Source organism: Leptidea sinapis, chromosome 42 (assembly GCF_905404315.1).
Source record: "Leptidea sinapis chromosome 42, ilLepSina1.1, whole genome shotgun sequence".
Lineage (NCBI taxonomy): Eukaryota > Metazoa > Arthropoda > Insecta > Lepidoptera > Pieridae > Leptidea > Leptidea sinapis.
The window spans coordinates 8,517,794-8,661,972 of record NC_066306.1 but is presented as its reverse complement, the minus strand read 5'-3'; the positions used below and the strand labels follow the sequence as shown (position 1 = coordinate 8,661,972).

Here is a 144,179-nt window from a genome sequence, read left to right as displayed (position 1 = left end):
GGAACGTCCGACCATTGCCTGGTCAGGAGTGTAGTGCCTATCCGACGCCAACGTCGCAGACCACCAGCGATCCGCCGCGTTTGGCACTACAAGTCAGCAGATTGGGATAAGATGCGTTCCTTTTTTGCATCCTACCCTTGGGGCAGGGTTTGTTTCCCTTCGGATGATCCTAGTGCCTGCGCCGTTGCAGTAGCCGATGTGATACTGCAGGGCATGGATATTTTTATACCAAGCTCTGTAGTACCGATCGGTGGCAGATCACAGCCCTGGTTCGATGCGTCAGTTAAAGCAGCATCTGACTGCAAAAAACAGGCGTATCGAACTTGGGTTGCGGCGCTGGGCTCAAAGGTCCGAACTGCAAAGTTCTGAAGAGGAAATATAACCGTGCCTCCAGATTTTTTAAGCGGCAAATCGCCCGTGCGAAATCGAAGCACGTCGTCAAAATTAGCGAAAGTTATGTCTTGCAATATTGTATTTTACAAACACTGTGAGCTCGTCTAAAAAATCGCGGCAAACAGCAAACCTCTGTTTTCAGAAACTCACGCACACACAAAGAAAGTAACACACCTACATATCGCGAGTGTAAGACTTAGCTATCATGCACACTTAAGTGTCAAACCTGGCCTGTTATCATGCGTTGCCTAACATCAAGAGGCTCTACTTAGATGTATAAATTATCTAAGGTCACTGTTCTGACTTCGTTACGCCGGGGCCTGCGTACTGTTATATACCACTGTTCAGACATTATCTATTATTATAAATAAATTTTGAATGTTTTATTTAAAAAAAATAGCTCTGTCATATATCCTACTTCTCCACAGCTGAATATCTATGTGATCGGACAGCCTCGGACAAGATTAAGATTATTTTATAGCAATAACAATGACAGTACAATATATATTTTTTTTAAAAGAATGCTGGCAGAGTTTCTTGCGCCGCTTCTTCTCTCTCAGAGCGTCATTTGTTTCCGAAGCGGTAGTAGTATTAGAAATGATATCAAAAAGAATTGTAAAGGAACCAATTTTGAAAAAGTAAATGCCTTTTATCTGCGACGATCCTGATTAATGACAGATCGCAGAAGGACCACCATCGGATCTCTCGCTCCTTTCTATGTAAGTGTCACAACTCACAGGCAACTTACACGTGACGGTTCGGCGATTTTATCGAGTGCTTATGGAATTTTTTGGACCCGTCAAATCGGATTAAAATAAATGATTTTGATTTGTAACATTTTTTAATGTCTCCATCCCCAATGCTAGAATCAACCGAAATATAATATAAATCATAAATCACAGATTTTCGGTTCACGCATACCGGCACAAAATTCGGCGTAGAGCTACTCATATGTTTTCTGGAGGGTCCTAAGACTACCAAGACAATCGTAACAACTCCTGTTTAGGGTACCGGAGACAATAGCAGGCCTGTCTCACTTGTCACTCCCCGTGTTGGTATCGAAATCGTAAGAACGCGCGGCGGCCTCTACAGAGTGGGCCCGCCAGTATGGACTCACGAGCGAGCAGAGACACACGCGCGAGTATTGCTACCATTTGTTTTAATATTTATCGAAGAATAATTTGCAAGAGATTTCAGTTCACTGGTGCAATGCCTATGCGTCTTTTATAAATTAGTAGTCACGCTGCTGTCTTATAACGTCAGCACAATCGGGCCAAACTCGTCCGGTTAATTACCACACTCGCACAGAATACCGGTATGAAGTAAGTGCCGCTATGTTTCGCATAGGTAAGTGTCGGAGGAGGCCAGCCCTCCCCCCCCCCTCCCCCAACAAGATAATGAAAGGTCCTAAAAGAGGGTATAGGGTAGGGATATTACCCCCGGAGGGTACCGTCTCTACCAGAGCCGAAGAATCACTCCCCGAGCATTCTCGCTAGGGCTGCCCCTCTTATTCTGGGGAGGGCACAAACGAGGCAATAACACCACTGCACCCCGCTCCACGCTTCACGTGGACTTTTGCAACATCAGGGGAATCCACACCCAATTTAAATGCCGTCCACCACTACCTTGAGTCGGCACAGACGGTCTTCTACCGAATTTATCACGCGGAGTGTTCCGAAGAGCTGTTTCATCTGATTCTTGCCGCCGAACTCCACCTTCGCACAACACGCCAAAAATTAGGATACCATCCCCACCACCTCGATGTGTGGCGGTCCTACACAGTGCGGTTTTCAAGGAGCTGTAGCTGTACCTACAACCAATAATATCAATTAATACAAACGTCTAATATCTAACTTGTAACGTAATACCTTCGTAGCATTATAGATCGTAAAAATATAAATCGTGCATATTAACTGTAATAAGCGTATGCCGAAAGATTCGTTCTGAAAAGAACATTTTATTTTATATACCGTAATGTTAGCTCTTATAAGAACCATTTCATAATGCTGTACCTACATCAAGTCATAGAATCATGCAGATCACCAGTAGTCATCTCATCGAAGAACAAGCATCGTCACGTTCTCTCGAAGACCGCAGATATACTCACGTGATCAGTCATATGCTCCGCGCTACACAACCTCACAGCAAGGCCGAGCGTACTCGACTGAAGCGTCGATCACTATTCATTCAATTTTAATCAATGAGCGACAGAGTGGGTGCTAAATGCTCATTGACATAGGATGATCGAGGTTCGACGCGAGTTTACACAAGCGCGCGCTCGCTGGCCGGTTTACTGCGATAGCATTCGTTTTAGAGCGAGATAGAACACATAATATTATTCTCAATTCTTATTAAATGAAACGTTTAACTATTGGTCAAAATGTAAGCTTTAGTATTAGTGTGTATTTTCTAAACTTGTAAATATTTTTTAAGTAACAATAGTAATTGGTTAACTAGTTTTAAGGATTTTGTATATATATCGTGTAACTGAAGTAAAATATAACCTTCCACATATTCCTCACAGTCTTCATACTACTCAAGCAGTTGTTTTATTTAATCTCCAAACGCTCAGTCTCCAAAGAGCTTTCTTCCACGTACTACAAAGCTGTGGAATGAGCTTCCTTTTGCGGTGTTTCCGGAACGATACATCAGTACCTTCAAAAAAAGCGCGTACACCTTCCTTACAGACCGGCAATGCTTCTGTGATTCATCTGGTGTTGCAAGAGAATGTGAACGGCGGTGATCACTTAACACCAGGTGATCCGTACGCTCGTTTGTCGTCCTTTTTCCATAAAAACTGTTTTGTTGAAAAGATCTCTCCGGTTTTTGTCGCACAACTGACAGAGTATCAATGGAGCTTAGATCATACGTCTAGATAGACTATGACAACAGTAAAAACTACGAAAATAATTGAGTTTACAACTAACCTCTATTTTGAGCAATGCACGCACACTAATACAAATCGCGAGTGTAAGTCGTAGCTTGTCACGCACACTAAACTAATATTCCTGACCTGTTTTTATTGGTTGTGTAACCGCAAGAGACTATCTAGACGTATAAATTATAATGTAAGGAATGAAGTTGCCATTATAAAAATGAAAAATATGTTGCCCAAATATTAATAACAATTAATTACTACAGAATGGTAAAAAACGAGGAAAAAGTAGGCAAACGCGACATATCATAAATTCAGTTACAGTAACAATTTAATGTTGTTGTATGTCTCTCTTAGAGATGTTTTTGTCTCTCGCACACTTTGTCGATGTGGTCTATTTTTTCCACTGACCTCTACTATTTACCACTGGACTGGCGGCAGTCAAAGTTCTTTTGTGCCTGTTTGATTTTCTCCATTTAGGCGCTGTTGGCCATTTAGCGAGAGTCTGCGGTACTAAAACCAAAAATGACAACCTCAGCTAAACAAACATCGATTGGAAAGCTATTCACAAAAAAAATATGTACTTTATCACGTTGATTCCTAACGTATAAATAACACGGAAAACGACCGAAATTAATTCAAAATCCAAAAATACTTCAGAGTATTGTACGCTTTTCTCGCAGCCATTCGTATTATACGTCAAAACTAGTTCTCTGGACGCTCGCGAGTGGCGCTTCAAATAGGCCAAAAAATTCCTGTCAAAAATATTGAACAGCCTGTCCAGTTGTATACAGTTATTTTTTCATACTTGTCATAAACAAATATGGCGTCCAGAGAATCAGATATAATTGATAGAGATGGAGTTTATCGAATGAATGAACGACTGATCTTAAATGGATTTTGTGCAGCGAACCAAAATTATTGGGTAAAAAGGTAGAAATAATACAACAACTTATTTTAATTATTTTTCTATTCGGATTCCGATGATAAAAAAATTTGCAAAACTCATAATATTATTCCGTTAGGACTTCCGACTGAGCCATCTCTAATGTATTCAATGCTGTGCGGAGCAAACCGTTATTTAATTTGAATTTAATGTGAGACTATAAATTTATATATCTATAAACACGCCTATCTAATAATATTATTAAAAAATAATGAAATCAAAGAAGCGATCGGGAGATTTCCGTCAGAAGCAAAGTTGATTATTCCAATTTAATAACCTAGAAAGATATATTTATTTTTATTTTACAATTTAAACATATTATTGAAATTTATTTAAATCTCGTTGGTTAAGTTTTTGGTTCAGTAGACATATGAGTTACAAGAGGCTTGGTAGCTGAAGTATGATACAAATGGTCTAGTTGACCAGCTAACGTCAGTGTCGAATATGGTTGTCGTCTGTATGCACACGCATCGAATTCACTATACCTACAATTTTTTCCCTAGCGCGCCAAAATAAGTATAACTTCAAAAAAAAAATTCAAATCGGTTTTAAACGAAGGAATTCCGTGATAAATTGAGAACCTCCTCCTCTTGAAGTCAGTTGAAAACAAAATTTCAATGAGTACTTAAATATTTTATTCGTGTTAATTAAATAATTATTTATAAATAGGTACGTACAAATTTATTTAAAAAATGCCACAAATCTTAAAAATCCAATCCCGAGATCTGCTCGAGCATAAATAAATATCAAAACGCTTCAAGATTTTCCAATATTATGAAAATCTTTACTCAATTTTCACAATTAATAAATTAATTTAAATATTTAAATCAATAAACACTGTACAATGGAGAAATCAAAGTATCAAGTCTCTTCTGCTAGATGGCGTCCAGGAGAAGCGAAAAGGAAAAAAAATCCTCAAATTGATGATTAGAAAATGTTCTAGAATCTTGGTACGATACCGAGATTGGATTCCCTAGCACATGCCTTACAATGTTTCTTAAATATCCACATAAAACGAACGACGGCGAACGAATGCTTACGAACAGAAAAGAGACTTGTGTGGCGAAGTGAGTCAAAAAGAAGTTTGACCTTTTGCTGGCTTTTATTAGCCTTTGTCCTTTGTGTGCCTCCAACGGAAGGTGTATATTACTTGTTTAGAATACAATGTTTTCATCTGGTCCATCGACCCTGAATCTGTGTTCATTTACAAAACCATATTATAGAAAACGCTAATCTGTCACATTCATACAAATACGACATCTTCTGATAAATGGATTGAAAAATAGATCAGCAAGATGTTCCATGGCATTTCAATATTGAATTGGGCAAATGTTAACACTTCGCTAGAACACGAGCCGTGACCGCGTTCAGCAGCGATACAATACCTAACCCTTCGTTATGTTGCTGTGTTTGGCGTCTCGTTGTTTTGAAACGTTCGATACATGCAAGGTATTTATGAATCATATATACTTATATGTTTTGATTCTTATTGCTTAAATAGATAACCATTATCTTTAGTTAGTATCAACATTATTATGTGAAATGGTATATATTATAGCTTTAGTAAATTTTTGACTATTTTGAAAATAAATGAGAAAGGAAACACTATCATTGATGTGGACGAATCTATAAATAAAACGGTTGTGACCAATAACTAATGTAAGGTAGCAGCAGAAACAGTTACGCGCCCTGTTGTTGTGGGTCATATTGTTCAATACAGGGAATAGCTAAAAGGAAATTAAATTAATTGGGCGATTAAGAGATTATATAAAAGCGTGTAAAAAATTGCATTAAACAAGTTAAATGTTTATAATATTTATTTGATACAATTTACCTACATTTTCAAACAAAATTGTCAAAATATATTCTTAAAAAATTAATTAAAGTAAAATACATAAGAGTGACAGACAGCGCTACATTCACAGATAAGTCGTACAGAGTGTACAGCCCAATATTATGAAGACTTAGTAACAATCCTTAATATTATGTACTTATAAAATTTCACTATAAATCTAATATAATTATTTACTTATAATTGTAATGAAATTAATTTATACTAACATTACTGTCATCATCTTATAATATAATATACATTTTATAAAACTATTGATGGGCACAGCCCGGCGAATTGTCCATTTTACATCACATAATACCAGAAGAATACTTAATGTCTCAATTAAATAAAATGGGGATGCCGAACTGATAAAAATACAGAACATTTAAATAAATTACTTTTAAAAGGTATGTAATTTTTACCATACATATAATACAGACTCCGGAAACGGAAAGTAATATCCGTCTTAGGGTATGTTCTGATATGCTCTGCGACCACTGTAGAGTGTGACGTCAATTTAGTATACTGTGAATCCGTTCCTTTATAGTTAGTTATACTGGTTACTATTTAAAACGGAACGCAATCCCGTATACTGTCAGCCGCATTTTTTGACGCAGCATTCAAATGAGTGTATTAAAGTTTTCTAGTTCATTAAAATAAATTTGTTGGAGTACTGTCAAATTAAAAAGATTTTAATTAATATTTTAGGCACTCGAGTGGTACTGCGAGTAACTTACCTCGAAAACGCCAGTGCTTACAGTAGAATATGGCGGCGATTTATGACGTCATATATTTCCTACTGTACTGCGGGGTACTGCGGCAGTATACTTGCAGTCCATAACGGAACGAATTTTTCTAAAGTGATAGCACTGTGCAGTGGTCACTGTGCATATCGGAAAATACCCTTAGTCTTTTATTAGTATTTAATGTGTGCAACTCGCGTTAATCCAGGAAGATACAAAGAGAATGTTTAAACTACAAAACAATAAAAAAAAAATATTGTTTTAAATAATATGTAAAAGGAATTGTGTGGCGTGTGAGTTTCGTTATGACATCAGATAAACCTAGGCAGGTTTATATTTTTCTTTATTATATTCTTACTTCGACGTACTCATTAATCTTTGATATGACCTTAAACTTTTTATTGAAATATTTAAATCATCGGCACTTTGGTTTTTTCTTTGTATGAGGTTCGACGTATTTTTTGCTTTTTTATTTTTTTTTACAATTTTCGAGCAATCCCTTGAATCATTTAGTGCTTTTGAGGGCGCTATGGTAGTCATACTATTATTTATTGAGCAGGTTGTTATTGTGCTGGTACACAAAGAGCAGTGCAGCTTTTTACAGCCTCGGGGAAATGAATTTCTCTTGCAACTTGAATTTGTAGTAGTTTCTTTCGAATTCAAACATTTTGTCTGTGTCACATTTCTGGATGAGCTTCTTGTTGTTATTTTCGAAGACGCGGCAACCTGCGACGGAATGTTTCTTATCGGTTTATTTGTGGCGTCCGACACCAATATGTTTTCTTTATTCGCTGAATCTAAATCAGTTGCTTTATTGGTTCCTCTATTGGCATTTTGTGAGCCTCGTACTGTTAGTATTTCTCCTATTTCTTTAACATTGTTTGCATGTAATTTCATTGTGTTATTTCCTGCATCTTTCATTGGCGCTGAAAAGAAAGAGAAAACGTCTTGAATACTTTTTTAATTTTATTTATTTACCTTACGATATTTATTGATACGCCAAATCATAATAAACTATTTATTCAACTATTTTATGTATTTGGTATTTAAGAAATTATTTTAATTAATGCCGACTAGATCTAGATCGCAGCAGTATCTAGTGCCATGATATGTACAGAGCAACAATGGGGTATGGTTAGAAGTTACTTAACATAGATATATGACGTGGTTGTACGTGTTTAGTTCTGTCATGCCTCATCACAATGTTCGTACATTTACGAATACCAGTAACACCTGTAAATGGTTTGCAATATTTTTATAGCGTTGTAGATTAACGGCAGAATAAAGGAGTTGACGCACTATCCGTATTGATACACATAATATTCTAGTGGTGTGGTATGAAAGTGGCTCGTGTTAATAATAGGAGTATCTCACTCACTGTTTCACATTGAACATGGTCCTTAACTTACTTTTAGATTAACATCTTGCTACAGCGGGGTCTTATTGTAAAAATATAATATATTTTTATTTATATTTGTGTATATTATAGACATATGCATGATGATAGATAATTGTATATGTAAAGGTGGGTAAAAGTATGAACTTGCATTTTTAACAGAACAATTTTTTTTTTTATGTGAAGAACCCACGTTATCTATACGTTTCTGCTATCTCACTGGATGGTCGTTTATGCTTTTGCAGTATAACTCTTGAGGACCTGTCGTTTTAAATATATAAAGGCTTTTGTATTGCTTTGAGAAGAAATTTTTATACCATGGAAAAATTAAGTACGAAGGGTGTAGGTCATGTGAAGTTAGTTCGGTTTCTCGACGTGTAGGACGTTAGGTTTTGATGAAGATAAGTTGACAAATCGGGGCACTGCCAACTTCGAAATAACTGTATGAAGTGACCACCAAACAGTTACCACCACTTTTCTGTGGCGAAGGTTAGGGCATTGTTGCGGTATTTGCCCTGGAGTCAGCTAGTGCAAAATTAGCTTAGGATTATCGTAAAGAATCCAATTTTCATCGCATGTCATAATTAGATCCAATATTCCTTCATTTTTGTATTGATTGAACACCCGTTTCTTTCTGCAGCTCAGTCAAATCATGAGGCACCCATTTTTCATATTCATTTATTTTATTGATCTGTAAGGTAACGTTAAACCATGCCGCTAATTCCTGAGTACTTTGTCTCGGATCGACTACCACCATCTCTTCCAATTCATTGTTATTCACCTGTGTGGGCGGTTCGATCTTCAAATCAAAGTTTCTAACTCGATAACGTTGGTAACGCGAGACCTCATACATCACGAGAAACCGTTTTAACTTTACAGGAACTGCAATTACAAACCATTTGTCACACTCCGTATTCGCAAGACCTTGTTCCAACGGACTGCCATATTTTTCGTGATTGTCCAAATCTTGTAATGAAGCTTTCTCCGATCTGGTCAAGCAATAACGGCAGATGTCCAGTGTGCCGAACTCCGAACAATGATAGCAAAACTAGCAGTGAAACAGCCCCGACTCATGAATCGATCTTCACCATAAACAATAATGGAGCAATCATGATAACGTGAGACCTCATATAGCATTATGTTATATTATATTTTTACTCTACAGGAACTGCAATTAGAAGCCATTCGCCAGACCTTGCTCCAACGGACTACCATATTTTTCGTGATTTTGGACAATTTTCTACGTGACAAATCTAGATCACAAGTTCTATCGCAAAGGCACAAATGACTTTCCTAGGAGATGGCAGCAATGTATAGATAATAAGTTATGGTAATTATTTTGATTAAATAAATACTTATGTTGAATAAAAAAAAAACAATTTTTCAGTACAAATCGGCAATTTCATACTTTAACCCGTAAAAATATAAGATACACGAAACAATAATTGTAAATTTAAAACCGTCGCATGTAAAATTGTAAAAATTGGGACCCTTTTTGTAAATACATTTCGGTTTTGTTTTGTTAGGTGTGTATGTTTTTTTTTATTCTATATACAAATAATTGATATCATCAATGTGGCTATATGTCATAATCAATATTAATTATTTTTTTGTAAAATCAATGACACTTTATTTAACTGATTTCAATTCAGTTTTAATACTATATAACTTTTACTAAATGAATGAATCGTATTTTATGCATAAATCACGGTGTACGGTAAAAACTCATATCTGATGAATTGTTCTGTATTTTTTCTATTCAAATAGGAAGCAATAAGCAAATTAGATTTATCTCTTTTTCGCTTGCGATAATTGTGTTTCCTGTCTTTGTTTGACATGTAGTGTGCTATTGCAATGTTATATTATTCATGTGTGTGTTAGTGTATCATTTACAAACACCGTATGTTTTTATTTTGTTAATTTCATACTCCTACTCCTACTCCTAATCCTTTAACTCATACTCCCTCATTGTGTATAATAGATATATGTACCTACATAATAACATATTTAATTAATTGAAAGTGTAACAAACTCATTCAGTTTAATCAGTACTTCTTGATCGCGTACCTACTCTTCTTAATTGTAACTAACAACATTTACCTTATATATAACTTTTAAAAAAGAAATATTATATAAGTGATCCATTCAGTATCTATGAAAAAGTAAATGACACGGATCAGGGACACAAATATTGATATTACCTTGTCCTGATACTACTTTGGTCTTCCATCTTGGGTCACCTTGAGTTTCCATGTCACTTTCTAAGTCTGTATCCCAGAAATTTTTTACACAGTCAGTAACTGTCCTTTGGTTGTGATCTACAAAAAAAAGCAGTGAAATTTTAATCACAAAGTCAGAAGTGTAATTGACTTATTGTATTGTAACCTGCCAACTTATCGAAATTTAGAATTCATATACAATAAACAATAAAAATACAAGATATAAGTATACAAAAGTAATACCAATAATTACTTCGGGCCTATTCTATTTTATATACACATTTTTTCTTTACTTACAAATTAGTAAAATAAAATTTATATGATAATTTCTTAACTAAATATTCACAATTACAATATTAAGATGGAAAAGAAAAAATATTAATACAGTCAAACCTGGGTAAGTGTGAACTGGATAAGTGAGACAACTCTATTAGTGACAGTTATAGCTAGGACCCGTCATTTTAAGCTCCAGAAACCTCTATTAGAGAGAAACAGAAACCTTTGTGAGAGAGTGTCGTTTTTCCCTCGTGGACCTCAGTAAGTGAGACTACTACTTATCTATACCTCTATAGGCGACGCTTTACGCGCGAAGTCGAGCTTTATTTATTTATATTATTCTATTCTGTCTTATGGCTTCTGTGGAAGGGGCACTACAACTCGCCAATGTCACGTTTCAGTAGACCACCAAGCGTAGAGTGTGTCATTTGACATTATTTAAGAGGAAAAAATGACAAAACAAATGACAAATTTAACATCCGCTATTTTATGACTCATTCATAACTTTAGTGGAACTTCCTACCATTGTTTTTGTATTGTTTTCTCGTCCATATTATCTATCATCATATATCAGGATCTATCAGATTAATTTTTATTCTTTTATTGCGATTGAGTTCGTGACGTCACAGCTGTTGCTATAAACACCGTGGAGCGGTGACCGGCCGACGACCGGCGACGTAACTCGGACCTCGGTCGATAATTTAAATTAACGGTTTTACAGTATTGACAGTGACAGGTGGACAGGGTGAAGACGTCTTTAAAAAGCGATATCTCCCTCGACTCATTTCCGCTGCTCGGCACTCCTCCCACAACTGCCACCGGCCCATTGCCTGTGTGCGGTGTGGGGAAAACCATCCCGCCCGAGAGTGCCAGCGCCCCAGGGAGGACCCGCCGACGTGCGCGTACTGTGGCGGTGCGCACACGGCGAATAACGCCAACTGCCCGGTGTTCCGCGAGGAGACGCGCTACCGGGAGGACCACACCTCGCCGATCGGGACTGCTTAAAGGGGATTACCAGTTTTGGTGCGTCGGAGCGTCATCCACCAACTGCTGCCAGTACCTCAACTGCAGACGTCGTACGCCCTAGGCGTGGAGATCTGCATCGATCGTCAGCCCACCCGTGTGTTCGCCTTCTACAAGCCGCCGCAAAATCGAATCGCAGTGGCTGATGTCCACACCTTGCTGGACTCGCCGCTGCCCACGATCCTTGCGGGCGACTACAATGCGAAACACACGGCGTGGAACTCCAACATTGTGAGCCCGGATGGCAGACGCCTCCTGGGCGATGCAGACCGCCACGGCTACGAGGTGCTAGGCCCAGAGGTCCCGACGCACTACCCGTACTGTGTAGCCCACATGCCGGACGTCATCGACATAGCCGTCACGCGCGGATTAGCCGCCGCACCGTCGCTAGACGTCCTGGATGACCACCTCATCTCCGACCACCAAGCAGTCCTCTTGACACTGAAGCCAACCCCGATGACTACATCATCGCTGCCTTCTCCGAAGCATCGTCAGGACTGGCGAATCTTCGCCGAACATTCGCCGTCCTTTAGAATAGAGAGCCCTGCAGACGTCGATCGACTCGCCACGGACCTCAGCGCAACAGCGTCCAATGCGCTTCGAGAGTCCAGACTCGACGCTGCATCTACTCGTAGACAACCCCAGCTCCCTGCCTACATACAAGCGATGATAGACGAGTAGAGGAAGCTGCGAAGGCAATGGCAAAACCTGCGGTGCCCGACCATGAAGACGCGACTGAACGCTCTGGCTGCCAAGATCTCAGACGCACTGAAAACAGTCGCAGTCGAATCCTGGCACTCCGCCATCGAGCGAGCCGGCGATGACTGGTCCGGCATGCACCGCCTCTGCCGCCAACTCTCCGGGAGGCTCTCCCCGATTAGTCCCCTCATGGCCAGTGACGGAACCCCACGTTACCGAGCTGAGGATCGAGCGGAGATATTTGCGGACCACCTGGAGACGCAGTTTACACCCCACCCGACTGCGGATGTGCAGCACGTAGAGACTATCGAACGACATCTGAAGAATTACTTCGAGTCGCCGATTGCGCCGACAGAAGATCCCGTCGTGTTCTCCCCTTGACAAGTCCAAAGCATGATTCGACGAACTAGACTACGTAAAGCCCCCGGCCCCGATCGAATCACCAACGAAGCGCTGCGTTAGGTAGGTACCTACGCGAGCAATCACGACGCTGACGCGGCTCTTCAATGCAATTCTCCGTACCGGGCACTTTCCGTCGTCGTGGAAGCTCGGCCGAGTCATCCTGATTCCCAAGCAAGGCAAGAGCATCATGCTGCCGATGCTCACGGTAACTCCCAGTTACCGTCCCATCACTCTTCTATCCACCACCTCGAAAGTCTTTGAGAAGCTACTGTTGCTGCACATCACGCCTCACCTTCAGCCACGCGACGAACAGTTCGGTTTCCGTGCCGAACACTCCACCACTTTACAAGTGACGAGAGTACTGCACCATCTCGCTACCGCCTACAACAACTACAACAAGCGAGAACAGTCAGTCGCAGTATTCCTCGATATGGAGAAGGCGTTCGATCGCGTCTCGCATGCCGGCCTCGTATATAAGCTGTCCACTTCTACTACTCCTCGTCGAGTAGTTAAGACTGTGGCCACCTTTTTGGAAGACAGACGTTTTCAAGTGGCGGTTGAAGACGCTCTGTCCACGGAGCGCCCCATCCGAGCCGGTGTGCCCCAGGGAAGCTGCCTGTCGCCCGTCTGCAGCAGATACATGGACGACATCCCAGTCGCCGACGGCGCCATTTTAGCGCTGTATGCCGACGACGCGGCGTTCATTACCACCTCGCTGAATGCCCCGCATGCAGCGCTGAAGATGCAGCGAGCACTGGACGCGCTTCCCACCTGGCTGAAGGACTGGAGACTCAAGGTCAACGTGGCGAAGACTCAGGCGATTTCCATCGGGCGGGCGCGCTTATTGCCGCCCCCGGTGTCACTCATGGGCGAGCCCGTCGAATGGTCCCCGAAGGCTAAATACCTTGGTGTCACCATCGACAGGACCCTCTCGATGCGGCCCCATGTGAAGAACGTGGTCGCCCAGACGCGCGCCACACGGAATCTTCTCCGCCCCGTGCTGGCGTCTCACCTGCCTCTCCGTACGAAGCTGTGCGTATACAAGGCGTACGTTCGCACGCGACTCATATATGCGGCCCCCGTATGGTTCGCGCTGACAAGCGAGACGGGTCGCAAGTCGCTTCGAGCGCAGCAGTCGCTAGCACTTCGCACCACGCTTCGTACGGAATCAGGTCGTCTCCAGAGACCTGCGCATTGCGTGGCATCGCGCCATACCATCGACGACCGCCGGACATAAGAGGACTACCACGTAACCTAGTCTCCTAGGACACGACTGCTTCCTCGCCGCTGGCTGATGGGCGCTTACCGGTACACTACCGGCGGGCTCGACCTCGCTGAGCGGAGGGCGCAAGCCAACCATGGACCTACCACCCTGCCGCAGTCCGCAGATTGCTCGCGACACTACGCGGGCTCGATCGCACTGCAGCAGGAACCCACCGGACATTACACCATGGACCAACCGGTCCCACCCAGTGCCCCGCCTGTAATTGCAGTCGGCGGCTATATCACTGAAAGGGGCCATCGCCCCGAACAGTTACACCGAGGCCCGTGAGGGCCTACGCGGAAGACCACAGGTTATTTTCGCTGCAACCGTTGACTAGGTAGGTCGTTACTCTGCCCAATTTCTATTTGAATATTAGTTTATTATTAGTCACTGTGATATTTGAAATTTATTCTTAGAAGCTTAACAAATTGATGTATTTCATTTAAAAGTTAATTAATTAGATGTTGGTTTGTTTGTGAATTCTTAGTTGGTGGTTTAAAATTTGTCAATTGTTATACAAAAAAACCTTTTGATCTTATTTCCTAAAAGTACCTATTGTTGTTATTTTATCGCATTCTTTTCGAATGGACACGTGTGCCTGTGTACGTCCTGTTTGTCGGACTTACTCAGTTTATCGTTAATCAATTGCGAAGGAAAGTTCTATTAATGCCGAGCTTCGAAGATTTCGTTCACATTGACGACGACGTAACTACCGCTGGAGAACAACCGACGACGATATCTTTAAGAATTGTATGAACCTGTATTGCTGGAAATGACAGTAAAGACGAGGCACAGATTCCGGAAACAGAAATAGAGATCATTCCAATGAAGCTAGGTTTAAATGCGTTTGAGACGGTCCATCAGAACTTTGAATACGTGGCGGTTGTTGATCAAGCAATATTCGACAAAATTTATGAGTTAAAGAAAAACATTCAAAATACAAAAACCGAAACCCAAACGAAATAGACGGATTTTTTAAGTGTAAATAAGTTCTAAGTAAAATAAAATTACATCGTGCATGAATTTTGTTTTGATTTCGTGAGCCTATCTATTCGATACCTACCCTCATAGAATAATAACGCTCGTTTCATTACGAGTTCCTGTCAATATAGAAGTAACATTATTATTAATGTGTGCGTGAGCGTCACGTACTTACACTCGCCAACACGCACAGAGACAGCCAAATAATGTTGCAAGTTAATAGACATTTCCCTAAATCAATAAATTGTAAGAAATACTAGATTATATGTAATAAGAAAGAAGAAATAAAATATAAATTAAAAATTTAATAAAAACATCATGTATTTAATTATGGTTGCAACAATTTTTGAAGTGTAAGTAAAGAAGTTCTTTAGAATCGCTGTTTTTGAAACTGAAAAAGCGAGACGAAAGAGGCTCCGTTCCCAGCTATATCCGATGTTTTTTAGGTTAGTTGCAGAGGTTGCAGAGATCGAATTTGAAATAATTTTTTAAATCCAAGATTATCAATTATTATCCGTGCAAAATTATCATTTCAACAATGTGGATATCGTATCCGAGGTTCTCGATAAACACAAAAAACTATCCCAGCGGAGGATCTCGCGGTATATAGTACATTCATAGCTGGCAAGATTTTTTTAATGGCATCTGTTTTGTTTACAAAATGTTTTGCTGTTTTAACGAATGTATTAGTTTAAATTAAAAGTTATGAAATAGTATCTAGGTGTGAAATGTGATTTTCTTATCATAATTTTTATTATAAGACGCTTTGTGACACCCTTTCACTGCACTACAATCAAATTTCACGCACTGATTGTCCTGGAAGTTGACAGAATGACACTGACGCGGCGGGAAACGTTTGTGGTCATAAACAACCACATTGAAACTGCTTCATTTGGCTTGGGCCTACTCACGTTCTAAGCGTTATTATTCTAAGCCTACCCTTATATTGTTATTGCTGCATACCTCTATAAGAGAGAATTGCTACCCATGTACCTGCATTAGCGAGAAACTAAGAATGCGATTGTACTTCCTTGAACTCTCGCTTATCCAGGTTTGACTGTATTTACAAATATAAGAATTTCTAACTTTGTATCGTAGAATTTTATGACAATAAGGGATGAGATGATAGTAATTGATACACCCTGCCAATTACAATGCAGTGCCACTTCAAAAAAATTCAATAATTCTGAATGGAATTGTGCTGGCCACCATGAGACATAAGATGTTAAGTCTCATTTGCTCAATAATTTCACTAGCTACGGCCTTCAGACCGAAACACAATAATGTTTACACATTACTGCTTCATGGCAGAAATACGTGCTGTTGTGGTTCCCATAATCTAGCCAGCATCCTGTGCAAACCGGTGGTTTCATTATATTAAACACAAATGGCCACACATTTAAATATGTGGCCATATATATCTCGCATTAAACATTGTTGTCTGTACAAATTGCATCCTCATATCAATCACTACTCCAAATAAGATCTCAAACATTGTTTTATGGAAAAGAAGGATAAACAACCATATGGGCCACCTAGTGTTAAGTGATCACCGCCACCCACATTCTCTTGCAACACCAGAGGAATCACAGGAGCGTTGCCAGCCTTTAGGAAGGTGTACACCCTTTTTTTAAGGTACCCATGTCATATTGTCCCTGAAACACCACACAAGGAAGCTCACTCCACAGCTTTGTAGTATGTGTAAGAAAGCTCCTTGAAAACTACACTGTGGATGACCTCCACACATCCTGATGGTGGGGATGATATCATGGGGATTACTTTATAATGCCAATGTGGTGAAGTGTCTTTAAAAACAAAATCTCAAACACATCTCACTATAGTCTGCCGACATATTCTATATATTATTATATGTGTTTTGAACACCTTAAACATCTATTATTATATGACAAATAAAATCAATAAAAACAACTTACTTGATTGACTCTCAAAATATACAACAGGCTTATCCAATTTTTTAGCTGCAGCTTCATTAGTTTCACTGAACTTCTCTATAACAACAGAACATTCAGTATTTATTTTTCTTATCTCTTTAGTTTTTTCGTTATGACTGGTTTTTTGGGTTGCAAATATTTCTTCATCAGTGAAAGTATCACTTTCTGCACCACTCTTACAGACAGATATGACTGACATCACATCCAGTTTGTCATCATTAGTTAACATATTATTATAATTAATATTTGTTTTGTTTACTGTTGAATTGATTTCTTCTGGTGTAACAATTTTATTTATCAAGTCCATGACATTGCTATCATTTTCAGGATCCCGACTTAAACAAGACTGAGAGCTAACCAGCTTTCGTGTTTTATTTTTTCCTATTACTTTTTTGTTGTTTGGACTTGGTGATGGCAAATCAATAGGATTTTGTTTATCAAGATTGTCAAGTTTATGTGTAAATAATTTTCTTCTCATAAAACTTGGCTTCATTGATACACTAGTTTCATTTTCCTTATGATTTTCAGTATCTACTAAATCATCTGTGAATGATTGATTTTGAAGATTGCTTGTCTGACAACTACTTCTAAGTGAAATGCCATTTAGCGGTCCATTTGATTTAGAAATTAAAACTTCTTTAACAGTGCCCTTGCCATTTGACTGTTTCAAGCTCTTCTCTAGCATTTTTGGTTTTTTGAATATATGAGCAATCTCATCCAGTTGATTATTATTGGATGAATCTATTTTGGTTCTCTTATTTTCTGGTATGCTATAATTCTCATTAAGATTACTCTTTTCATTGTAATTATTTTTATAACTTATATTTGGAAATATCTGCTCATCCTCACCTTCAAAATTATTACTATTTGCTGAGAGCTTATTTTTTTTTTGAAAAGATTTATTGTAATCTTTCTCCCATATAGTAGATGAATTTTGAAATCTTTGCACAGGTAATTGAAATCCTTTGTTGAATCTTTCTTTCAATATTGTCAGTGATTTGGATCGATTTACATCACCTTCTGAAACTCTGTGTCTATTCTGTGTGGAATGTTCATCAGAATTATCTATGTGTTGAATTGTATTTCTGAATGAGTTATTTTTCAGAGAATCAGTACAATCATTGTATAGTCCACTGTTCCTAATTGTTGACCGTAATGCATCACATTTTTGTCTTTGTTTTATTTGGACATCATTTTTCATATAACCGACTGCAGACATCACTGATTTACCTTCATCACTGCTTAAGGATGAATCACTTCCTAACTCTCCTGAATCGTACCCACATTTATTTTTTAATGTTCTTATCAACATATTCATTTTCTTCCGCCTTTCAATTCGTTTTCTTCCCGTCTTCCGCATTTTTTTGCTAAAGGCCTCCTTTATCATTTTTAATTCATGTATATTGAAATTCTCATAAGTTAATGCATTAACTATCTCCCTAGCACTAATACTTGAAGTTGTGTCTGAAAGTAAGAATTTTTAATTATGTTTGTTACAGTGAGTAATCGTCATACTCAATTCCTGCTGAAGTATTACCTAAGATGTTTAACATCTAATTGTAAACAATTTGTATCAGTATCACATTTTATGTCAGGACATTTTATTATTTATGACTAATTCAATCATAATATAGATTAAAACATTAACTTAGAGCTAAACAACAACATATCATGTGTATGATTCAAAAATACTCTGTACTTCTGTAGATCTCATATAAATATGAATTGCATAGTAATTAAGTAAAATCAGGAGATAGCTCGGAGTGTGTTTATTGTTATTTTGCAACTCTTTAAAATATTAGTGTGCTCAATCAAAAGAACTATCCAATATTTCAGAAGTTTTCATTAAAATTTAAATCCATTATGTAGGTATGTTAACAGGTCTGAAACATTATTGCATGCAATTTAACAGATGCTCAACATAATTCTAGCACTTACTGAAACTTTGACCAGCAATAGATCCACTAGGCCCATTCTGCACAGATCTCTGAGAACTTAAATACCGAGAATGGTAAGAATTATTATAATATGGCCTGCTTCCAAAATCACTTCTCATGGACACAGGCGACGATTCTCTTCTTCTAAAACTGTTTTGACTATCTCCATTCATCATGCCAGTTGCGTTCATGAATTTATTACGATAACTTAAATTATTCAAGTTAATACCATAGCCTTTCGCGTTTATTATCTGAAAATATACCAAGTTGTAGAAAATAATTTGTATTCTGAAATAAAGCAACAAGTCACGTTGCATAATATTTATAGCTTTACAAAAATAAACACACCGCACTATACTCTCGATGCATTCGAGTATTGTTTGGTTGAAAGTCTTCATCAATATCAGACATTTTTCAATTTTAGAGCTTGACATATATTACTATTATCACTATTAGTTTAGGGAGGCCTTAATGCCATACAAATAAATTTTACAATGCTTTGCTTGTAAATTTCCTTTTAAATCAATAGGTAATTTAATTTTATAAACACAATATTATAACGGTCACACAATCACCACCACAAAACCATAGACATTTTTTTTTTGTTCTGATCGTCCATCTGGACAGGCAAAGGGGTCAAAAGTCCATACAGCTAAGTCTTCATTTTTATTTTTCTATTCTTCAAGTTACACAGCTTGTTCGAAGTCAAGCTAAGTCTTTATATCATCTTCATCTTCAAACATAAATAGTACAATTTCACATAAAAGTAGTATTTCGTGTTCTTCATGTTTCATTTTCTTCATATACATATTATAGGTTCGCATGAAAGGCCGAAGCCAAGTCTTTTATTTATAATATTCTTGTTCCAATGAAGATCAAGCTTAGCCCGGGGTTGAATAATAAACTTTTATGATATAATACTAAAAGATAAATCTCATACACGTTATAAGAAATATATTATACATGAATTATAAGTAATAATGATGAATATTAGTTGAATATAATAATTATAAGATAATATGAAACTAATTTAAGGTATAACTACAAACAATGATATTTAAAAGTATAGATAGGTTACCTAGACAACATTCGGTGTTTGTAAATTATACACTTTAATTAATTAAACACTTTAATTGGAATTTAACATTGCAATAGCACACTACATTACGATTACACGTCAAAGAAGGATAATAAATGCTATTATCGCAAAGTGAAAAAGAGATAAGTCTAATTTGCTAATTGCTTCGTATTTGCATAAACAAAAACACAGAATCATTCACCAGATATGATTTTTTACCGTACACCGTGATTTATGTCTAAAATACGATTAATTCATGAGTTCATGTAATAAAAGTTATAAAGTTGTAAAACTACATTTAAATTAGGTAAATTAGGTGTTATTGATTTAAAAAAAAATATTAATATTGATTATAATATACAGCCATAATGATGATATAAATTATTTGTACATAAAATAATAAAAAACATACAGACATATCAAAACAAAACCGAAATGTATTAACAATAAGGGTTCCATTTTTACACTTTTACTAACGACGGCTCGCAAAAAGTTTTAAGTTTACAATTATTATTTCTTGTATATTATATTATTTATGAATGTATTTCTGAGGGTATATTACAATAATATAATGGCATTGATTCTTCTGCAGTTAGCAAGGGATATACCGAAAGGGCAGTGTTACTGAAAAAACTCCTACGCAAGCAGATAGAACATACTGTCTACGTCCGCTACCTACCCTAAAACTTGTTTTTGTAGTTTGATAGTTCAGATTTACGCACTTGTTTATTACAAAATATTAAATTTCGTATTACATTCACTGCAACAACGCCTTTTTTACATCATTTCCTAAATTGTTCTAAAATATACTACCTCGATCATCCCGCAGCAGACAGGGTAGTTGTGGTATGTTCGGAGTATTATCGTATCGTTCCAAATGTGTCGTTGTCGATTTTGCGAGTAGACCTCCTGGTACGTTACATACATTCCAAGATTAAGTGCTAATAAAATATCAAATGGCCTGCAATTACTAATCTCATTCTATACCACCTTTATTATAAAACTTTGAAAGCCAGAACTTATTATAATCATCATAATATTATTTAAGAAAGACGCTCACTAACTAACAAGAAAACTCAAGTTCCGCAATCAAGCGGTTACGAACGCTATGTATTCTGCCTACGATTTCACTTCTGGTTGATTAATCTATGACACATACTATTTGTCCTTGTCGCGCTGCAGTTGACATCATATTCTCAATCTTGCTCGAACCACCACGTTAATAATTCGAGATTTATTTGTAAATAAGAAATAAAATCGTAATAAAATACAAATACGACGTTCTTTTATATAATTTCGTATGGTATGAAATACCTCTTATATATCTTGCAAACATAGTTTTTACATTTTCTTAACACACAGGTTGGTATTTAAAATTATTATTGTCACGCCACGAAAACGTTCCGCTTAGCTCGCTGCTATTAGCCGACTAAATGAAATTACGACAATTGTCTGAATTTGTCTGCAACATTTTGCGCGCGCTAGTGCGATATTTACCTCTTTATTGTATATAATATAATTGACTACAAATATAATATTTACATTTATACATAAAAATTTACATTATAAGTAAACACAAGTCCAATAATAATTTATGGACGAATATGTTTTAAGTCTGTGTAAGGGATTGTATCAAAAGCCAAGCCGTATTTTCAAATTTCGCCTACCGTTGAAACTATAAATTTGTAAAGGGGCACGAAGCAGTCATAAGTTTTCAATAAGTAATAACTGCTGAAGTGAGCGCGGGATGTCTTCAGCATTCTTATAAATAGCCAAGAGGCAGTCTATCAATGTAAATCTTTGAAGATTATATTGGGGACAGTCAAAGAAAATGTGATGAAGAGTTTGGATGGATAAATTACAGAATTGACAAGTTGGAGAATCTAAAACACCGATCCTAAATAAATGAGCACCACTACGAGAATGTCCCAGACGTAACCGACAAATTGTGGTGTAAAATTTTCTGTGTAAGTATTTTTTCTTTTTAACAAACCAGGTAGGAGAGATTTCGTTTTTAATGTCGGCTAACCATTTGCCCTTTGTTTGAACAACTTGTTGCCAATAATTCTGAAAGTCTTGCAAGAATGTACCTTTAAAATGAGACAGTGCATCTGTGTGTGGTATGGGAATGTTCAAAGCAGTATGTAACTGATTACTATTCACAATAGATTTAGCAAGATAATCAGCTTGTTCATTTCCTTCCACGCCTATGTGTGAAGGAGTCCAGAATAAAACAATATCTTCTGTTAGAGATAAGCATTGATATTTGTCTCTAATATTGTAAATGATGAAATTAGTTGTAACATTACATTTAGGATATTGTAAAGCTTTTAAAACACTCATGCTATCTGTTATAACGATCCAATTATTATACGACTGTTCTCCAATATATCTAGAGCTAGAGCAGCATATATGGCAGCACATTCTGCTGTGTATATACGAGCCAAGGTATTTAACCTATGACCAAACCAACTCCGCAGTTGTATGTCATAAACTGCCATGGAGACAGCAGTATTACTTTTAGATCCATCAGTATAAAGTTGTTATAATTTTGCCACTCTGACAGCATACTATACAACATCTTCCTTATATTTTAATGATTCATTAACAATTATTTTAATAGGTGTATATTTTGAATTATAAGAATTTAAATAACATGGCCAAAGAATACTAGAAAATAGATTATGATCACAAGAAAAATGTAACAAATCAGAGATGCCTTCTACTTGATAGTAGGAATTATTGTCAGTTCGGTTAATATAGTCCTGTATCTTTAATAGGAGTGGATGATTATTAATAGAAGTTAATTTGAGAAAGAATTTTGTTTGTAGATATTTTAATCTAAGAACTAGTGGGGGAATATTACATTCTACTTGTAATGATATAATAGGAGTAGACCTAAAATCGCCTGTTATGATCCTTAAGCATTTATTTTGTATTTTTCTAATTTATTCACTAATGTAATTACTCCACCATAACAAAAGAAGGCATACTCAAAATGGCTATGGACTAATGACTATAAATACTTTAATGCTCGATTTTCTAATATTTCAACATATTTGTGCCATCTAAAATTACTTAAAAATGTAACTCCTAAAAACTTTATTGAATTATCTATTGAAATTTCCTGAGTACCATAATATATTTTTGCATCTCTTATTCTTATAGAATGCTTTGAAAATATTACTGCTTTGCTTTTGTCAATACTGACCTCAAGACTAAGATATTGAAAATAAAGCTCCAATTTTTTGAGTGCTACATTAAGATCTAACACAACATTTGATAAATTAAGTCCTGAACTATACACTACCAGATCATCAGCAAATAGGAGGTTAAAAACTCTATTACCCAAGACAATATTTATTTGATTTATGTAGATTATAAAGAGCAATGGACTCAAAATTCCGCCCTGCGATACGCCTCTATATGAATATCGAGGACCTATTAATTGGTTATTGACTCTAACATAAAGTTTACGACCATGCAAGAAATTGAATATCCAATTAACTATTTTTTCAGGGAGATTTAAGGATAGAAGAATGGATGATAATTTGTTCTAAATCAACATTATTAAATGGTCCTACAACATCCAAAAAAACACCAGCCAATATCTTATTGTCGATCTGGGCACTATGGATGTCAAGACATAAATGCCATAGACTCTCACAAGCAGAATGACCACATCAAAATCCAAATTGATTATAAGGTAAGAGGTTGTTACTTTCAATATAAAATATTAATCTCTGTTTTATAAATTGTTCAAAAATTTTACCAGCACACGAGCTTAGGACAATATGAATCAGCTGAACCAGAATCTTTCCCATGCTTTAAAACTGGAATTAGACAGTCTGTTTTCCATTCTTCTGGAATAGTGGAGTTGTTCCATAAGAGATTTAATTTTTTTAGAAACTTATTTAAATTAGAAGAGTTAAGGAGTTTAAACATTTTATAGGAGAGGCAATCCAAACCGCACGCAGAGTCCTTTCTTGACGATAAAAATAAAAGCTTTTAATTCTTCAATAGTAAAAGGGGCAATCATAAAAGAGTTGGTGCTATTTAAAGGATGATTATTGTGAATATTTGTCAAATTTGGAGTATATTTGTGTAAAAAGTTGGATATCCAATTATTGCTAGAGAAACAATTATTATTAGAATTTAAATTCTTAAATTTCCTCATTTTTGTCCAAATCTGTTTCATTGGCGTTAACCTATTTATGGTGGAGCAAAAATCTCTCCAGGATTTATGACATTCAAGTCTTAATATACGTTTTTTCTTGCTTAAAATGAATGTAGTTTTGGATATTGCAATTTGATTTGAATAAAAGATAAGCCTGCTTGGAATCTTCTACCACTTTAGTACATTGTCCATTCCACCAGGGAAGTTGTCGCTTTCTTTTAGGTAGATGAGTAATATTGTTACAGTGGTAGTTGGTTTTAGGTACTGAATTTTCTACTGCTCTAAGAATTATGGAACAGAAGTTATTGTAAGACTTTTGTAGATTACAATTATTAATTTCAAATTGTTTCAACAAGTCATTTACTAAGTTCTCATATTGGTCCCAATTTACTATTTTCAGATAACTGTGTGAATTGAAGAAGATTCAGTTTCCGACACTACCATGGAAAATTTTGTGATTGTAGGCAAGTGATAGCTGCCCAAAGAGTCCTGATGAAATTGCCATTCACAGCACAGGAATAATGAAGATGATACTATTGTTAGATCTAGTCCATTTGGTCTCCAAGAATTAGTACCCACTGTAATTGGTTGATCATTATTTAAGAGCATTAAGTCATTATTGTCCATTACATCCATGATGTCGCTACCTCTAGAATTGGTTCTATTACAACCCCAAATGGTATGGTGAGCATTAAAATCACCAGCAATTATTAGTGGTTTTGGAATACTATGCAACAGTCTATTAAATTTGCTAAAAAGCTAACAATTGAGATGTCTTTTTGTTTGTATTTAATTTTGATTGCTACATTTTGCAAGGAGTTATCAGAAAATGTTTCTAACTTTTGAAAATAAATGCCATTTCTAACAAAAATTGCTACACCATTGTGATCATTACCGCAATCATTTCTTATTATTTATTTTATTTTGGCATCAAACAGTCACAAAATTACAATTTTAATGTTAGATAATTACTAAAAAGAAGACTTATAGTGCCGAAAATTATAATGTTAAATTAAATACCTAGAGGTAAACATAAACATATAAAGTTAACATTTACAACAAATGTGTACAATACAATAACTTAACTATAATTTATTAATTAACTAACAATAACTATATTTCATTCTCTATTCGTAACAAGATTACATAAGTTTGAGAATTAATTTCTTTCTAAATTCTTTATAAGGTAACCCAAAAACATCCATATCAGAGAAATCTTTATTATAGGAGTTAAGTGTTCGTGGTGTAAAGCTATTCAAAGTATAATTTTTTGTGTAGCGTGGTGGAACAAAGATATTTAATTTACGACAGGAGCGGATGGGAAGTTCGGCGCGTGATGTAAATGATATTCTTGAAAGTAGATAAGGACAGTCAATCTTATTATTTAGAATTTTATGGATAAATATAATATCGATGAATTTACGACGATTAACTAAGCTAAGAATATTGTACTTTTCAAGTGAGTCTGCATAAGAAGGAGTTGTATTATTGGAGTGATAGTTTAAAGTGTTTATAATTTTCTTTTGCACTTTTTCTATTCTATTTTCATGGAACTTATAGTTAGGATTCCATACACTACAACCAAACTCCAGAAGTGGTCTTACAAACGAAAAATAAAGTATTAATTGTGTTTGAGGTTTTTTAAATGGTTTGCAGACTCTGTTTATAAGACCTAAGTTACGGAAAGCTCTCTGCACAATTGTATCTATATGATGATTAAAAGTGAGTTTATGATCCATCAGTATGCCTAAGTCTCTTACCGTATCTACGCGTTTTAAATTGTAATCATGTAACCTATAGTCAAATGTTATTTTTCTTTTATTGTTGCGAGTGTAATCTCAATAACGGAGCATTTATCTATATTGATAAATAGTTGGTTTTTTGTACAATAATCTGACAACGAATCGATATCCAACTGTAATTTTTTACAGTCATCTATGGTTTCAATAATACGAAAAATTTTTGTGTCATCGGCATATTGCAAAAACATTGAATTTTTGAAGGTTGATCCTATATTGTTAATATATAATAATAATAATAAGCCTTTTATTTCATCAAAAAGTAAGATACATACATAGTTACATAACAAAAAAATAAAAATAAAAGAAAGTTTGTGATGATATTTACAAGTATTTGTTTAGGTCTAGATAATAATATATAAGTTTGTTTGCATGAACCCCTCTTCAAGTGAAGGTGAAGGCCTCCTCTAAAGAATACCATGTGTCTCTTGAGCTATGTGCAACCAGGGGTATACATAAAGTTCTGATGCTGATCTTTCTTCTTTTAAGTTATTTATTTCTTGGGTTTTTAATTCATTTCTTGTTATTGAAGATGTTGGAGTTTTTTTTTCTTTTTTAGAATAGGAGGACAAACGAGCGTACGGGTCACCTGGTGTTAAGTGATCGCCGCCGCACACATTCTCTTGCAACACCAGAGGAATTACAAGAGTATTGCCGGCCTTTGTTATTTGCTGTTTGGAGATGTCTTCTTTAGAGGGTTTTGGGTCTTGATTTTCCACGGTGACCAGCCGGATTGGAAGATGGTTTTCGTTGCTTAGTTGATGAATTGATTTAATTTTGCATTGTTGATGGAGGGGGGGAGTTGGTTGCTATGAATGTAGGCTATTGGTTGTATTGTCCTTGGTTTGGTTATGTGGAGTGTTGACATTTTTGTTTACTAAGTAGTTTCGAATGCTTGGTTTTAGACCTCCTTCTGAGACACTGTTTGATCTGGGTAAAGATGGGTTTATTTGTTTTATTTTGTTTTTCTTGATGGGTCTAGTTGTAATATTACCAACTAGTGCTTGAGAATTGGGATCTGACTCTGGTGAAGTCGTCAGTGTTCTTTTGTTGTTTGGTTTTAATATAACAAGTTTATCGTATCTTATCGTAACTTTATTTCCTTTCTCGCGCTCTCTATTTGCTTCTTCCTGTATTTCTTTCCTTTTTTCTATTTTTATTTTTGTATTTAGGGTAATCTTCGTTCAAGTAATATTGGGTGTCTTTTAATAATTTTTTTTGCTTAAGAATGTTGATCTTTGAACCTAGGGTAGAAAAGGTTACAATTATTGGTCGTGGCTTATCACCTTTTTCCCCACTCTCTTTATTTCTTGAATATCTCTACAATGCAATTTTAAGAACAATTTTTCACTTATGAATTGCAATATATTGTTCTCCAAGTTATGATATGATGTCTCACTCTCTTCAATACCGAAGAAAATTATGTTTCTTCGTCTTATTTGTTTTTCCATAAATTAAATTCTTTTTTCTTGTTGTTCAACATTTTCTTTCAAGGTTTGATGTTTTTCTTCCAATATGGTGAATTTCTCTTCTTATTTGTTGGTTATGTTAAGTGTTACTTGTTCTGTGACCCTTTCGCCACTTTTCTGAATTTCTATTTTTTGTAGGTTCAGTTCTTTTTGAATATTTAGTAAGGCTTTCATAATTTCCTCCATAGTGTCTATTTGTTTTGGTACTGGATGCGCCCTCTAGTTTAGATTCCAGATCTAAACTAGAGACGTATTGGTATTGTGCGTAAGTCGAATCTAGTGTGCTCCTTTTCTAATAGATGGCGCTGTTTCACAGTTTATTTTACTTTGACAGGCGAAATTGCACTCATTCGTGTGTGAGGTTAGGTTTTTTCAATAAAGGGGTAGCTGCCAAGATTTTCCATTTATTTCGTTTATTTACACTCCAGCACTTTCATAGTGTAGACTGATACAGTTTAAGTTCTTAGATTCGCGAGAAAAGATTTGAAAAGTTCGTAAATTGTTGTATGTTTACACTTCAGTTTTTTTAGGTTTTTTTTTTGTATTATTCGCTATCGTAGGACATTATCTTCACTATATAGGCATATTCACTAGTTTATTTTCACATGTACAATTTTGTTTTCACTAAATTCACTTAAATTATATTTTTAAATAGTTTTTTATACGGACTATGTTGTTACCGCGTCTCAGTACTCCCCACTCCTCATTTATTACATATTGTTAATATATAATGAGAATAATAAAGGTCCCAAGTGGGATCCCTGTGGGATTCCCGAGGGAATTACCAGGAATCCAGAGACAACCTTTGACACAAACAGCTTGACTACGATTCCGGATGTAGGAGTCTATCCATCGTAGGAGACTCCCGTGAACACCAATCTCTGAAAGTTTCGTAATAAGGAGATCATGATTTATCCGGTCAAAGGCTTTGGAGAAGTCGGTGTAAATAACGTCCACCTGAAGACCTTTATCCATATGGTGGAGTAAATAGTCCGTAAAAGTAAGCATGTTAGTATTTACACTTCTTGCCTTCCTAAAACCATGCTGGCTATCTGAGATATGGTGTTTCATTGATTCATATAACTTTTCAGTAACTATTTATTCACAAATTTTACCAAGCAAGCATAGTTTTGATATAGGTCTGTATTCTGAAATAAAATCATGTTTCGAACTTTTGGGTTGGTAATTAGTGCTTTTTTCCAGACCTGAGGGAACACACCAGTTTCCATTGACACTTGAAATAAATATGTAACGGGCTCTGTTAATTCTTTAGCGCACGAAGAAATTAAGAATGGGTGAATGCCGTCTCCTCCAGCCCCTTTGTGTATATTTACAGTTGTTAATTGTTGGAAAACAATGTTTTGGCTATAATTTATAAAGTTTATTTAACAGGGTAACTTACATTATTAAAGGCAGTTGGAGTATTACTAATTGGCGCGTTGTTTGAGGGAATAAACACGCTGTGAAAGTAATTATTAAAATATGAACAAATTTGTTCTCCACCCGATATAATTTCACCCTGGTAATTCAATTTGTCTGGTATACTACCTCTCGACATTTTTGACTGAACAAATGACCAGAAATATTTTGGATAATTATTAATTTTGTTTTCTGCAAACTCCAAGTATGAGTGATAACATATTTTCTCTAAACTTTTAAATCTAGTTCTAAGAAGAGCGAAAGTGTTATAATCACTGCGGTTACCGTAAGTTTTCCATTTTTTGTGGAATTTTCGTTTTTCTCGCTCCAATTTAATTAGTGAATTAGTAACCCACGGAGGACGTTTTGTATTATTCGACGACAGTCGCGTAGGTACATACTTGTCTATGAGACTGTTTAAAATTTTGTAAAAACTATCGATCATGTCGTCTACATTATTCATAGGCGTAAATAAATCGACCCAATCGATTTTTGTTAGTTCTCGTTTAATTGATTCCATATCGGATTTAAAAATAACTTATTTTTGAAAATCTTACCTTGGAAGGGAGTTGGATATAGAACTTGTAAGTCAATATCCAGCGATTTGTGATGTAAATCTTCTGGCGTAAGTGGATTGTCACAAGATGTTACGTTACAGTTTACATTACTAAATACTAAGTCGAGAAGTCTTTGGTTATTATTATACTCCGAATTATATTGATTTAGCGAAGAATACATCATAAAATCCGCCGTCAAGCATGCTAAGTTATTGTTATTTGTAATGATGTTCATACTATTAAGCTCACTGTTATAATACCAGTCAGCCGCAGTGACATTGAAATCGCCAAGTACAATAAATAAATCGTTAGTGTGTAATGTGTGAAGGTTATAATATTATCATAAAGACAGGTCAAATTAGTTTCGTGTCGATCACTGTGAGGTACGTACGCGCATATAACGTGAAGCGCGGAGGCAGCGCCCGGTGATCGCGGTGGCAGCGACAAAGTTACCCATACAGCGTCAGCTGGTGGAGGTGCGCTGAACTCGGCCCGGAGCTGTGCACACAGCTCCCGCCGAATTGCAATCATTACGCCTCCGCCTCGTCGGCTTCCATTAGTAGATGCGCTTGCACTCGCGATTTGTTCACGGTCACGTCTAAACACTATGTAGCGATCGTCGATAAATTCATTGTTATTAAAATTAGAGTTAAGCCAAGTTTCAGTTAAACATATAATATCATTATTACAATTCAGAACACATGACAAGAAATTATGAGATTTTGTTCGCAGGCTGACGTTTTGATAGTAAATTGATAGATTACTGTTAAATGACATTATTACATAAATTAAGTTTACTTAAAGATCTATTAATATTTTGTTCCACCCATTTTACACAACCTATTGCATATTTTGTAACTTTGAATTTTTTGTAATAAGATAAATAACTAATATGTGTACTATTATTATCGAAGGCCATTATAAATAAATAGCTGAATTTAATGAAATTTCTACGCAATTTTATTAGTATTACATGCCGATTTGATAACTTTGTTTCTCCTATGTATGCTTTGGGGTTCATAATGTACAATATGGTTAACAAACTATACCTATATAAAAATATTATAAGAAGATAGATTAATGGGAGTTTTATGTGATGAAAATCTTATAAAAAGTCATTTAATATTGAGTAGATCGGAATTGTTACTAATTAAAATTTATTTGGATGTATCACTTTTGCGAAGAAAGATTTTACAGTCTTTAATCCAAATGTATTTGTATTTTTTTTCCTTTCCCAGTAGACGCGCACTTCTATATAGCAGCTTATTATGTGGAGTCAAGTGATCATTAATAAATACCGGTTTTGCCGAGCCGTCGAAACCCAAGTCAGCTGTTGTCAGCCCGCGTCGACCGCGTACCGATGCTAAAAAGTCACTTTTCAGTTTACGTTGGGTAAACCTTATAATAATGTTTGGTGTTATTGAATTTGACGACATATGATTTCCTTTGGGTGGAAACTTTCTTACGCGATGTATGTAGTCAACATCTGCCGTAGTTAAATCGAACCCAATTTTGATAGCAATATTTTTTAGTACATTACTTAGGTTTTCCCCTTTCGAGATAGGTACCCCAGATACCTCCAAGTTGTTCATGCGACTTTGTTGTTCACTCACTGTTAATTTGTTTGACAACTCAGATATAATGGTCTCACTGTTACTGAGAGAACTTTCCAGGGATTTTATTTTGTCTGTGAACGAGGAGGATAGATTTGAAATTTGAGTGTGAAGCTTACTTTGCTCTTCTTTCAAAACATGATTAGATTTTTTCAATTCTAATAGTTCCGTTTTTATGCCGTTGATGCTGTCACTCAAGCCCATTAACACCTTGTTTTGCTTATTAAATAGTTCATCAATGGAGGCCATTAATTCAGAACGGAAGACTGCCAAAGTCAATGTTAATTCATCCTCGGGCTGTGTGCGTTTTCTGTGCATGATTTGGGAATCAGCATCAGATCTTGACAAATCAGGAGTGGATCCTGCTTTCGGGGGTGTTCTTTGAAGGCTCATAATCACTTAACGGTTTCTAGTTAATAAAAATTAAAACAATGTTTCACATTAATTTTGCACTTAACAAATAAAATTAGCACTTGGAATAAATATTAGAACAGGTAAAAACATTTATATCGTGCACGTTTGATATTATGGTAACGTTTATTCGCAATGCGGGTAATGGTAAAACACAACAACACCATCCATGCACCGCGCGGTTTCAAGAGTGACTGTATGACCTCTGATAGAAAACCGTATATTTGGTTTAAGCCAAGTTTCTGATATGAGTGCTATGTGTATGTCCTGCTCATAAAGTAGGTTGTACACTTCCCAACTAATGCACTCACATTTAAAAATAACTGTTCACTGAGCGACATTTATTCCAAAAAATACAACTAACCCATGTAACGGCTACAAATATTTAAAGCGTGTTTAGAAAATACCGTCTTAATAATACAGCGCCATCTAGTTTCACACTCATGGTAACTCACTGTGTAGTTCACGCAGTGAAGTTTACATAATACTTAACATTCCGCCCACCATGGACATCCAACTATGTCCATTATACATAAGTATCACTGTATTTACACAATTTCTAAGTCACAATACAAATATTATAGTGTAGCCGCCCACCCTAGCAAATGTGAAAGTACAATTAAATATAACATACAGCAATATTGATAGCTACAATAAACACTCCTTAGAACAAATATTATAATAATACATAAGTTAAAATTATACACAGTAACCTTCTTTGATGTAACACAACATACTTAACGAAAATATTTTAAATTTTTAAGGTTTTTCTACAGGCAGCACTATAAGTTTAGATACTGGTCGTTTTATAACAGAATTTTTACATCGTAACGAAACTACTCTTGTCAAACTGTCCGAGCCAGGATGTTTCTCGGTGATAATACCGTACAGCCATCTGGCTGGTGGGAGATCATTTTCCTTAACTAAGACTATATCACCCACGTTTGGCTCTGGTGTTGTTGAAGACCATTTATATCTATGGTGAAACTGCGTCAAATACTCATGTGACCATCTACGCCAAAATTCTTGTGCTAACCGCTGAGAAAGATGCCATCTTTTTAAACTACCAATATTAGAATTTTCATAGTTACTGTCAGGGAGTAGCACTAAGGGTTCTCCAACCAAAAAATGTCCCGGTGTTAATGGAAACGAATCGTCCGGATTAGTGCTGATTTGAGAAAGGGGCCGAGAATTAAGGCAAGCCTCAATCTGCGCGAGGACAGTGGCCATCTCCTCGAGGGTCAGTGTATGATTACCGATAACCCGTTTGAGGTGGTGTTTGGTAGACTTCACTCCCGCCTCCCACAATCCTCCAAAATTTGGAGAATGAGTTGAGTACGGAGTTGGTACCATTGTTGCTTAACCAGTTAGCTATTTCTGAAGCTATGCTTGACCTTTCTTGGGTGAATAAGCCCTTTAACTCTCTGTCAGCTCCGACAAAAGTGGTACCGTTATCGCTCCATAGATCGGTACAGTGTCCTCGCCTGGCCGTAAAGCGCTTGAAAGCTGCCAGAAACGCTTCTGAAGTCATGTCACTGACAACCTCCAAGTGAATAGCTCTTGTGGCCATACAGACGAAAACACAAATATAACCCTTGGTAGAGCGATAACCACGGCCCTTCGTAGGTCTGACAGCAATCGGACCAGCGTAATCAACTCCACTTCTAGCAAAAGGTCGGCAAGCATTTGCTCTGGCCTCCGGCAATTGACCCATTAATTGTTGATTGGTTTGCGCAGAATGACGGACACAAGTTATGCATTTTCTAACAAATAACCTCACTAGACCTTTTGCGTTGATAACCCAATATTTAGTTCTTAAATAATTAAGCATCAATTGTGCCCCCCCATGAAGTGTGCGAGCGTGGGCATGAGCTATTAAAAGGTCTGTGAAATGGGATTTGTGAGGAATTAAAATAGGATTCTTCATGTCATCAGATATGTTAGCGTGCCGCAGACGACCACCTACTCTAAGGATTCCATCCTCGTCGAGATAGGGATTTAAAGAGGTAAGCTTGCTTTTCCTCTTTACTTTCCCAAACATCTTTAATGAATCAATATCGTCTTGAAAACACTTACGTTGGCAGAGTTTGATGCATGCAATTAATGCTTCATTTATTTCCCATGAACTTAACCAACTAGTTTTGATTTTCTTTTCAGTCTTCAATCTCAGAAATCTCCTACAGTAAGCGACGACTCTGGTAAGTCTAGTTAGGGAGGAAAATTTTGAAAGGATTTCGTCGTAATTGCATGTAAGTACATTACTTTTTATTTTAATTTTCCGTTCTTCCAAATTTGTTTGCTTTATTTTGCCTTTACTGTAATTTAGTTCCTTTTCTTTCACCCATTTAGGACCTGACTTCCAGAGCTTCAAATTACTCATTTCAGATGGGAGAATGCCTCGAGACGCACAGTCGGCGGGATTGTCACTTGACTGGACGTGTGACCATTGGTGGGCATCAGTAAGCGTAAGTATCTCAGACACTCTATTGGCTACAAACGTCTTCCACCTGCTTGGATGACTCGATAGCCATGATAAAACAACGGATGAGTCAGTCCATGCATGGACATTTTCCTTGGCAACTTGTAAAGTGTCAGCGATCTCACAAAGCAATCTTACAAGTAAAACCGCTCCACACAGCTCAAGTCGTGGGATACTTACCTGCTTAACCGGGCTGACCTTTGTCTTGGAAGACACCAAGTTCACTTGAATGACTCCATCTCTGTCAAGGACTCTTGCAAACACTACAGATGCATATGCGTCATCAGAAGCATCACAAAACCCATGCAGCTCGATGGTTGTTTCCCTATAACATCCTAACCAACGAGGGATGCGAAAATTAGTAAGCTCGCAAAGACGGTTGCGAAAGTTTTGCCACTCATGACAAAGATGAGAAGGATTTTTCTAATTAATATTTTAGCTGTTATAATGACAGGAGCAATCCATCCTAACGGATCGTTTAGCTTAGCGATATCAGAAATTACTTTACGTTTGGTCACAGGTGCTTCTGAAGGAGGAAGTTTAACTACGTATTCAAATTCATCTGTATCCCTGATCCATGTTAAGCCTAAAATTTTCAAAACATCATCCGTTTTTATCTCCAAACTATCCTTTACTTCTTCTTTCCCTTTCTGAATTTTCCTTAACAGTTCATTACTATTACTGGACCACTTCTGAAGTTTAAAGCCTCCGCAATCAAGCATTTTGTTCATACTCTGATAGATTTCTATGCCTTCAGCAACGGACTCACATCCAGTCAGGAGATCGTCGATGTAGAAATCTTGGAGCACTCGGTCTGACACTAAAGGGAACTCACTACCTTCATCATGCGCTAACTGTTACAAAGCCTTTACTGCTAAGTAAGGTGCTGATGATGTACCAAAGGTTAACCGAACTAAACGCAGATGCTTTATATCTGTGTCTGGACCTTCACGCCACAAAAGACGTTGGTATTCGGCGTCTTCTCGATAGACCTTAACTTGCCTGTACATTTTAATAATATCTGCAACAAGCGATATTGGATGACGACGCCATCGCATGACAATGTGTCGCAGATCGGGTTGAAGGGTAGGGCCTATTAGCAAATCATCATTTAATGATACTCCATTATACCCTGGGCAAGACGCGTCAAACACGACCCTTAATTTGGTTGTAGTCTTGTCGTCTCTCAGAACTGCATGATGCGGCAAGTATACGACATCGGACTTATTAATTTCGCTGCTGGGAATATATTCCATATGGCCTAATTCAATGTATTCCTTTATTACATTTGAATATTCGGCTCTTAGTTCTGGGTTGTGATTAAACCTTCTCTCTAATGCGTTAAGGCGTTTGCGAGCGATAGTTTCAGAACCACCATGCTTACACTGGGGATTCTCCGACTTAAAAGGTAGTTTAACTATGTATCGTCCGGAAGAGTCCCTAGTTGTAGTGTCCGAGAATATCTTTTCGCACCTCTCCTCATCGTCAGTTAAATATTTCCGGCGCTGCGAGGAGTCGCATTCCAGTTCCCAAAACCTTTTGAGCAACTGATTATCATCGTCATGATTAATTTGAAGGTGCAAACTAACAATCGCATTATGACATTTCTCTGTTACCGTGTGATAAGGTCCGTGTATGCTACCAGATAGGATCCACCCGAGTGTCGTTTGCTGTGCAACTAGCGTTCCCGAAGGACCCTTGATTAACCCTTCTAATAAAATCTGGCTATACACGGCAGTCCCTAAAATCATATCAATTTTATTTGGCACATCATACGAAGGATCTGCCAAATCGGTAGCTGAGAGTGTAAATGGAACGCATACAACTTTCCTTTCAGGTAGCAGTGACGTAAGTTTGCGTAAAACATACGCATTGGTAGATACCGCAACTGAATGGTCTAGACGTGAGTGAATTTTGACTGTAACCATTGCCTTAGAGGGTAAAGTACCACTCTCCTCATCGCCTAACCTTGATATATCCGCCTTTATTGGAACCTTTCTCAAACCTAGCAACTGTACGGCTGACTCCGTTATAAAAGAAGCCTTTGAACCCTGATCAAGTAGGGCTCTTAATACTATAACTGCCCCAGATGTAGCTTCGACCTTAATTAAGGCCGTGGCCAATAAAGACTGACTTTGGATATCCGAAAAGCATGATACAACCTTAGCGGTCTCGCTCTGTGCATTTGACGTCGCTGTTGTGACGACATCGGCGGTCTGTTTGTGACTATCGACCGATTTATGAGTACATATTTTGGGATGCAAAAGACTGTGATGTTTTTTGTTACAAATACGGCATCTCGTAGACTGGCGACACGAATATACGGCGTGATTCTCACCTAAACAATTATTACAAAGTTTATTTGCGTTTACAAAGTTACGGCGCGTATCAACATCTTGGTTCGCAAATGTCTTACAATTACATAGCTTGTGCGATTCAGAACAAAATACACAAGATGGTGTGGCAACGTGAAGCGTTTTTACATTTTTAGTAGTGGAGTTTACTGCTTTGGTATCTAGGAATTCGAGGGATCTAAAACGGTGTTCTAAAAATTTCACGAAAATCTCCTAAATTAGGTAGAACATCCAAAAGTTCACTAACCCTAACTTCTCACAACTTCCTAGATTCCGTATCTAATTTTAAAGTTACAATATAAATTACAATTATATCCCAATTACTAATATCAACACCTAAATTTTCCAAGGCATGCAAACATTCATTTGTATTATCTAAAAGTTCCTTTAAACCTGCTGAAGTTTCAGTTTTCAGGGATTGCTGACTAAATAAGCGTTTCAATATACAGTAACAAAGATGTCTTTTATTATTGAACCTTTTTTCAATCTGATTCCAACACTGTTTATAATTAGCTGATGTTATAGGCATTTGTCGTATCAATTGCTCCGCCTCGCCGGTTAAATACCCCTTTAAATAATGTAATTTCTGCACATCATCCAACGAGTCATTTGAATGCACAAGGGAAACAAATAAATCTCTAAATGTGGGCCATTCATTGTAGTTCCCTGAGAAAGTGGGTATTGTTATTTTCGGCAATTTAATAGACGAATGAGAACCTGGTTTACTGACGACATTTACTTGTGCCTTTAAAGATGTTAACTTGTTTATATGTGATTTTAATTCAGCCTTATAGTCAGTATATTTTTCTTCAGCTTTATCATAATCACCATCACGAATATATGATGATTTGTTTAGCTCTTCTTCCACCATATTACTGATAATACATTCGTGATTATTAGTAAATTTATCCCAAAATTGTTCTAAACTCTCCGATCTCGTCTCTAAATAAGAAATAGTGATACGGTCCTTTGGAGACTTTTTGAAATTTGTAAATGAATTTGCAATGCGTAATAGTAAATCTCTTTGCACCTTAAATTTCGCTTCCATATTGTCAATATTTTTCCAAACTTAAGTTAAAGTTAGATACTTCACAACTAATGTTCAACAAATTGAACTGAGAAAATTACAAGTCCAAAACAGTTTCAAAATATTCTAAATCCAAGAAATTTTCTAAGTGTTTTAAAGTGCAGTAATTTCTACATACAATTGGGCATGGATTCCCCGTCTTTGCACTTTTTCGCAAATTATTCTAAGTCTTTTAACACTTCACAATTATTCTAAGTTGTTAAGAACTTTAACTTTTCACTGAACTAACACATCGAATTTTTTCTAAGTCTTTTTACTTCTAATAACTTGTAAAATTACTCACAGTTTGTCCAGTTCAACACTTATACTTGCGTAACACGTGCCTGCTGTTGCTCCACCGTAGACTCAGGACAGACCACCCGACACCGCATATACTTGAACTCGTAATTTCTTTCGATTCCTTCCGGCAACGATAGGACCATGTACACTTCCCAATTAATGCACTCACATATAAAAACAACTGTTCACTGAGCGAAGACATTTATTCCAAAAAATACAACTAACCTATGTAACGGCTAAAAATATTTAAAGCGTGTTTAGAAAATACCGTCTTAATAATACAGCGCCACAATACGGCAATTTAACATTTATAAGAGGAGACAATAATTGTAAATCGCAAGAAGAGATTCGTGATAAGAATGACTCACGAAATAAACCTTTTGGCGCAGACTTAACTATATAACTGTAAATTTTGCAAACATTCTCAGAAAGGACATTCGATGCTACAACTACCTTAAATTGTTAAAAATTTCAATTAATTCTGTCAATTACAGGTTTAAAAAAAAAGCAAATTAAAATATTCCAAAAATTTAATTAAAAATTGGTTTATGATACAAGTTATTATAAAGGATAGAATATTGATTGATGACTTTACATATTATTTTAAAATTAATTCACATTTTTTCAATGTCTCGTCAGAAAATAATGTTATTTTATCACTAATTTTGTTGCAAATAACACAAATTACTGTATCACCCATGACTTGTTTTTTTTTAAACAAACCCACTTTTATTTACAAAGTCACATAAACAAATTCTAAACATATAATCTACGTATCATACACCGATTATATTGAATTTACTTTGTAGTCTGTATATATTCGAAATATATTTTTTAAGAAATTACCCAAGTATTATATATGAAAATCAGCTTTTATACTATGAAGTAAGTAAAATTATAATTTCATGAACATTAAGGGTGTCTGGCAAAGGGTTCCCACGATGTTAAGTGTCTGGCAATGAATAACATGATTTTAATAATATTCTCAAGGTAATACCGAAAACAAATTATTATTTGAGAGGTATATCAAGATCGGTATTTAACACACCTTTAGTACCGTTTACCTGCCAAAGCCACCGTAACCCAAACTCCATAATGGTCCATCGTTCTTACCTGTATTGGGAGCATGCGCTGACAAACTTTCAGCTTTTATAAAATAACGTAAGTCTGGGGTTCACGTGCTCTCAGACTATAAGTCGAGTGAGACTCGACTACCGAATCATGTCGAGTGCAGAAGTGGCAAGTGAAATATTGATGCTATCTGTCACGGAATGATTCAGGTATTATACGAAACGTATTAATGTAATAATTTTTACCAAACAAGTACGCTTTTAGGTAGCTGAATTCTTAAACTAAAGAAACAAGTTTTAGGGGAGTTGGGGCATAGATCGTGCTATTTGACTTACTTTGGAGTTTTTGCAGCAACTCTGTTTCTACCGGTATATTTTTTGCTAAGTGCAGAGGAATCAATGGATAATTATTTTATTCACCAATTATCTGTATTATATTATATTGTAATAAACCCTCAACAAAAAGATATTCATAAATAATATTACAATATACAAAAAATAATTATACACTTAAAACTTTTTGGGTTCAGTCGTTTGTAAAATTGTAAAAATGGAACTCTTATTGTAAATAAATTCCAGTTTTATTTTAATCTGTCTGTTTGTGTTTGAAGTGAATACTTCTTTTACCGCGTTAGGCACTTTTTGGTAGGGGTATAATATTATGGATTCGCGTCACTGATATGCTTCTAACTGGCGCGCGCGATAAATAAATAATTAAAAAAATAAATATAAATGTATTCTATAGTTAAGGTACTTTTTGTATGGGTAAAATCTCGTGAGTTCGCTTTACCAAAATGCATATAGCAGTATATCTCTTGCTATAATACAGCTGACGTATTCTGCAACTTTAGTGCTATGTATATCTTGTGAAATTGAATGAATTTAGTGAAAATTTCAATGTGTATATGCTGTGCAATGTAGAAATAGTGTATTTTTTTTAATTGAAATAAGATTACAAAATAAATAAAACTGAATAATGTAATTGTTCATATTATTAATTTTTATTGTCGATACTTTGGCTCCATCTCCTATCCAAATTATGTCTGTCAGTGCTGGGATGCTGCTTCGACTGCCCAAGACAGCAAATATGTCGGTCTTAGTTGGTATAACATCTTTGTGCCATTTGGTGCTGAGTTGGCCCGTGAGGCCTAGAGGTGCGGAGAATGAACAAAGTACTATCTATGCGCTTCAAAAAGGGTACTGGTAACCCAAGCGCTGGTAGTTATTGCGGTCAACGGATCAGGCTATCAACCACGGATCAGCCAGTAGCTATCCAAATCAGCAACGCTAACAGTATATTTGGTACACTTTCTCGTTATGGTAGTTTTAATGTAATGTAATTATAGTATTGTAAATATAGATAATAGATTTGTTTTGTTAGCATACATGTTATATGTATATAGTATATATTTTATATAGAAATATAATATATTTTTGAAACTTATATATTATATGACTTTAAGTGAATGAATCAAGTTGATGGAATGTAAAGATGCACTAAATATTATAAAAGGTCCTTATAAAATAACAAAAAAAAAACGATACGATATTATTTTGAAAGCCACTAAGTATAAACGTATCTTTCCTATAATAACATCAAAAATTGACAAAAAACGGAAAAGAAACAAATTCACTCTTTTTGAAGGTTTGTAGCTGTTAATATTACAGTAACTGAAGGTCGAACGATTGTTCGTTTATACATGATTACATAACAATTTTTCTTGAATTATTATGTTAAATAGTTATATTATGTTGAATTTTTAAGTTAGTGCCTAACTTAAAAATGTAGAAAAAATTACTTTTTTTACCCTATTAGTTACCTTGTTTTAAGTTACAACCGCATCAGCGTGTCAAGAGGTTTTGAATTTAATATTAAATCAAATTTTAATAAAACTAATAACACTTTATTTACCCAATTTCAATGCAGTTTTACTACTTTATAACTTTTATTACATGAACTCATGAGTGAATCGTATTTTAGGCATAAATCATTGGGTACGGGTAAAAGTCATAACTGATGAATTACTCTATGTTGTTTCGATGAAGACGCAATCAGCAAGTTAGATTTATCACTTTCTCGCTTGCGATAATTGTATCATGCTATGCTTCTTTCAGATATAATCGTAATGTAGTGTGCTATTGAAATGTTAAATGATTAATGTGTGCGTAAGTGAATCATTTTAAACATCGAATTTAGTCCAATGATATTATAGTATTAAAAGAGGTATAATATGTCACTAGCGCGCCGAAAATCAATCGCCTAAATTGAGTCAATTGGTTCATTTGGTCGTAGTCGCTCTCTCGATACGAAAACGGTACACACGCGTTTGTTGTTGAGAGAATTGCTTACAATTTGATATAGGTACAACATTAAAATTCCGTCTTGTGTTATGGGAAAATACACTAATTACGAAAGTAAAAAAAAACATAGAATTACATACCACAGTTAAGAAATCATCAATTATAACATTTTATTTGATTTCATTATTTATGTAATAAAAAAAAGTCGACAGGACAACGTTGATCGCCGCCAAGTCCATCATAGATTAACGTACAGAAATGACAAAATATTGATGCTGTCTGTTGCGGGATGATCGAGGTAGAATATTTTAGGAAATGATGTAAAAAAGTGGTTGTTGCAGTGAATGTAATATGAAATGGAATAATTTTTAATAAACAAGTGCGTTAGGTATGTAGACAGTGAGTGCTATTCGTTTACGTAGGAGTTTTTTCAGAAACACTGTCCCTTTCAGTATATCCCTTGCTAACTGCAGAAGAATCAATGGATCATTTTCTTCTTCTCCCATTACCTTATTGTAATAAACACTCAACAAAAAGACATTCATAAATAATATAAGATACAAAAAATAATAATTGTAATCTTAAAACTTTTTGGGAGCCATCGCTAGTAAAATTTTAAAATGGGACCCTTACTGTAGATAGAGACCTTTCGGTTTTGTTTTCGTTTCTGTATGTTTTTTATTAATTTATGTATTAATAATTGATATCATCAATGTGGCTATATATTATAATAAATATTAAATTATTTTTTTATTAAATCAATGACACATTATCTACCTAATTTTAATGCAGTTTTACTACTTTATAGCTATTACTACATGAACTCATGAATGAATCGTAATTTAGGCATAAATCACAGTGTACGCTAAAAAATCATATCTGATGAATTGACTGTATTTTTTCTAAACAAATACGAAGAAATTAGCAAATTAGAGTTGTCTCTTTTTCGCTTGCGATATTTGCATTTACTATCCTTCTTTGACGTGTAATCATAATGTAATGTGCTATTGCAATGTTAAATTATTCATGTGTAACGTACATATTTAGTGTATCATTTTCAAACACCGAATGTTGTCTACGTAACCTAGCTATACTTTTAAATATCATTGATTTAGTCTAGGTAACCTATCTATACTTTTAAATGTCATTGTGTAGAAACCAAAAAAAGGAGAAGTTATTTAACTTAAATGAATTAACACGGAAATCTTCTAAATATTGTACTATATGTAATAAAAATGGTCATTCTATATCTGAATGCTATAAAAATAAGAATAGACATACAATGTTTCTTATTGTTCATAATTATAATTCACATACTTCAAATTATAACCAAAGTTATAAAAACTTTTCAAACAATAATTCCTACAATGGTAATAAAGTATGCGTTTATTGTAAGAAGCGCCGCGCACCGACCCGACATACTAGACGTTGCGTTACTTAAAAACGTAACGCTCAGTGTAAATTCAATCGAAGTTTTTCACGAATTAGAGTCAGACCACCGGCCCGTCGTCCTAAATCTAGGCCCACCGGTTAACTTTCAACCACCGACGAAAACAGTGATCGACTGGCAACGGCTGGAAAAGGATCTCGAGTCTATCAAGTCCGACGACCTTGACCTTATACCGGACGTCATCGACTCGGTCGACACGGCTCACAGTGCTATCTCTCATGTGACGTCACATATACAGAATATGATCAAGGCCTGCTCCAGGCAGGTTCCGACGATGCAACCGCATCGCCTAAACCTGCCACCAGAGGTCAGGAACTTACTCACGCAGAAGCACAGAGTCACTAGAGTTTACGAGTTGTCGAGAATAGGCGCCACCTCCGCTACCTACAGCGAGTGGTATGGGAACGTATCGCGGAACTCCGCGGCGAACGTTGGGACCGCTTGCTCGGCAACCTTAAGCCATTACATGTGGCTTTCTGGAAGCTGCCTCGCGCGTTCAAACAGGAGCCGCCCACTGTCATGCCTCCTTTGGATAGACCGGGACTGCAGCCGGCGCTCGATGACGATGAGAAGGCTGAATGCCTCGCCGATAGTCTCGAGAGTCAGTGCTCTCCAAATGCAGCAGCCGACCCGACACTCGTTGACGAAGTTGATCGTGAAGTTAAACGTCGCTCCGCTCTGATCTATTCAGGCGATGTAATAAAACCCACCTCTTACGAAGAGGTGAAGCTAATTATTAAGGAGCTTCACTCCAAGAAGGCCCCGGGGCCCTACACTATAAGCCCAGCAGGCTCACCGACTCACCGAGTACATTATCATACGGCGTCAATTTCACGCTACCACGGCAGCCGTGTTTTTCGATGTCGCGAAGGCCTTCGACAAGGTATGGCACAACGGCTTAGTATTCAAGCTGTATCAACTGGGAGTGCCAGACAGGCTCGTGCACATCTTTCGAGCCTACCTTACTGATCGCTCCTTCTGATATCGACTAGAGGGCACCCTATCCTCACCCAGACCCATCAGGTCTGGCGTGCCACAGGGTTCGGTCCTCTCTCCCACTCTTTTCTCGCTCTTCACGAGCGACATTCCCAAGTTTCCGAGTGTCCAGCTCGCTCAGTACGCTGACGACACGCCACTCTACTTTGGCTCCAACCGCTCAACCTTGAGCAAGAACATTAAAGTGCTTCAAGCCGCCGTCGATGAACTAGGCAACTGGTTCAGAAAATGGCGGATTGAAGTGAACCCCACCAAGAGTGCAGCGGTACTCTTCGGTAACGCGAATAGCATCCGCGTTAACAAACAGCCGACCGACGTTATTAAACTGTATGAAACACCCATTCCGTGGGTGAAGGATTACAAATATTTAGGAGTCACGTTCAACAGCAATATGAACTTCAAGAAACATATCGATACGGTATGCAATAGAGCCCGATTTGTCCTCAGTCGCCTTTATCCACTTGTGTGTGGGCGAAGCAAAATGTGAATAATAGGCGGATGGAGAAATATAGAGGTAATGTGTCAGTTAAACTCTCAAATTTGGATTTATTGAAACATAATATTAATCCAAATGAAAAGTATGATATGTTATTTAAAATAATTAAAACAGACTTTGCTTCTATATCTACTTAAAAGACAGTCAAATCAGGTGGTCTCTTGTCATTTAATGATTGGGCAACAGCTGGTATTCATAGGAGCAGACAAAGGCTATCTATATGAACTAAATAGTGAGAGATCATTATATAATCATGATGCATCTTTTCTCGAGTATGTTAAAAAATACTCTAAATTATTTAAAAGTGTTTGTTCTATTGCAAAGTCAATGCATATCAGACAGATAATTAAAAATGCACCGAATAAAATAAAGATGACTTGGAATGTGATTAACTGGGAATCTGGAAGAGTGAAAGACCGCTAAATTGAATACAATTTATCAATAAACAATACTATAATTCAATCTCAGCAGGAAGTTGCTTCTGCTTTTGAGAATTTATTTTCTCACATTCCAGTTTCTATCACAAGCACTCTTGTCTCCTCCACCAGTGTTGCTGAGTCACTACTTCTGGAAAATGTTAAAGAATGCCAACAAACTTTCAATTTTAGTTTTGTTAGCCCTGGAGAAATAATTAAAACTTTTAAGTCTCTCGACATGAAAAAAACTGCTGATATATGGGGCATTTCTGTTAAAATAATAAGTTCAATAATTGATGTTATGACATCAATTATTAAACTTATTATTTTAACAGAAATGCCCCATATATCTATGCTATGCTATGTATGGTGCTATGGCACCATATCTTGCAATAGTATTTAATAATTGTATTAATCGTGGCGTGTTTCCTGACCTTCTGAAACATAGTAAAATTACATCAATATTTAAGTCGGGATGCTCTTCTGACCCGAACAACTATCGTCCTGTGTCGATTTTGCCGACCCTTAGTAAAATTTTTGAAAAAATAATTTTAAGCCAAATGCTTAATTACTTTAACTCTCATAAGTTACTTCATTTGAAACAATTTGGCTTTACTAGGGGACGTTCAACAACGGATGCTGGTGTTGAGCTGATCAAGAATATTTTTGATGCCTGGGAGGAATCGCAGAATGCACTTGGCATCTTCTGTGATCTATCTAAGGCTTTTGATTGTGTTCAACATTCAACGCTGGTCAGGAAGCTATACCACTATGGCATAAAAGGAACTGCGCTCGATCTTCTGACTTCATATCTAAACAATAGAATTCAGAGGGTCGACGTGAATGGCAGGAGATCTCCTGGGACTCCTCTCAGTATGGGGGTATAGTAGGGTCTATTCTTGGACCGTTCCTCTTCCTTATCTATATAAATGGTCTTCCATTTGTATAGATAAGGAAGAAAAAACATAAGGTAGTATTGTTTGCGGATGACACTTCACTGATTTTCAAAATGAAAAGAAACCAAGCTATGTATGACGAAGTGAACGATATTTTATCTGACATCGTGTACTGGTTAAGCGCTAATAACCTATTGTTAAATAGCAAGAAAACTAAATACATTAAATTTACCGTACCAAATGTCAAAAATGTAAACGCAAATGTTTTGTTAAACGGAGAGGTGGTAGAACCGGTGGAATCTGCTATATTTCTTGGCATAACTCTAGATTCCAAATAACAATGGGGCCCCCATATTGAAGGATTGGCGAACAGACTTAGTTCTGCAGCATACGCGGTTAAAAAGATTAGACAATTAACTGACATAGATACGGCGCGACTAGTATACTTTAGTTATTTCAATAGTATTATGTCCTATTGTATATTGCTATGGGGCAACGCTGCCGATATTAATACAATATTTGTTCTGCAGTAGAGGGCTATTCGCGCTGTTTATAACCTTGGTCCTAGAGAATCATTGAGAGCAAATTTTAAAGAAATTATCATCTTGACTGTTGCTTCTCAATATATTCTTGATAATGTAATGTATGTACATAGGCACATAAGTGAATTTGCCAGAAACTGTCATAACCATAATGTTAACACCAGGAACAGACATAAACTGATGATGCCTACTACTCGGCTAAGTCGAGTTAGTAAGTCTTTTGTGGGGCGATGTATATGCTTTACAACAAGATCCCAGAAAATGTTCAAAACAAAAGTATTACGTTATTCAAAAGAATTGTTAAAAAACGTTTGTGTGGTAAAGGTTACTATAACATAAATGACTTTCTTAATGATACCACAGATTGGGAATGGAGCGACCGCCCTCAGGCTATTAAATAATAAGTTTAATTGTACAATGTTACTTTGTTAATGTTACTTTAATTGTAAAACATATTTTTGATGCAAAAAAAAGCCCGCTGAGTTTGTTGCGCTCATTCTTCTCAGGCCTGAGGCATTCATTTTGGAATGGGTGGTAGTTTTTTTGACTTTAAATAAGTGATTTCACATCCTATTTTGAATAAAAATATTTGAATTTGAATTTGACGTCACCAACGCGAACGCGACACCCACACAAACACCGACAAAGATACGCACACACCGCCTTCACAGGCGTAGGCGCGGTCAATCGCCGCAAACCACTGGCACTCGTCACTCTGACGATGGCCAGCCGCCCGCACCCAAGATACACCACACATTGTTTTGATACCCGACGAGACCTGTAATCGTTTCACTACACTCACTCACACACGGACTGACATACACCACTAACACAATCACAAACAGACACAAACACAAACATTTACACTACTTACATACATACAATCATAAACACATACATACACACTTACATACATTACACAAAACATCACCACACTCGCCGGCGAGTGTGTTCTTCTCATCTTTTCATCTTCATCTTCATTCTCTCTCCGGCCCACAAGCACACAGCCGGTCCGAGGTTCGAGTCTCCTTAGGAGACGCCCCGCGACTGTTGTTGCGTAGTCTTTGCGGCCTCTACGGCCCACGTGCTACTTCGCTGTAAAAGCCAGGGTTAACAGCATAGAGGAGGTCTTAGTCGGTATGGGGTGTCGGTGAATCGGACCGCATTCGCACCGAAAGGTAATAACTCGCAGGTGCAAGCCTTGTCAAATTCGAAATGCCACGAAAAAAAATATGTTTCTAAGGGTTCTACTTTTCTCCGTGTTTCTAATTATTATAGATCACGGTCATCATTAAATAATGGCAAAAGTCATAATAAAAGGTTTAATTGTACTGAGCGTTCTGATTTTGAAGGACAATTGCCCTGTGGCCAATCCATAGTTGCACAGAGCAATGTTCCTCATAGAGTAAATAATAATCGGAACTTATTTTATAAAACTCAGTCTTCTAATGGGTTTAAACAAACTGAATCTTCTGATTCTCAAGGACATCTGCCCTGTGGTCAATTCACGGTTGCACAGAGTAGTGAACCACAGAGATATAATAATAATCAAAATAAATTACATAAGATTAAACCTTCTTCCTGTGCCTCTGATCCGTTCTTATTAGCACAGGTTAATAAAAAAAGGTATATCTAATGGAAAGATAAATTATAATAAAAATAATAAATCCAAGCAATTAATAAATATAGATCAATTTGTGGTTAATAGAATTGATAATATATCATTGCCACATGTTTATTTTAAAGTTAATAATAGCGAGAAATCTTACAGCTTTTTGATTGATACTAGTGCTTCAATTCGAGTTTATCAAATCAACAACAGTGCTTAATTCAAAATACTATGAAAATTCAAGGTCTCAACGATAGTCAAACCTTGAATATAAGTTTTCAACAAAAGGTTAGATGCGTATTAATTATGCTTTTCACTCCATCAACGACACAACAAATTTAGAATTCGACAGAATTATAGGAAGTGACTTTACTAAACACTTCAATATTGATGTTCAATATTCTACGAACTCCCTCTTAGTGCAAGGTTATTCTATAACAATAAGTTTTACAAAGAGTTCTTTTATGATACTAGCATGTTCAGAAAGCATGATCGGGTGTCAAGTTGCAAATTTTGATGAAGTGCATCATTTAAAAGAAGCTTTGGTTTTAGACCAAACTATTAGAGAAGGAGTTTATCTTGCAAACTGCATAGTCCGAATAAAGGATAATAAAAGAGTGAATGTTACTATTTTGAATAGTACTGATTCTCAAATCTAGATTAATGATGTTATGGTAACAGTTACACCTTTTGAAATACCCTATTTAAATGCACAGTCTGTCGAATTAATTAATCATATTAATAATTTAAAAAAAGGATAGGATCAATCAGGTTCTTGAACAAATACGCTGTTCACATTTAAATCTTCAAAAGAAGAAAAAGTTATCAAATTGCATATGAAATTATACTGATATATTATACATCTTGAAGGCAAACCTTTATCTTATACAGATGTAATTCAGTACTCAATCAATATCGGTGAATCGGCACCGATCCATGTAAAATCCTATCGCTTTCTCGAAGTTCACAAAGATGAGATTGAAAAACAAGTAAATAAAATGCTTGAACAAAAAATCATTCAACCGTCTACTTCCCCTTGGAATTCTCCTGTCTGGGTAGTTCCCAAAAAAAAAGATGCCTCTGGTAAGCAAAAATGGCGTATTGTTATTGATTACCGCGTCGGTTAAACGATGTGACTGTTTCCGAGGTATATACTCTACCCCTAATGACCGACATATTAGACCATTAAATAAAAAAAAAAAAAATAAGCCTTTATTGCTGTTACTAACAATAACATTTTTTAAATATATATCCTTAACTAATTGCTTACAATTTTCTTAACAGCTTGTCCTTCGACATAGGCCTCCTCCAAAGACTTCCATCGTTCTCTCTCTCTCGCCATTCTTATCCATTCTGGGCCAGCCACTCTCTTAAGGTCATCCTCCCATCGTTTTATTTGTCGCCCTTTGCTTCTTTTGCATTCTCGTGGATACCACTCCGTTATGATTTTTGTCCATTTTTCGCTTTTATCACGTAGCATATGTCCTGCCCATTTCCACTTTAATGTTTTGCACACAGTTTTGACATCTTTGAATTTAGTTGTACTCTTAATTTTTGTTAGTTTTATTTTATCTCTTCTTTTAATTCCAATAACACTTCTTTCAATTCCGTTTTGGCAGATTTCGATTTTTTTCAACAACTTTTCTGTTAATGCCCATGTTTGGCAACCATACGTTAGACATGGCAAAATGTAGGTATTATATACTTTTCTTTTTTCTTTAATTGGCATATCTATATTTTTCATAATCTCGCTAAGAGACCAAAATCTTTTCCAGGTGTTGGCTATCCTTCTATCAATTTCTTTAGGCATGGTGTCAGTTGCGGCTATAAGCTGACCTAGATAAATATACTCCTTTACATATTGTATTTGTTTCTTATTTACTGTGATGTTATAGGATTGCGAACCATTGGTCAAAATTTTTGTTTTATTTGTATTCATCGAAAGTCCTGCAATGGCACTTTGAGTTGTTGTAACATTTGCTCAAGGGTTTTTGGACATTCAGAGAATAAGATTAAATCATCTGCGAAACGAAGGTGAGTTAGCTTTTCGCCATTGATGTTGATTCCATTCATATCCCATTCTAGGTTTCTGAAGATCATTTCTAGGGCCGCTGAAAACAACTTCGGTGAAATTGGGTCACCCTGGCGGACGCCTCTCTCTATAGGAAACTCTTCACCAATTGTTTCGAGCCTAACTTGCGCTGTACTTTTTGAATAAATATTTTTAATTATTTGTATATACTTCTCATGTATTCCCTGTCTATGTAGTGCTTGCCAGATATATCCGTGCTCCAAGGAGTCAAACGCTTTATTATAATCAACAAATCCCAGATAGTATGTCTTGTTATATTCTTTATATTTTTGTAAAACTTGTCTAAGAACATGGATGTGATCTACTGTTGAATATTTGCTTCTGAAACCTGCCTGCTCTTTCGGTTGATTTTGGTCAAGTGCAGAGGTAATTCTGAATAAAATTATTTTTGAGAAAACTTTATATATATTAGACATCAAGTTAATTGGTCTATAGTACTCTATTTCACCTTTATCTCCCTTCTTATGTAGCAATATTATTGTTGATTTCATCCAGTCTTTGGGAATTATTCCAGTCTCTATAATTTCATTAAATAAGTCCGTTAATATAGGAGCACTTACCGAAATAGTAGATTTAAGTATTTTATTTGTTACTTGATCATTTCCGGGTGCTTTATCTCTTTTTTGACTATTAATTGCTCTTATTGTTTCAGCCTCTAGTATTTTCGGTATATCTTCAGAGTCTATTCCGTTACTTAAGTCTTTCACTTCTTGGGAGTTTGTTCTTTGGTATAAATTTTGAAAATAATTCGTGGCTAGTTTGAGAATTTCTGACCTTTTTTTTGTACAGTTTCCATCCTTTTTTACCCTTAGCATCCAATCTTTTTTGAGGTTTAGTTCTTTAAATGCCTTTTTGACTCCACCAGTTCTCTCAATGTGTTTCTTTAATGTACTTAGCCTCTTATTTTTCTTGTCTTTTCTAATACTAACATTTATTTTTTTACTTATTTCTGATATTTTGAAACGGTTACTTTTCTTCTGATTATTCTGTAATAGCTCTTTTCTTTCTTGTAGAAGACATTGTGTTTCAACAGATATTGTTTTTTTTGCTCTTAGCATTTACTTTACTAGTTTCTGTTTTCAATAGGTTAATAAATTGTTCGTATTTAGCCTGAGTGGGCATATTTATAATTTCAGTATATTCTTTTAATTTATGTACATTATTTAAATGGTGGTCGCTGTTTCCGGTACAAACTATGGCTCCATTATCGTTATTAAATCTTCTGCGTCTTTTTATAGGCGTGCTTGTTAACTTAGCACGAACCATTTTATGATCGGAGTGAAAATTTATGCTATGTACGATTGATACATCTTGAAAAATGTTCGTATTGTTAGACATGATGAAATCAATTTCATTCTTGTGCAGTCCATTTGGGGAAATCCAAGTCCACCTTTTTGTTTTCTTTTTTTGATAAAAACTGTTGTTTTCTATAGCAAATGTGACTAATCTGTTACCATTTTCACTTCTTTTACCTGTTCCGTATTTCCCTACAGTGTACTCTTCTCCATTATTACGCTTTCCAATTTTACCATTAAAGTCGCCCATTACGATAAAATTTTTGTGGGAATTTAGAACAGCTTTTAGTAGATCGTCATAAAATCTTTCAATTTTTAGTATTTCTTCTTTTTTGTTTGATTCAATTGGCGAGTATGATTGAATTATAGACCATTTCTCATTGTTCTTTATTGGCATCTTTATGTCCAAGACTGCTATTCTTTCCGATATACCATTAAATTGTTCGATGTAATTGGCGAGTCTCTTTTTGATTAAAAACCCTACGCCGTACAGACCTGGTGTCTCGCCTTTGTGGTATAAAATGTAGTTCCCATGGTCTTCTATGCCTTCCCCAAACATTCTCATCTCGCTGATACCAATAATATCCCATTTTACTTCTGATAGAGCGAATTCGAGTTCGAGACGCTTCTCAGCAGTTCGTAATGATCTTACATTGTATGTAGCAATGTGTATATCTGTGGTTATATTCGAGGATTTTTTTTCTTTCTTGAGAGGGTTGTGGTCTTCTTCCCCCACGATGACCAGTCGGCTTGGGGGAGTTGTTTCTGTTGTTTTCTTTATCTGTATTGTACTTAGTTTTTGTTTGCTGTCGCCGGTATTTAGTTGCTATTGTTTATTTGTAATCTGGTTCGTTGAGAGAGAATTTGATCGCACTCTCATGATGTCGTATACATTTGATCTGTGGTTTTTGGATGAGGTTAATGTCGGTTGTTTTGTTGACTGTAGATCAGTTTGTGGAGAGGTGAGTATTTCTCTTTTTCGTTTATTTCTTAGCATTAAAGTTTTCCCTGATAATAAGCTTGTCGTGTACTATGTAGGCGAAATTCCCCTTTTTCCGTTCTGCTAGAAGCTTGGGTTGTAACGCTTTTCTCCTTTCTAATGTCTCTTTAGAGTAATCTTCAGTAACATATAATTCCTTTAATTTCTTTTTATTCTTCATTATTTCTCCCTTTTTGAACCCACTTACTAGGGAGATCAGGATGGGTCTTGGTTTATCGCCTTTTTTGGAATGTCCAATACGATGGATTTTATTTATCTCCACGGTCTCTATGCTAATATGTAACTCATCCAGTATACGTTTCTTTACTTTTTCGAGTAACTGCAATTTAGACGTTTCTTCCTCATGTAGTCCATGTATTATTATATTATTGCTTTTCTTGTCCCTTTCTAAAAGTTCCACTTTATTTTCCAAGTTTTTAATTTTTAGTTTCAAAATATTATTTTCTTCGACAATAGGCTTCAATTTTTCCTCTATTTTCTCCATAATTGTATTGGTTAATTCCGCTGTTTGCTTCTGCATTTCAATTTTCATTCTATCAAATAATAGCTGAAATTGGGCTTCCATAGTTTTACGTGATCAAATAATATTCCAATAGAATAAATATAAATTTATAATAATATTTACGAACTAAGCTATTATATAACTATTAGACCATTAAGTCATTCTAAATACTTTTCAACTCTTGATTTGGCGTCTGGCTTCCATCAATTAAAAAAAACAAAATCCCAGTGGCGTTGCCAAAACTGGCTTCAGTGTATCAAGAAATGGTATATCAGGACACTTTGAATTTACCAGAATGCCATTTGGTTTAAAAAATGCTCCATCAACGTTTCAACGTTTGATGAATATTGTCCTCACTGGTCTTTAAGGTCTAAATTGCTATATATAACTTGATCATTGTATTATATACTCCCACGACCTTGAATCACACATTAATAAGTTAGAACTCGTATTTACTAAATTTAGAGAAGCTAATTTAAAACTACAGCCGGATAAGTGTGAATTTCTTCGACGTGAAGTTGCTTATCTCGGTCAGGTCATTACTGATACGGTGTTTCGCCAAATCCTGAAAAAGTTGAAGCAATTTAAAATTTACCAGTGCTCAAAAATCCACGAGATATTAAGTCCTTTCTTGGTTTTACTAGTGCTTATCACCGTTTTATTGAAAATTATTCTAAAAAAGAAAAGAAGAAGAACTTCTAGCAATTCTATTTGGTGTGAATACATTCCGTCCACATATTTATGGTTACAAATTTAAAATTATCACTGACCATCGTCCTTTAGTGTGGTTATTTAATGCTAAAGATCCTGGTAGTCGATTATTAAGATGTCGGTTAAAGTTAGAAGAATACGACTACGAGATTATTTATAAACCCGGTCGAATAAATTCAAACGCTGACGCTCTGTCTCGTAAATCAGTTAACGCTGTTGTTCATTCAAACTTCATGCATTCTACTTCTGAACAATACTTTAAAGATCAATTTAGTAAATCATTTTCAAGTGATACTAAAATTAAAGAACTAAATGAAAGTCTAACATAAAATAATAATTAATACGATATCTCTAGATTTTGATTAGTCTATGCCACATTGTGAGCAATTGTTATCTATGTTAAGTAGTCCCGCTGACTTCTTAGAATTAGAACATGAATCCGAGACTGTACAGTCAGTCGATACAAGTGGTAGAACCATATGCTTTTTATACACTAATGTTCATCATTATGAAGAAACGAATTATAGAACTATTTACAATTTAATATTAAAATTAAGAGATTTAATTATTAACAAAAATGCTAACGAGAGTGATATAGCTATTTCTTTTTTTTCAGACCCTTTTACAAAATCAAACAATACTAAAATTTACAATATTATTTCTCATATTTTTCACAGTACTAATATAAATGTACATATTTATAAAAAATATATTAGCCGACACCTGCGGAAGTCCCAAATATACTTAAAGAAAATTGTGCACGACAGAAAGACAGTTTGTAGTTTAAGTGTCCTGATAATAATTATAAAAAGTGTTAAATATGTTTTATAAAATCAATAGCTATTAATGTTCTATAATGTTGGCCGTGGAGGCCGCAAAGACTACGCAACAACAGTCGCGGGGCGTCTCCTAAGGAGACACGAACCTCAGACTAGCCGGTCTGAGGTTCGTGAGGTCGTGTGCTTTTTGGAAGGAGAGAGAATGAAAATGAAGATGAAAGATGAAAAGGTGATAAGAACACACTCGCCGGCGAGTGTGGTGATGTTTTGTGTAATGTATGTAAGTGTGTATGTATGTGTTTATGATTGTATGTATGTTTGTTTGTATGTATGGAGGTAGTGTAAATGTTAGTTTGCATGTATGTTTGTGTCTGTTTGTTTAGTGTGTTTGTGATTGTGTAAGTGGTGTATGTCAGTCCGTCAGTCAGTCCGTGTGTGAGTGAGTGTAGTGAAACAATTACAGGACGAGGACTAGCGTCTCGTCGGGTATCAAAACAATGTGTGGTGTATCTAGGGTGCGGGCCGCTGACCATCGTCAGAGTGACGAGTGCCAGTGGTTTGCGGTGGTTGACCGCGCCTACGCCTGCGAAGGCGGTATGTGCGTGTCTGTATCGGTGTTTGTGTGGGTGTCGCGTTCGCGATGGTGATGTCGTCATCCGGGTCTACCGTTACGTGTCTGGAACGTCTTATTGGGTTGAGACTATGGTGAAGGGGGGTGTACCCGCATGCCTTCCTAACCAAGATGTTGGGATGGTTAGGCGCCTTGTCAAAGAAGCGTCGCGAGATCTCTTTAAAGTGTTGAGCTATCGTCGGAAGCTCTAGGTCGCGGTGAAGGTCAACGTTTCGGATGAACCACGGGGCTCCGGTTGCCATGCGCGTGAATTTATTTTGAACTACTTGCAAACGACGTAAGTAGCTCGGTCGGGTGTGCGCGAAAACGACGCTTGCGTATGACAGTATGGGCCGTACGATGGTTTTGTACAGCGTCACTTTGTGTTTGAGCGGAAGTTTGCTTCGCCCACACACAAGTGGATACAGGCGACTGAGGACAAATCGGGCTCTATTGCATACCGTATCAATATGTTTCTTGAAGTTCATATTGCTGTTGAACGTGACTCCTAAATATTTGTAATCCTTCACCCACGGAATGGGTGTTTCATACAGTTTAATAACGTCGGTCGGCTGTTTGTTAGCGCGGATGCTATTCGCGTTACCGAAGAGTACCGCTGCACTCTTGGTGGGGTTCACTTCAATCCGCCATTTTCTGAACCAGTTGCCTAGTTCATCGACGGCGGCTTGAAGCACTTTAATGTTCTTGCTCAAGGTTGAGCGGTTGGAGCCAAAGTAGAGTGGCGTGTCGTCAGCGTACTGAGCGAGCTGGACACTCGGAAACTTGGGAATGTCGCTCGTGAAGAGCGAGAAAAGAGTGGGAGAGAGGACCGAACCCTGTGGCACGCCAGACCTGATGGGTCTGGGTGAGGATAGGGTGCCCTCTACTCGATATCGGAAGGAGCGATCAGTAAGGTAGGCTCGAAAGATGTGCACGAGCCTGTCTGGCACTCCCAGTTGATACAGCTTGAATACTAAGCCGTTGTGCCATACCTTGTCGAAGGCCTTCGCGACATCGAAGACACGGCTGCCGTGGTAGCGTGAAATCGACGCCGTATGAGGATGTACTCGGTGAGTCGGTGAGCCTGCTGGGGACACGAGTGAGCGGTTCTGAATCCGAACTGTATGTCGGGTATCAGGTTAAGCTCCGCGATGTAATGATTAAGACGCGCGAGAATTAATCGTTTCTTAAAGTTTCCCGATCGAGTTAATTAAGCTAATAGGCCTATAGCTACTCGGATTAGCTTTAGGTTTATTGGGTTTTGGGATACCGATAACAATGGAATCCATCCATTGTTCGGGGAACGCGCTATTAGACAATAGAATATTAAAAATGGTAACCAATAAAGTAATAAGAGTCGAGGGTAGGATTTTAAGAACCTTATTGTTTATAGTGTCGGGCCCCGGGGCCTTCTTGGAGTGAAGCTCCTTAATGATTAGCTTCACCTCTTCGTACGAGGTGGGTATTATTACATCGCCTGAAGGGCTCAGAGCGGAGCGACGTTCAACTTCACGATCAACTTCGTCAACGTGTGTCGGGTCGGCTGCTGCATTTGGAGAGCACTGACTCTCGAGACTATCGGCGAGGCATTCAGCCTTCTCATCGTCATCGAGTGCCGGCTGCAGTCCCGGTCTGTCCAAAGGAGGAGGGCGGGCGGCGGGCGTCCGAACATATTTATACTCCTGAGATGCGGGGCAGGGGCCTTATAAATATGCGGGAAGTGAAATTGCGCCGCCATTTCGAAACCGCGCGTGAACAGGTGATCACCTCACCACCTCAGGATGTATCTCATAGGGGAAAACCCCATAAGCATTATATTGTAATTTGTACATGTATATTTTGGGAAATAATAAAGAGACGGTGAATCGGGGGTGAGGTATCGATGTTCTAGAATATTCAATGAGAAATGATATAAATATAGGGCTATGACGCTAGGCAATTCGATTCTTGTCTCGGCCCCCGCACGAGCAGACTACTACACGCGCCTGTGCTCTCTCCACTACGCCGCCAAGCTACGCCCAGTGCTACGCTACGCAGCTTCGCTACGTGTGGTACAAGGTATACTACGCCAAGTTCGACTGATTACGTCGAATAGTTCCGGCCCGTATCTTGTTTACAGCAATTTTTATTGTAGTGAGTTGCGTGTCATCGCGGTTGAGCTAAATGCGACCTAACGGTGACAACTAACTCAGCTAACGTTGACTCGGTGCGTTTCTTAGGCCTCCTGACCTGAGAGAAACCGGACGACCCGATCCCATTGCACTTGGGCTTTCCCAAGGGTGACGGTTCGTGGCTATATCCAATAGGGTTAGCCGCGTCACTTCCGACCCCCGTTGCTCCCTGCCCTCGGCGGGGAGGCTCTTAAAAGATGGATTCGCGTGAGGATCTTCTCCACAAACTCTTCGCAAATTTTTTAGCAACGCTGAAAGAGTACAATCTCCCCGTTGACGAGAGTCGTCTCCTCTTGGCCGTTCTAACCAGCGACCAAATCGCTGCCTCCCGCGCGTCCCCTGCATCCCCCGATCAGCCCTCTGCTCACGAGGATGTTCCCAAGGACATGGAGTTCTCCGCCTCCTGCGGCCGCAAGCGGCCAGTCCATTCCTCCTCGTAGGACTCGGATAACGGAACACTCATTGGTTCCGTACTCGATACCCTATCTCCGTCCCTATCGTTCCTCTGACGATTCATTCCAACTGGTTCATTCCAACATCGCGTCCGAGAAGAGTTCAACCTCCTCTTCGGCCCCAGTACCATTAATGTCCTCGACATTAGTTTACCCCCGGACTCTGTCCCCTCCTCAACATGTCAACCGGCGACACGCTCGCCCGTCCTCCCTAATAACAAGCCTCCACCGCCAATCTTTCTCCACGATAAGGCAAAGTGGACACATACGTGTGCCCGTGTGAGCTTTGCACCGATCACAAGGTGCGATACACCCGTGCCTCAAACACAGGTGAGGCAATACGCATAGTCGTACCGACCACGGACGACTTTCGCAACCTAACTCTCCTCCTCTCGCGTAAGAACGTGCCTTATCACACTTATGTGCTCCTGGAAGAGCGCAAGGTCACTCACGCTGTCCTCCATGGCCTCCCGTACGAGCTCTCTAATGAGCACATACAGGAGGACCTTGTCAAGAAAGGCTTTCGGGTTGAGGCTGTACATAAAATGTACAGCCGTACCGGGAAGAAGTACCCGTTAGCGTGAGTCATTTTAACTAACGTCCCTGAAGCCAGGGAACTTTTCAAAGGAGAGCGCACCATAAGTGGGCAGTCCAATATACGTGTGGAAACCCCACACTAACGGGGGTTCTCCGGTCAATGGCACTGCTGCCAGATGTATGGTCACGCAGCGGCTAACTGCTCCGCCCCTCGCAGGTGCGTAAAGTGCCTTGAACCCCACAGCACCAAAGAGTGCAAACACACTCGCGATGAAGTAACACCTCCCGCATGCGTACTCTGCGGACAGGAGGGCCATACCGCGAATTATCGCGGACGCCCTCGTGCCCCTCGCTCCGCCCTGAAGGCTGCTAATAAGCAGACTTCCAGGCCACCAAAACAAAGGCCACCTCCGGCCTCTAACTCCCAATCCCATTTTTCACATATGAGGAATAAAACTTCCGGGCCCCAACTCTCCAGCTCATGGAGACAATCAGCCCCTCCCTCTCAGGCATTTAATGCCTGCTACCGCCCCGCTCCGGCCACCTTCAGTGGCCTCAGGCGGGCAGTACCTCCCCAGGCTCAATCACAGGTGCAAAGCCCCGTGAAAGACCTGGAAAAGATCTACGCCACACTAGGCGAAGTCCAGATTCAAGAAATCTCCGTCTTGGCACGGAAACTCCGGATGGCTAAGTCCTCCAAGGAGCGGCTCTTTGCACTGGCGGAGCACCAGCAATTGGTGGCCTCCTTGTAATACCTAAAGCGCTTAACGTTTACCACATTGTGTGGTACGAGTGAAGCCTAGGGGCGTATCACTCGACCTAACCAATGACTCCTTTTCTCCTCTTTTAATCTTTCGTCTGACCTGGATTGACAGGTACCAGATACATGTGGCCTCACCTCCCATTTGTGATCATCCTTCTGATGTCGCCAAGTCCCAATTAGATGGCACCTTCTGTGCAATCCCAGCGAACACTCCCAATGGAGTACTGCTTGCGCCAACCTCAGGTGGTGTTTCGTGGGTAGGCACTTAGGCTTTTACGTGAGTCCCACATAACCAACGCAGACTGCGTTGGTATGCGTGAGCATTCACCACCTCCCTCCCGTCTTTATCCTGGAGGGTAGCCCTTTCCCATTGTCTGAGCGCAAAAAAAAACTAGGCAATTCATTCTTGTATCGGCCCCCGCGCCGAGCAGACTACTACACGCGCCTGTGCTCACTCCACAACGCCGCCAAGCTACGCCCAGTGCTACGCTACGCAGCTTCGCTACGTGTGGTACAAGGTATACTACGCCAAGTTCGACTGATTACGTCGAATCGTTCCGGCCCGCAGCTTGTTTACAGCAATATTTATTGTAGTAAGCGAGTTGCGTGTCATACGAACATCAAGCTCCGCCGTCTAGTTAAGTCTATGGACTTAGATGTCATAAGTCCTATCTCTCCAACTCACTACCCGGATCACGTAGGACACTCTCCCGATATTTTAGACTTCGCCTTGGTGAAGGGTGTCGCTCTTAATTTAAGGGCGATTGAACCACTCGATGACCTGTGCTCAGACCATTGTCCAGTCTCCCTCACGCTCGGGCCTCATGCCCCCACCCCTCCAACTCACCCTAAAACCCTCACCAACTGGGAAGGTTACAGGGAATCTCTTGCCTCAACGTTTGATGCCCCCAATTCACCGTAAAACTATTTCGATAGTACGTATAAGATTGACATCACGGTAAACGCACTTACCCAAACAGTGCAGTCAACGAGCGGGTGGTTAAGGTTAATAACCATAAACTCCCGCTTGACGTCATGAACCTCATCAGAAACAAGAACGCAGCTCTCAGAAGAGCTGCCAAATACCCAAAGCCCAACTATGTTTTTTTACTAAATTGACATCTCACTCTCAGTCAATGTGACAAATGACAATTTTGAAAGGTGGTTCAGTTTTCACTTTTCAGTAAATTCTAAGGTGATATTATGAGAATCATGAATGCATTAACGAAAACATAATTCTGTGTGCGATGTTTATTTGTGTAAATATATAAAAAAATAACTGTAAAGTGTAACATAAAGTTTAGCTTTATTGTAAACAAGACTTGGTTAATTCATTCTAGGTATACCGGTTGTAATATAAGTAATTTTACTCTAAAGATACTTCAATATCCTCTAACATTTTATGTAATTTTGACGAGTAAACTATAACGATTTAATAGATTAATATCTAAGATTATAATAGCCTTCATGTTGACTCTCTGTCATAATTATTACGGTGTTACAAATAACAACAAACACAAGAATGACGGACAGAACTACAGTAAAAGAAAATTTGTCTTCGGTGTGTTTATTTTGTTTCTCGTTAGTGTTTTGTGGGTGGTATCTTCGGAGTTAACTAAGGTATGAAAATAAATATTAAAATTTCACGATATAAGTATTATTATTTTTTCTAATAATATACTGTTTTTATTGCAGTATATCTACACTGAAAAGAAATTAGAAAGGCCATTTCTTGTCACATATGTAAGGAGTTCCTTGTTATTTATATATTTATTGGTATTATGTTTCACCCCACCATCAAAAGATCCTTGTCAACCTGCTGATTACACAGTAAGTCTTTCAAATTATTCACATTTCTTAATATTGCTTAACAATTGGTTTTATCTTCATTTTTCTTAAATAATGGAAGTTTTGGTATAATGATGGGTTGATACTCGATAGTAATTTATTTTTCATGCCAAACAAACATTGAGATACTAATCTGTCTGATACACTGGGAAAAATATCACTGGTGTTAAAACTCAGATCATAAAATTCTATCCTATTCTTCCTACTGTGGCTTCTGTGGAAGACACACTAGAATTTTAAAGTAGACTACCAAGCTTTGTGTATGTGTCTCCTAAATTTAACGGTAATGATCAGTGTTAAGATTACATAAAGTTTTATTTTCTTATAATATCTGAAACAAATAATATACACGCTGTTAGACTGTAAAGAACATACACAGATAGAAATACTTAAATTATCAATAAATATAAGTACTTTATTTTAATATATTTACACAAAATATTTACAAAAGGAGTGTATACTAGGGACAGGAGACATTTAATGGATGTTGGATGGGGAACTTCAGCGGGTATATTATGTACAGAGAAGATTGCATTAAGACACAACTAAAGAAAAAATGATCCCTGTTTCCCTCAAGGGCACAATCACATAGGGAACAATCTCTTATTCTAAGTTTAGCTAGAAAAATTGGAGTGCAGGCATGGTTTAAATGTAAGCGGCATATTGTTGAGATTATTGTTTTATTATGTATTCTACATTTTGAGAACCAAGGGTTTTGAGGAATTTCTGGTTGGAGTTCTCCATAAAATTTTCCTTTTGAAGTTTTGGAAACTTGCCAAATGTTTGATCAACTCTCATACATCTTGGGTTTCAGGGTAGAGCAGAAGTCATGATTGAATATTTCAGAATACTGAAAGGATTTTTTTTTTTTTTTTTTTTTTTTTTTTTTTTTTTTTTTTCTTTTTTTTTTTTTTTTTTATGGAATAGGAGGACAAACGAGCGTACGGGTCACCTGGTGTTAATTGATCACCGCCGCCCACACTCTCCTGCAACACCAGTGGAATCACAAGAGCGTTGCCGGCCTTTAAGGAAGGTGTAAAAGGAATCTGAATGAGCAGCTGATCTAGCACAGGCATCTGCATTTTCATTACCAGAGATGCCCATGTGACCTGGAATCCATGCTAAAACTATGTTAATATTGAGTTCATAGCACTCTTTCAAAGTTTCTCTTATTTTGAGAATAAATTGGAAACTGACTTTTTGACCTAAATGGATTTGAGAGAATTGATTGGAGGCAACAATCATTAAATTAATATTTGATGCTATGGGATGATGATGCACCTTAACATTATTATACATAAGTTATCCAAAAATAAGATTTATACAAAAAAAGAATGATTATTTACATATAAAGTAAAATGATAATTGAGACCCATTTCTACTTTTTTCTACAAATGTATTGATAACTTTTAATTAAAAATATGTACTTATAAATAATATTCAAATTATTAAATTTAATTAAAACAATATAAATATGTTAATATATATAAATTATGTGTCACATTTGATTGTCCGCGATGGACTCCCTATACTTATGAATGGATTTTAATGGGGATTACTTCATGGATTGCAGTTTAGTCCAACTTGAGAGATAGGATAGTTTTTATTTCGATTTGGGACCCATAATTATTTTTATTTTCAATAAGTTCATTAATTAGTTAATTTAATAGTGACACACGGTTTGACAGTTCCACTGTGAAGCAATTTCATTAAAACAACAGGAGCATTTTTTATGAAATAATTCATGATGTATTATTGACAAATTCCTATAAAACAGTATTTTTTTTATTATCTACAGAACAATGTCTGTCGGGTCAGCTAGTATACATATATATTAAAATAGCTGTAAAACATCTAATACTATAATTATAATTGAATACTACTGGTAACTTTATATACTACTGGTAATTTTCTTAAAGTTTATATAATAAGATATTCATTTAAATTTTTAGCAACTTGTGGAACCTGTGAATGAAACTGATGATGAAGGATTTTTTAATGAAGCAGCAAATACTTTGGTATGTTAAATATATTAATAAAATTAGGGACTTAATTAATTATTAACACTCACTCGGCCTTACAAATAAATTTGCTATAAACTTATGACTGGGATACTACTGACAAAATTTTAACAATACCTTTGACAACAATGTCAATGATGATAATTCTGAAGTTTTCCGAATGTCCAAATGTCAAGCAGACTTGCAAATAAATTCGGGAAACATTTTATGTCCGAAAAAAGCATTCATAAGCAAGATTTGTTCACATTATTGTTGGTTTATTCTCTTGTATAACTTTATAGCAAATTTATGTAAGGCTGATTGTGTCTACATTTCTGAAATACCTTTTAAGAATGTCATTTATACTTTTATGGTAGAACTCTGGGGACCTGCACTCAACATGGCATTTTTTATTGCTTATTAAGATGATGATTTATGAATGCTTAATAACTGGTACAGATCATAAAAAGGCTAGTTGACCAATAGTTCTGTTTACTAAGATTGAAGTGCTAACATACCATTATATTTTAGGGTGATTCAACATTTGTGCCGGTGCGTGCTGGAGAAACCACAGACAGTGATGATGCGGCACCCAGAGCTGTGAGGTTCAACAAAGTTGCTGAGGTTAGAATCTAAACTTATGTTATGCCCACTTTACTGTTTCTTAACTTTAACATAGTAAAAATACTTAATTCTATAACTTCAACATCATTATTGTAATTTTACCAAAAAAAAAAAACATTTGAAAAGAAAAACAATTACAAAAAATTATCCCACAAAACAAGCCGATTGTTGTCAAATTTCTTTCAATTTACAATTTAATCCTTTCCTTGCCCCACACTAGGTACTCCCCTCCCTCCCCTCAATTACTTTAATACACCTACCTTCATTAACTAGCAATAGGTATATAAGTCCATAATTTTAGGCAGGGCTTTTGACAAATTTAAAAGCAATAATACTGTTTTTCAAGTTTTTTTTCAAATACAAAGAGGTTGCTATATTTACAATATCTTTACTACTCATTATTATACTATCCGACTCTTTTTGGTAATAAAAAACTAGTGGTGTATAAATAAAATTGAATTATGTTTGTAATATTAATTGTTGTTATAAGATGTTGTGGCATGTTGTACTTGTTGTAGTAAAAAAGTATCTCACTGATATCTTGTTCTAGGGAGGTTTAAATTAAATCAAAAGTAGCCAGTACGCTAAAACGGCTACCCCTATTGTTAATGAAATATTAATTTCTATATTCCTAGACAAATTACTGGTATACTTGATGTTGCAAATGTATTTCCTCTTTTGTAAATAACCCTCTTAATGGCGAAAGGGATATTTGCAAGAAATTAAATATTTTCTGTGTATTTGTAGTTGCTGTTAATAATAATAATAATGTAATAAGTATAGAATGTTAAGGAATCGGTTAAGTTAGATTTAGATTTTAAAACGTAAAATATTACGAGTCATATAATTAAGTTTCATATGTAACATCTTTTAGTTAGAACATTTTTATCAATTAAAAATCCTTTAAAAAAAGTTACAATAAAATAGTGATACTTTTTTATGACAATAAGGGACGAGACCAGCAGGACGTTCAGCTGATGGTAATTGAAACACCCTGCCAATTACAATGCAGTCCCGCTCAGTATTCTTGAAAAACACAAAAATTATGAGCATAACTACAACTGCGCTCGTTACCTTGAGACATAAGATGTTAAGTCTCAATTGCCCAGTAATTTCACTAGCTACAGCGCCCTTCAGACCGAAACACAGTAATGCTTACACATTACTGCTTCATGGTAAAAATAATCGCCATTGTGGTACCTATAGGTGTGTATCGAGCGGAGACGTTTTGATCGTCGATCATTCGAGCCGTTCTTCATTGTATGCGGTTAAATAAAAGAAGTCAATACTGGGGCCCATGACACAATAACAACTCCATGAGAGGCTGAATTTGTAGGTAGTTGAAACCTATAAGTATTGACTGTTGAGCCCGCAAACGTTGTTTTGCAAAATAAATTAAAATGTCAATGACTTGGCTATTTGTACCTATTGCGAATACATAGGTATTTCTAAATCAAAAAAATAGAGGTTCCGGATAAGTAACCATAATTCCATCACCATATTACATCTTAAACCTTCTTCCGAAACTCGCTGAATCTTATGGTACAAGTATTATTGCGATCGGCTAAGTAGTTTTCGCAGTATAACCGAACAAAAAACCAGCTCTCCATCAATTAGTAAATACATAAAGCAGGGGGTGGCATGAAGTATTTTTTCGCCTCACTGACTACACCAAGCTTTTTGCCAAATGTAATCATTTATAAAGCAGTAATTGATAGGGGCTTATTTGTTGGAAATGAATACTGAAGTCCTACACATGCTGTGAGCGAACGGCTGCACTCATTTAAAACTCCGAGAACGGTTGTGACAGATATCGACTGTAGACACTTCGTTGAGAAATGTAAGGATAAACAAAAACGGCTTGGGCCAATTGTATTATATGAGAGAATGTTGATGACGAGACTAATAACGAACTATTTGCTCGAAAGAGATTAGGATCTAAAACAATTTTATAGTTTCGGTTTCTGATTTAAGAGTATTTATAGTTCAGAATTGAAGTCTGCCGTAATGATTAAGAATGTACATTTCGATAATATGTTCAACCCAGATAACTTGGAAAAATAGATCACTAAACTTTCCATCGGTTATATTGAACTGCCAAAAGCAGAAAATGGATAAATATCATTCTCGTTTTGGCAATTTAAGATTGCGATTAAATATAGAAATCGGCCGTAAGATAATTCTTTCCAAATACTTTATTTCTAATTCAATCAAATTCAAATTCAAAATTTTTTATTCAAAATAGGATGTGGCATCACTTATTGAAAAGTCAAAAAAAAACTAACACCCATTCCAAAATGAATGCCTCAGGCCTGAGAAGAACGGGCGCAACAAACTCATCGGGCTTTTTTTTTCATCTATAAAACTTATTATTTAATAGCCTGTGGGCCGTCGCTCCAATTCCAATTTGTGGTATCATTAAGAAAGTTATTTATGTTTCCTTTACCACACAAACGTTTTTTAACAATTCTTTTGAATAACGTAACACTTTTTGTTTTGAACATATTCTGGGATCTTGTTGTAAAAGCATATACATCGACCCACAAAAGACTTACTAACTCGACTTAGCCGAGTAGTAGGCATTATAGGCTTATGTCTGTTCCTGGTGTTAACGTTATGGTTATGACAGTTTCTAGTAAATTCACTTATGTGCCTAGGAACATACATAACATTATCAATAATATATTGAGAAGCAACAGTCAAGATGTTAATTTCTTTGAATTTTGCTCTCAATGATTCTTTAGGACCTTGGTTATAAATAGCGCGAATAGCCCTCTTCTGCGAAACTTAACTTATTGTTTTTTTAATGAATTTTTGCAATCTAACATATTTCTTAAATTTATTTTTACACACTAACATTAGATGCTTTAATATGGGGTATTGACACTTCCAACGAAGTCATTAAATAGGCACTGGGTTTGAGAAGCCTTGGAACTTTGATCTAATGTTTTAAGAGAGTTAATAACAACCTCAGCTTCATATAGCTGGGATTTTAGTTTTACCACTAGATTTCCTCCTATTCTCCTCTATACTGCTCAAACCCATTGACAAATGCACGCAAGTGTTTGTTTTCTTCTAATAACTTCGAGTTTTCTATGTGCAATTTACACAGATCAGTTTTTAAATATTTATTTTTATTTATAATGTTAATAACCTCAATTTCATTGTCGTCCCTTTCTTTAAGAAGCTGTTCGTATTGCCCCTTGTAATTTCTTAGCTCCACGAGGGTTAGTTGGAGCTATTCCTCAGTTTGGCGGGCTTTGTTTCCTCGGGTCATCATTTTTATAACAGCTTACGGATCACAGGAGACGCACAAAAACTTAAGTTATACAAATAAATACACAATAACACTTGTTCATATATACACTGAGTTGTAACGATATATTTTACTTAAATTGAACAAATATTTACGCTAGATTATTTGCATAAACAAGTAAATTTAATAAAATTAATTAGAAGTCAATTTCGAACTACGCCTTTGCCACAGCAAAAAAAAACTACTTGCATACACTGACATGAAAAAGAAGAAAACTATAAAGCATAACCTAGACTCGTTTGCACAGGATGCCGGCTAGATTATGGGTTCCATCCATAACGGTGCCTATTTCTGCCGTGAAGCAGTAATGTGTAAACATTATTGTGTTTTGGTCTGAAGGGCGCCGTAGCTAGAGAAATTACTGGGCAAATGAGACTTGACATCTTATGTCTCGAGGTAACGAGCGCTATTGTATTGCTGCTCAGAATTTTTGTTCTTCAAGAATCATGAGATTAATATTAAGTCACTATACTATAATAATAGTGATTATCTTGTCCAAAACTTGGCAAGAGACTATGGGTGAGTGTAGTGAGCTCGTGGTAACGTCCCGTCCCACCCTGATGAAGGATCTCCGAATGGTGTGAACCTAGTCGGAACCAACGCCGATGAATAGTGAGTAAAGCCGATTTAAATAAATAAGACATAGAAACATATTGCAACATACGGGACCTCTAGGTTAGAGGACAGGGTGATAAACCACTGGTGACTGGGCTCAGTGCCGAATTAACCATGTAGCAAGTGTATCAATAGCTAGGGGCCCCGCATGCTTAAACACTTATGTCTGCCTGAACGTAATTGTTTGAGTGGAACATTTTAAGATGTAGTAAATTGAATTTTCTAGATGTCACAATAAAGTAAAAACTTTCCTACTAACACATTCCACGCCAGACTCTCGGTAACCGATTATTTCCTATGATATAGATCAAGGTCTCTATCAAGGAATTTGCTACAGGCCCCGCGTTTGCTTAATCTGGCACTGCCTAGGCTGGATGGGTAATCGGGTGGTTAATAATATTTTCAGGTGCGTGTGATGTCGGCCGCCATGGCAGGCGAGGCCCTGCTGGCGCGACTGTCGTGGTCGGCCTCCGTGCGGGCCACGGAGGTCGCGCAGAGGAGAGCAGCCGCCGCCGCGACCCGCAGGCACATCCGGGTCGCACTCGTGTTCACTGTGCCGGTGAGTGATGTTGTGTACAAGATGGCCGACACCAGAGAAATTATAGGAGCGTGTGAATGTCTTATCGTCCTGCAAACACTACCTACACGAGGAACCTAATTCCACAGCTAAGTGGTGTAAATTCTTGAAAATGTCCTTAACATCTGAAATTTTAATATGACTTACTCAAAAAAACTAAATTAATTTCAGAAGGCTACCATCAACTTTTAATTAGCGATGCGATTCCGATGCATTCAGTTTGGTACCTAAACTGAGCCGCTAAAATTCGTACCATGAAGTGCCTTTTACTGAATAGCGTTTGGATCGCTTATGAAGAATGAACGAAATAAAGTTGTCTGTGGTCCGCGGTGTGAGAAAGAGATGACGCTCTACAGTCGTTGCATAAGTTTGTCTCTCTTACTCGAACCATATGCGTTGCGTTTCGGAACCTAAAATGATATGTTTTTAACGGTTTCTTGCGTAGAAAATACAAAAAATACATTTTAAAACTACGCTTTACAGCGTCAAATTATAAACCATTAAGCCCTTTTTTGTACTTATTTAAATAATCTATATATATATAAATGAATTGCTGTTCGTTAGTCTCGCTAAAACTCGAGAACGACTGGACCGATTTGGCTAATTTTGGTCTTGAATTATTTGTGGAAGTCCAGGGAAGGTTTTAAAAGAATTTGAATAAATATGAAAATGCTCGGAATGAAATAAAAACAACCATTTTGTTTTTCCTTTCATATGTCAACCTTCGTTCAGAAATCAAATTGAAAGAATAATATAACTTAATTTTAGTTAACTATAGTTAGATTAACTACAGTTGCTTACTATCTATCAGATTATTTTTATGTAGAATGATAAATCTTAAGTTTTGTCACAAATTAAATTTCTGAACGCAACCATTCAATTCGATTAATTTTTTGTGATATGGCGTGTGTCTGCACCAGTTAGGCGCAAATTGAAAAATGATTCAGCATTAAAAAATACATACAACTTCAAATTTCCATCCGTCTACAATCAACACCTATTTTTTTTATTATTCTGCTTCATCCACAGAAATGGGGTTGCAAGATGGCAATCGAATATAATAATTATTGTAGTACGACACATTTTATGTACGATTTAATATTTCGTTGGTCTGAGAATCGTTCGTCATATATACCCAAAAATTTTAATTATTGTTGTTTTTCTTATTACTTTATACGTTTGCTGGGTCAGCTAGTATCATATAAATATATAGTTCTTTGAATTACAGATTGAATGTTTGCTTAGGTGTTTTCGTAAAAATGACCAGTTATGAACACATGAACGTTGATGTTTAAATTGACAGGAGCATAGAGTACATTTTTTTAAATTCATTCTTGCGAACAGGCCATAGCCCGGGTCGTTATTGACTCGTCTTTTTGTATTATCATTTTCGGTATATATTTTCAGTATTTTGTTTTACAAAAAACTCCAATAAAGTATTCTCACCTCATCTTTCATCAATAAAATTTTCCTTTTCTGTATATATTCACTATTCTGTGTAAAAGTTATTAACAACTTGATTCACTTTCCTTTAAGGAAGTAGCAATTTTTTTCGAATCGCTCACTTTGACACATAAGCTATCCAGTTTAGGTTGAAATATTACCTCATTGTACGAATGAATGAACGAACTAAATCAGTTTGCGATTCAATTGACATCATTGCGATTTAATCAGTTGATATGACGTCAACCTAAATTCGATCGCTTAAATGATGTCGTGGTATGAAATAGCAAAGCAGTTCATTTTGTTCATCAAATGAATCGCAATAAGAGTTCATGGTAGGCCCGCAGGCCGTTGGATCGCTGAATTGCTTTGACATTTCCTCATGCTCCAATTATTATTATTTTACGCAGACAATCTTAACTAATATTAAACTAGTCAAAACAAAATAAGAGCCACCACGTTTCTACAGTATTCTCATTAATTCTTGAGGTTTAAAGGTTGATTAATGATTGGATTGGATAAATTAATTGATTTTTATTGTAGACAGCATAAAATAATGATGCGAACAAAAAAAGATTTGAGCTAACAAACATAAAAAAAACATTCCGACGAATTTAATGGAAAAATATTTGTTTTATTAAATTACTTACGATTATTACATATCAATCTTATATAAATAAAATAACCTTACCGATGATAAGTCACATCATCTTTTTTTGAGTCGTTAATGTATTATTTAAGCACTTTTTAAAGAACACTTAGGCTTATTGATTGACTTACGACTAAGGAGAAAGGTGTGCTTACATTGACTTTAAGCACACTTTTGCCATTCCGTTATCAGACTGCGAATGATATGTCCATATGTAGGTATAGAACGTCATTGCAGTTAGGATTCATCTCATTTATTCTTATTAATTTATTATTTACTAGCTGACCCGACAGACGTTGTTCTGTTCATAGTAAAAAAAATCTTGTGCGTGGATTATCGTAAAAGCCGTTCTTAGCCGACCTCTACTCGATGAAAGGAGTATTCCTACCAAATTTCAAGTCTCTACGCCTTATGGTTCCAGATATCGTGATGAGTGACTATATACGTGGAAATCTCTTATATATATATAGATTTTTTATAGGGAAGTACAAAGGCGAATGCATTTTGATTCCACGTATTTCCTTTGATATCGAATGACTTTACAATTCGACTTTAAACGGTTACTAATATTATATTAGGTTATAATAATTTCTAGTGCGTCGAGCCTTTGCAATGTTGATAAATAAATCGCTAAAGTGAAGTCGCTAAGTGTTTTGTAGAATCAACTTTAACAACAAAATGGCCAATTGTAGGTTGTTCTCGTGTCGAAATACCAACAAAACGATTCATTCACGCGCCAGATTTTTATTATTTATTATAGCCATGCGAATTCAATATCCATAGTTAAGTGTTGAGATTTGCTGAATTTTTATTATTTTTTCCATTGTATCCGACACACACTTGCCCGCTTCCATCTCTAGTGTTCTCATGTAATTTCTAAAACAGACAACTTTTACGACTTGTTTCAGTGGTTCATATCAAACTATCTGTACCGGCTGAGTATACTGCACACGTCGACAGTCTCCGCCACGATTTACACCTCTACGAGCAGTGCGTTCGCTCTGACGATAGGGGCGATATTCGCTCAGCTGCCCAACGATAGGTTCACCTTCTCCAAGTGTATGTCTATCCTGCTCACTGCTGCTGGCCTGGTATGTAGTAACTAATTTATGTCTAACTAATGTTCTAGTTAGTTTTTTATGTTAAGACCTAGTTACTCGACCTTATGAACTTCCTGTTCTATCGAAAAAAAAATATTATGACCTTATTGATTGTTCTGCTCCAGTTTTGCACAGGAACGTCAGAAGCGATAATTACTTACCATCAAGTGACCCCATATACTCAATGGTCCTTCAATCTCATAAGAAGAAGTTATAGCCTCCCACCAAGTCAGGCCACCTCCCATTTTATCAATAGATTTATAGTTAAACATGAAGTTTTAGATCATTAATACCTCTAGATAGATTTTGTCACTTGTGAAAACGTCGCAAGAAATTGAGTTTAGAGTTAGTGTATACTTTGAGCAATGCACGCACACAAACACAAATCGCGAGTGTAAGACGTATCTTGTCACGAACACTAAACTAATATTCTTGGCCTGTTTTTATCAGTTGTCGAACAGAAATAGACTCCTTCTAGACGTATAAATTATCTAAGCATGAAGTGACCGCAGAACTATATCTCATACGCTCAACTCTTCTCTGGGCGTTAAAACTTTACAGGTTTTTTCAAATTGTTCGTTCTTTCGAACCAGTTCTGTATAGAGGTCAACATAATATTAAAGTAAATATTATAATCGATCGAGCCCATACTGTAACAGGATTCTTGAAAACCCAAAACTCTAACCAACACTGCGATTACCGTTGACTTACAACATGCTAACGATAGACGAACAAAGCGCGCGAGAGAGAAGTACACCGCTTATAGATACAGCAAGGTAGAGAAGAAAAACAAATATATGATTACTTTAACACATTTTGATTGACAAGTAAACAGTCAGCCATGCTAGGTATTAGCGATTACGGCGATTAAACTGTTCCCCTTGAGATATACGACGTAAGGTCTCAGTTTTATATATATATTTAAAAATGGTGTTACAGCCTGTCGATTATAAAGTGGCATTATAGTTATGGTTTAAATCAAATCATGAAAGCTGTAGCTTCGTAATCCATACTGACATGATACAATAACATCTTACTAAAGTAAACTTTATGATGCTAATGTCGGAACACTAAAAGCGCCGCCATTTGTGAGGTAAAGTATACTTGGCCACGGGATTATGTTAGCGGTTATTGTTGCATACTAACGTTATCTATTCGTTTCTACTTATTTTTAAACCTTAGATCAATATAATTTACAAATATATCACCATTATCTGTGTGTGTCTGTTTTGCTGTTTCTTCGGAACTTCAGAGAGTGCTGGAAAGGCTTATTTAAACAGGCCGCTAAAAATAAGCGAAAATATCAAAGCAATCGGACACAGAATATTTTACTTACTCATGATTTTAAGTCGGAGCTACAGTTGTCCCTATCGCGCGTGTTAACGCGGCAAAAATAATTCTTAAAACTGAGCAAGGCCTCAGTTATTCTTACTTTTTTAATATATTTCCAGGTGGTGTTAACTTTATCGGAAAGTCATCAGAACAGCTGGATATCAGTACTTGCCGGGCTTGGATCAGCTCTTTGTTATTCGGTGCACCTGCTCTTGTTCCGCCGGGAGTTGAGAAAGGGAGATGGAATCAACTCCGCCCTACTCGTTGGTAAGTATACTAATGAACTTATCGAATTTAACCCAGAAGACGTTTAATACAAACATAATATAATATATATCCTTATTTGAAATATGGGGGTTCAGCAGGCTGATTAGCAGATTCTGTAGATGGGCGCGGTAACTCCAAAAGTTGCACAAACATACCAAAATTGACGGTTCATACGTCACTCGGACAGTTAATGACTTAGGTAGTAATAGTGCTGGGATATAACTCAAGAGGCGCGGGTTCGAGTCCCGCATCGTTCATAAATGTTGGTACAGATTAAAATTGTATATTTAATCCCAGAAGTGAAGAAGAATTCTTGAAGGTAACAATAGGTGTGAAATATTCGTACAGCTTCAAATAATGATTACGTTACCAATATTGAGGATTTAGATAATTAATACGTCTAGATAGAGTCTCTTGTTGTTAGACAATGAATGAACATAGGAATAATACTTTATCCAACCATATTTATGTCAAGACGTGTCTGATCGTTAATTTTGCCTTTTTTCTCAACTAGTTATAGGTCTTTGTTGACAGGCATATTACCGTACGTGTGGTAATCTGCCAAAGTATTATCTATTTATAAAATTGGAAATGTAGAATGTGTTTTGATTTAAAAACCTATTTCAATTCGCCCTGTCTTTGCCAAGTCATTCGAAGCTTTTCTTAAGTCATACCTAAAACATTATACAAGGAAAACTTTTTGTTAACAAGTAATATGGGTTTATCCAATCCCGGTCAACAAGTTGAAATTTACACAGTAATTGCCTACCTTAATAGTGAATGCAGTTTGTGGAAAAGCCCAAGTTGATGTTATTTACTTGGACTTTGCAAGGGTATTCGATTGAGTCTATCACCAGCTGTTGTTAATCAAACTCGAATTACATAGTATTCATGGTTTTCTGTTCAAATGGTTCTAATCGTTTCTGTCAAACAGAAGACAATACATTGTGCTTAAGGGTTTTAAAACTCAGATGTACACAGCTATGTCAGGTGTTCCCCAGGGCTTCCGTCTTGGTCCCAGGTTATTCAACTTGTTTATAAACGACATTGTCTCTTATATTAAATGCAGTAGAGTAATTATTGTTACAAAGTAAATGGGAATACATAATTCTCTATTATGTTGTGTTTGAAAAATTACTCTGACAATTCAACGAATAAGTAGCTATGGTCAATATATTGCTTCAGGTATTGTCGGGTGCATGTGCCTTTGTTTGGTTTGGGTGTTCGGTGGCATTCTGGCGGTGTCCGGAGTGGAACAGGCAGAGTTGCCGTCTCCCAAGTTGTGGAGCTGGCTGTTATTGGATGCGGCACTTAGTCCCTTGCTTATGGAATCTTTGTGGCTATGGTGAGAATTTTTATTGATATGTACATGGGACTATAACGGGCACCACACATTTTTAGTCACTAAAAATGCGATAGGTTTGAAACGTGAAACAACAGGCTCATATAACCAGTAAAACCAAATGGCTACTTTGACAGTTTAGCGCATTCAGTTCAGGCATCCCGAAAACCTTGAGCATGAATTAAAAATTACTACTAGATTTTAACATTGAAATCTCATTTGATTTTCAATTTAACTATGATCTGTAGTTCTACTACCACCAAAAGAAATACCTATACATATTTTTTTAGCCTAATAAATTATAAAATTACCCTTAAGGTAAATAAATGCACTGTCATCATAAAAGTCCCGGCCGATGTTCAGGAAAACTGTAATTCTTAGTAGTGTATGTGGCTGTACATAATGTAGGGCATTAAACACGAGTGCGGGTTTCATAATAACATCACACGAGTGTTTTAATACCTAATTATGTACAGTTACTACTTTATCTACTCACATATCATAAGCCTCCATGATGCGTTGAGCAGCTGCATATTATTACCAACATATAAATATCGTTAATGAAAAGTTTTCTGGCAGCTGTCATAGTTCTTTTTATTTTAGAGACAAATTAGAGTCGGGGCCCTTATCATTTCTTCGATATTTTACTTACGTGCAAGATTTGTCAGATTTGTTTCCAAACTGATATTTTAATTCGAAATAAACGTCATCTCGACAGATATTTATTTTATTTTTATGAAAATAAGGGACGAGACGAGCAGGACGCTCAGCTGATGGTAATAGATACGCTCCACCCAGTACAATGCAAAGCCGCTCAGGATTCTTGAAAAACCTAAAAATTCTGAGCGGCACTACATTTGCTCTCGTCACCTGGAGACATAAGATGTTAAGTCTCATTTGCCCAGTAATTTCACTAGCTAAGGCGCCCTTCAGACCGAAACACAGTAATGTTTACACATTACTGCTTCACGGCAGAAAAAGCGCCGTTGTGGTACCCATAATCTAGCCGGCTTCCTGTGCAAAGGAGTCTCCCACTGGTATTAGAATAGGGGCCAATTACGGGGCCAAACTATGTAAAATTTTTATGGGACCAAATGGCATCTATTTCGCATCAAACAAAAGAATTATTACGTAAATCGGATCATAAATCGCAGAGAAATCGGTGTACATACATAAAATAAAATATACTGATCGAATTGATAACCTCCTCCTTTTTGAGTTATTTGCTATACAATTGTTTATTGTTATGTGTTAAGAAAAAAATTAATTTGTTATTTTTAATGGCAAAGAACAGGTACTGAATAAAAGACCAAAAAAAATTGCAAAAATAAGGCACACATAAGTTATAAACAAATTTGACATTGTTAAAAAAAGTAGACAACCTCATTTTTACAATACTGACGAGAATATCATTTACGTCCTGCGAAACATCGTAAGATTTTTTTTTGGCAAGCAGTTATTAGGAACTCTTGAATCACGCTTTGAACCAGCAGAACATCATATATTGGTTGAGTGTTTTTTAAGGTTAAATCTTTGGTATCTCATTGAAGCTTGTAACGTATTGGAAACATTTGATTGAATAATGTTCGCTTGTTAAACATTTTTTTGGCTAAACTTATAGGATAGAATAAACCATAGCGGCCTTACAAATAAGCTTGGTATAAAGAGACAATAAACAAACAATAATAAGACATAATAAAGATTATGCAAAATGTTTACAAATTGACATTTAGCTTTGGATTGGTTTATTCGGACGTATAACGTTTCCCGCGTCATTTATGCAACTATGCAATTTATGCTCTAAAAGATTCTGAAACAGTTATCTGTTACTGGTAACATTAAAACAGCCAGTCCTTATAGTAACATAATATTATCAATTACTGATTATATACAAATAAACTAAGTATTAATGAAATAATTATTTATTTTAGTAGTAATTTGCATTTTGTATACTTAGTGCAATTATTAAGGACGCGTTCTCAAAACAGAGAGGTCAGGGTAGTGGTGCTATTCCGCACCACTACACTGACACCGCTCAAACATATACACGTACTTAAAGTTAATTGCGGGAATAAAATGAATTTGATACTTTAGCAAGTTTGAATTTTTTTCACAGATAACTCATGTTTTTTAATACCTATGTATTTTTAATAATTGGTTGATGTATTCGTTTCTTAGTTAAATATTAGAACAAGTTCTAATATGAGATGGGATATTATAGAGATGGGAATTCTGTCGTGTGCAGTAAACGATTTTTTTTTTATCCAAGATGGCCGCCGCGCAATTTTTGATTTCAACAATATGGATATCGTATCCGAGGTTCTTGAGAGTACAGATAACGAATTTGAGATCATTTTTGAAATCCAAGATGGCCTCCGCGCAATATTATGATTTCAACATTATGGATATCGAATCCGAGGTTCTCGAGGGCGCAGAGAACGCATTTGGGATACATTTCGAAATCCAAGATGGCCGCCGCGTAAAATTATGGTGTCAACATTATGGATATCGAATCCGAGGTTCTCGAGGGCGCAGAGAACGTATTTGGGATCATTTTAGAAATCCAAGATGGCCGCCGCGCAAAATTATGATTTCAACATTAAGAATATCGAATCCAAGGTTCTCGAGGGCGCAGAGAACGAATTTGGGGTTATTTTTGAAATCCAAGATGGCCGCCGCGCAAAATTTTTATTTCAACATTATGGATATCGAATCCGAGGTTCTCGAGGGCGCAGAGAACGAATTTAGGATCACTTTTGAAATCCTAGATGGCGCCTTTGAAATTTACCAACTTCTCTTCATGGGTGTTATTTTCAAGGTTTTTGGGGTCAACAATAACGAATTTCGGGTGAAAATCGAATTTCAAGATGGCGCATATGAAATCTACAAACTTTTCTTCATACAGGTCATTTACAGCGTTAAAATTATAATGCATTCATAAACTTAAATTTTAGAATAAAAGGCCTGTCTTACAATATCCCACATGTTAAATTAATTCTTCACCCCCTTTAATAAGCTGAGAGTTGCAACCATTCCTTAGAAAAAAAATGAAAGTTAATTATATCCAATAAAGTATCATTTATTAATTGTATAATTTTACTAACCTACGATACCGCAAGGGGGCACGTCCAAAGCATCAGACAACACATAAAATAGGAATATTTACGTTTCGACTTTTCACCCACAATATTTACAAAACACATTCCGTTATCAATCTAATTAAAAAATCTCAAAATTTGATGTTGAAAGACCTATCTAACCCTACATGCAAAAAAAATTTGCATACCCTTTTTAACCAAAAGAAGCTCTACCCCTCTTATCAATTATTACCATCATATATCTATCAAAAACATACACAGAAACTGAAGATCTCCTCAAGATATGTAACTTATATAACTTAAAAAATACTATTGAGTACATACTGTTTACAACATAGGAATATTCTACATATATTATGAACTATTGTAAAAAGTTGTTTAGAAGAAATGTATGCGCGGTTCTTCATTTTAATGTTATTATTATCTTAATCCAATATAAACTGATTTACGCAAACATTGATACCCGTAACGCAAGTTAGATTTTATCATGGATATCAGAGTTTCAATTCAACACTGTATTTTATTTAAGATAAGTTAATTTTTAAGACGTAGTACATATATATTTAAGTGCTGTGAACCTCTGTTTTTGTGAAATAAAGTTTATTATTATTTTTATTATATTATATATATATATATATATATATATATATATATATATATATTACCATATTATGTCAAGAAGAGTTATTTCAATAGATATTGTAATCATAAAGTATAACCTATTACATAAATGTAACGTATATCATCTTTAATCTTAAGATTTTTATTATGATCCGATATTCGTTATTGTTGATCCCGAAAACCATTAAAATAACACCTATGAAGATAAGGTGCCAATTTTATATATAGACACTATAAATCATTAATTCTTCAAAAAAATACAGAAACATATTTTTTAGAAAATCTGACTGCGTTAAAAATATGAAGAGTGTCAAAGACAGTATTGTAGAGCTTATAAAAAAAATTCATGTGCGTACAGCGATCTTTCCGAGTGCAAGTTGCTGCTTACAACCGACACAGTGTCTACCCACGACGGCGGCTGAGCTGGCGATGTTTCGATAGATCTTTCTGTGCAATGTGTACGGTGTGACAAAATAAAATAACCCTTAATACTACACGTTAAAGCTCAGGTTTATCAGAAAAATTTATGAATTTTAGATGATTCATTTTTATTTTTTTCTGAGAGTATTTATAACATATTCATTAATTTATTTCCCGTGCTTTTGAAAATATTATATCTGCTTTCCTTACATATTTTTTCAGAGACAAAATTATGTGAGTAGTAGCAGAAAAATGATCCTGAATGAAAGTTCATTTTGTTGATTTTGTGTTATGAGGTAACGGATTATCGTTTTTATGACATAAAATATAAAAATTTCAAACCAAAAATTATGCGCTAATTGGAGATAAAGAAGTAATCTGTTTGTGGCAATTTTTAGTTTTGTTAGATTTAGTTTCATTTCACTACAAATTTTATTGAAAAATATTTATTTTGTCTGATTTGTAAACGCGGCCTTAAAATACACTTGAATATTATGTTCTATGACAGCGTTTCAAATATCTGGCAATGTGCTGTTAAAACTTGAATCGCTTTTTTTTGTAAACTAAAGTATAAAAATATAGAAGAATAATGGCAGGGATTCGAATTAATTAATTTTTTTCTACGGCGCGCGACGTTTTGGTAGGGTGGAACGCGCGGAAACGAAAATGTTCTTTTTTTGAAATTTATATAAATACCACGCATCGAGCAATAAAAATGTGGCCGGCTGTTGAAACTTTTTGCGCACGAAGGGATCGAAAAAAAACAAAGGAGTGTTGTTATCAAATTCAGGACAACATCACAACGCTCGGTTGGATGATGTAATGGTTAGAAGGACATCGGGTGTTTTGTATTGGAAATAAGGTAACTCTCTCGTAACACATGTTGGGAAAGTGATAACGAGGACCTCTGGGTCACGGTTACAGGTTATACAGGAAAATCCTCTCAAATATTACACATTTGCGCCGTTTATCTACCTCCACCCATAACTTTAATTAAGCTTGATAAGCAACTATCTTCAATAAGTGAAGCCTTATTAAATACTGACAACGAAAGTGATGTCATTCTTCTCGGTGATTTCAATCTCAGCTTTATACATTGGGCAGCAGTAAAGTCGAACTTAGACGTAACTCTTACCCAATCGACTAACACTAACTGCAATTTAGGTTATCTTCTTACAGATTTTATGTCCCTTCATAGCTTTAAACAATATAATAACATCGCTAATAAAGGCCACAAAATTTTAGATTTAGTTTTTTGCAGTGGGTCACTGCAAGCTAAAGTACTTCCTTCAGATATCTCGTTAAGTAAAATTGATCCGTATCACCCACCATTACTTTCCGTATTTAATTTCCACAAACAGGAATTACTAAGTCCAAACAAAATTATAAAATACAACTTTCATCGCGCTAATTATGAAATTGTTAACAAAGAGTTAAGGGAAAATAATTGGGATAATATTTTCGAAACAACGGACACTATTAACCAAATGATAGAAAAATTTTATAGCATTATTAAAGGACTTATGGAAAAACACGTCCCCAAAATGACAGCTAGTAGAGGTAGATACCCTATTTGGTTTACACACAACCTTATCAGGTTAATTAAGGAAAAGGAGGCCTTCCGTCTGAAATACAAAAAAACAAAATGTCCTCTCACAGAATACGATTTTCAAGAAGCTAGAAAAAGATGTCACACTCTAATAAATAGTTGTTACGTTAATTATAAAAAAAGTATAGAAGATTTAATTTGTAAAAATAACATGAAAGTACTGTGGTCATTTTTAAAATCTAAAAGAAAAAGTCAGGGAACGGTTCCAAACGTAATGACATTTAAAGGCACACAAGTATCGTCTCCCTCATCAATCTGTAATGCTTTTGCTGAACACTTTTCCACAGTTTATACACAACCAGATCATACGGACATTAGAATCAAGCCTAATATATTTTCTACCACAGATAATAACGCAGTTGCAGATTCAGCAAACAAATCTCTTTTCAAAATTTTATTAGACCAAAATTCAATAGAAAAAGCCTTGAAAAAACTAGACGATAGAAAAGGAGCTGGTCCTAATAAGATACCGGCTAATTTCATTAAAAACTGCGCTTCATCTCTGTCCGCTAATGTTGTGCCAATTCCGAAAAGCGGACAAGCGGATGATATAATGAACTACAGGCCAATTTCTATATTGTCCATTTTTGGTAAGGTTTTCGAATCTTTGATATGTCCTTATCTTTCTTTTCATTTGAAATCTATTTTAGTCCCTCAACAGCATGGTTTCCGCAATAAAATGTCTACCGTAACAAATTTAACTGAATTTACAACTCAAGTAATCGATAATATAGACAAGGGACACCAAGTGGACGCTATATATATGGATGTTATTAAAGCTTTCGATCGGGTCAACCACTCAATGTTAATAAGTAAACTACATAACGCTGGCATTCAAGAAACTTTACTGTCCTGGCTCTCGTCGTTTTTGTCGTACAGACAACTACAAGTTGTGGTTTGCGGGTATCAATCAGATCCATTCATGGCTCCATCTGGAGTCCCTCAGGGATCCCATCTAGGTCCTATATTATTTTTAGTATTTATTAACGACTTGTGTAACCATATAAAATCTTCAAATTTTTCGTTATTTGCTGACGACCTAAAGATTTTTAAATCTATCCAAAATCCGTTAGACTCGATTTCCCTTCAAAATGACTTAAACAGTATTTCCGAATGGTCTATTAAAAATAAATTGCCCCTTAATGTAAAAAAATGTCAGCATATAAAATTTACAAAAAACGAATTCCGCTTAATACTTCATATTCTTTAAATAATCTTTTGTTAGATGAAGTGGATGAAATCAGAGACCTTGGAATTATTTTAGACAAGAAATTATCCTTCAATACACACATAGATGTAACAATCAATAAATGTTACAAATTATTATGCTTTGTTTGGCGTAATTGCAAAACGTTTAAATCATGTTTAGCTCTTAAAATGGTTTATTTTGCTCTAATTCGTAGTTTATTAGAATACGGCTTCACCGTTTGGAATCCATTCTATAAGGATCCTATCAAAAGAATCGAAAGAATCCAGAAACGCTTTCTTTTTTTATTGTCAGTACATGAAAAAAAACAGTTCGAGTTAACCTCTTATAATGATAGATTGCATTTCTTTAATATAACGTCACTAGAAAATCGTCGCTGGGTGAATGATCAAATGTTTCTATACAAAATTTTAAATCACAAATTAGACTGTCCGAATATCCTAGCCAAAATTAAATTTTCAGTGCCACGCGAAAGTGCACGTTTCACAAATTTCAAACCCTTTATTGGAAATTTATATAGAACTGAACTCGGTGTTAATAATGTTTTAGAAAGGATCTGCCGGGAGCACAATAATCTTTTCAAAACTACTCGTGTTGACATCCACTCCTCCTCCCCTCCGCATTACAAAAAATTATTGCAGCAATTTATGAGTGCAGAAACCACATAACGTATGCTTTGTTTTGATTTATATCCAAAATTTAAATTTTAGTATTTTTTTTTTTACTTGTTACTTCTACATTATAGTACTATAATAGTACAATACAATATTCTTTCATTGTAAACTTGCAACCCCGCACTTGTGCAACTCAGAAATGCATGCTGGTTTGCCTGTAATTGGATTTACACCATAATTTATACTTATTTGTTATTTTGTGAACCTAAATAAATAAATAAATAACTGTTTCAGAATCTTTAATAGAGGATTTAAAGCACGGGCGTAGTTATCTACACCAATTTGTTTACACAAATTGTAAGGTTGTTTTTATTGCATTTAATTGACATCAAGCATAATAATAATCGTTAAGGAATCATTTTTGTTATTGTAAATGAGTTGTTATTATATGACTCATGGTCGGCAGGGGGCGGTCGCTGACGTCTGCGCGCACCGCCAGCCTGGTGGTGGGCGCCAGTGTGCCGGGGGCGGCGGCTGTGGGTGCGTGGCGCGGGGCCGGGGGCGGGGGCGGGGCCGGGGCCGGCGCGGGGGCGGTGGCGGGCTGCGCGCTGGTGGCCGCGGGCTGGGCCCTGGCCGCGCTGGGCGCGCCCGGCCTGCCGCGGGCTCTGCGCTGGCCCGACCTGCGCCGGACACCCGCCGACGGCTTCACGTGAGTATGTGGGCGCGGGGCCGGGGGCGGGGGCGGGGCCGGGGGCGGCGCGGGGGCGGTGGCGGGCTGCGCGCTGGTGGCCGCGGGCTGGGCCCTGGCCGCGCTGGGCGCGCCCGGCCTGCCGCGGGCTCTGCGCTGGCCCGACCTGCGCCGGACACCCGCCGACGGCTTCACGTGAGTATGTGGGCGCGGGGCCGGGGGCGGGGGCGGGGCCGGGGGCGGCGCGGGGGCGGTGGCGGGCTGCGCGCTGGTGGCCGCGGGCTGGGCCCTGGCCGCGCTGGGCGCGCCCGGCCTGCCGCGGGCTCTGCGCTGGCCCGACCTGCGCCGGACACCCGCCGACGGCTTCACGTGAGTATGTGGGCGCGGGGCCGGGGGCGGGGGCGGGGCCGGGGGCGGCGCGGGGGCGGTGGCGGGCTGCGCGCTGGTGGCCGCGGGCTGGGCCCTGGCCGCGCTGGGCGCGCCCGGCCTGCCGCGGGCTCTGCGCTGGCCCGACCTGCGCCGGACACCCGCCGACGGCTTCACGTGAGTATGTGGGCGCGGGGCCGGGGGCGGGGCCGGGGCCGGCGCGGGGGCGGTGGCGGGCTGCGCGCTGGTGGCCGCGGGCTGGGCCCTGGCCGCGCTGGGCGCGCCCGGCCTGCCGCGGGCTCTGCGCTGGCCCGACCTGCGCCGGACACCCGCCGACGGCTTCACGTGAGTATGTGGGCGCGGGGCCGGGGGCGGGGCCGGGGCCGGCGCGGGGGCGGTGGCGGGCTGCGCGCTGGTGGCCGCGGGCTGGGCCCTGGCCGCGCTGGGCGCGCGCGGGCTCTGCGCTGGCCCGACCTGCGCCGGACACCCGCCGACGGCTTCACGTGAGTATGTGGGCGCGGGGCCGGGGGCGGGGCCGGGGCCGGCGCGGGGGCGTAGGCGGGCTGCGCGCTGGCCCGACCTGCGCCGGACACCCGCCGACGGCTTCACGTGAGTATGTGGGCGCGGGGCCGGGGGCGGGGCCGGGGCCGGCGCGGGGGCGTAGGCGGGCTGCGCGCTGGCCCGACCTGCGCCGGACACCCGCCGACGGCTTCACGTGAGTATGTGGGCGCGGGGCCGGGGGCGGGGCCGGGGCCGGCGCGGGGGCGTAGGCGGGCTGCGCGCTGGCCCGACCTGCGCCGGACACCCGCCGACGGCTTCACGTGAGTATGTGGGCGCGGGGCCGGGGGCGGGGCCGGGGCCGGCGCGGGGGCGTAGGCGGGCTGCGCGCTGGCCCGACCTGCGCCGGACACCCGCCGACGGCTTCACGTGAGTATGTGGGCGCGGGGCCGGGGGCGGGGCCGGGGCCGGCGCGGGGGCGTAGGCGGGCTGCGCGCTGGCCCGACCTGCGCCGGACACCCGCCGACGGCTTCACGTGAGTATGTGGGCGCGGGGCCGGGGGCGGGGCCGGGGCCGGCGCGGGGGCGTAGGCGGGCTGCGCGCTGGCCCGACCTGCGCCGGACACCCGCCGACGGCTTCACGTGAGTATGTGGGCGCGGGGCCGGGGCCGGGGCCGGAACACCCGCCGACGGCTTCACGTGAGTATCATCAGAAGACCTACTGCTGACGCCAAGTCGAAGCACATCCCCACGATTGGCGAGAGACTTGCCCGCCTTCCCTCGGGCGCTCGGGCATTCCGATCGCTCGCCGAGGCTGTCCGAGGAAACTACTGCCGGCCGGCCGTTCCGCTATTGCAAACGAACGAAGACACCACCCCGTGACGCGAAACAGAAACTGATCTCTTGAGCTCCCCATTCGTATCCGACTCGAATCCGGATGACGCGAGTCATACATGCCGGAGGTAAAAATCGGGCACGTCGCCGTGCTTGAGGCGCTTCTCACCGTGGACATTCATAAATCTAGCGGGTCCGATGGCATTCCCCCGATGATAGTGCTGCGGACGTGTGCTCCGGGACTGACGCCGGTCCTTACCCGTCTCCTCCGGCTCTCCTGCTCATCAGGCGTAGTCCCAAAATTATAAAAACGACTTTAGTGCACCCGATCCCTAAGAAAAACGTCCGCTCGAATCCATCCAACTTCCGCCCCGTTGCCATTACCTACATTTTCTCCAAAGTAATGGAGTCGATCACCAACCACCAGGTCTTCGAAAACCTGGAAGAGCACCAGCTAATCAGAGACTGTCAATACGGTTACCGTCAGGGTCGTTCAACTGGTGATCTTCTTGCATATCTAACCCAATGGGTAGAAACGGTCGAGTCGAAGGAAAAGACGTTAGTGACAAGTTTGGACGTAGCGAAAGCCTTCGATCGGGTGTGATATAAAGCGCTCATAACGAAACTACCATCCTATGGACTTTCCAAAAGGTTGTACAAATGCGTCACTAGCTTTTTGGCTGATCGGAGCATCAAGGTTGTTTTCAACGATGCATTCTCCGACTTACAACCCATAAACGCTGGTGTCCCACAAAGATGCGCGCTATCCCCTACACTGTTTCTTCTGCATATCAATAATATGCTGCAAATCAACAATATTCATTGCGATGCAGATGACAGCACAGGGTATGCTTCCAACACCGACCGTGCCAACATGTCTGACTGTCTGTCAACTTGTGTCTCAAATCGAGACTATGCTTTGCAAAGTCCCGGAATGGAACCGTCAAAATTAAGTCCAATTCAACCCCAAGAAGTCACAAGTTTGTGCGTTCACCGCTAAAAAGTCTTCCTTCGTCGTATCCCCTCGTTCCCAATCACTCCTCTGACTACCACAGCCTGTATTAGCATACTTGACGTCGATATATCGAACGACGTTGAGTTCCGTGGTCACTTGGAAGAGAAGGCCAAACTAGCCTCTAAAAAGCTTGGTGTACTCAGTAAGGCGAGACAGTACTTCACTATAAGCCACCGCCTGCAACTATATAAGTAACTAATACTTCTTCCATTTGACCGGATACAACGAAAAGCGGCTCAAATCATCGACGATCAAGTCATCTCCGATCGGCTTGATTCTTTAGCGCTGCGTAGAGATTTGGGTTCTCCCTGCACCTTCTGCCGCATTTATCACGGGGAGTGCTCAGAGGAGCTGTTCGGGTTGATTCCAGCGACTGAATTCCACCACCGGACATTACGTGCAAAGTACCACCCGCGTCACGTTGACGTCTGGCATTCCACAACCGTGTGTTTTGCAAGAAATTTCTTGCCTCGCACAACCACTTTGTGGAATCAATTGCCGGCTGCGAATTTCCCAAACCGATACGACTTAGGGACCTTCAAGAAAAGAGCATACTCCCACCTTGAAGGCCGGCAAGGCATCTCTTGACACCTGATGTTGCGAATTTCTATGGACGGTTGCCTCACCTAGTCCCATCCCGGGAGCTTCTTGCCCGTTTGACCCCTCTTATATATAAAAAAAACTGAAATCAATACTACACAACAAATGTGATATCTAGTGGACAAAAACATTATATTACGCACCTAGGGAGAAAAATAGGTCATTCTCACCCGCGGAATATAGACATAGGTGACAGTCGCGGGTGGCAATGTCCTACTTATCTATATATAGGTGAGTATTCGATTTTTTTCCACCTGGATGAAAAGCTCGCTCTTAGTCCCTGGTATGAGGGACAAAAGTCATCTTGCCAGGAGATAATCGGCCACTTTTGTCCCTCGTACCAGGGACTAGAAGACAGCTTTTCATCGAGGTGAGAAAAAAAGTATTATTATTACTGCTCTGTGCTTCCCCGGGACATAAAAAGTATAGAGAAGTCCCAGGCCCATGGGTATCGTAAGAGGCCACTTAGGGTATTTACTAGTAGGAGGCTCCTTTGCACAGATGCCGGCTAGATTATGTGTTCCACAATCAAAGAATAATCAGCAATCGGCCATATTTATTGAAACACTTCTGAGGGTTCTAGCCTCTGTTGGTGTGTTGTGTTGAAGTTTTTGTTCATTGATTTCTGGGTGAAGTTGTGAGCGGTAACCTTGACACTTACCTTCTACACCCGGGGAATGAAACCCTGGTCGATGCGGCAAAAAAGAAAGACGATCTTCACGCACTACTCGTATCGTGATTACTTAGCATTAGATGACCCATTAGCTTGTTTCATCCGGGTCCCAACTTATCACTTATGGTGCTTCAATAAGTAGTACTGGCAGTTAGATAACCTACCTATCTAACCCGTTACTAGCCCTCAGCACATCACTGTGTATTGTAAAATAACACAGTATTAAAATAAAATCTTTCTTACCTCTATTTTATTATTATAAAATAGTTATTCCGTTACCCTAGATTATTTTAAAACTATCAGCATTTATTTTTTTTTCAGAACGATACGAAATATATCTGAGTTGGACGAGCAGACTGAAGCTTTAATGGCCGACGATCCAACGTAGCGCAACACAGTGCGACGCTAGGGCTGTGCGGAGTAGTAAGGTGACTCACAAGCGGTCCCGAACCGCCTATCGATATCGATATGCTTTCATCATCCAAAAAAAAGTATTTTCAGACATTTTTATAATGACATAATATTGTAGCGGTGTTTTTTTATCACGCTAATTATTGTTGTATTAAATTTACGTAATATATTAACTTACCAATGCCGAATGGGTGCTGCGCTTGGTAAATAAAACTTTTGATTGCACGCCTTAAACAATTTTTTTAATTCAACTCCATTATCTTTTAATTTATCAGGCTAGTGGACGATATCAAGTAAAAAAGTCATACTATATGAGTTTTTTCGTTCGTATTGAGACCAGAACAACCGGCAACAGCAACCGCCCATGTAAATGCATCTTAAGGGCGCATCGATTATCTTGATTATCCGATTACTGTTTCGGGAAGTGCTACGACCTTCTCCAAACACAGACAAGCCCAGATAAGTATTTGTAAATATAGTATTTGATTGTTTCTTTGGACTTGACAAAATATGGATGATTGATGGAGTGTAACACATTCTCCTAGTCTACATTGTATAGCATTTATAAATATAACATAGTTTTAAAAGTGTTTTAAATCATTCCATTGTCATCTCTTTGACATGATTGTGTATAATATTATGACTATAATACCTATCATAAAGTAACTACTGAAATATTTTTCTAAAATTGTGACGTGTACTTCCACTAAAATGGGTTCCGTTTGCTACAATTTGGTTATTGATAACAGACAAAATATTGTACCTATAGTAAAAATATAATGTTTAAAGAGTGTAGAATTGTTTAAACTACTTAGGTACAGATATTGTATCTCACGAAGGCGGGTGAACAATAATTGTAGATGAGTGTCTTGTTACAACACGTCTTTTGTGTGTGTAAGCGCGAGTATTGGCAGGTGCGATAGGACGATAGGACATTGTCTAACTAATAACAATGACGGAACGGGCAGGTTCTTATTATTGTGCCCAGGTATTGTTAAAAGTTGCTAGGAGCTTTCATCGATGGAGATAATTCGTCAATCTTTAGAACTATAAGCTATATTTTATATTATCATTGCCATATTTTATAGTCATTAAAACTTTTCTGTTATTGACATGTAAAAAATTACGAATCGTTTCTAGACATGCAACTTTTTCACTTAAAACTCATACTTTAGGTTATGTTGGAATTTCTTTATATACGACATGCAAATTATTAATGAATGAATGACATCTGCTCTAAATTGTCTATTTCGAAAATATAGTTAACAGATCTCTCGCTCATCTGTAAAAGAACCGATTAAAATATCTACCTAAGAATCCCCGTTATTGCCCGAGTGGGGATTGTACTATTATTGTACTATTACTGCCTGCGTTACTTTTTTATAGTATATACTATATATCCAGCTAATTCCTAGTGAAATCCCCACAAAATCGGTTAAATTAAAATAAAATTCTTGATAAACTGTTATAATCAACTAAGATTTTAAAAAGATTCATTATGGATGACTTTTCCGCGTTGAGTTCCATGCTGTCTGTACTTCTTACGCACACAAAAACAGAGTGCATGTAAATGTTCAATGTAGTATAACAATTAAGTCGCAATCGCCTTCGTGAAATAGAACATATTCTGTACAATTTGGCAACTCCTACTTTGATGTTATCCAATGTTTTAGAAGTGAGTGATTTGGCCCACTGATATTGGAAACTTCAAATATTTGTTAATTAAAGTATAATGAAAATTATTTTATACTACACCTTCGGAAAGTGTATTCGTAGTAATCGAAAATCGTCCTTTATGCGTATTAAACACACTAACGTGTTCTCGATTTGTTTTTCTTTATTTATTTATTAGATATTTTGACAGATTGACCAATTACAATTTACATAAATCTAGTTATCGGTTAATTTTTTTTACAAAGACTGACAGTTTTCAAATAGCTCTCTGCAGCAAATAGAACATTTGTATAATTGATATTAATTGTTATTTGGTTGATTAAGTTAAAATAATTTCTTCCTCCTTTCCTTCCTTGTAGGTGTAGTATAAAGCAATATATTGTATCACTCGGGTGAAATTGCGACTGAGTGGAGTCAGGTGTATTGAGGCCCTCGACTTCGTCTCGAGTCTGCACTCTCTGGAATCGCTTTCTCCATCTGATTTAACCTCAATTCACTACCGCAAAATTTAAAAAACTGCCATTCTTGTATTTTAATTATTTGATTTGGTTTAATAGAACACGGTGCCGTAATATATTACGTAATATAATCATAACTCAGTAACTAGTTATTAAGTTTGAATGTGTATTTTAAATGCACATCGTACTTTATATTTTCGCTGTACAAACAGTTTGCCCCGAAACTAAACTTATATTTGTGTGATTTTAACTTTTTAGACTTTGATATTTAGGATGGTTTATTTATTTTACTTTTTACATTTTGAATGCTTGTTAATATTGACTGTAAGATTGCGATCTCTATAAAGTTATTATAAATAAATACCTGTAAATTATTTATTTTTTATTTTTCTACCTGCAACACGAACAGTATAAAGTTCTTTTTAAAAGTCCCAGTAAAGAATAACAAAGCAAATTGCGTACAAGACCTTTTTTTCGTGAAATGTAAATGTAATAAGAACTAGGTATATACGTACTTTGAGAATGATAGTATGACCATATGTTTTGTACATAATTATCAAGTAGAGTCAAATTTTATGTTTAATAATTATTTATAAACTCCATTTCCCGAATTGACTGAGTACCTACATACCGTGTGAAAATGGGCTAATTTCTCATGAGCTCTTTAATTAAGCTTCAAGTATTAAACTAAGAGATTAAAAAGTATGTTCCGTGATATCGTTAGATCAGCAATGTTACCAGATTTGCATATTTTCTTCATTTTTGAATTGACGCATTTTTCTCAGACAATTATTTTTGTCCTTAGTTTTTGGCAATATTTTAATTGTTGAATTCTGAGTCGGTACTTCGCTACGTCACACGTCTTCTTTTATATTTTATTGAGACGAAGAGTAGGGTAAATTACTGGGTAGGATCCTTTTGTGTGATAAATAATAATATCTACAGAATACAGATTGTCTGCACAACCAGTAACGCTTTGTATTAGAAACTATCATTGACGTATTGTTGTTTATAGTACGTCCATGGTGACTATCAATTGTTTTGTTAATTATTATTGTGTATTAATAAACAGCTTTATTTACGCGCCTTCGTTTTATTGTCACATTCACAGGAATAATATTTGTTAATTGTTTGTCTTACCAAAATAAGTGACGTATGTATAATATTAATCATAACATATTGTACCTGCAGGTAATATGTCGCTGGCACATTGCTGGCATATGTGAAATGGATATTTCATAACAGCGAGTGTTTAGCGACGTCGTATGTGAAACTTGAGACGATGCGAATTGCCTGCGACGTATAATATAATATAAAAGGAGAGCGTTCGTCTGTATGTCCATCCTATAACCTCGTTGAATACCCACTTCCACCCCGCTGTGGTCGCAGCCCTCGGTGTGAGTTTGGTTGCAGTGGGTGCTGTGTGCTTGTTAATATCGAGAATTATTCTGCAATATTTCAGAATGTTCCAGAATCCAAATTTCTCCAGAATATCTACAGTATTCCATATTTTCTAGTGTATTTCAGAATGTCCTAAAATATTTCAGATTTATCAGAATATTCTAAAATATTTTAGGATACCTACTTATTTTAAAATTTTTAAAAGGAAACATGAAAATCTCAAGTATCCTTAAGAAATGATCTAAAACTACCATACTTTATTTTTACTCAAACACTTAAAATAATTAATAAGATTCGATTTCGAATATCGATTATAATATGTGTATATGTCGTATGATATTTACATTATATAGCTAATAGCCAGCTAACTTCGAAAGTATTTTTTTTATGAAAATAAGGGACAAGACGAGCAGTACGGTCAGCTGATGGTAATTGATGCGCCCTGCTCATTACAATGCAGTGCCGCCAGGATTTCTGAAAACCCCCAAAAATTCTGAGCAGCACTACAACTGTGCTCGTCACCTTGATATATAAGATGTTAAGTCTCATTTGCCCAGTAATTACACTAGCTACGGCGCCCTTCAGACTGAAACACAGTAATGCTTACACATTACTGCTTCACGACAGAAATAGGCGCCGTTGTGGTACCTATAATCTAGCCGGCATCCTGTGCAAAGGAGCCTCCAACTGGTAAAAATATAGTAAATTCTAATGATAAATGAAACAACCAAGCTAAATCAATCACCACGACAGGACACTTACTATAACGAGAGAACACACAAGGCGAAAATATAATGTTCGGCACAGGCCATCAAGTTTATAGCATCCTTCTCCTCGAAGCTCGGCAACCTCTGGTACTGCGGATGTCCATGCGCGGTGACTTTTATTACATCGTCTCAAACTATTTCGTCTGTGTGTTGCATGTCGCGTGACGGTCGGGCGGCGCCTATAGTTCGCAGTAGCTGACCGTGTAGTGTATAGACTATTACTCATTTGTGCCAGTGCTCCACGCCATTTTGTTTGTTTTTTAATATGTGTAGGTATATAATCTAAATAATTGTTAAGTATTATGTATGTCGTACTCTCCCTGATTAAAAATATTGGGAATCAGTCATCCCATGTACCAGAACTGTATATCTACATATATATGAATGATGAAAAATAATTGAAAGTATTCAAAATTATTCAAATTTTATAATTTTTAATCCTTTTCAATCAATATTTTTAACCAGGGCTAAGATACAGAGTTCAATAAAAATATTAGTTGGAGACTTAGTCTAGGGTAAGGTGGGGCACAGTGTTACATGGGGTACACTGTTACAATGCAAGTATCTATGTTTCTGACATTTATTTTTACAATGGTGGTATACAGTTTTCACTACCTCATGAGCGGCCATCTTTGAACAGTTGTAATCACTTCAGTCTGTACCGCGTTTTAGAAAGAACAAACAAAAATCGAATTTATGTGATCAAAATTAGAAAAAATCAGATCAAATTTATTATTTTGTTTCTTGATGTATTATGTAAAGGTAAGTGTGATTAAGGTAGGTAAGATTGTGATTTTCCTGTATTCCCTGTATATTTATTATTTATCTTAAAATTATCGTAAACATTTCTGAAAAGACTCTATTGATATTTTTTTCGATATGTCTCACCTGGGGCACTGAGTTACAATAATACCCAACTGACATTTATTTAGGTTTTAAAAGAAAATGGTAAGCAATAAACATGAAAAAGTAAACAAAAAGTATTTAACACAAAAAAAAGAAATTCGTTGCAAGAGAGTTGAAGAACTTCGAAAAAAACTGAAATTTTTTAAAATGATGTATATAAAGTCAGCTATTTACGTAAAAGTGGAAAAGTTGACAGTCATTTCTACTTTACTCTTCAACCAGATATCGCAACGGTATCGTGGGAAGACATAAAGATTTTTCTTTATCTTGAAAACGTTTTTATACTATTTTGATGTTGTAACATTGTGCCCCTTACCCAGTAACAGAGTACCCCAGATACGGGGTTCACTGTTACAATCGACTGATCTGATTAAAATGCAATTTAAGTAAAGAAGTTCCTAATAAAAGTTATGTTTAAATAATTTTAAATGAAGAGAGACTATTAAAGTTTATATACTTGCTAGTTAGAAGTTGATTAAATAAATATTTTCGTCGCTTCATTATCGTTAATTTTTTTGTAACAATGTTCAGGTGCCTTACCCTACTTTTATTATTTCCAATTATCAATTATTTGACGACCTGTATAGCCGAGTGGTTAGCGATCCTACCTACTAAGCTAGAGGTCCCGGGTTCGAATCCCGGTAGGTGCAAGCATTTATATGATGATTATGGATGTTTGTTTCCGAGTCATGGATGTTTAAATGTATTTATGTATGTTTATATAAATTTATGTATGTTTAAGTAAGTATATTGTATTAAATATATCATTGTCTTGTAACCCATAACACAGGCTATATATGCTTAACTTGGGGCAAGATAATTTGTGTAAGTGTGTCAATATTATTATTATTATTCTCTTTATTACAATTTCATCTTATTTTCTACATTTATATATATAACATATTTATAAAAAACAATATTACAAATATAAATATAAAAAATAGAGTCCCGCCGGCGTTAGTTCACGACAATTCCGCCGGTGGTCAGGGCGACAGACTGAGGAACTTCAGCACGATGCGTCCCAAAACAGTTGCTTTCTGTAACTGACTCTTTATCCAGTTATTAAGTGAGAGCCTATTGAGATGATCGTCGAAGCTCTTTGCTGACCGTTTACGGAAACGACTATTGGGACAATTATTGTTGAATCAACATCCCACATGTCAGTAACCTCGTGTGCTAAGTCTAGGTACTTCGACAATTTGTCTATTTCAGCTTTCACAAGGTTATCATCGCACGGAACGGTGATATCAACAATAAATGCCCGACGCTCTAACCGATCTACCAACACAATATCAGGCTTATTAGCAATGATAGATCTGTCCGTGATGATAGATCACTCCCAGTAGAGCTTGGCACGGCTGTTTTCCAGAACTGGCTCCGGAGTATACTTATAATATGGGACTTCAAAATGCACAAGATTGTATCGAAGAGCAAGTTGCTGATGGATAATCCTGGCTACTTGGTTGTGTCTGTGCAAATAATCTCCATTGGCAAGACGAGAACAACCGGAAATAATATGTCTGATAGACTCACCAGGATGATGGCACGCCCGACATATGTATACTGTGCCATCCTTCATGATGTATTTCCGGTAGTTATTCGTTTTGATAACTTCATCAGTAATTGCACAGGCAAATTCTTCAGTTTCCCCAAAGAGGCCACCAAATCGTAGCCAGGTCACAGACGAAATCGTGTCTACATCAGGTCCGTAGAGAGCCCGGTAAAACCGTCCATGAAGCTCTTTTCCCCTCCATACATTCAAGCGATCTTGAGTACTGAGTATAACCGGTTTTCGCCAATTGTCTTTGGATAAAGAGAGCGGAGTAAGTCCATTGTCTACTGCCACAATTTCTCGATGCATTGCCCATTCTTTACGTAGGAAATATTCCTTGAGATTATACAGCTCACGATTATGCAGGTTTTTGGCACTTTGAAACCCCCGGCCGCTACATTTCCGTGGGATGTATAATCTCATCAAAGACGAGCGTGGATGGTGCATCCGGCATGTCGTCAGACCTTTCTATCTGGGGCGTCTAGCTCGGTCTGAGTCCACTTTAGTATGCCGAAAGTGTATATTAATAGGGGCATTACCCAGCTGTTAAAAGCACGTACTTTGTTTCCACCAGACAGGAGACTTTTTAAAACTTTAGTAAGTCGGTTAAAGAAACGTACCGTCACCAGCTGTTTAATGTCCCTATCTAAAAATCCAAGATATTCTGATATACCGAGGTATTTGTAGGTTTCAGTCGCACTAAGTGATTTGAGAAATAATGACTCTGAGAGTTGTATATGTTCGATATTTACAACCCTGCCTCTGAGTACATGTATGGTCGCACATTTATCCACACCGAATTCCATTCCGATGTCATGACTAAATGTTTGCGTGACATTAAATAATGATATCAAGTCTTGTTTCTTCCGTGCATATAACTTTAGATCATCCATATATAACAGGTGAGAAATTGTTTCTCCTCGCTTACGAAACTGAAACCCATACCTAGTATTCCTCAGTAGAACACCTAAGGGATTCAGAGCTAGACAAAACCACAAAGGACTTAGACTATCACCCTGATAAATACCCCGCTCAATCCTTATAGGTTCCGAAATGTTAAGATTCCCCGCCGCATCATGGAGACATAGAGCTGTGGTCCACTGCCCTCATACATGAGCCAAAAAAGGTACATAAACCATTATCAACTTTGTACAGTTCAAATACTCGTCTCAACCACGTATGAGGCACCGAATCATAGGCCTTCTTATAATCAATCCAAGCGGCAGAGAGGTTCTTCTTATTTCGACGAACCTGTTGGTTAACAGCCATTATTATTATTATCATTCCAATTTTCCAAGTATAAAATTAAGATTCATAAAGCGATTTTTATACCCTTAATGGAATATTATTTCAAAAATTTTTAGTTAAATGTCTATAAAGGGAAAAAAAATCCTTTTTTTCTCTTCCTTATTGAAAAATCGAAAAAATTATAAACTGTATAGATCTACATCAGTAGTATATTAATCAATAGTGATTAAAAAATATTTTCACCAGGTGAACAAACTTATCATGAAGATTTTTTTTTAAAGAATAGGAGAACAAACAAGCGTACGGGTCACCTGTTGTTAAGTGATCACCGCCGCCCATAATCTCTTGCAACACCAGAGGAATCACAGGAGCGTTGCCGGCCTTTAAGTTGAAGCCTTGAAGTTCATTCCACAGCTTTGTGGTACGTGGACGAAAGCTCCTTGAAAACCGCACTGTGGAGGACTGCCACACATCCAGATGGTGAGGATGATATCCTAACTTGTGGCGTGTCGTGCGAAGGTGGAATTCGGCGGCAGGAATCAGGTCAAACAGCTCTTCGGAACACTCCCCGTGATAAATGCGGTAGAACACAATGAAGCAACTTCTCTACGCAACGCCAAGTGATCCAGCCGTTCACAGAGTGTCACCCCGACTGGGTCCCCGACAATTCGAGCTGCTCTGCGTTTTTTTATTGGTAAACGCGCAAACTTGAGTCTTCTGGTGGTTAAATTGGACAAGGTTCAATTTTCCCCATTCTGCGACCTTCTCAAGAGAGGACTCGATAGAAGACACAAGTTTCTCCCGGCACTGGTCGACGATTTCCCGAGAGAGACCTGCATGGCCCATGTATACGGCATCACCAATGAATGTTGGAGGTGTCCTACATATCATTGATATGCAGAAGAAACAGCGTGGGAGACAGCACACAGCCTTGGGGCACTCCAGTATTCACGGACTTCGGGTTCGAGCAATATCCGTCGACAACGACCTGTATGCGCCAGTGAGGAAGCTGGAGGTCCACTTGCACAAGCTCTCGGGAAGCCCAAATGATGGAAGTTTTGAGAGGAGCGCCTTGTGCCATACACGATCAAAGGCCTTCCCCCTTGCTTTCAATAGCCGCAGCCCATCTATGTGTTAGGTATACCAGAAGATCACCTGCCGACCGACCATGGTGAAACCCGTATTGTCGGTCGTTGATCAACTGGTGACCCTCTGGGTATACTTAGAGCTGACGGCTAATTATGCTCTCCATGATTTTGGAGAGCAGGGAGGTAATAGCAATAGGCCTGTAGTTTGCCGGATCCGAACTGTCTCCTTTTTTTTGGATCGGATGGACAAGGGCTGACTTCCATGAGTCAGGGACTACGCCTTTAGAATAAGAGTGCCGGAATAAACGCGTTAGCACCGGCGTCAACTCAGGGGCACACGTTCTAAGCACGATTGGAGAAATGCCATCCGGCCCGCTCGACTTCCTGACGTCCAACGAAAACAGAGCTCGCCTAACAGTTTTCTGTCTGAACTGTACTTCAGGCATAGAGCTCTGACACCGCGGGATGGTCGGCGGTGTTTTTCCGTTGTCGTCAAGAGTCGAGTTGGAGGCGAAAAGAGCGCACAAGAGATCGGCTTTCTCTTTTGCCGTATGGGCCAGGGTGTCATTCCTCATGTGCAACGGCGGCATGGCTGAAGTTACCAAGAGCAGCTTTCGACAACGACCAGAACTTGCGTGTTCCGGTCGGGTAACTGGAAAGCTGCTCGCGGATTTTGACGACGTGCTTTGATTTCAGACGGGTGATTTGCCGCTTAAAATATCTGGAGGCACGGTTATATTTCCTCTTCAGAACTTGTCACTTGGATCCATTGTGGAGGGTGCAGAAAACCCAGCGCCGGACCCAAGTTCGATACGCCTGTTTTCTGCAGTCAGATGCTGCTTTAACTGACGCATCGAACCAGGGCTGTGATCTGCCACCGATCGGTACTACAGAGCTTGGTATAAAAATATCCATGCCCTGCAGCATCACATCGGCTACTGCAACGGCGCAGGCACTAGGATCATCCGAAGGGAAACAAACCCTGTGCCAAGCGTAGGATGCAAAAAAAGAACGCATCCTATCCCAATCTGCTGACTTGTAGTGCCAAACGCGGCGGGTCGCTGATGGTCTGCGACGTTGGCGTCGGATAGGCACTACACTCCTGACCAGGCAATGGTCGGACGTTCCAAGAGGGGCGTTGACAAAGACCTGGTAACCATCGGGATGTGTAGTCAGCAGAAGATCCAATAAGGACGGCATGTGGCTATCCACATCCGGGAGCCGCGTTGGCGACTCAACCAATTGGGACAGACCATACGCCAATGCAAAATTATGCACAGATCGCCCTGCGTAGTCTGTGGTATGTGATCCAAGCCATTCAGCATTGTGCCCGTTGAAATCACCCAAGCTACGATAACAGCGGAGGGGATCTGTACAAGCATGTCGTCAATTGCCGCTTGAACGCAGCCCATGAGATGAACGGTTTCTGCGTTACCACTATGGGACCTGTAGACACGCATAGATGCGGACGCGGTCCTCTAAATCTACGCGGAGCCAGAGAGTGGACAGGTCCCTACCCTCAAAATTGCCGAGACGGCGACAGCAGATATCCTCCCTAACGTACACACATACCCCGGCATGAGGCAAAAAATTGTGCTCAACTTTGTACCCGGGGTACGTTAAATATGACGTATCGCTAGGTCGAGATATCTGCGTCTCCGTCAGAAAACACAAGGCCGGCTGCGCCGTCTCAAGGTGGTTGACGGCATTTAAATTGGAGTGAATTCCCCTGATATTGCAAAAGTCCACGTTGAATGTGGAGCGGGGTGCCGTGGTGTTACTGCCTCGTTTGTCCTTGGTCATGCGTGGTTCTGTGCCCTCCCCAGAATACGAAGGGCAGCCCGAGCTAGAGTGCTCGGGGAGGGATTCTCCGACTCTAGTAGAGCCGGTACCCTCATGGGGTATTTTCTTTTTAAGATCCGCTGTCAGATTCGGGTGGAGGGGGGGGGGGGGGGGGCATGGCCACCGGTCCTCGACACTAAGCTTTGCGAAACTCTCCCACTTCTAAAAAGCCCTTAGTCGCCTCTTACGACACCCATGGGCCTGGGACTCCCCTACACTTTTTACGCCCCGGGGAAAGTACAGGGCATATACATATTTATAATATTTGGCGTTATTTTAATAGGTATCAATATATATCCAGCATTAGTTAACCAACACTTACAAGGCATTTATTTCGAACTGACCTCTATGAATATATTCACAGATGTCACTGAGATAATTAATATCGTAGATAGAAGATGAACACTATTGTTGATCTATATGCATTACTAAAATAACAATAATAATGTGACAGAGACACATAAATTAGATTGGTATTGAGAGTAAGCGAGATACACTTCAATATCTGCTAGGTACCTATCCTTTTCGCGCATGCGATTTGACGATGTGCAATCATAAACTTAGTACACTACCGTAATAGACGAACCCTGTGTGAAAGTGAGACAACTATCCTTACATAAAAACCTAGGTGTGAGAAAAAGACCATGAAACCGTTTTGAAGCAATTAACTAAGTGTCCATTATTTAGTCTCCTGTCAAATTGGATCGCGTTTTAATTTTAGTGGTATTATCGTTATTGTTCTGTGTTTTAACGGATATTCATTAAAAATGTATGTGTGTCGTGTTCTGTATTAAATTATGTTGTTACATATTATAGCAACAATCCAACTAAAGAAACATTTCACAGGTAAATACTGTCTCTTCAATACTACTTTCATGTTGTTTATTTTATAAATACTAAATATTACATTTTATATCAGCAATAATCACTATTTTATTAAGATTATAATCATTTAAGAAAATATGTGTTACAAAGAAAACTATTGTATACGTGAATATGACGCCGTTTATCAATATTTGTCATAGCGATTGAACAAAAGCAAAATAAGTACTACACACTTCACTAACACATCTGTAAAACACAAAACACACATAAGTTAAAAATGTTCAAGTGTGCTACAGTATATATTAATCTGTAGCACACTTGAACATTTTTATACGCTTTATATTAGCTTCACCTGTATGTTTGTAACTATGTATGTACCGACTTCTTTGGCGCGATTTTGACCCACTTTAAACGGCTAGATTTCGTTCAAACTTTGTAGATTTATCGACGACCGAAAACATTACACTAATACTAATTGAAAAATAAATAATAGTTAAAAAAAACTAAAAAGCACGCTTTATATAAAATTCAACTAAGAAATAGAAAATAAATTTAAATTGAGAATAGTGTAAAAAAAATATATTTTATTGTAAAAAAAGCGTGGGGTGCTTTTAAAGATATTATTAAAATAATAATTCTTCTACAAAGCTTTTAAAGATATTATTAAAATAATAATTCTTCTACACCCCACACTTTTTTTACAATAAAATATATTTTTTACAATATTTTTACTTTAAATTTATTTTCTATTTTTTAGTTGAATTTTATATAAAGCGTGCTTTTTAGTTTTTTTTAACTATTATTTATTAATTTAGTGTCGCCGTAATGAGGAGAGTGTTTGTCTATTACGCTAGTATACTAAGTTTATGGGTGCAATACTGTTTAATTGAGTGATATGGTGTGAATTTAGTTATTTTCAAAATATGGGACGTAGATGTGACCTTTTATGCGTCTGTGGTTTTGACCTATTAAGTTCGTGTACAAATTTTTCACAACGAAAACATAACAAACGTCACAGACTATTGCTATCTCATTTCTTTAGGTACACTGACAGCCGTAGACTGACTCAGTCTACGCTGACAGCGAAACTAGTGTTATCTTCTACAATGCTTTATCTTTTTACAATTTACATCCTCTTTTTGGCTTAACTGTACGCTAGCCTATCACGATAGTAATATATTCTTTGTTTTGGATTTTATAAAGGTTAGAATTTATAATTAAAAATACCTACTCCTTGTTAAAGTAAGTGTTCTGTGACCTACTCCTATTAAAAATGGCTTTAAATATATTCCTAGTTTGATATTTATGCTATTTAAAGGTTTCAACAAATATGATATCGTGCAACAGAATGTCACGTATATTACAGTTGAGTTTGAGGCATATAAATTCTGTTACCAAATATCCCAATCAAGCTACAAATGAACTACTTAAAAACTGTGCCCGAGCTAACAGCAATAAAACAAGAACAAATTCAGATGATTTATTCCAAGAATTCACAGACTGGGAAACATTAAATAAGAAAAAAACTGTAAGTAAGGCAATGAAAGCTTATTTGGAAAGAGCCAGGGAACATGATGATTTTATGAAAAAACAAGAATTCGAATTCACTGTTGGCAAAAGACACTTAGCCAATATGATGGGTGAAGATCCGGAAACATTCACACAAAAGGATGTGGATAGAGCAATTGAATATTTATTTCCTAGTGGTATTTATGATCCTGCTGCTCGACCCCTCATGAAGCCACCGGAAGAAGTGTTTCCCGCCCGAAAAGCTGCAGAATTTGATGAAGCTGGTCGGCCACATCACTTTCTGTTTTATACAGGAAGACCAAACTTTTTTAAACTTCTTTATGATGCTTCTGAACATATTCAAAATATTTATAAGTTTGAAGATAAAGTGATAAGAAAAAAAGCTATACCAGATCCAAATGCTAAATTAGAGCTAACTTCAAGTGTCTGGTATTCAAAAGAGGAATTAGAACAGCATCTTGTTGAAAATATTACAGAATTAGAATATGAGAATTTTAAATTGGTTATGGAAAGACTAGTGTCATTGCCTTATTCCTACAGAAGTAAGGAATTTATTGAAAAGGTGAGGAAACCTATAGCTTCACAAAAGTTTGCATTAGAAATACCTAAACCTAGCTATGATGAAGAAGGAAGAGAATATATTACAACATATGAATGCCTGAGAAAAAAAGCAAGAGGAGATGTAACTATTCGTTCCCCAGGGTCTGGGAAAATAACAATTAATGGAAAAGATATAACATACTTTGCTGATACACAGTCAAGAGAGCAAGTTACCTTTCCTTTATTATTTACTGGGATGGAAGATAGAGTTGATGTTGAATGTAACATTGAGGGAGGTGGGCCATCTGGTCAAGCTGGAGCTATTAGATGGGGTATTGCATGGGGACTTCGTAGTTTTGTAGATAAAAGTATGATTGATTCAATGCAAGTTGCTGGACTTCTCACTAGAGATCCCAGGAAGAGGGAGCGTAAGAAACCGGGCCAACCAGGAGCTAGAAAAAAACCAACATGGAAGAGACGCTAGAAGGATGGAATGTATTAATTAAAAAGCCAGTTATTAGATAAATTAGAAAAATAGTTTTATTTGAAATCAATTTTTCTTCCTTTTTAGTGTCTTTTTTCTGCCACCAATTTTCTTTTGGAACAATTTATTTTTACGTTCATTGTTGTATAGCCTCTTTTTCATTACTGTTTTCAATTGTCTTCTTTCTTTTTGCACATCTCCCAACATACTTTGACTACTGAAATATTCTAAGCCTTCTGTAAAAATACAATTTTGTTTTCAAATTCTCTATAATATTTAGAATAACATTTTATTTCAAATTAGTAGGTAGATAAGCTCTTCTGCTAAAGCTTTAGTTGACCTGATTTCTGTCACTGAATTTTACATCTGAATGATATGCCAAAAATAGGATATCTTCACTTTCTGGAAGAGCGGTTTCCTATATAGTACAGTTTTCAAAGAGACTTCTACCATTTATAACCAAACTATGGAATTAAGCTTCTATGCAAGGTGTTTCCCGTCAATATGACATGATCCTCAAAAGTGTGAACACCTTCCAATATTTAGAAAATATTTTTGGTTTTAGATAAAAAGATTGACTTGGCCATCACACTTAACAATCTAATTTTAATATAATATGTATTACTTGTGAGATAAATTGTATTTTAATACATAGTGTCATAGGAGGGCCAAATTAATCTATTTATTTAAAACAAAATATTTTTAATATTGATATGGTCACTAAGATGTTATGTTAGCTAATTACATAACGACAGAAAGAACCTTATGTAGGAACTAAATAAATTGACAGACTTGGTATTACATGGATTTCACAACTTTTTATGGTAGAAGAACTGAGTTGCAAAACTTGTTTTTTTTACAAGTTATGTCAATAATGTCATAAAATTATATTATATTAATCCCTGTACAAAATGCTCAGTTTTACAGTGACATATAGTTTGAGTGTAAGTATACAATATCAAATTTTAGGAGATTTTTATTACCTTTTAATCTAGTATCATGTTCAGAGAAAAATAAATTTTCTCTCCAAACTGCTTTCACTTCTGTTTTCGCCACTGGAGGAGCTGTTTCCTTTTCTTCTTCATTCTCGGATTCAGATGAATCATATTTAAATGGGTTTCTTTCACCAGGGTCAAGGGGATTATTCACTTTTTTATTTTTAATCTTTTCTATTGCCACACTTTCCACAATCTGCACTGGAGCATCTGAAGTAAAATACATTTTAGAACATGTTCATCTTCTACTACATATACATGGTAGAATTATTAATACCTTCATTATCAGCCGCCGTCGCAAACAAGCTACGTAAACTAAATGCAGTTGGTTGTGTTATAGCTTCCTTTAAAGTGTCACTAATCTCATAAAACTGTTCATTTGATACTTCAACTTTTTTAATTTCACTTTGGGACTCAGGTTCCTTAAAGTCTTCTTTATTTTTTAGTTTTTTCTTTTTACCCTTTTTGGGCACTTCAGTTTTTTCTTCAACTGGCAACAAATATTTTGCATGATCTGGTTGTAAAGGGTCAAACCTCAGCATACCAATCTTTGACCTGTAATTTAATCATTTTAATTTATTAAGTACTTAAATAATCATTTAGTTATATGTGGTATTTAATAACATACTTTTTAATATTTTGTTCTTTTGGTTTTTGTTTGATTGACACACCAAGTACATCTTGCAATATATTAAACTGTTTTGACTTCTCATCTGCTTGTTCCAATTCCACCTTCTCAAAATCTATTTCATTTGCTTCTTTTTCTTCATCACTTGACTCTTCCATGAACCTTTCATCTAAAGCAAATCTTTTGTCTGACTTGTATTTTGATTGTAAATCTAAAACCTATAATTTATTTTGTCAAATACCACTATGAATCAGGGTGCATAAACTTAGTAATATAAATAATTACATACACACATAATAGTATCAATGAAGATTGGGTAAACTAATAAATTATATATAATATTTGTATCAAAAATTAAATCCCAATTAGGCTGCTGATCACAATCAAAATGATTAAACAGCTAAAAGCTGTTAGCAATTATGAACATAAAATTGTAAAAATATACTTATTTCATTATAGATCTTGGCCTCATCATAATATATTCTATAACATGGATTGATTTTATAAAGGATGCATCATCAGACATTCGGTATTGTCCCCATATCCCCAGGTTTAAATCCCAAATCATTCATCATTTTGGTACAAATAAAATTTGAAATACTCTTTACCTTTTGTCCCGTCTTTCCCTCAAACTGCTTTTTAATTTCAAAATTAATATCTTCATCACTCTCTTCATCATCAAATAAATCTTTACTATTTTTTGTTTTAGTGCCGGCACTTAATGTATTTTCTTTTTGTGCACTAACTTGTTCATCATCTGAAAATATTATCTTTTTGTTGATAACAGTATCCTAAAAAATATTAATATATTATGTCAAGTGTCTTTAATAACTGTTTTTGCAATAATACTAGAGGAATCACATGAATATTTCTAACCTCTCGGTTAATTAAAATGCATACTTATGTAGTAGACAAAGAAAATGAATAAATAATTATAAAAACAAATAGTTACTGCCACTCAAAGTAAACACTTCTTGAATATTTTTTAATTCCACAGCATTTTGGTCCTTACATAACTAGGACTGGAGTACATTAATCTACTATGGACTCTTGTATATTTGTATGGTTCTGTTGAGCAGCTACAACCAATTGGAAATGCAAAGATTTCCACACTAATCTATTGCTATCCTGTGTTATAAATGTTTCTCTGTATTTAACTTCACCAATGAGAGAGCCTGGCGAAACATTGGTATGACCCGAGGTTATTAGGTAAGTATTGTATTTGAATTTAATATTTCATGCTTACTGTTAGCCTAAGCTTACTTATATATTGTTAAAACTAATGACATTATAAATCACTGATCTGCCATTGTCCCTACTGTTGATATTAAATTATAACACATAATTTGTGCTAAGTACATGCTGTGTTGCAGAAGTTATCCAGTTATTACTTATACAGCCTTTATTTATTTACTGAAATAACTGTGCTTACTACTACATTCCTTAATTCTACAAACAGCTAAATCCAACACTTATATTAAACTCGTTATGAATATATAAATTAAATGGCAATACTCACAACACCTTGCAGGCCAGTCTTTATAATCATCTTCTTCTCTTTAAACTGTTGCCTCTTTAATTTCATTGACTCCAGTCTTTTTGTATCAGACTTGTCCTTTTTATCATCTTTTCTAGGTTCCAAGTTTATGTTATTATCACTGTTAACAATATCATGTTTCTTAGTATCTGGTGGTATTTTTTTTGTGTTTACAGTTTGCATAGCTTCAATATTGTTATCATCATTGTCTTCAATAGTCTCACTAAATTTTCTTTTGTTGTTTCTTTTTTGATTTTTTACATTCGCAGTTATAATTGGATTACACTGTGAAATAATTTAATAAATCAGTATAAATGATAGTACAGTGTAAACTATTTATTAAATCTCAAGGGACCCAGCACTTTTTCAAAATAAATGCTTTTGGTATATGGAAGAAAGAAGGAAGAAAAAAAAATTACAATTATTAATACTCAATAACTTTGAAAGTAACAACACATCAAAGTTTATAACTGATAATATACAATGGGTGGCTAGTCATACAAAAATTAAATATAACAAAACTAAGATCCAACCTCAGGGTGTCTTTCTTAGAAATTTTGTCAATTCAAAGATGTTATTTATGTATGATATGCCCTGCCTATTACAATGCAGTGCCGCTCAGGCTTCTCGAAAACCCCAAAAATTCTGAGTGGGATACAATTGTGCTCATCACCTTTAGACATAAGATGTTAAGTCTCATCAGACATCAGAAATAATTTATCTTTTTCACAATTCTTTCAAGCTTTTATAAAATATTATTAAATCTTGCCTAATAATTGAGCAAAAGCATGAAAAAAAGATTACAGTAGTATTTGACTACCTACATACCGAGTTAACTTTTAGGGTTTCCTTTTTCTGTGCTTGTGATCTTTCTCTTTGTAATCTTTCCAAGAAACTTTCACGAGCCCTTGTCACATATAATCTATTGCCATTGAAATCATTAACATTGAAATACTTAATACCTGTAATATTTACATAATTTAAAAACTTACAAATATATTTCCAAATAAGTTCTTATAATTTGAATTACTATCTCAAATAAACTTACATGATTCGACCTCGAAGTTTGATGCAGACATAGTTATAAATCCGAATTTCTTATTCTCATTTTCGACATTTGGTTTACATTTGATATCTATATTAGTTATTTCACCGTACGATGAAAATGCTGCTTCAAAGTCATTTTCATTGAAGTTATCGGGAATATTGCCCACAAATAACCGAGTAGTTAAAGTCATATTTATTTACAATTGGGTATATATATGTCTTATTTCAAAAATAAAATTTAGATAAAAATAGTAAAGAAAATTTTAATTTATATCATAGGTATAACCTAAAACCTCATGCGAATTGCGAACTGTTACTGTATTGTGTATTGACATTTGACACAGAGGCACAGAATACTTTTACTCTAACGAGCACAGATTTTTTGGATTTTATGGCCTGGTTAACGAGCACAGAGGACTGTAGCCGCATCAGACAGGGCACTCTCATAAAGCAATCTTAGCCTTCATAAAACCTCACATATCATAAATGAAAGCTTAGTTTTTTTTTTAATTTAAACACAGGGTTATTGGCCAAGGCGTGGTAGTTATACAGCCTGCAATATTTTTTCCTGCTTGGGTACATTGGCACTCCTAGCTATTTTAGAATAATTTAATTCTTTTGCAAATTTAAAATGACATCAAAAGTAATTATAAAGAAATCAATTTTGAGGAAATTAATTCCAATTAATAATACTAAATAGAAGGGAAAGGTTTAGAAAAAAACATATAATAATAATAATAATAATAATAATAATAATAATAATAATAATAATAATAATAATAATAATAATAATAATAATAATAATAATAATAATAATAATAATAATAATAATAATAATAATAATAATAATAATAATAATAATAATAATAATAATAATAATAATAATAATAATAATAATAATAATAATAATAATAATAATAATAATAATAATAATAATAATAATAATAATAATAATAATAATAATAATAATAATAATAATAATAATAATAATAATAATAATAATAATAATAATAATAATAATAATAATAATAATAATAATAATAATAATAATAATAATAATAATAATAATAATAATAATAATAATAATAATAATAATAATAATAATAATAATAATAATAATAATAATAATAATAATAATAATAATAATAATAATAATAATAATAATAATAATAATAATAATAATAATAATAATAATAATAATAATAATAATAATAATAATAATAATAATAATAATAATAATAATAATAATAATAATAATAATAATAATAATAATAATAATAATAATAATAATAATAATAATAATAATAATAATAATAATAATAATAATAATAATAATAATAATAATAATAATAATAATAATAATAATAATAATAATAATAATAATAATAATAATAATAATAATAATAATAATAATAATAATAATAATAATAATAATAATAATAATAATAATAATAATAATAATAATAATAATAATAATAATAATAATAATAATAATAATAATAATAATAATAATAATAATAATAATAATAATAATAATAATAATAAATCTTTATTTGTTGCAAAAAAAAATACAATTTTGCTTAAAATTACCCTCGACCCCCAAACTAGGACAGCCCGTGACATGGGGGTCAGTCTCTTCCCAGTTGTGCATTGTAAAATGTCAAATAACAAACATCAACGTATTTTAAGGTCTAACAATGGAAGTTATGCAACAAATTATGAACACAGAAACTATTTTATATATAATTTAGGGCGTGTGTTGTGTGTTTGTGTGTGTATGTGTGTGTGTGTGAGTATGTGTTTACCTTTTTATTTATCAAATGCTACACCAAGTTTATGTAGAAGTCGAATAAGATTTTCAGTAGCTTCGTAATTTAGGTTTCTTAACATGTTCTTGAGTTTATGTCTAAGTTCATATATATTACAATGCATAATTTTAAGTTTTGTATTAATATATTTGAAAAGATATCGTGCCAAATAGTTATATTGGCGTTGTGCAAATGAACTTTTTGTTCGGGGAATGTGTATAACAGGTCGACGTCGGGGAGTACTGTCCAGTGGTGGAATTCGGTGCATCCGATGGTAACGTGTAACGCTTCTGTCTATATACAGCTGACGTACCGTAAGAAGTTCAGTGATTTTGTATAATTCCTCAGTAGATAATCTACGAGGTTTACCGAGCATCACCTTTATGATAGTTCTTTGCGCTCTTTCTACCTCAATAAGGTGTGAGGAGTCTGCTCCACCCCATGCAGATATGCAATAGATCAGTACGGATTGACATAGAGCTTTATATAGCTGTATTATCAATTTGGTGTCAGCAACGTCACGGAGGTTTCTAAATACGGGATTAGCCTCCTGACTCTATTAGCTAGTGCTGTGACGTGGGGGTGCCACTTTAGGTTTTAGTCGATGACAACTCCCAAGTACTTCATGGTTACTTCTTTACCGAGTACTTCACAGGAGCAGTCATCAGAAGTGACTTCTAATTTGTTACAGGGAAACGTGTGTAACTTAAGTTTGAAATTAGAAGAGGGCTGGGTGACTCGCGTTATGCTAAAGCAAATGTACTTGGTCTTTTGAGCATTTATGGTGAGTAGATTATTTTCCAATGTTTTTGTGATCTTGCTAAGTCCAATTTCAGCTGTTGTGCGGGTCTCATTCCACGTTTTCTCATGAAATATTATGGCAGTGTCATCGGCAAAGGCAATAAGTTGGGCATTATCTAGTCTTATGTTGCAAATTTCATTAGCTAATACTAAAAAAAGCGTCGGTCCCAACGTGCTACCTTGGGGAATGCCGTGTGTCACATTTAGGTTCTTGCTAAAATATTCTGCTACTTTTACTTTTTGCGTCCTTCCTAATAGGTAATTATTAAACCAGTCAAGTGCGATTCCTCGTATACCAAGGCCTTTCATTTTTCGGAGTAGGAGAGGTATGGACACGGTATCAAACGCTTTCTTGAGGTCAAGAAATACCCCCAGGCATTTGTTTCTTTGGTCCATGTGCTTGGTGACAGTATTGGAAAAGGAGATCACAGCATCTTCTGTAGATTTTTTAGCCCTGAAACCATATTGGTTACTTGCTATCGGGTTATGTTGTTCAAGGTAACGTATTAGTCTTGAATTAACCACCTTTTCCAATACCTTACTCAAGGCTCTTAGTAGTGAGATGGGCCTGTAGTTTGAGATGGACAGCTTATCACCACTCTTATAAATTGGAACAACTATCGCTTGCTTGAATAATGATGGGAAAGTACTTGTCATCATACTGAGGTTACAAAGATGATCAATAGGATAGCAAAGGATATCCCGGAACTTTCTCAATATACTCGAAGGTACGCCATCATCGCCAGGTGCGCAACGAATGTTTAGGTTCCCCAGAATTAATTTAATTTCTATTGGATCTGTGGGGTTTAACATCATCGAATTCCCTTCATGTGCGTGTGTTCCCTGTTGGGATATTAACTGTTCTTCGGTTTTATTGCTGGAATTTAATATTTCCTTAGCCAATGAACTTCCTACATTAGCGAAGAAATCGTTAACTCCTTCTAGGGATTCCAGTGGATTGGAAGCCAAGCTTAATAATTCATTAGCCGAGGTTTTTTGCGGGCTTAATTGGCATATTTCTTTTATAACATCCCAGGTTTCTTTTTTCTTACCATTCTGTTGCCGGAGTTTATTTTGATAATAATTTATTTTTAATTTCTTAGTTATTTCGTTACACATATTTCTATAACTGATATATTTTAATTTATGTTCCGCACTGTCAGGAAATTTCTTGGCAACTGAATGAAGATGGTCCCGTCTTTTAATACACTTAATTATACCACAGGTAATCCACGGTTTAAGTGGCCTTTTTCGGCGTGAAAGTATAGTGGTATCCGTTAACTTGAGAATAATTTCTTGAAGTATATTAGTCAGTATTTGGGCTGCTTCATTAGTTTCAGTAATTAATAAAAAGTCTCACCAATCATATTCTACTAAATATTTCTTGATTCCGTCAAAATCGGTTTTGGTTCTAGTATATGCTCCTTGATCGGGTATTCAGGGTGCTGGGGAACCTGGGATCGATAGTAGCAGTGGTAAATGGTCTGTCATGTCTGTACATAACATCTGGGGGTTTCCTACTAGTTTGATCATGAAGTGGTCAAGACATGTTTTTCCATGGGTTGGTTTATTTACTGCAGCGTGTAGACCATGGGACCCTATTACGTCAAATCTGAAGTGTTTTTGTTGCTTAGGTTAAGAGTGTCTATATTTATGTCACCGGTTAAGATGATGTTACGAGACCTGGTTGTAGTAAGGACCATATCCAGAGATTCAATAAAGGGCCGGATTTCTCTGAAACAGTATGGTCTGTATATACCGAGCCAGACAATTTGCTTCTTTGATATTTACCTCATAAACGTATCCTTGTATATCAGAGTTTATATACATAATAACCCCATCGTTTTGGTTAAAGCTACGCTTTGTAAAATATACATTATAACCGTCTATGATTGGAGGGATGGTTGATTCATTGCACCAGCATTCCGACAAAATAATGTTATCTGGGTGGACTTTTAGTTGTGAGATACATATCGAGAAGTTATCGAGGTTTTCGTTAATACTTCGTGTGTTAAATGAAATTATATTGAAGTGATTTGTACCGTCCAGAGATAAAATATGCGGCTCGTCAATTACTGAACAGGGAATATTACATGTGTCCTCTATGTCATTATGCACAGATTGACTGTTGAATTTTGAATCTTAAGTCTAATATACGTTCTTGTTCTCCACATTGTCTAGTAGATTCGTAACACAATATCATAGAGTAGTATAAGAATGCGATCGTTGTGAATTTGCTCATATTATTTGGCTTGTTTATAGATTGTAATTTTATGTAATATTGATGTATAAAAATTAATTATTCAATATGCAATAGATCTTGACTGTGTTTGGGAGTTTAAATACATAGTAATATAATGAAGCTTGTGTGTGTATGAATGCTTAAAGTTGGAAGGTGTAGTAGTGTTAGTATGTCTTGTTTGTAAGTATGTGTGGCAGTGTGATCCGTAGTAGGTGTGGTTTGACAGGCTATTGAGAACTGTATGTAGCTTAGTTCAGTATGTATAGTCTGTGTAATAGGAGGTATTTGGTATACGTGTATGTTCAGAACATGAAAATAACAAATTATATAAAACAAATTAGTTCTCGTCAACGCAGTATTGCAATGTGTACCCAGTATGCATATGAAAGGTTTTAAATATATACCGTTACATTGAACTATCTTATAAATGATAACTTTACATAGTTTTAGAGGTAATACAAAAATAACGGTTTTAGCGATTATTTTCAACACTTCTGCATATCGGGCCGCGACACTACTAAGACTGCAAATATGCAACCTGCTGTCATCTTTTTCTTTAAGAACTTGGTCAATTTTTCCTTTCATTTCATCATATTTAGTGGACATAAAGTCCAAACACTTGGCCATCTCTGTATTTGATTTACTCATTTCTAGATTTTAATTTATATCATAGGTATAACCTAAAACCTCATGCGAATTGCGAACTGTTACTGTATTGTGTATTGACATTTGACACAGAGGCACAGAATACTTTTACTCTAACGAGCACAGATTTTTTGGATTTTATGGCCTGGTTAACGAGCACAGAGGACTGTAGCCGCATCAGACAGGGCACTCTCATAAAGCAATCTTAGCCTTCATAAAACCTCACATATCATAAATGAAAGCTTATTTTTTTTTTAATTTAAACACAGGGTTATTGGCCAAGGCGTGGTAGTTATACAGCCTGCAATATTTTTTCCTGCTTGGGTACATTGGCACTCCTAGCTATTTTAGAATAATTTAATTCTTTTGCAAATTTGAAATGACATCAAAAGTAATTCTAAAGAAATCAATTTTCAGGAAATTAATTCCAATCAATAATACTAAATAGAAGGGAAAGGTTTAGAAAAAAACATATCATGTTATGTTATTTTATTTTTCATTTTCGTTTTAAACTTAATGTAAGCCTATTTAATCTGCATCCACAAAAATTTCTTTGCAATAGGGTTCACTTTCTCTGTACGCTTTATAAATGATTTTCTGTGAAAATGCACTTTTAGCTCTTAAATCAAAGTTAAGCTGCTTTTGTGATTTGGTAAATTCATGATAAAGACTTGCACAATGAGATGAAAGTTTCATTTTCTTTAAAATGACATGTGGTCTTCTCTTCCTTGATGGAGTGTGATGCACAGCGTCATCTGAAGAATAAAATATGTTTTTAATTTCAAATTCATGTAGATCATCAACACTTACTTATGAGGTGCCTCTAAGAGATGAGAACAATTCAGATCTTAATTTCAAAAGACAAAATTTTAAGTTTCATACTTAAAGATATGTTCTTTAAATAAATGTTAATACAAACAATAGATATTCATTCAGTACATATTTACCAGCTTAGGTACAGACATTTCTCTAGCATAATTTCTATAATCTGATGTAGATGGTATGTTTTCTGGTTGCAATGTTGATATTACTGTAATGAAAGCATATTGCAGTACTAACAAGGAAACATTAAATTTAAATTAACTTTACAGACTGTACAGTGTCTCTCTAACTCTTTCTCACACCATGGACCACAGATGAATCTATTTTGTTCATTCTTTCATAAGCGATTCAAACACCATTCAGTTATAGACACTTCATGGTACAAATCTTAGCAATTCAATTTTGGTACCTTAATTAAAATACATCAGAAATGAATCGCAAATTAAAAATTGAAGGTAGACCTTCATGTCACAATACAGCCATATCTGACAGATTTCTGTCAGGCAAATTAAAATGAAACAATGGCTTCATATGTTGTACTTTATAGAAAATGTTATGTGAAACTATCATGTTGTTTATTAAAAGAAATATATATGCACGAATTAAAAATATTTTGAATTTCTAAAGTGATTGCCTAACTTTCAACTTCTTACCATGTCAGGTCAACTCAGTTGCAAATTTCCACCTTTTTACTATTATAATATTTTTCTTAAATATTTTTTTTTAAATTCTTTTGACAATTACTATTATAATATTCAAAGTGGAAACATACCAATGTCACCATGATATTTTGTGTGGTTCTGCATGACCTCTAGTTCTCACTATGTGTGATCAACATGAAACCTCTTTCTACAATAACCATGATGACTGACAGATTAGTTTTTGACGTTTGATAGATAAATCAAAATGTCGTCGCACACAACTGTCAGATGAGATATGTGAACCATAGACATGTTTTTTTGGTTCTGTTCGAGAACCAAAAAAAGAGAACATAAGGTTGAAATAATTTGTATGAAGATTACCTGCCGGACTGTAGCACAGACTGTAAATGTGTGTTAGACTTAGACGGTGTTAGTGCTTATAATATTGACACTAATATTCTAAGCAAAAAATGAAGATTAGTTCTTGTGGTTGACGATTAGAGGTGGTCGTTAAATCAATAAACTGTTATTATTAACAGTTTTATATTCGTGAATGAATTAACTGAACGAATTGACTGAAATTAACTAACGAAAAAACCTGTTGAACATAATAAGCTAATAAATTCAATCAACAGCTTAATTCAAAACAGTTGACCGAATTTGCGAACGAAAACGTTGACTTGATATTATATTGACGAAATAAAAACCTAAATTATTAATAAATGCATTAACCGATTTTTCAAAACCCATTGACAAAAAACAGTTAAATTAAATTAATTTAAAAACCTTCAATTACACACCTCTATTGACGATTGTACTTTTTTTTTTTAAATTTCCACTCCTTATTGGGGATTTTGGCTCATACATTCCATGCATCCGCCAGGTTCAAGTTTTCTTTCATCACATTGGCGGTTTTCTTGAATTATGTTCTACTTCAATGTACTTTTCTTATAGGGAAGTACAGTTTCACATAAAAAATGTACGACACGAGAATTTTGATATTTGATATGGTTAAGATAAATAAAGGCAAATAAAGTGATACAAAAAATAGATAAAAACTATTATTTTCAGTTAAAATACAAAAGGTACGTACTATAAATTATTTACAATTTAATATTATTGCTATAAATATATTTAGAAAGTATACTATATAATATGGGATCAACAGAATTCTGAAGCGTTTTGTTATAGAAGTACGAAAAGGAATACGGATAGATATCAAACTATCTAAAAAGGAAAGTCGGTTGGTTATATTTAGGGCAAGTAAACAATAAGTGATCCAGATCCCCAAAGTCATGTCTGTTTGCACATTGTGGTCTATCAAATTCAAATATTTTTATTCAAAATAGGATTCAAAATAACTTATTGAACGTCAAAAACTACTACCCATTCAAAAGAGACTGCCTCGGACCTGAGAAGAATGGGCGCAAGAAACTCAGCGGGCTTTTTTTTAAATATAAAAATATGGATTACAATGTAATATCGTACAATTAACATTTATAATTAAAGAGCCGAGGGTGTTTGCTTTACTCCCAGTCCATGGTGTCATTAAGAAAATCGTTTATGCTTTCCCAGACAAACGTTTTTTAACAATTCTTTTAAATTTCGTGACACATTTGTTTTGTACATTTTCTGGGATCATATTGTAGAAGCATATACATCGCCCAACAAAAGACTTACTAACTCGACCCAACCGAGTAGTAGGCATAACAACTTTATGTTTGTGTTAACATTAAGAATATCACAGTTTCTAGAAAATTCCTCAATGTGCTATCATACAGAACATTATCAAAAATGTATTGATGACAGAAAACCATGATTTGTTAGGAATTATTAGTTGAAGTTTGCAATAATTTTCTACTGCTACTTCTACCCAAACTACTTTTAAGTTGGCTACTTTTAACCCAGACTTTACCCCAGCAGTTCCTGAGATAAAGACCGGAAAATCAGCTAATCCTGCTTCATTTGCAAGTGTGTCGGCTGTTTCGTTGCCTATTATGCCACAGTGGCTAGGTATCCAGAGAAAAGTGTATGAAAGACCTTTTCTTGAACACTCGTAAAGTTTACTCCTAATGTCTGCTATAGAAAAAAAAATTTGAAGGGAAATCGCAAAAGAGCCTGTAAAGCACTTCTGTAATCACTTAAATATAACTATGATTAATTTACAAAGTAAAACATATTCTAATGCTTTGGCAATGCCATTCAGCGGTAAAAACTGACACCGCTGATCACGCACGCGCCGCGTTACGCATTCGTGAATTATTGTTGCACGTGGTTTTTTATACTACTTCTTTCGCATCATCGTACTGCCAAGTGAAGTGCTTGTCTGAGGAAAGGGCTAACCAGTATCAGGTGAGTACTTCAGCCACTTGGCGTTTTATGTTTATTGATTGTGAGCAGGCCCAACCAGATCACCTGCAACCGCATTTAACCTGGACAACTTGCATTACACCGCACCCCATTTTGACTCCCTCGCATCATCATTAATTTAGGTCCTTCGAGCCGGATAGAACCAGCAGCTTTCGCTACTTATTTTGCTTCTATTTTTGCTTACCTAACTTAGAATCGATTCGCAATTCATACCTATTTCCAACCTTCGTATTGTGTTAATATATTTAGCTACTTACTTTAGTTTATTATATAAATCTCTGTTCAATAATAAACACGTTACTCATTAATTTCGCATAATCTAACAGTATCATAAAAAAGCATTACAAGTTTACAACACATTTTCAATATGGCGCTTAAAACAAAAATCAAACTTGTAGTTGGTAAGAAACAGGCAATATTTTCGCATATAAATGAACTGTATAGTAATGCAAAAAAGATTTCTATTGGTACAAATACGAGAAGTTCACAAGAATTTGTGGCTACGTCGGCGAATATTGAGAAATTATATAGCGAATTTAACGATCTATATGACCAACATAACGCTTTATTAGTGGAACAAAACCCAAAAATTGAATTGAATTTTTCTGACCGCATTTCGAACAATTTTTTCTATTGGACAACTCGGAGTAATTACAATCTCGTCGTCATCAAGTTGAACCGGATAAATCTAATTCGGTTAGTAATGTTTGTCGCCTACCACCACTTGACTTAGTTTTTCAGGACAACCCGAAAGCTGGCCTCTCTTTTATCAGAGTTTTAGCAAGAACGTTCATAATAATAAGCAACTCAATGATTCGCAACGAGTGAATTGAGTTGTTGAGCCAAGGTTTATTTAAAAAAATATATTTATTTCAAAAATTACATTGCAAGTCTATTATACAATAATCTATCTACTAACTAATTACAATCCATATATACTTATTTTATGCTTACAACTAAATATTCCCCTCTCTAATGTTCTACTTAAAGTGCTGAGGTGGAATTGCACCTAAAGCTAATTTGGGTAGGGCTGTCACTCTTAACTCCCCCCTCCTTAAGCGAGAAATTATCGGAAGACTTCTTAGGCTCACGATAATTTCGAAAAAAATTGAATTTATATAAAACAAAAATGACAAATAAGAAAATAATAACATATAAACTTAAAGTCCATACACTAACTTTGTCCATCACCACATATTCTTGAATTTTATTTTCACTAACACTATTTTTAGCACTGTTCAAAATTTCTTTCACATCACTGAAGTCTACATTTCGAAGATCAAGTTGTTTTTCTCTTGTCTTCAGTATTCCACGTAGATTTGGCATTGATATTATTGAAAGTTTATAGCTTATATCTGTAGAATTCAAAGATGGTTCAATGAAAGTATTGCCAATTTCAGTTCTACAAGATTGATCTGGTGAAATAATATATGTTCCTTGTAATTCATGTCGCTGTACTTCTTCACCACAATACTCTGTAATTACTAAATTTTCTTCTGTATAGAGTAACCAATGATGGCTGTATACCTTTTGTAATTTGGTACTCTCGATTTTAATTAAATGATGGGAACAGTGATTGTATTTCTTTAGCATCATCATTTCTTCTATACAAGTTTCCTCAGGATATGGAACCATATTATCTTCCATGCATAGATATTTGGAGTCTTCTATTTCCTCGCATGGTTTTACGACAGGTCTGAACTTCAAACGATTCACCATTATGAATGGATACTTAGGAATTATTGTAAGGGTTTCATTTGTTTTGGAATCAAAAATGGGAATAGGAATTATTTTATAAAATATATAATTATCTTTATCTACAAGAGGAATTTCTATTACAAAAATTAACCTATCACCATTAAAATACGACTTTAGTATAAGATTATGTTCTAACTTCATTAAATTTTCTATTCTAGCTGGATAAATTAATTTAAAGTGCTTCTCTATTTTTGTAGAAATATCTAGTAATTCTGTTGACTTAATGATTGAATGATGCAAGGTATATAGTTTACTAAATACTATAGCAGTTTCTACCTCTTGAATGATATCAAATATAGTTCGAAAGTTATTTAGAATACTGTAAAATTTATTCATTAATAGAATATTGTAACTAATTTTACTTCGCATATCTGATGCTAACCCGTTGCTTTGTGACTTAAGAATTTCAATATTTGAATTGAGACCTTCTGAAACATTGACAAGTTTAGTAAAAGCTTTTTGCATTAATGATACTCGTTGTTCCACTGAATGTTCTTCATTTTTTAATTTGCTTATTTCAAAATTGTAATATTTAGCATCCTGCTCATCCAAATTGCCTGAAATAACTTTTAACTAAAGATCCTTAAGGACTAAAAATAGCTCTTTTTACCCTTTTGTATGGTAAAATTTGATTTAATCTATCCTCTGTTAAATGTATTAATTCTAACGTTTGCTCGTCTAATCCTAATAAATCATTCTTAAAATACTCTTCTTTATTTAAAACATTGATTAAACTATTAAATTGTTGCTTATTTTTATATATTTCCGAAGCTAAATTACCTAAATCTAAGCTTTTAAATATTGTCCAATGATTACTCTTCATCACTGCTGTTCCCACTTTCAATGCTGCTATACCCGGACTGTTGTTCATATCCAGAAGTTACAGGTTTAGAACTACATTGCTATCAACACTAACCCTGCCCTGTGGTGGACGCTTAATATTTTTAATTGAGACTCTCGTTTTTCTTTTATTTAACTCTACTGGTATAATATTTCTAATGGGTTTGTCTATTCTACTTTTGCTTTTTCGAATCTAGGCAAAAATTTTGATTTCCTAGTTCTAGTATTTTTCATAAAAATCTTATCACCTATTTTAATCTCAGGGGCTTCTTTACCCTGTTTCTTATTTCTTACTTTAATTTTCTTACAGTGTTCACAAGCATTTATAATAGCCGTGATAGTTTCTCTCATATTGCACCACCAATAGTGCCGTTTAATTTTAAGAAAAGTTTCATTTATACCCCTATGACATGTTTTGCCTTCATGATATTTTAAAAAAACGTCTCTTTGATCCAGTTCTGAATCTATTAAGTTTACTATTCTTTCTGTACATTCCACTAGCTTTACAGTACCTTTCTTAAATAGTTTAATGACAACTTTAGAAAAAGTTTTTCTGAAAGGTGGACATTCAAAATAGATAAAATATTTTTTTTTGGATTAATATATTCTTTAAGGAAATCTTTTACTAAATTATCATTATTTACTGGTAAATGTACCTCTAAGATGCGTTGTTTATTATTAAATATATCATTTACTAATATTTCATTTTTAAACCATTGGAAAACTAATATTTGCCTTGGTTTGGAATCTATGGCTTCATTTAATATTGGAATACCATCATGTTCCCCATTTGCGCTAACCCCGTCATCTGAATCCTGTTTATCAACAATATTTGGCTCTATATTTTCTTCTAAATCAGAAATGCTCATTTTATCATTATTTATGAAGTTCCATATTTAATTCGTTTACAATGTCCCTAAGATGTACATCATCATTATCATCATTATCAACATTGACTAACATGGATTCTATATCGTCATCCATAGCATTTAGCCTTGTTCGCGATAAATCATCTGCGTAAGAGTTTTGCGATCCTTTCTTATATTCCCTACAATTTTTTTCTGTACTAATTCTTTCTTCCTCATTCATATCCTCTAAACTAATATTATTTAAATTATAGTTGAAATGTTTTTCATAAATTCCATTATTTTCAGTGAAATTAACTGTCTCTTTAATATACTTATTCTCTACTAGCTGACCCGGCAAACGTTGTTTTGCCATATAAAGTATAATTCACGCGATAGTTTTATAAGTAATAAAATATTGCCTATATTATAGCCTGTACATCATTTTGTTCTATTGTCAATAGTTTTTGCAGCGCACGCAAAAATAGGTTTTAGATTTTACACCTTGTGTTACAAAATAGCAATTTTATTACGGATCCCTAATTTTGAAAAAAAAAACATAGCCTATAGCCTTCCTCGATAAATGGACTACCCAACACTGAAAGAATCATTCAAATCGAACCAGTATTATCAGAGGTTAGCGCGTTCAAACAAACAAACAAACACTGCAGCTTTATAATATTAGTATAGATTGGAGAGGCCAGTATGATATAATTTTCCGACTGATTGTTAGAAGAGTAACTATCATTATTAAATTGATTACAATTGTTATCATTTTCTGTAAAGTTTATTCGTCGAGAATTCACTGTTCGCATAGTTACATCAGTCTTTGACCTAGTTCCACCGTCAGTAACATGAGGCGGGGCATTGTCCGAACGATGCTGATTCTGCATTTGCATTGTTCGATGCATTGACGACTTGTTGCTAAACGTATGACGATTAAAATTGTTTAAATTGTCCATAGACCTATTACTTCTAGATTGATATGAATTATTATGATTACGATAGTTTGACCTATTTTGATTATGATAATTTGATTGATTATTGAAATTTCTGTTAAATCTATTATTACCAGAATTTCTAAACGAATTATTTTTTAAATTATATTAATTTTGAAAATTCTGTTCGTCCAATACTATTTTTAGAGAATCTTCTAATGAAGTAGAGTTACGTAAACGAACAGTTTTTACTAAATAAGGTGGTAAATTAAAAAGAAAAACATTAAGTGACATATTAAAAGTACTTGACCGTAATTCGAAGCTTATATTTGAGATAGGCACTTCAGTTTCCCGTAGATGTTACCAATTTTTCATACTCTTTGTACCTGTGGATGACGTATTTCCTGTGTCACCGGCAGTGGCGCCACCTAAACCTTTATAAAGGGGTTGCAGCGCCATTTTGGCTCATTGGCGTTTTAGTTCCCGTAGTGTTAAAATTGGTGTGCATACGTAACACAAGAAAATATAAAGAATATTTAATTTTAAACTGATTACTAAGTTAATTTTGGATATATATTGCTACCGTTGTGGACTGTGGACCTGATTGCAAATAACATAAGTATTGCTCTGAGCACGTAAGTAACCTTAAACATTATTTAGTTGATTTCTTGAAAAGTTAAAAGTATATTAGAAGTCATTAAAACTCATTATATCCATAACCTATATTGTCGATAAAAGAATAGCTTATTATTCTTACCTGTTAAGGTTCGAGGAGGCATGGATAGGTTATAAAGTGATATAATAATTATTAAAACATCGATATAAGACTTTAAGATAATTTCAGAGAAGGTTGGTAAAAAAGTTTTTTACTTAGTTAACTTGAAATTTATTATTAATATATAAAATATATTTATATGTAGTGTTGGATATAGCAACTAGATACTCAATAAATATAAAGGAAATCAATTATATTTAACGGTTTTTTCCGTTCGATAAAAATATGTAGTAAATATCTATATCAGTTAAGCTTTTATCTGAAATATTTTTAGAATGAGTGAAATCAATAAATCTCCTGAAGAGGAGCCAGTGGCTGGGCCGAGTGGCGTGGGTCGCAAGCGATCCCGCAGCAGCAGTACGAGTTCTTCTAGCAGCTCCAGTTCTGATTCATCATCTCGGCATTCCAGCAAGCGATCGCGTCGTCATCGCCGAAAGAAAAGGAGGTGTGATCATAAGATGTTCCGACAACTAACGAAGGAGATTAGTGATTTGCGAAATTTTATTACCTACCCTCCCAATTACAACATGTTTGAGGATGATGTATCTATTTGCTCAAAGGTCAGCGGGGACCTATATGATGAAGTTGAGGATCAAAATCCACAACCATCTCCTAAAAAGTTAACATCTGAATTTTCTTTCGACATCGAAACAAAATTGAAAGAACCGACCGTTCTTAAAACCCCTGAGACTTTTCTTAAAATGTTAACAAATGTTCAACGTTTTAATTGGGCCGAGGTCAGGTATTCTGACACTTAGAAAGGTTACAATCACTTTCCTGGCTTTGTGGATCTTGAAGTGAATGGTGAAATTAAACCTTATGACAGTTTGACACATCTAGCCAAGGCTGACAAGGCATACGCAGCTATAACGTTTGGCATTCTTAAACAAAAAGAGTCCTTACAAAAATGTATACGTAGTTTATTATCGTGGGCTAAATCAGAAACTGGGGTTGTGGATAATTTAAGTAATAAAATTGAGGAACTCTTTTTAAAAGGTGAATTTCATAAAATTTCAACTGACCTGTTACAAATGGTTTGCGGTCATAGATCTGAAATCATAGAAGTGCGAAGAGATGCGATTCTCAAACAAGTAAAAGACCCCGCAGCTAAAATGTGTTTAAATAAAATACCTCCCTCAAACACTCACGTTTTTGAGGCGAATGCTTTCTCTTCAGCTCTGGAGAAAGCAGGTGGTATTCGTAAATCTTTTTGGCCCCTTAAGCATGAAACTTGTTATAGAAGTCCTCATAAATCCATTAAGCAACCATTGCGTGGTAATTGCAGTGCAAGGTTCATGGTTATCGAGTAGTGCCCAAGTTCCCCACTACGCCTCAGCACAATTTAGACCTATTTATAGCAACATGCCACCCTCGAAGGGAGGCTATAGTAATATGAACCAAGGTGCTAACCAATTTAATTCAATAGGTCAAAATACACGAGGCTCATTTCAAAATCGGGGCTCGAGGCTTCGTAGTTCAAAGAGAGGAGGTAGAGGAAAAGAGCCCATGTCTTATGCCCATAGAGGGGAATTTAAGCAATATCCACAATGACTCGAGGTCATTCAGGGCCGGGCGACTGATTCACTAGAGCTGGAGGGAAATGGGAGCACCGGAAACCCTTTTGAAATTAATAAAAGGTTACCGCATACCATTCATTCGAAAGCCTCCACTGTCTATTCCAAACGAAAACAGTCCGTTGCGCACGATAGTTTCTCCAGAAATTACTGCAATAATTCAGGAAATGAAAGCTCAGGGGATTCTAAAGCTAGCTCAATTCTCCCCCAGTTTCATTTCCCCCCTTTTTCTGGTACCAAAAAGCGATGGATCGACCCGTCCCATCTTCAATCTGAAGTCCCTCAACAAATTTGTAAAAATCGAACAATTTCACCTAATAAACATGCACAGGATCCCCGACTTTCCTCAGCCGCAAGACTGGATGTGCAAAATCGATCTGAGCCAGGCATATTTTCATTTGAAGGTTTCAAAAGTACACAGATGTTTTCTTCAGTTGAGTTACGACAACGAACTCTTAGAAATGACCTGCCTGCCTTTCGGTCTAAGTACAGCCCTCAAAACCTTCTCCATACTGACCAATTGGATTGCTCAAAAGCTTCGTCAAAGCCACAATATAAGAGTTCTCGTATATCTAGACGACTTCTTGATCGTCCATCAGGATCCTGTCATACTTCAGAGTCACGTTCAAATGACGTTGGATTTAATTCGAGATCTCGGGTGGTGCGTGAACTTGAAAAGTCTGTAACGATCCCGCAAAAGGCTCTCACATATCTAGGCGTTCATTGGAGACCCTGGGACAACCTGAAGTCTCTACCAGTACAGAAAAGCAGCCTAGTATTGAAAAAGGTTTGTCAGGTCGCAAATTTAGGAAAAGCAAATTTAAAAGAAGTTCAAAGTCTCGTAGGACTACTCAACTTCGCCAGCTTCATTGTGCCTCGAGGCAGATTAAAACATATTCTGAATAACTCTCATTTTTGCTAATTTTTATTGATTCTAATTCATTAGCTAAACTATCCTCAGACCTAGCGTTCCCAAAATGTTGAATTAATAGACTTTTTAAATCTGCCCAGGAATTAATTTGGTCGCTTTCACCTACTAAATTCGCGGCATTACCCGTTAATCTACCGGTAATCACATAATATAAATATTCATTTTGTACCAATTTTTCAAGAATAAGGACAATAGCCTTGCATCACCATCGAAAATTGGAATGATGTTAATTAGTTCTACTGGTATTCTAACAATATTTTCCATTTTAAAAGAAATAATAAGTTATTAAAATCTATATTTTATATTGATTTTAAAATTATATTGAAAAATTATAACAGAGTTTAATTTTAAAATTTTTGATTTAAAACTAAACAAGCGTTATCAAGGCGTTTTCCAATCCCTAATAACACAAAAAAATACACATAAATAACGAAAATGGCAGGAAATAGACAGGATTGGTGAAAAGTTTTACTCACAGTACCGTCCTTCCGTCCATGGATCTTGCAGTATTATTGTATGTCTTGCTGATACCCTTGGCTCTACTTAATAAATTTATTTGTTTGGAGGTCCTCGTTTAAACTTTGAAACGTACTTTGTAAAAAAAATTTCGTGCCGAAAGAGTTTGATTTCAACACAGAAAAAAATTTATCACAATTACAGGGATCCTACCGGCTGCGCCAATTAAGTTGTTGAGCCAAGGTTTATTTAAAAATATATATTTATTTCAAAAATTACATTGCAAGTCTATTATACAATAATCTATCTAATAACTAATTACAATCCATATATACTTATTTTATGCTTACAACTAAATATTCCCCACTCTAAGGTTCTACTTAAAGTGCTGAGGTGGAATTGCACCTAAGGCTAATTTGGGTAGGGCTGTCACTCTTAACTAGTGCAATATTTGGTAGGCAAGCTAAGTGGAACCTCACTTAATATTTTTGCAGGTATCATGCCTAATGAACATAACTATTCGACAATATGGCAGTCGTTAGTTGATAAATACCAAGACAAGCGAGCACTTGGTACTATTTATTTAAATAACATACTCGACATTAGGTATACATCTGAGACCCCCTCCCACCTCAATAGTATTGTTGAAAAGTTTCATGCGTCTATGTCCGCTTTAAAACAACTAGAAATTTCTGATTTAACAGATTTTATTTTTCTTCATCTCGCGCTTAAGAAATTAGATACAAATTTAGTACAACGCTTTGAATCATCCATTAAAAAAGATATTCCATCGAGTACCGACTTAGTTGATTTCATAAGACACCACATTAAGGTTCTAGAACGAACAACCAACACCAGTCGACCAAATAATATATCGAACGTTCAAAGATCTCGCGAAACCGTTTCTAAACCATCGCATAATTCTCATACCTTTGTAATAATAGACAATGACAACAACACTTGCAATTTATGTAAAACCGCAAAACATTCTCATATATATCAATGCCCGGATTTTATAAAACTATCAGTTAATGAACGCTTCAATTTTATTAAAAATAATAAGTTATGTATTAATTGTTTAAGTTCAAAACATATGGCGATTAATTGTAATTCAAAAAATACTTGCAAGCAGTGTAATAAGAAGCACCACTCGTTAATCCATTTTGTTAAAAACAAACCGGTTCCGCAACCGCTGATACATACGGAACATCACACAGCTGTACGCTCGTCCAGTACAGCTGAGCGGCTGCTCGAGGATGGCACGCAGTCGGCTAATAGTAACGTCGCATTACGTCATTTGCATAGCTTTGACACTTTATCTATTTTACCAACCGCGCAAGTATATGTTGTGACTGGTGGTCGAAAAAGTACTATAAGGTGCTTAATTGATAGCGCCTCGCAAAATAATATTATCACGCGCGCTTCTTGCATTAGATTAAATTTAAATGTTACACCTCTCATAAATTCATCGATTAAGACATTAGGGTCTATTTCCACTCCTATTAAAGGTTACGTTTCGCTTACAATACAGTCACGTATTTCAGACGCTCAATACAATTTAATTCTTTTAGTTGTAGATAATATAACTGAACCGTTACCGGCGCACACGATTGACAAGTCGACTGTACATTATTTTGAACATTTCATTCTCGGTGCTCAGGTGTTCCCTTTTATATTATTGGGTGGTAAAGTTATACCACCACCGCTCGGTCGCTCTGCTCACTCGTCCAGTGCCATTTGCTCAGCACCCCACGCGCTTGAAACAACGCTTGGCTATGTTGTTATGGGGGAAATACCTTCCACTCGTTCTAACGATATAGTCTGGTCCTTCGGCCCTTTAGTAAATAATTTAAATAACATTTTAGTAAAATTTTGGCAGCTGGAGCAAGTGCCTTCTGTTAATAATATAAGTTCTGAAAATAATGAATGTGAGCAGATCTTTAAATCAACTATCGCAAGAAGTTCCTTGTGGTCGCTATATCGTTTAGCTTCCTTTTAAGAGCGATCCTAAGTTATTAGGTAATTCTTTTATTTACGTTCAACGTCGTTTGACCGCATTGGAACGAAGATTCCATGCGTTTCGATATTTATCAGAAATTCCATATTCTTTAAACGCTACATGTGACGGCTACTTTATTCCGCATCACGCTGTTGTTCGGCCAGATAAATCGACAACAAAAACTCTCATAGTTTTAGACGCAAGTGCTAAAACCGATTCTGGCGTATCGCTTAATGACTTATTGCATATTGGGCCTAACTTGCAGGCAGATTTATTTACACTTCTTTTAAGCTTTCGTTATTTTAAAATCGCTTTAAACACAGATATAAAACAGATGTATTTAAGATTTTTTTTTCAGAAAATGATCGTAAATATCAAAACATTTTATACCGCTTTGCTGATAACGAACCAAATCGCATTTTTCAATTTAATTCAGTGGCTTTTGGCCTTCGCTCTAGTCCGTACTTAGCTATGCGGACTGTACGACAGCTCGCAGAGGATGAACTTGCAACGCTGCTGAAGTTGCTACACAGGAACTATTCATGGACGATCTGACCACCTCAGCACACTCTGTTGACGACGGTATACGCTTGGCGGACGAGTTACGCGCGCTATTCAAATCCGGAGGATTTAATTTAGTAAAGTGGGCAAGAAACTCGCACGTACTTCTCTCACACTTACCAGAGTCACACCGCGCGTCGATTGAGTTCAGCGATGACAATAGTAATTTAAAGGTGTTAGGCTTGAAGTGGATACCTACTGCCGATACCTTCACGTTTACTATATCCTCAACATCTGTAGGCAGTACTAAACGAGCGATACTTTCAACTATTGCTCGCTTGTTTGACGTTCTAGGATTTGTTGCACCTGTTGTATTATACGCAAAACTTTTGATACAAGAACTTTGGCTTGCAAAAGTAGAATGGGATCAGGAACCACCGGAAACTATAACCGAACGTTTTATTAAATTTAAAAAGAAATTATCACTATTGGCGAACTTGCAAATACCACGCCACTTAGGTGTCGCAGCTGGCTGTACTGTGCGCATGCTCGCCTTTGGGGAAGCTAGTATCAAAGCATACGGCTGCGTATTATTTTTGCATGTAACACATCCAAATCATGAAGTTTCCATACATTTTGTTTTTTGCCAAATCAAAGGTGGGAGCCACCTTAAAACAATTACTTTAGCAAGGCTTGAATTATGTGCCGCATTTCTTGCATCTGAGCTTGTGAAACAAGTGCATTTCTATAGACTAATAGTTAGTGCTATTCTATAGACGAAATCTATGTTTTCTCTGACTCCACAATCGCATTGTCTTGGATTCATTCATCTCCACATCGGTGGCAAGTATTTGTTGCCAACCGAGTCAGTAAAATACAAGATATTCTTTCGCCTGAACGCTTTTTCCACATAGATGGGCCACAGAACCCAAGTGATTGCCTATCAAGAGGCTTATTACCCTCTCAATTAATAAATCACCCGCTTTGGTGGTATGGTCCTCCATGGTTGCGCCGTCCGACAACGGACTGGCCTATAGTCCCATTTGAACCATCACGTATTGATGCCGAGTTTAAAAGTACAGTTACTCTGATTGCTACAGTTAATATTAACAATTCGCCGGTTCTGGAATTATCGCATAGAATTTCTTCTTGGAAAAAATTGTTACGCATCATTGTTTATATGCTTCGTTTTATGAAAAAACTACCACGCAGCACTACAATTCACGTCGCTGACATTGAGGCTGCTTTACTGGGAATTATTCGAGAATTACAAAGAAAATATTTTTCTGACGAAATAAAAAACATAAAAAAGGGTAACGTATCATCCCCTTCTTTAAGAAAACTAAATCCGTTTGTAGATGATAACGTATTGCTTCGTGTTGGTGGTAGATTAATAAACGCAAATATACCATTTGAAAATCGCCATCCAATTCTCTTACCTTGTCGTGATCATTTGATTGATATTATAATTGATGATTATCATCGATCAAATTATCATCAGGTCATTACTTAGACAGAGATATTATATATTGGATTATTTCGGCTAGAAATATTATCAGACAGCGCATAAGAAATTGTAATTTCTGTTTTAAGGTCGCACCGTCGCATCTTTCGCCTATAATGGCAAACCTCCCTCCCGCTCGTGTACAACAAGCTAAGCCTTTTACACACACTGGCATCCACTATGCTGGGCCTGTCAATATTACTCTTACCCGAAAACGTGGCGTAAAAAGCCAAAAGGCATACATATGTCTAACAACGAAGGCAGTGCATATTGAAATTGCATCTGTCTTAAGCACCGAAACTTTTTTAGACGCCCTTAAACGGTTTTTAGCTAGAAGAGGTCCAGTATCTTGTATTTATTCTGATAATGGAACCTATTTTATTGGTACGAAACGGAAATTGGATGAATTATACATCTTTTAATGTTTAAAAATATGTCTCCCGCATTGCAAACAGAATTAAACAACCATAGAATAACGTGGCGGAATATTCCTGCACGCGCACCTCACTTTGGAGGACTGTGGGAGAGCAACATAAAAAGCATAAAAACTTATTTATATCGCTGCATAGGTCAACAGTTGTTATGTTACGAAGAATTGTTGACTTTACTAGTGCAAATTGAATGTCTCTTAAATTCGCGCCCACTGTGCTTAATTTCGGATGAACCACATACTACTCTAACTCCCGCACATTTTTTAAACACGACACCTTTACAGTCTCTGCCCACATATGAAATGGACGAATCTATGAGCCTCTCGAACAGAAAGAGACTCTTAGATAGTTTAGTTCATAGTTATTGGAAACGGTGGCATGTAGATTACCTACACACATTGCAACATTGACAAAAATGGAACACTCCAGATAGACCAATTCAGCCAGGGACTCTTGTTCTCATTCACCAAGATATTACACCACCATGGCACTGGTCTACGGGTATTATTGAACAAGTATTCACCGGAAAAGACGGAGTTGTTCGCGTAGCATTAGTACGCACTGCTACTGGAACTTTTAAGCGTCAAGTAGTTAAGTTGTGTCCGCTTCCATCACAATATTTTTTTTCAGAAACTATTACATTTATTAATAACATAGATTCACAGCATTTTTGTTGTATTCGCATTTAATTTATCGCATCACCGCATCTCATATTATATATTACGCACCGCATTTTTAAATATTAGTATGTTCATGCCAAATTTTCAGATTATAACCCTCTCCTACTTTCCGTTTACTTACCCATGTTTTTCCTTTGAAAATCCCTTGGATTTCCAAGCCGGGGAGAATGTTTGCGCCGTTATTGTTCGCATTCAATAACATATAGCGACACTTACCGATTGATCTTGATCGAGTGGACACCGCTGACCACGCACGCGCCGCGTTACGTATTCGTGAATTATTGTCGCACGTGGTTTTTTATACTACTTCTTTCGCATCATCGTAGTGCCAAGTGAAGTGCTGACCAGTATCAGGTGAGTACTTCAGTCATTTGGCGTTTTATGTTTATTAATTGTGAACAGGCCAAACCAGATTACCCGCAACCGCATTTAACCTGGACATCTTGCATTACACTGCACCCCATTTTGACTCCCTCGCATCATCAGATTGAGTACAGATCCTTGTATTTACCATACAAGTCTACTTTGATCCCGTTGTTGATCAAGTTTTATTGTTCTACCTGACAGAATATATATATATAATATATTCCTGAACTGATGGTGGAGCTAGATGATCCAGAAATGTTTCGCTTAATTTTGAAGCTAATGAAGAAAAACGATTATCACTGACACCATCTCTAAATCATCTTATATTTTTCCATACAATAGATGGATTAATATGAGGAGACATGGATAGGCATTCATTTTTCATCCCTGCATTTCATTTTCTTTGAGTAGTTTGCGTGCACTTGATATAGCATCAGACATGGCGTTAAAGTTCTCGTCTGACATGTTTCTCTAATTTAACTATTTAAATAACTACATTTTATATCCCACCAAGGTGGAGAAGGGATATGGCCACTAGATGAATTTTTCAAGGAGAATATTTCATCTGCAGCTTGTAGAAGTGCGTTTGTAAATGCAATGCTACAATTATTAAATCCATGTTAATCCATTAGGTAAATTCGAAACATTAAAGTCTACGGAACTTTTAAATTTATCCCATAATTTTTCATTAGTGAGTTTATATTTCATACGTGTCTTTCTGTAAGAACTTTGTAAGTGACGAGAATCGTCAGTTGGAAATGAAACAATCATTGGGAAATAATCACTTCCATATGAGTTAGATAATGTATGCCATGTCATAAATGAAGCTAAACTTACGAACAAAGAGAAAGATATATTGCACTAATATTTTCATTTGGTCCTGTGTGTCTGGTAGGAGCACCAGAACTAAATATACAAATATTATGAGAATTAAGTATGCCTAACAACATTTCACCACAATATGTAGAAATAGAACATCCCCCTGAAAACTGATGGGAGTTGAAATCTCCTAAAATTATAAAAGTTGCATAAAACAAGTTTTTGACTTGTTTCTTGGTGTAAACGAGGGGTTAGATGACTACAGGTAGGAAGTGATAGGGGATAGAAAGAGATAGTTTAAAACTACTTTTGTATGAAAATATTTTTTATTTTATTTAATTATTTATTCGCTTAATTATATCAGGATTCAGGAAATTACAGAAAAACTACTATGCACGTAAACTTGTATAACTAGATAGGTAATTTTGTAAGTAATAAGAGTAATTTATGGTGAAATATTAATAATCCATACGAGTTCAGTAGACTATGATATCTAGACGAAGCTGAAGTTAAGGAACTTTCTAAATAGAAAGATGAATTATTTCGTTATAATAACTATTTTCATCCTCTGTATCGCTATAGTTCCATTTCAACGGGACAATATAATTTAAGAAATTTAAACTTGGAGATCTTAATCTTGATCTCTTTTGGTCCTGCCCTAAATAGGACCGAACTTCCTTTTTAGATAGTTTGAAATACATTCGAGTCCCTTTTCCTACAACTATAAATCCCTTTTTAATTCTGTTGATTCTATATTAAACAGTAATGGTATTTTCTAAATATATTTATAGTAATAGTTTTAATTGTAAATAATGTATAGTACCAAATGTATTTTGTCTGTAAACAATAGTGTTAATGGAATTTCTAATTTCTTTATCTATTTTGTTATCTACTTTTATCTTATCCATTTCAAATATAAAAATTTTCGTGTTGCATATCTTTTGACGCGATTCATTTCCCTACCTTGAAATAAATTAAAGCACATCGATGTTGAACATGCAAGAAAAACTTCCAATTTGAAATAAATAATGAAAGAAAACTTGAATGCAAGTAATGTGCGAGCCAAAATCTGCAAAAAACAATTTGAAAAAAATAAATAAACTTCATAATTACTTTGTGATTTGAGAACACAGATGACAATGACAGTGAGAACACTTCCGTTGTTTGAGAATTGAGTTGTCATTTATTGAAAATGTCAAGAGTATTAGTTAGTAGATTAAAATCAAAAAATCTATTTCTACCATTCTACTTTCTAGACAATAGAATAGGACGTAGGTAGTACTAGATAGAGTACCTAAATATATTCTTTACTTAGAGATAGCCGACTTTAATTGTTTTAGGCTTATTTTGTACTTCTGCAGTATTATTATTTTTTATTGGAGCTCGCAATTTGTGCTAAGTGCTAACTGCTTACAGCTCAATTACTGCTTGTATTTGTGCCGGTGTGGCATCACGGCTCACGCTCGTTTTAAAGCAGTCGCGTTACGCATGGTTCAGGGTTCTATGATTTCAGATTTGTCAATTCGGAAAGACACTACAAACTTATTATGGATGTCGTAAAGCTTATTGGCAAATATCTCAATACATCAGTGGGATCTCTATGCTATAACACTGACAAGGTATCCTTTTTTGATAAGATATGCCTTGCTCATCAATGCAGTTAATCCTGTAATTAAGAAGTCTTGTAGCATCATCACTATGTGATCCGCATAAGTTTACATAGATTTGTATCATGACCTAAGCTACAAATTAAATAAATTTTAATTCGTATACATTTTGTTTAAGACCCTGACAACAGTGCTAGATAAAGAAAATATTGAAGGTCTTGCATCCATTATCCTGCGGCTAGCTGAAAAGAGTGATACACTTATGACACAAGAACAGACAGTTTTAAGTTACCAATGGTTAGAGTATATGGCTATGTATGCTAACCAAGCTGTCAATAATTCAACACTTGCCAAAAATTTTCTTCAAGTAAGTTCAGGTTACAGCTAAGATATTGACTAGAGAATTACTCATTATTGTTGCAATTATTAATCAAAACTTTTTTCTTAAGACTAAATAATTTGCAAACTCATTTTCAGGGTATCAATAAGGCACTAGAAAAGACTACATATTTGACAGGAAATTATGTTACAATAACTGATATCACCATTTATTATGTATTATATCCTATTATTGTAAGTATATGAAATTTTCACTGATTATTTTAATTGTGTCCCAAATTCTATCCATTTATGTGGGTAACGGAACATCAATTAACAAATTTAGTTAAACTTCTGGAATTTAATAAACCTAAAACTATATTCCACATAATTTCTACAAGTTTTTACATAATTATTTGAATAATTAATATTTTTTAGGAGAGATTGAGTGGTGCTGAGCAAGAGAACTTCATGCATTTGTGTCGATGGTGTAAGAATATTCAAGCACAGCCCAAAGTCTGCACACATTGCACTCCATTGAAATTCAATACCTTAACCTTATCAATCTTAGCTCCAGTGGTGCATTAAAGTGAAGCAATTATTTTTTTATTTCTCAATTGTCAATAAAATTTATTGAATTTGAATTGATTTTAGAAGTATTTGCTACTTTATAAGAATTTTAAATGTGATATTTAAATTTTTGTGTATTATGGCTGGAAACTTAGGTTCACAATAAACTATAATTTAATGAACCATTAATATTTCTTTAATGAACTGGGTTTCTATAATTTTTGCATATTTTATAATAATGCTTCATGTAAGTAAAGATCAAGTCATCTCCTGTGGGCTTAATTCTTTGGCATTGTCTATTCTATGGGGAGTGCTCAGAGTAGATGTTCAGGTTGAGAATAGCAGATAAATTACACCATCAGATATTACAATAAAATGGATGAATGCATGTTTGGCATTCTACAACTGTAATTTTTACAAAAAACTTCTTGACTCACACAGCCACTTTGTGGAATCAATTACAATTGGCTACAGTTTTCCCAAACAGAAAATTAGGGATCTTCAAGCTTAGAGCATATTGCCACCTAAAACCGCAACTGATCTTTTGTCATCTGGTGATCCGGATCTAGTTTCCGGATGTCTATGGGCAGTTGCCTCACCACTTCCCATCATGTGAGCCTCTTGCCCATTTTCCTCTTTATAATTAAAAATAATGTATTGGTATTTTATTTTGATGAATAAAGATGTATTTATGGAACATAATAATAATTGTCACTCTCTAGGCCTCTAGTCTGTGAGTGCAACCCCAACACTATATGCTCCTTTATCTGTTCATATGTCATGCAATATTACCACAACTTTTTTGTTATATCAAACACCTTTTAAAATTAGAACCCATACAAAACTCATACAACAGCGATCCAAAGCACATTTATATCTTTGTAATTTGCACAAATACTGTCTTCTGTACTCAATTCTAAGGCTTTTACATAGAAGTCACAGTCAAATTTTTATAGTATAATAATGTGACATGTAATTTTTAGCAAGTGAAACCAAACAGGAATCCACTCTGGAAAAAGTATCCATTGCCAAAGCAGATACTGCCACATGAGCTAAAAAATGTTAAGTTAGATGGACCAGTGATATATCACCCTCAACCATTTGCTTATCCTGGATATCCTGTGATTCTTTATCTATAAACCCAGTTTGTTGTGAAATATTCAAAACCATTAGGTCAATGCCTGTGTTGGTTTAACCCACTACATTATACATATTTATATACATAAGAGGAATTATTTATGGACCCCAAATGTAATTCACACATATATGACACAGTATAAGTTGGCGGCCGGGGGGATGTCGCTTCTAGATTTTGAACTTATATTATTTTCAACATTCATTGAATAAAACTAAGGGTATCCAATATTTAAATGGGGTGAATAGAAACATCTGGGAGTTAGATATTGTTGTTGTAAATATTTATTTTCACTATGTATTACATGCCAACACTTTTCCTCTACGATAGTAAGGTACATCCACCTGTAGTTGTCACTTTGGTGAAGAAAATAAAATAAACAGAAAAACACAGATAGCCAAAGATCGAGATGGTGTCTGAGATATAGTATAGACATCTAGCAGCCTGCAGAACCAATACAAACTAACGTGGCGTCATAAACATCGTTAGTTACCGCGTTCGATTGATGTCAGCCGCACGCTTCACGCCATTTTTATTGTTATTTTCTTGTGCAGTTTGTTTAGAGCAAGCCTAAAGATTCTTAATAGAGGTAAATATTACTTTACAATAATTTTAAATAAATATTTATTTAAAATGAATGGCCTCTGATGGCGTCATGTCATTTACTGAAACTTGGAATTGCATAGATTTCAGTAGTTGACATGTGGATTTTTAATATAATTTATTATTACTGTTTTATTTTTTGCTATTTTGCCGCTTATATGTTTATTTACTCTATAAGACTATCTTAAATAATTTAGAAACATTTATTCAGTAGGAGGTGTCAACTAATGAATTATTTTTCTTCCGTTTTTTAGATGCCACCGATAAAAGGAAATTTTAGAAATTATACACAAGAGGCAATGGAAGCAGCTGTAGATACAGGGAAGAGTGGTGAAATACACTTCGCTGTGCTTTGTGTATCTACTTTCATAACATTTCGTCAGTGGCGGCCTTAGGGGGTGGCGAACGGGGCAATCGCCCGGGGCCTCGCTCTTGCAGGGGCCTCGCGCAAGAACCCAAGCAAATTAAAAAACAATAGATTTTTTAACTATATTTTTGTAATCAAAACTTTTGATTTTGATCCTTAATTGCTTATTAAGATTATTATTTTTCGGTAAATGAAAATAAAGTTCGTTAATTAATTCATTTATTCATAACATAATTCAAAAATTAATTATGTAGGACTTGAATATAGCGCCACGAAACATTTGAAGATCGGTTTTTTAATCACATAGCACCCGAGTCAGCTCGGGAGTCGGGACATAATATTCTGCTCCTCTATCGCTCGGGGAATCTTCGTGTTTTATTTCGTTCGTGAACTCTTGCCACCCGGAATTATTTTGCTTGCAGTATGATTTACAAAATCGTTACTGTACATATCTTTATGTTTTATTGAATATTACGTTCTTATAGTACCTATTTAAAGTATTGAGTGAGCTGGAAAAGCCATATACCTAGTATTTGAAGTCCTTCTGGACCACGATGTTGAATTTGCAAAATGTTGGATTCTTATCATGTTGAATTCGTTTAAGAAAGTTAAAAATTTACTGGACGCACAATATTGAGTTTCTCTTTACATATATTGTATTGTAATTGATATGATTTGAAAAACGGCGAAGTCGTAAATAGTGTTAATTTAAAAGTGTGGTAATGAATTTCTTGCCACTTTTTCTCATTAAAGCTCAACCTTTTATGAAGTGGCGGTAAATGTAAAAAGAAAAGTAAACTTTTGACATTCATAAGTGTCATTTCCGTGACCTACATGAACAAAATGATTTTGATTTGATTTATTGAGTTCGCTAAAAGTTAAACTTGCATTATGTTGAATCCCAAAAAGCTGAACACAAAAAAGTTTTATATACCAATAATCCGTACCACAATATACTTAAGTATGTTAAGTTCAATCTGAATTGATTCAAAAATAAATGTAATTATGAATACATGAATAATGATTTTTTGTAGGTAGGTAACTACTAGCCATTTGTAATAAAGTGATAATTTGTGATCCTATAGGTACTGTTTTACCTTTACCAGCAATCTGGTTCATAATTTACTGTTCGTTTAGGATGAAATTAAACATAATTTAAAGTAAAAATAAAAATGAAATAAAAATATTATGACTCCTTCTGAAGAAATTATGTTTATGAAAAAATTATGTTTCTTCATTTAATATAGAACTCCTAATTGATGTTATTTAGTTTTTGACTTTTGTTTTTCGATTTTCTTTAGTTTCTCACTATTTCGACACATGTCCTAGAAGTTAAGATTCAATATTGTGCGAACATAACATTTTTGAAATTCAACATTATGATCCGGATGGGAACTTCAACTTTTTACGACTTCAACATTTTGCAAATTCAACAATGTGGTCCAGAAGGAAAAAAATTACTGAAGGTTACCACATTATCGAAATAGTCCTGAGAATTATTGCTACCACACCTGTTTCAGTTGCGTCTACTGAAAGGAGTGTTTCGAGGCTTAAAACTACTACTTAAAACATATTTGAGGAATTCGACTACAACATATCGGCTTTCAGCGTAAGCGCTGACTTCTATCAATCGTTCAATTCAAAATGACGTACCTCATTCGTTAGATTATTAAAAGCAATAAACATCAATTTAATAATGAATTATCTCTGTATTTGTTAATTTTGTAAGTGTAAAATATTTTAAAAGTCAAATTTTATTTATTTGTACAACTTTAGCATTTCTCCTCAAACATGACAACTACCTAAACCAAACAACCAAACCTACTTTCGCATCACACATTTTTCACGAAAGACAAAGGGCCTCACAAAGACCTGCCACCCAGAGCCTCGCAATGGGAAAGGCCGCCTCTACTGATTTCGTTTGTGTGTATATCTTAATCTAAGCATACCTATGTCAAATACTGAAAATAAAAAGGGTCAACAAAATATTTGTTTTCAATAGGTGTCAACGACTGGCATAGTTAGTACCTTTATTTTATTAAAAATTAACATAAAAAATAAACATTAGTTTGAATGCTACAATTTTTTAAACATTCTGAAAGGGGAATAATTTTCGCAACTATTACCAATTAGAAGTACTTAGATGATTTCATGTCAAACTATGTCAATAAACATACTAATAAATTATTATAGTGTCATCTACTGGATATTTTACCTTAATTCACGCCGAGTTTAATGACATAGTTACCTAAAAAAAATATACCATACGCAGCGGGAAAGTGTACGCAGTGAATATCGTCTGAATCAGGTGTTTGACAACTTGCCATTTGACGCCATGCAAGAGTACTGCGTTACAGCCACAGGTTAGCCGCGCAATGCTCTGGATACTTACGCGACAAAATTATTTTTCTTGATATTCATTTGCATGGTAAAGGCATTAAGATAAGTCTGATTAAGCAAACAAATATACTTTGTTGGGGACAGCACAAAATAATCAATATTTTTTGTGAATTTGTGTATTTTATCTAAGGTAAATCATAATATTTGTATTTTTTTATTTACTATGACGGGATGGGGAAACTATACGCGAGTAAAGAGTCCGAAGTATTGAAATGAGTATATCTTCTATGCGTATCAATACCAAGTGAATTCGATTTTTGACAGAGCCTTTTAAAAAAGATGCTACTATGGCAACGCAGCTGCAGCTTCCAGGGCCACTGGAATGTATCCCTTCGACAATAACTTAAACAAGTTAACATTAACTTAACAAGAGGATGGTGCATAGTATACTTCTGTAAACACAGAAGTATACTATGCACCATCCTCTGTTACGGATATGTTTTGTCTATCTGCTGATGCCTTTGCTCAAAATTCAGCAATTCCAAATTCCTCAGATGAAGTAGAGACTCAAGAGAGGCTAACCCATCAAGCTGTATCTGCTGCACCTATTACATAAGAATCAACTGCTTCTGCGTCTGCCGATTCTACGTATTTATTATTCTTTCGTATTTTTTAAAAGACAAAATTATGTAAGTAGTAGCAGATAAATTATCCTGAATGCCCCATTTCATCAATTTTGTGTGAAGAGGTAACGGATAATCGTTTTTACGACATAAAATATTCAAAAATTTCCCGCTAATTGGAGATAAAGAAGTAATCTATTTGTGACAATTTTTAGTTTTGTTAGATTTAGTTTCATTTAATCACAAACTCCACCGAAAAATATCTTATTTTTGTCGGATTCGTAAACGCGTTTTTTTTGTAAATATTTGTTAAGTATTGAAATTACAAGAAGAATAAGAGATGAAGACGTAAGAAGAATCGTAGAAGATTCTAATGCTGAAGAAGAGATCATTGGATCATGAGGAAGACCCAAACGACAAAGATGGGGAAGAATATTTAGAAGCCAGCCCAGTAATTGAGGAATCAGTAGAAAATATGCCCATAGAAGTGCAGCTTGGAAATATTTCAGGTCAGTCTTCCAGTCCTAGAGCTCCAGATAGTCCTATTCATATTATGCCCGTACTTTCACAACCCGAACCCCTCATACCAATCAAGTGAAATACGCTCTTCCAGCACGGGAAGAACAATTGTTTTAAAGTCAAATTGCATCAATAAAAAATCAGTTTATTTTCTAAGTTATTTTGTGTTAAAACGGCAATACTTAAAAATAGGACATGTTTTGACTTTTCCTATTTATAAGTTCCTTGGCTAAATGTCCCCTAACATTACTAATTTGATAAGTTCGTGGTTCTAGAGCCCTTAAGAGTAACACAGGGCTCGGGTACACGAACTCGGCGGAACCGCTCCCCGTGTACCACACATAGAGAAGTATATAGGTATAAAATTTCACACTCCTACACGCTTCTTGCGCACAAAATTGTCAAAATGAAAAACATCTCGCTTCATGTAATATTATAATCTATTAAACTTTATTTGCCATTATTTGTAGAATTAGAGTTGGTATTTTTACGTTCAGTAAGGCGGAGCATCATACATTTTTCTATTTTATTCGAATACGAGCACCCATTGTACTCTGAATCTGTAAAATTAAAATAAACTGTTATATTTTTTTGGTCTTATTACGGATTAGGTTGTTATTCAGACGATTCTGTACTACGGAAGTTGGAACTACCCAGATGATGTGTATGTGGTGTATGGGTAAAGTTTCCATCTATTTTACAATAGGTACCAACTACGTAAAAAAACTTTTTGTCGATATTAAGGTACTTCAAACTGAAAGGAAACGACAGCAAGACATGTAAGTGATTAGCCTTATAGTAACAATACAGTGTCATAATTCTTGAACACCTAAAATTCTGAACAGCACTGTAATTGCGCTTGTATATTAGCTATTGAATCTTAACACCTTGTATGAAAGACATACAAGGTGTTAAGATTCAATAGCTTATTAACTTTTCAAGATAATATAGTTCTTCAAACTGAAAGGAAAACAAGACACGTGGTAAGTGATAAGCCTTGTCCACTGTAATACAGTGTCATCATAATTCTTGAAAGCCTAAAATTCTGTAAAGCACTGTTATTGTGCTTGTCTCTTTCAAGCGTTACAGCTGGTGTTTAGTCTCAGCAGTCTGCTGTTATTAACCATTCCATCTTCATTCTGCGCGACTGAGCGTATGCTATGTTATTAAACAAAAGTAAGTAATAACCACTTATACCCGTTTCCTGTTGTTGAAAGCAAGTCCTAACTTGATCTCTTATTAAGGCTCGCGATTGTTGAGAGTTCACTGACGTCTGTATTAAGTTCCACAGCTTAGCTTCACTGGGAATACCCCTCGAATCTACCTGCAGATTAATTATTATGTAAATACGATAATAAATTATGCGCAAGAAGCTTAATAATTGTGAATTATTATTATCCTTATTAGTGGTGCTTTATCCTTATAAAATATTTACTTTACCATATTATATTATCTTAGTGAAACGTTAAATATTAAGATTTACTATAAAATATTTTAGTTGTTTTGGTTCTCCCTGTTGTGGATCTGTTTATTGACAATTTGGGTACTGTACTGTATTTCATGGTGGACTCATTTGAAATTTGCCGTTTTGTTCAATTAAAAAGAAAGTTGTACGTTATCTACTATATATATATATGTTATCTACTAATATTATAAAAAGTTTTGATTGTGTCTGTTCATTGAGTACGCTCCGAAACAACTGAAACTATTTGAAATAATTCTTTCACTGTTGGGAAGCTAAACTATCCTCAAGTGACAAAGGCTATATTATAGTTACAAAAAAAGCGGACAAGTGCGAGTCAGACTCGCCCATGAAGGGTTCCGTAGCAAGTAAAGATTATAATTACGCATTAAAAAAGAACTATTCACTAGATCTCGTTCAAACCACTTTTGGGTAGAAGTTTGCATGGAGACACATTTTTACACTTTTGAAGTGTTTCTCGCGCAAACTATTCATTTTAGATAAAAATGATTTTAGAAACCTCAATACATTTTTGAAGACCTATCCATAGATGTATTGGTTTGATGAAAGAAAAATTTTGAGTTTTAGTTCTAAGAATGGGGAACCCCTAAAATTTTATTGCTTTTTCTTTATTTTTGTGTGAACATCTTAATGCGGTTCCCAGAATACATCTACTTACCAAGTTTTAACAGTATAGTTCTTATAGTTTCGGAAAAAAGGCTGGCTGTGACATACGGACGGACAGACAGACAGACAGACATGACGAATCCATAAAGGTTCCCTTTTTTGCCAAAACCCTAAAAGTTAGTGGTGCTTACTAGAACTCCAATAATATGACCCAAGATGTAAAAATAATACCTTAATTGTTTTTTACATCACGAGCGCTGCGAGTAGTATTGATAGAATAAAATAATCTAGCACTACTTTTCAGAACACATTATTATTTACAAAAGGTGTCGCGACTTGCATTATAATGCAAATTTAATTGAAATAGGTACCGCCACTGCGTGTTCAGTTCTGTGTGTACCTACGTGGAACAAATCACGGGGTATGAACTATTTACTATAGTTATGTCTAAATCTATAAAATTTCGACTATTTCTACTACATTTTCAACATCGGTTTTCAATTGAAACAATCACTGAATATTTTCTGAATGAATGAACAATGAATTAATATTGACTGCATATTTTCAAGTCAAAACGTTTATATGTATTAATGTACCGTCACCACTCAATAACATTGTTTGTAATAGTTATTATATTTGCAAACTGTGCCTGCTGATTAAATTTAAAATAAGAAGTACCTACATTTAATTTATATAGTTACAGTATAAGACAATCAGTTTAATAAAGTTAATTTATCTACACCCATGCTTTAAATCCTCTATTAAAGATTCTAAAACAGGTATGTTATTGCCAACATTAAAACACCCAATGTCCTAATATCCATTACATCATTCAAACGAGTGTTGTAATGTTGTACTGAATTTCATAACAACACTCCTTTGTTTTTTTTCGATCCCTTCATATGCAAAGACTTTTAACAGACAGCCACATTCTTATTATTCGATTCGTGGAATCCGTATGACTTTCAAAAAAAGAATATTTCCGTATACGCGCGTTCCACACTATCAGAACCTCGCGCGCCGTAAAAAAAGTAGGTTATTCGAATCCCCTCCATTTTTTTTTTTCGATATTTTTATTGTTTTGCTGCAAAAGAGCATAATATTCAAGTGAATTTTAATAATTTCACTATAGAAAATGTAATTACTACTTAAATAAATATTTTTTTCATTAATACTTAGTTTATTTGTATATAATCAATAATGGATGATATTAGGTTGCATAAATAACTATTAACTTACCACTTGTAAATTGGTGAAGACACATTGACTCAGACACTGTAACAAAAATATTGCACTTTTATAGGGATAATCTAGGGAGATTCAGGGCCAAACACCAGGGGTCACCGAGGACTCTCCCCGAGGTCATGGGTGACATCAGAGGTTTGATTAACTAACTTGAGGAGCTGGGATGGCATGATTAGCCGTCCGCCTCACCACGCCAAATAGGCGCGCTATAGTCGTCGAGTTGCGGATAGTAGCCCGTGATAACCTGATCCCTAGATTCATAAACGTACGTCTCTCGTACACCGTAAAGTAATAAAACTCGCACTGAGCGCGGCACGAAAGAGATGGCCAAACGAGTGGCTCCGTACCATCCTAAAACGACGATAGGTAAAGTTGCGGGGATAGTTAGCGTCAGGTGTCCCAGATACGTATGTTTATGAATGGTGTAACTTTTCTAACAAGTTAAAAATGTTATTATATTCTATATAAAACGAACGGACGTGGAGGAATTTTCTAAAAGAAGGTTTGTATTTGTTCTATCACATAGTATGCAACTAGTGTGAGGCTCCTCTGCACAGGATGCCGGCTAGATTATGGGTGCCACAACGGCGCGTATTTCTGAAAATCCGTGAAGCAGTAATGTGTAAGCATTACTGTGTTTCGGTCTGAAGGGCGCCGTAGCTAGTGAAATTACTGGGCAAATGAGACTTGACATCTTATGTCTCAAGGTAACGAGCGCAATTGTAGTGCAGCTCAGAATTTTTGGGTTTTTCAAGAAACCTGAGCGGCACTGCATTGTAATAGGCAGGGCGTATCAATTACCATAAGCCGAACGTCCTGCTCGTCTCGTCTCGCGTTTTCGTAAAAAAAAAACTAATTATAAATATGAAAGATTATTTATCTTGTTCCGTTGTCATTATTTTGATATGTAGCACGTGTCACTAAGTATCCATTACTGTTCGATGCAATTACTAATTGTGACAGTAATCACGACAATCATGTTCACGAAGTATCCTTACACAAACAATGAATTCAAGCTCTACGGGTTGATGCATCCAATATACGATATTTTATATTAATATAGTTAATTTTTTATTACTTTTTATGAAATAATTTATATTATTTAAACACAACTCATATATTGGATGCAGCACTATACAATTACTTAATACTAATTTGTTATGTGTGTTACGGTCATTGTAAAATACTTTATTTGATTGAAAAGAGCGCTTAGTTTAATACTATTTGAATATAGTTTATTTGTCTTTGACTTCAATCAGAGCTAGAATTTATTGTTATGCTTAATCTATAAGTACTTTTTTCCAGCAACATGGATTATTTGAATGACGAAAAATTTGTTAAATTTTTTTCTAGAGTGATAGACGACGAAGATGCGGTCCCTCCGGGTGATTTGGAGAGTGAAGTCGAGAACATTTGAGAGGCTGATAGTTATAATGGGCATTCAGCATTGGTTTCTATCAGGCTAAAAAAATATTTATCTATCTCATGGACTCATCACCCGGCTAGCTAGATAATATAGAGTTTTATAACTCGACCAAAAAACAAAAAATGTGCCATTATATGTCGTGCGATAGAAAACCCCGAAATGGTCACTATGCTATTTGTTGAATATGTCCATAGTAAATTCTTTAGGTTAGAAGCGAACAGGAGCAAGCTGGAAACATAAAATTATCGCCCGAATAACGACGCCAAAATATCGACCACTCTAGAAAATTTAAGCAAATTGTTTTAGGTAGAATATATTGGTATATTAATATGAGCGGCACACACGGTTACAACTAGAGATGGCTGAGACCTTAATGTAAATATTGTTTGGATTAATCCGTAAATCAACCGCTACAAAACAACACCTACCAGTTGGAACACACCAATAATAAAATCTCCAGCATGTTTATTAAACTTAGTAAACATTGTTTATAGTTATATCAAATCAAATCAAATCAAAATCAGATTATTCACGTAGGTCACGGAAATGACACTTATGAATGAAAAAAAAAATCTTATTGAATCTACCGTTACTTCGTAACGGGTTGAGCTAATGAGAAAAAGTAGCAAGAAACTCATTGCCACTCTTTTATGTCAGGATTTACATTTACATCGATTTACAAAAAATTTCATTAACAATATAATATGTAAAATGTAAAATGATGCAACAAACATACTCAAACGTCAAATAGTCAATGTCTTACACGAGTAAGTCAAAAAAGTAAATGTAAATTAATACAAAGGTTATTGAGTACAGTAGCTGCATCATCCACACACACCATAAATAAATAAATAAAGGTATTCTGTGAGTATTTTATAAGCGATTATAAATAAATAAATATGTGTATATCCATACATATATATACACACAATAACTTTTAAGAATCTGAAACCGAGTCTCCGGCAGTAGGATCATCCTGCCACCACAAGCAGCGCCCGTTCACGAGCATGACGCATGAGCCAGCCATCGCCTCCATCAACCATATTTTAGGGAAGGAGACGACCCGTCCCATGTCGCCGCTACAAGCAGTGACTTTTAAGCGAGCATGACAAAACTTGTGACGAGAACTCAGCAAATATAACATTTTAATGTTCTTAAATGTTAACATTTTCTGATGGACCTCTTTGTTCATAAAACGTTTCATATCTTATGATGATGCATTTGCTATATTATTTCACGTTGACATATTATAACAATGATATTTTAAAATTTAAATAAATAAACTCGATAGTTGCTCCCAGTCTGCCAATCTTTCTGGGAGGGCAACCAGGTAAACTGACACGAACAATTGCTCAATCAAGAGTAAGGGTGAGATCTATAGAGCGTACTTAGACTTTACTTACGTGAAACTTACCTGAGTGCAAGCTAAGAATAATCTATCATTTCGTATTTATAGACATTTGACAACTGAAATTATTTTGAGCTTAAGCTAAAGTTTAATCACAACTGGCTAGGTTTTACTTGAGTAAATTCTGAGCAATATAATGATCTATAAAGCGCACTTAGACTGCGCTTTATAGATCTTGAAGTGCGTAATAGTAATAGTTCAGTTAACCTATATTTGAATTCGAACCGTCAATATGATGTGCTACAAGAATACGAAATTTAACTTTTTGATATAAGATGGCTTTGATACTATTCTCGTTTTGTTACGAGAATAGTGCTAGAGGTCGTCTCACTTACCATCGGGCGAAGTCAGCGAAGGCTCGTAACGTTAGGTTTTCTTTAAAAAAGTAATTATGCTTGTTAAATAATACATTATACTAACATGAGATGCATACCTGATCTGAATCCACTGTCCCCATAAGGTTGTCACTTCGTTTGCTCCTATATAGTGAGATATTACTATCAGTGGTGTTTTTATTATAGCCAAGCGCTGGCCGCGGGATTGTTTTCAAATATTTCTCACCCACATCTCCTGCTCCAAATCCCACATAATCGTAGTCGGTGCCATTCAAAACATGAATTTGGTTACTGTCTGACAGATTACGCCGTTCATGGCTGTATTGGTTTGAATCTACATTTGAGATGCTATCAATTCGTGGCTTTTGATCGTAGTAACTTGTAGAGCGGCTGTACCGATGATGAATTGACTTTTTTGTATCATATTTCGTCTCAATTTTTAAAGAACAAGATCGTAATGCATCTGCTATTTCTTCCTGTAGCAAATGTGAATCACAAGAACATAATGCAGTGAAAAATAACAATAGAATTGTTGGGCTCATATTGGGTGAAATAAAATATTGCGTAGCATTTTATGCATTTATAATAGAATTTTCACAGGAAGTAGTGCTATTATTTATGAATTTGAATGACATGAGAATTGGAGAGCATAATTGTGTTGGGCTTGAAGTTAATTATCGTGTGACATCTTAATTGAAGGTAGTACTTTACTGGTTGGAATGATAGATCAAACTTTTACATGATGAGTGTCCGTGAATGGAATAGAGTGTAATTTGTTTATTATATAAGATGCACGTGTTGATTTGCTAATCCCTTCCAATAACGATCTCTTTTGTAATGTAACTCTTCGTTAAATTGATCAATAATTAGTTGTATAGTGGTTAGGTTAGACATTGAAAATCTTATAGCTGTTTCTAATTTATGGGGCGCTAAAGTCTCTTAAGGCGACATTAAATGCCTGCGACCTTGAGCGATACGAGTTCACGGCTCCTATATAACAAAGCCAATATTTTCAAAATTCTTGCGTCGAAAATTTAACATTTTAACAGGAGCAAACAGCTTACAATCCTAATTATTGATTACTAATCTTAATAAATGTACCAACACAAAAAAGTAAAAGCTATAAGAACAACTTTTATGAGAGCAGTATACTAAAGAAATGTATCATGCCGAGAAAAAACTTGTTTAACTGCAAACAAAACTGGTAATT

At 36.3% G+C, this 144,179-nt stretch overlaps 6 protein-coding genes and 3 long non-coding RNA genes across 18 annotated transcripts; 5 read left to right on the top strand and 4 right to left on the bottom strand.

The window, feature by feature from the left end:
* Positions 1-6,013: 6,013 nt before the first annotated feature.
* Positions 6,014-19,720, bottom strand: LOC126976866 (putative uncharacterized protein DDB_G0282499). Its single transcript, XM_050825486.1, has 5 exons — positions 19,289-19,720; positions 18,942-19,191; positions 16,986-18,467; positions 10,389-10,505; positions 6,014-7,717 (listed from the first exon to the last, which is right to left on the bottom strand). The coding sequence occupies exons 1-5, from the start codon at positions 19,349-19,351 to the stop codon at positions 7,146-7,148; spliced, it is 2,484 nt and encodes an 827-aa protein (XP_050681443.1). The 5' UTR covers positions 19,352-19,720; the 3' UTR covers positions 6,014-7,145.
* A 1,522-nt stretch (positions 19,721-21,242) lies between these two features.
* Positions 21,243-30,563, top strand: LOC126976938 (uncharacterized). Of its 2 annotated transcripts, XR_007732043.1 has the most exons (4): positions 21,243-21,380; positions 21,883-21,985; positions 23,538-23,724; positions 24,596-30,563. It is a non-coding gene; the product is annotated as an uncharacterized LOC126976938 (long non-coding RNA). The 2 variants fall into 2 exon arrangements; XR_007732042.1 differs by lacking the exon at positions 21,243-21,380 and having other exon boundaries at positions 21,647-21,985.
* Positions 30,564-59,502: 28,939 nt separating this feature from the next.
* On the top strand, positions 59,503-81,634 carry LOC126976725 (uncharacterized; the record flags this gene model as incomplete). The annotated part of the gene is made up of 8 exons (XM_050825226.1): positions 59,503-59,970; positions 62,151-62,216; positions 62,730-62,822; positions 67,160-67,312; positions 70,331-70,513; positions 71,974-72,121; positions 73,307-73,466; positions 81,499-81,634. Coding segments are annotated over exons 1-8 (1,092 nt in total), but the record flags the coding sequence as incomplete, so codon positions are not given.
* A 12-nt stretch (positions 81,635-81,646) lies between these two features.
* On the top strand, positions 81,647-89,331 carry LOC126976941 (uncharacterized). 5 transcript variants are annotated; one of them, XR_007732050.1, is made up of 2 exons: positions 81,647-81,741; positions 86,027-89,331. It is a non-coding gene; the product is annotated as an uncharacterized LOC126976941 (long non-coding RNA). The 5 variants fall into 5 exon arrangements; XR_007732049.1 differs by lacking the exon at positions 81,647-81,741 and adding an exon at positions 81,821-81,915; XR_007732048.1 differs by lacking the exon at positions 81,647-81,741 and adding an exon at positions 81,995-82,089.
* Positions 89,332-99,057: 9,726 nt separating this feature from the next.
* Positions 99,058-100,482, top strand: LOC126976877 (28S ribosomal protein S9, mitochondrial-like). The gene has a single exon (XM_050825505.1). It carries the CDS (start codon positions 99,208-99,210, stop codon positions 100,429-100,431), a length of 1,224 nt encoding a protein of 407 aa, XP_050681462.1. The 5' UTR covers positions 99,058-99,207; the 3' UTR covers positions 100,432-100,482.
* LOC126976868 (nucleolar protein 8) lies at positions 100,462-105,078 on the bottom strand. Its single transcript, XM_050825489.1, has 8 exons — positions 104,640-105,078; positions 104,420-104,553; positions 103,574-103,876; positions 102,663-102,845; positions 102,055-102,272; positions 101,704-101,981; positions 101,415-101,636; positions 100,462-100,667 (listed from the first exon to the last, which is right to left on the bottom strand). The coding sequence occupies exons 1-8, from the start codon at positions 104,827-104,829 to the stop codon at positions 100,498-100,500; spliced, it is 1,698 nt and encodes a 565-aa protein (XP_050681446.1). The 5' UTR covers positions 104,830-105,078; the 3' UTR covers positions 100,462-100,497.
* A 5,530-nt stretch (positions 105,079-110,608) lies between these two features.
* On the bottom strand, positions 110,609-111,815 carry LOC126976937 (uncharacterized). Of its 2 annotated transcripts, none has more exons than XR_007732041.1 (2): positions 111,729-111,815; positions 110,609-110,889 (listed from the first exon to the last, which is right to left on the bottom strand). It is a non-coding gene; the product is annotated as an uncharacterized LOC126976937 (long non-coding RNA). The 2 variants fall into 2 exon arrangements; XR_007732040.1 differs by lacking the exon at positions 111,729-111,815 and adding an exon at positions 111,082-111,709.
* A 17,702-nt stretch (positions 111,816-129,517) lies between these two features.
* LOC126976881 (uncharacterized) lies at positions 129,518-131,061 on the top strand. 4 transcript variants are annotated; one of them, XM_050825515.1, is made up of 5 exons: positions 129,518-129,655; positions 129,898-130,003; positions 130,170-130,358; positions 130,469-130,564; positions 130,748-131,061. In XM_050825515.1, the coding sequence occupies exons 2-5, from the start codon at positions 129,932-129,934 to the stop codon at positions 130,895-130,897; spliced, it is 507 nt and encodes a 168-aa protein (XP_050681472.1). In that variant the 5' UTR covers positions 129,518-129,655; positions 129,898-129,931; the 3' UTR covers positions 130,898-131,061. The 4 variants fall into 4 exon arrangements, with proteins under 4 accessions (XP_050681472.1, XP_050681470.1, XP_050681474.1 ...); XM_050825513.1 differs by having other exon boundaries at positions 129,560-129,659; XM_050825517.1 differs by having other exon boundaries at positions 129,567-129,585.
* Positions 131,062-136,898: 5,837 nt separating this feature from the next.
* On the bottom strand, positions 136,899-143,511 carry LOC126976723 (uncharacterized). Its single transcript, XM_050825225.1, has 4 exons — positions 143,068-143,511; positions 139,795-139,830; positions 137,664-137,790; positions 136,899-137,026 (listed from the first exon to the last, which is right to left on the bottom strand). Exons 1-4 carry the CDS (start codon positions 143,509-143,511, stop codon positions 136,917-136,919), a joined length of 717 nt encoding a protein of 238 aa, XP_050681182.1. The 3' UTR covers positions 136,899-136,916.
* Positions 143,512-144,179: the final 668 nt, after the last annotated feature.

What these genes read in the sequence shown, in the direction of transcription:
- LOC126976866 (XM_050825486.1), bottom strand. Translation starts at nt 19,351, where the DNA reads ATGTCTGATATTGATGAAGACTTTCAACCAAACAATACTCGAATGCAT. An exon ending in ATATTTTGAGAGTCAATCAA is followed by an intron (nt 10,506 to 16,985) that starts GTAAGTTGTTTT and finishes TTTTTTTTGTAG; the next exon opens with ATCACAACCAAAGGACAGTT. An exon ending in CAAAGTAGTATCAGGACAAG is followed by an intron (nt 7,718 to 10,388) that starts GTAATATCAATA and finishes CTTTCTTTTCAG; the next exon opens with CGCCAATGAAAGATGCAGGA.
- LOC126976877 (XM_050825505.1), top strand. Translation starts at nt 99,208, where the DNA reads ATGATATCGTGCAACAGAATGTCACGTATATTACAGTTGAGTTTGAGG.
- LOC126976868 (XM_050825489.1), bottom strand. Translation starts at nt 104,829, where the DNA reads ATGACTTTAACTACTCGGTTATTTGTGGGCAATATTCCCGATAACTTC. An exon ending in AAACCCTAAAAGTTAACTCG is followed by an intron (nt 103,877 to 104,419) that starts GTATGTAGGTAG and finishes ATTATTTCACAG; the next exon opens with TGTAATCCAATTATAACTGC. An exon ending in AAAGAACAAAATATTAAAAA is followed by an intron (nt 101,982 to 102,054) that starts GTATGTTATTAA and finishes ATTAAATTACAG; the next exon opens with GTCAAAGATTGGTATGCTGA.
- LOC126976881 (XM_050825513.1), top strand. Translation starts at nt 129,577, where the DNA reads ATGTCAAGAGTATTAGTTAGTAGATTAAAATCAAAAAATCTATTTCTA. An exon ending in TATGCTATAACACTGACAAG is followed by an intron (nt 130,004 to 130,169) that starts GTATCCTTTTTT and finishes ATTTTGTTTAAG; the next exon opens with ACCCTGACAACAGTGCTAGA. An exon ending in ATGTATTATATCCTATTATT is followed by an intron (nt 130,565 to 130,747) that starts GTAAGTATATGA and finishes AATATTTTTTAG; the next exon opens with GAGAGATTGAGTGGTGCTGA.
- LOC126976723 (XM_050825225.1), bottom strand. Translation starts at nt 143,511, where the DNA reads ATGAGCCCAACAATTCTATTGTTATTTTTCACTGCATTATGTTCTTGT. An exon ending in GGACAGTGGATTCAGATCAG is followed by an intron (nt 139,831 to 143,067) that starts GTATGCATCTCA and finishes TTTTTGTTACAG; the next exon opens with TGTCTGAGTCAATGTGTCTT. An exon ending in TCTTCACCAATTTACAAGTG is followed by an intron (nt 137,791 to 139,794) that starts GTAAGTTAATAG and finishes ATTAATCTGCAG; the next exon opens with GTAGATTCGAGGGGTATTCC.